Raw genomic sequence first — 142,645 nt, forward strand, 5'->3', positions numbered from 1 at the left:
CTGAACAACTTGAACCTTTAGGGGATTTGCCTTGAGTCCTTCCTTTGAAACCCAACAACCCAGAAATTTTCCCGAATCTACCAAAAAGGTACATTTTTGGGGATTGAGTTTGAGGTTGGCTTTTTTGAGCACGTCGAGAGTGGATTTGAGATTATTTTCGTACTCCGAAGTGCTTCTGCTTTTAACAACTATGTCGTCAACATATACTTCAACCTCTTTTCCGATCAGGTGCCGAAATAGCTTATCTACCATCCTTTGATATGTGGCTCCGGCATTCTTTAAACCAAATGGCATCTTTTTATAAGCAAAAATACCGAAGTCAGTAATGAAAGCCGTTTTTTGAAGCATCATTCTCATCCATTAAAACTTGGTGGTATCCTTTATACAAATCAAGAAAACAGAAAATTTCGAAGCCTATCAGAGCTTCTACTTTTTTTATCTATGTTGGGAAGGGGGTAGCAATCTTTAGGACAGTGCTTATTTAGATCCGTAAAATCTATGCACATCCGCCATCCTCCTTCTTTTTTCTTGATCATCACAGGATTGGCCACCCAAGAAGGATATTTTACTTCAAATAATATATCCGCTTTCAGTAATTGGCGGACTTCGTCATGGATGACTTGATTTCTTTCTGCCGCAAAGAGTCTTTGCTTCTGTTTTATAGGCCGGACTGAAGGATCAATATTTAACCGATGTGTAATTACCTCGGGAGACACTCCAGTCATGTCCAACGGAGACCACGCAAAGACATCTTTGTACTCTTTGAGGAGCTGGATGGTCTTTTCCCGGAGTAGAGGTGTTCCCGCGAAACCGATCTTGACCGTTCTGGATGGATCATCTTCGTATAACTGAACTTTCATCGAGTTCGGCTCCGGTGTGACTTCGTTCATTTCGCCTGCCTCTGACTCCGGCTGCTGTGATTGCTATGCTTGATGGTGCCGATCTGATTGTTCGGCACTTTTAAGCGCAATCTGCAAACATTCTTTTGCTCTCTTTTGATCACCTCGGATGACTGCTATCCCTCCTTTAGTGGGGATCTTGATTGTGAGGTGATAAGTAGAGCAAATGGCCCGAACTGTGTTGAGCCAGTCTCTTCCCAGTATAATGTTATACGGGGATCGAGCTTTTACCACAAAAAACTCGATCACCGTACTGGAGCTAGTAGGCGCTCTTCCTACCGTAATCGGAAGGCTGATAATACCTTCAGGGCGGGTGTCCTCCTGGGCGAAACTTTTCAGAGGAAGTGGGGCCGGACTGAGCCGAGCTGGATCCACTTCCAGTTTATCAAAACATTCTTTAAAAAGAATGCTAACCGACGCTCCTGTATCCACAAACACTCTGTGGATCAGTTTGTTTGCCACTCCAGCTTGAATGACAATAGCGTCTTGATGAGGAGAAATGGCCGGGACGGGATCTGCATCTGAAAATGTAATTACTTCCTCCTTCTTCAGCCTTTTATGTGTTGGCTCCTCTCGATTGAAGCCTCTGCGCTCTGATTTTAGAGACGATTTAGTCTTCCCGGCTGGGAGAGCGTCAATAGTCTGGATCACTCCATCATATTGCGGCTCGTCATCGTCTTCGGGATCCTGTTGCCTTTTAGGATCCTGAGGAGCGCAGTTCGCACTTCTCTGTTTCTTATTCTTTTTCGGCGGCTTGCTTTGGTATTTTTTTAACGTCCCTGCTTTCACAAAAAACATCAATATCTGCTGCCAAATTTCGGCACTCCTCGGTATCGTGACCGTGGTCTTGATGGAAGGAGCAATATTTATCCTGACTTCGGCGTGTGGCCGATTTCGTCATCGGCTTTGGTTTTTCGAACATATCAGAATGCAGTTCGAAAATTTCCGCTCTCGACTTGTTCAATGGTACGAACTGAGCGGGTGGTTTCTCAGGATTGAGACGTGGTCCCAATCTGTCTTGTACCGGTGCCCTTTGAATTCTTTCAAAAGGAGTTCGGCGAGGATGTCCCTGATCGCTATGATCGGGCTTCCTCTTGTCTCCTCTGGAAGAGCTGTCTAAAGACCGTTTTCGACGGTCTGCCTCATCAGCACGAGAAAACTGGTCCGCAATGTCCCACATCTCTTGAGCTGTTTGCGGACTGCATTCAACGAGCTTTCTGTAGAGAGCTCCTGGCAGAATTCCATTTTGGAATGCTGAAATGACAAGTAGATCATTGAGATCATCTACTTGTAGGCATTCCTTGTGGAATCTTGTCATGAAGTCGCTAATCTTTTTATCGCGACCTTGACGTATAGAAAGCAGCTGAGCCGAAGTGATTCGGGTTTCAGCTTTCTGGAAGAACCTCCTATGAAAAGCATCCATTAGATCTCTGTAAGATCTAATGCTGCCTTGAGGGAGGCTATCAAACCACCTTCTTGCGTTCCCGATGAGCAGCTCGGGAAACAGCTTACACATATGAACCTCATTGAGACCTTGGTTCGCCATATTATACTGATAGCGTCCCAGGAAATCATGAGGATCCACTAACCCGTCATAAGTCACTGACGGAGTTCGGTAATTCTGTGGCAACGGAGTTCTGGTGATATCATCCGAAAATGGAGTCTTCAGCGCTCCATACATAGCGAATCCGACATCTCTACGGTATGGTGGAGATGGAGTTCTCCTGTGATTTCGGTAACAAGGAGGAGAAGGAACATATCGGTGGTGAGGATTCTTTCTCCTGGAAGATACGACACTACTGCGGTAGTGACTTTCATGTATGGAGGGGGAGGGAGAATCCGCCGTTTTCTTCTCCGGCTTCTGGCTCTTTTGCAGGAATGTTAAGAACTCATCCTGCTTCTCAGCCAAGAACAACTTGACAGCCTCATTCAAATCGAGCTGCTGGGGAGGCTCGGTGCGATGACTTTTTGAGTGGTTTGTTCTTTCACCGTGAGAACTGGAGGCAGATTTCTCCCGAGGCTGTTTTCCAGACCTACGGGCTGGACTAGCTTCCTCACGTTCATCACGGACGGACGTATGGGTATTATGTGATCTGGTACGCATTTTTTGGTGGAAGAGGATCAAAAACTCGCTTTTATCACAGTTTTGGTTTTCTGTGTTCCCACAGACGGCGCCAGTGATGATTTAGCGAATTTTTGATGGGAATAAATGCAAGTAATAAATGAAGATCACAACACTGAAAATTACGTGGTTCGATTTACTGAGGTAAATCTACGTCCACGGGAAGAATAGAGGGCAAATTTGTATTGCTTGATCTAGCTTACAGATTACAATACTGATTTGCTATATGAGATTCAGGATCTAGAGAACTTAACCCTGGTCTATCTGATCTAAGTTCTATTTATACATTCGAACTAAGATCGTGGTTTGCAGCCCTGGTAGAGGGGTTGATAACTGCTTAATACCACTAAATAGATCGTGGGTGTAATGGAGGTCGTGGAGATCCTGCATGGGTCCACTATCTCCTTGTTCGGTCGAATACTGAGACCGAACTGCTGAACTTTGCCGATCAGCTTTTGCCGATCTGAGAGTTGAGCTCGATTGGTCGGCTTTTACCGAGCTATAGGCTGTGACTGAACTCTTTGGTTGTGCCGAACTGATACTCTTCCTTGGGTTACTATCTCCTTGTTCGGTCGAATACTGAGACCGAACTGCTGAACTTTGCCGATCAGCTTTTGCCGATCTGAGAGTTGAGCTCGATTGGTCGGCTTTTACCGAGCTATAGGCTGTGACCGAACTCTTTGGTTGTACCGAACTGATACTCTTCCTTGGGTTTTGGGCTGATGGGCCGTCACTGCTATTGGGCTCGCAATTATTGTTTAGTTGTTTAGTTCGTATCCCATCACTTGCAAAATTAATTGAATCGTAATTAGTGCCTAAATTTATACATGATTAAATATATATTATGTTTATTTATAAAATTAAATTTTATAGATTAATTTTGAATAAATAATTATATAATAATTAGTCATAATTATTTTTTAATTAAAATAATTTCATAATTTTAATATTTAGATATATAATTATACGATAGTCGTGACAATCAAATAACATATACTCCCTCCGTTCTAAAATAAGCGAGTTGTATTCATTTTTGGGATATCCCATTATAAGTGAATTATTTTTCTTTTTAGCAAAAAATTCTCTCACCTACTATATTTTCTACCTATTTTATTCTCTCTTCACTCCTACATTTTTTTAATCTCTCATACTTTACTTTCTCTATTTTAACTATTTAAATATCAATTCCTTAAATTCCGTGGCTAAAATAAGTTTTTTGCTTATTTTGGGACAGAGGAAAGTATTTATATTAAACATTTTTTTTAAAAGTTTCATAAGTTTCATAAAAAAACGTTTCAACTTTCAACTGAGATGGACGGACAAAGTCATTATCAGAATAATCGAGTCACGTTTAATGGGCCTCAAGCTTGTAGTGAGCTGGTATGTATGGGCCTTAATTGGGCTATATCTCACTTTTGTTAATGGGCCTCACGTTTAATTCGTTGACAAAATATTGATTCTATCAATTGAATATAGAAAAAATATTGAGTAGGAAAACAAATCTCTCTCACAAACACACTCGACAAGTTATAATTTGTGAAACTATGTATCGGATTGGAGCTGTAGATTTCAAGTATTACGACGCGAAGCTGATCAAATGCAAGGAAGGATCGAAATCCTTCAACACAGATCGTCTCAACGACGATTTCGGCGATTGCGCCGATGGCACTGATGAGCATGGTATATTCACGATTTCTATCTTTTGAGTAATTTATTTTGGTTTATTCAATCTTTAAGGTAGAAATTTATTAGTGTAGCGTTGGATTTGAGGTAGAAGATTATCAGTTGTGGCTCTTTTAGCTCAAATGTGTAGAGAATTTAGGATTAGACAGCGATGCAGACAGGGACATGGCTTTCTGATAAATTTGAGCTGATTGCTTGTTTTATGATTTTAATTTTAAAAAAATTCAACCAAACTTCGTTTTATGTTCATTGTTCAAGTAGAGAATTGGCTGCTTTACTTGAGCTGTTGTTTACAGTACTATTTTCCCCCAATTGTTGGTACTATAACTAAAGAGTTTGTATGAATATGAAAAAAAGATGTATTTAAATGTTAAGTTAACTTAATAGGATGGTATGAAAGGTACATTAGGTATTGCAGATCAAGGTTTCTACATGTTTCCTCACTATAGACATTCATAATATTGCAAATACTTACACGTGGAGAGATGGAAATAGAAGAAATAATTGATGTATTTGAAAAGCTATGCTATAAGAGAGGGGAGGATGGGAGATGATGATGTTTTTGGTTACATAAGATTTTTTTAACTTCTCCATTCATAGGTTGATATATAGAGTTTAGTACAGAATGAAGTTTGTCATGGAAAAACTTCTGCATGTCCACTTGTCCGGGTAGCAAATTCTACTGTAAAAATACAGGCAGTACACCCAGAGTTCTTGTTTTCTTCTCAAGTGAATGACCAGATTTTTGGTGAGTTAAACTAGTCATGGATACTTCAGTCTCTGATGGCTCCATACATAGTTGGTTGACTTGTATATGTTTTTAATATATAACTCTTCAATCATGGTATATTTTATCCCTCTTTCAAGTTCATTAGTTTGATATCTAAGTTTTTGCTCTACCTCGATTTCTATGTGGTTGTTTTTTCCCTTGAACTGATGATACATAGTTCAGTCATTTTCACAGAATTGGCACGGTATTGATGAGTTTGGTGCTATGACCCACAGTTCGATGTCAGAGGAAATAATTGCTGTCATCGCACACTTATTACTTCCTGAGAGTGGTGGACAGAAGATGGAACTTTTCGCCAACACAAGATGTGGACTGTGAAGTATTCCAGATGCCAAAGAGCCATTTGAGCGTAATGCAGATTCTCAAGGCCTTTCTGTGGCTGTTATACATAAGGTTTCATTACTCGCATTCTCTCAATTAACCACATTGTCTCGTTAGTATCATAGTGTATTCTGAGTTCAGATGTAATGAATTTCTTCAAACAGATAGGAAAACTATCTGAGATCATTGTCTGTTACTACATATTTAGACCAGTCAATCTAAGCATCTTTTTTGAACTTTAGGAATGTGAATTTAATTAGTTAACGGCTTCGTTGTAAAAGGCTACCAGAGGTTTAAGACACATGTAGAAAGATTGAAAAGCTACTAGATGCTAAAACATTGACTTTATTTATACCAAGATACAGTGATTTGCATTTTGAATAATGTCTGAACAAATTTAGGAATAAATGTCTTAAAATAGGCTAGCATTGTTATGAACTTTATTCTGAGTATCCATAGTCATTTTGAAACAAATCCTTCCAACACGGCTAGATACCTCAGAAATCTTTGACAGGGTAGCTGCCTTCCATGGCAATGCCACAAACACCACTCCTGTCAGAAGATCCACGATGCAGTTTCATATATCCTTTGTTACCCCAACCAATTCCCCACGAGTTCTTCACAATCCAATACCCCACACCCTTATCTTCGCCATAGCCCACCACCACAACCCCATGGTTAAGCTTTTTCCCGCAGGATCCGGTGAATACTCCATCAGAGTACAGCTGAAACTCAGATGCGCTGGCCTCAATGGCTACTGCTATTGGTTGACAAGCCACTGCAGCTTTCATGGCCGTCTCGTTCCTTTCAGGTATTCGAACATAGCCGGTTATGCTTGCTGCTATCTTTCTTGCTATGATTGGGTTACATATGCCCTGTCTCCCTTTATATGGGTAGTCTTCTTCTAAACTCATGCCACCATTCAGCATCATGAATTCGTATGCTTTTTCCATGAGTCCACCTCTACAACCATGGTTATCAATGCCTAAACTACAGTCCACAAGCTCTTGTGGAGACAATGATACCAATTTTCCAGTTTTGATCTGGTTGATTCCTTCTACTGCTCCTATAGCGCCGAAAACGCCCAACAACTACCTGTAATGGAAGGTTTTCAATCCATGTCTTTGAATAGAAAATGGGCAAATTGCCAAAAAAATCACAAAGTTTGGTCAATTACTGGTCAATCCCGCTACTTAAAAAAATGGCCTATTATCACAACTTTGACATTTTTCTCAATTGTCCCACGGTGAAAAATTCAGGTCGTGCTACGTGTCTGAATTTATTGATGTGACGTGTACTTGTGTAAAAATTAAAGACGTAGCTTGACTAGGTGTATTAAATGACGTTATCTAAGTAGCCGGACGTTTTGTCCACATAGTGTTTTCTGTTTTCCCCATCATACATAATTTTCCCCAAATATGAGATTATGAGACAAACAACTAAGAAAAATGTCAAAGTTATGATATAATCGGCCATTTCTGAAAGTTGCGGGATTGGCCAAACTTTGTGGTTTATTCCCGGCAATTTTCCGAGGAAAAAACAGCATGTGAAGTGTGTGTATGTTGAGATAGCTTTGTTCTAGAAACTGCCTGAACAAAAAGAAAAAAGTTTTGTACCACAAGAGTCTTGATTCTTGATACTTGTCACAGCACCTTTCTTCCTCCAGTCTATGCTAGATGGTGCAGCATAGTTACCGACTTTGTAGCTATGTTTCTGATTGTCTGGAAGCCGACGCCCTTGGCTCTTATAACCCAAGTAGGTGGTCTGGAACTCAAAGTTTGTCATGTCTGCAAACTCATTGTCAGTTAGTGTGTAAGAAAGATTCTGTGCATTTACAAACTGTATGAACTTAAGATTAGACTGGTAGATTCCAAATCGCATGTTCCATTCATCCTTGCTATAGTATGTTTTCCCATGTTGCTTCAGTCAGGTTTTGTATCTCCTCTCCATCACCGTTACTTCCCCCGTTGGCTTCTCTGGGCATGCGTCTGTGCAAACGCACAGAATGCACACGAGCACAATGGCTAACATGCTGTTTCTTGTATCAGGTGAAGTGATCTTCATTTTTGAGCCAAGGCTGATTTCGAGGAATTGAAGTTCGGTGCGAGGTTTGGCTTCTGAACTCTTGCATGATATAGGTGTTGTGACATGTATACGTATATTGGTGGGAAATTCTGTTTGATTCATGTCTGATTTGCCTTATTTTTCTGTTGCTGAGTGGTTTGTTGCGTCTCCTTTGTGTATAGTTCATGCTTCATATATGTTGAGTTGTGTATAAATTTCTTCATTCTCTTCCGTGTTTAAATTTCATATGCAGTTAGATTATTTGATTGAACCTCTATAATTTTAGGGAAATCTCAAAAGTTGACTTTTCAGGTTAGATTATTCGTTTGACAAGTAAAATATTTAAAAATTGAAGGCAATTTTGCATATTATTGACTCTAAGGTGTAAGACTGTAACCTTCTCCTCTTATTAAATTATTCTCGAGTCAATTCAATCTTGGGCAATCTCGGCACAAGTTAATCTTGACAATATCGAAGGCTATTTTGCATTTCTGATCAGTTATCATGATTATGGAATGTAATTCAGTGTTTATTTTTTTTTATTATATCAATACATAACATATCTATTTGACTTTAATATTCAAATATCTCTCCCATGTATGGAGTAATGAAAGTAGTACTTTTATTTTAATACCTTCATAAATACTATGCCTATAGGTGAATTTGAACAAAAGATTTAACATGCATATATATAGCCATTGATAGACACAGAATGTATGTCCTTTATCAGCCTATATATAGTATTATTAAAATTTGATCGATTTGTGATCCGAGCAACTAATCATCCAACTATGATTCTTAGCTCTTCCTCCATTCTATTCAGTTAAGTGTACATATTATGACTCACAATGTCACCTAAATTATCTGTTTAGTGATCGGTTTGGACGGATCAGATAAGATTGAGTCTTATGAATGTTGTTTAGTTGGATTGGTAGAGCGGTGAATCAGATGAGATTGAGTCTTATGCATGTTGTTTAGTTGGATAGATAGAATCTGATACTTAATCTCGAGATAATATCATGCCGGATTGGTGCTGAGAAATAGTAGTATACTATATAATATGGAGACAGAATTGCCCTACATGTGGGTTTAGTTTGCAGCCGAAGTAAACATTTCACATGGGTAGACATTATCCTTTTCTAATATCCCTTCACTTTCCACAGCTCATCCATCCAAAAATACCCTCTTCCATCTTCCATTACCAACATTTTCTTCTTCTTTTCTCAATTATTAAATTAAATCATATCAAGAATCTTCCCTCATCATTAAGAATACGCGTCTTCTTCATTTCGGCTCAAAATCAATAACATGAAGGATTATTAATGACATAATTGTGTGTAAATATTCGATCTTGTCCCATTATTTTAGCGTTTTAATGAAACATACCCGATTTTTCACTTTTTTGGCTTAAAAATATCCCGGAAAAATTGTCCAAAACATTTTAAGCGAGAAATGAAATGTCAGGTGTTTTTTTTTCAGTTGTCCTAATTAAGGCTGAGACATTTTCGTATAATACGCTAAAACGATGGGCCATTATACATGTTCCACTCATATTATATAGATAGAATTGATTGTTGATGAATAAAATAAAATAAAAATAAATATAACAATATCTTACATTGACGTAAAGAGAGGATTGAAACTCTTATAAAGGTCGCATGCTGTCACTTTTCTTATCAATAATTGATTTTAGGATGAAATCTTGAGGTCGCCTATTGTGGACTAAATTTAACTGGTCCAACAATATATCTTGGTTTTAAATTTTGGTAATTTCAATAGAGAACTGGTCCAATCCGATCATAAAAAAGTTCAATCTCTCCAATTTAGTGTACGAGAGAATTGGAATATATGTGTCATGGTCACCGTTTCTATCATTAATTGCTTTCTGGAATTATGAATTTCTATCATACTTTGGGGGGGAATAAAACACGAAATTAAATTACAGAATTTAATAAAGCATTCCAATATAATGTCATTTTGACACATGGTATATGTTCCAAAATATATAGTATGATTTGGCAAAAGTGAGGATCTCACACCTCCAGCATTAGTCTAATCAGCCATTACCTATGTCCAAAGTAGAGTTCCAAGAATTGTATGCACATGATCGTGATTCCTTTTTATGACAGCCAAAGTGGTGGTGTGGTTCATTATGCAATAAAGTTTGCACCCTAGTGGGTTTAGAATTCTCCTTCATTCTTCATTATATTGCCCACTTACTATTGCCAACCTTCAAATTGAAGATATATCTACATCTTTATATGTTTATTAAGAGGGTGTGTATTTGTGTCTTGGTTATGTTGTGTTGTATATATATATATATATTTATACGTTTACTAAGAGGATGAGTATTTTGTGTCTTGATTCTGATGTGTTGTATATATGTGTTGTATAGGGGTGCGTTATATTGCTAACTATTTAAATTGATAACTCTGCTAACTTATTAATAATGCAGTGTATTAAAAATGTCAACACGAAGATATTAAAATGTCAACACATAATATCAACACAGTATATTGAAGTTCAACAAAATTATGTACTGACATTTTTAACACACTGCATTGATGAGTTAGCAGAGTTAACAACTTAAATAGTTAGCAATTGATCACACTCCGTGTTGTATATATATATTTATACGTTTACTAAGAGGATAGGTATTTGTGTCTTGGTTAGGTTGTGCTGTGTTGTTGTTCTTTTCTCGTGATTAATTTATAGTCGTTATTTTTTCTTTTCTTTTGTTTGTGTCAAGATAGTTTTATATATTTGTGTCTTTGGAATTCTTTGTTATTTGGAGTATCTATCTTATATATTTTGTTATTTTTTACTATGGGATCCTAGACTTCCTATAGGCATTTTATTTTGAACATTTTTTGTTATATAAAAAAATGAAAAGGATGGGGGAATTTGAATAAAAATTATTGTAAAAAATGAACATTATTTTCCTTATTAGATAGAAGAGATTTACTGTGGATGTATCTCTTTTACTAAGATAAATGCAAACCCAGATTCAAATTTTGGAGTCATTTTTTTTCACTGTTAATTGGATGCATTATTAACATCATTTTTAATTTTGAATGAATTAGAAAGAAAATACCAGCTTGATATGATTTATAGACAAAATTACATGATTAAAATTCGTCACCCACGATGAAGTTACCGTCACATTCTCTCTCCTTTTTTTTAATGAGTATATTTAATTCGTTGGCATTTTTTGGGATTTCAACCAAACAAAATCAGATTAGAATCTTCAGAAGCAATACGTGGTACGAAAACCATGTTGGGGTTCACTTTAATAATAACCTTTGATATATAGTACTATAATGACTTAGATTGCATATCCACCTATCGTGATTGTCCAAGATTTAGGACCAAATATATTCATTTTAGGGTAATTATTCTAAAAAAAATGTTCTATTAGTATGGTCGATAGTCAATGGCAAATTCAATAAATGCAACTTGTGAGGATGAACGCAGTCAAAAAATTTCACCAATAAAATCAAGATAGGATAGAGTTGACATAGTCAATGCGACAACCGTCACTTTAAAGAGCTAGGACACACACACCACACCTGAGGTTAGCGGTTATAGTTTCATAAGTCAAATTTAATATAATTTATGATCATAAAGTATGATTCCCACCAAAATAATACTACTACAAATCAATCACTTAAATTATGTTAGACGTTAAAACAATCTTTCAGATTATTCTCATTGATTGAGACAGAGTACTATATGACCAGTCATAATATGATCGAATAGCACTAATCAGAACGAAATTTGACTTGAGACGCAAGATTGATCCAACAGTGATGAATTTGAATGAAATGTTGATAGAAGATTGATCCAACCCACCAAGAAAGGAAAGAAGTTGATATGAACAAAGAGAGAATGTTGTGAAAAAAATAAATGTGTATGAAATTAGGAAGAGTGTAATAAGGGCTGGAGGCCACAACCACAAGGGCACGTGGTTTCTGATTCCCACTCAATTTTTTAGTTAATAAACAACTCTCACTCATACCGTTGGGATTCAACACCCCAACCCTACCCCCCTAAGCTGTTGATAGCTGTCCTAATCTTCTCCCCCCCATGTGACCCCACTTCTATGGACAGTAAGAAATTCTTGTTTTTTTGATAAATTATTTTTAATACTTTTCTTGAAAGATTATACTAGATATAGAGTAGTGAATGTGATGATGATGTTTTTTAATTAAAAAAAAGATTAAAATTATTTTTTCATATATTCCATGGTTATTCAAACTTGTGACTTATTAGTTGGAGATGAGCTCTCTTCTAAATTAAGCGGCAATGATGTTTTTATACTCCTTCGTCAGTCATTACTTATCGTCGGTTTCTTTTTCACTTTATCCATCAATACTTGTAATACATACTTTTTTACTATACTTCTGATAGATAACATGTCCAACTATATTTATCTCACTCGCATTTCACTATAAACCTAATATATAAATGTATAATTCATATTTAACTAACTTTTTTTACAATTCTTAAAACCCATGTCGAGTTAACCTGTGATATTTTATGACGGAGTATTAAAGAGATGGTTACTAATGATTTTTTATTTATCTTACCGTGACTTGAACCTCTCACTTATTACTCGGATATAAGCATTTTACCAATTAAGTTGCGTTTTATCATGATAATAATTATTTTATGTCTATCTTCTTTTCTTGGAATATAGTAAAAGTGATAGAAAATGAATTTTTCTTTCTTTTTTTGAATGTGGGATTTGTGTATATATAAGGCCTTTCATGTTAACATGTTGTAGTTTGGTTTTGGCAAAAAGAAAATTAGGCATCATGGCTCAATTACCTCCCAAAGTGCCTACCATCACTCCAAATTGGGGTGATTTCTCCCCCCATCAAAAGATGGAGGGCTTGTCCATCAACCACCTCCACCACAACAACAACAACCCGATGTGGGTCGACGAGTTCCTCGACTTCTCGCCGGCCCGCCGCGGGTCCCACAAGCGGTCGATGAGCGACTCGATCGCCTTCCTGGATGCCCCGATGGCGGAGGAGTGCCGCAGGTCGAACTCCTCCGCCATCGGCGCCGACGGGTTCGAGGGGCTCGACGACGACCAGCTCATGTCTATGTTCGACGACGACGGCGTTGCCGCCGCGGGCCCCGCGTCGAACCCCTCGTCCCCTTCCGACGACGACCCGGCTCGGCCTCGGGTCCGCCCGAAGAGCGAGCCGGAGGAGGATGCCGACGGCCTATACACCGCCGCCGCGGATAACTCCGGCGAGAGGATTGCCGATCCAAAGCGGATCAAGAGGTAAACTACTCATCATTTCCACACACAAACACACACTGCAACGTATTATATATATGTATGTATAATGCATGTAATTAAAAACTATAGATTTGGAACACAATTTCAGAATTTTGGCCAATCGGCAATCAGCACAAAGGTCAAGAGTGAGAAAATTGCAGTATATTTCTGAGCTTGAGTGCAGCGTTACTTCACTTCAAGTGAGAATCAAACATTTATTTTTTTCTTGGTTTCGATAATTTGAATATATATATTTATTGAAATGGTGAATTTAATTTAGGCTGAAGTCTCAGTGTTATCACCACGAGTAGCTTATTTGGACCACCAACGCCTCGTACTAAATGTTGACAACAGTGTTCTTAAGCAAAGAATCGCAGCTTTAGCTCAAGATAAAGTTTTCAAAGATGGTAAGTTTCCTATTTAATTAATTACTTTTTTTCATACAAATTATTAGGAATTTTATAATGTGATTTAGATCATGATACCATGCCTTAATTATTTTCTCCATGCTCATCAAATTGATATATACATTTTTGTGTTTCATAAAATAGCCTACAAATTTTATGCTAATTTTTTGCATTAGTAGTGTAAATATATTATTCCTAGAGTTTACATTAAATAAACATGATTTTATTCAAAATGAAGTTTACTTTCATGAAATACTATTAATTAATAACTTCTATATACCTAATCTACACTAGTACTTTGTAATTATGCACAGTGACGGATCAAGAATATAATTTTGGATGTGGTAGAATAAAATCACTAAAAATTAAATGTAATGCTCCAATTGTAGATTGTGGAGTATAACCCTAATTCTTTTGCTATTTTGAATCGGGTGTCTCCCTTGTGGGAAAAATCATTAAAAAATAAATGTAATTCTCCAATTGTAGTTCTTCACATGCATGTGATATTAGAACCTCAACATGGGAGAATAATCCAATCTCCTTTCTTGGTCAATATTACTCCCTCTGTCCCCGATTAATTGTCACTCTTTAACCGGGCATGAGTTTTAAGAAATGTAAAGAAAAATTGGTTGAAAAAGTTAATGGAATGTGGGACCTACTTTTTTTATATTGGTTTTATAATAAAATGTGAATGAAGTGAGTTAGTGGAATGTGAGACCTACTTACCATTTATGGTAAAAATGAAGTGTGACAATTATTGAGGGACGGGCCGAAATGAAAAGAGTGACAATTAATCGGGGACGGATGGAGTATTAATTACACAAATATAGATTTTTAAAAATAATAGTCATATAAAAAAGCAGAAAGAGGTAGCCAAAGATAAATCCAGTAACTTTTTAATCTTTCTTTCTTTGCCAAGAAATAATTCAATAGCAAATTTTCTCTATATTCCAAACTCTTGCAATAATTGGACAATTGATATACATACTTGTTAGTGGATAGAACACTATAATATATGTGACAGCACAAACCCATCTGCACTTCTATCCACCAAAATACATTTCTTGATATTAGTGGTACATAAATTTAATTAAACATGGTAAGTAGTAGTATTTTACTTATTACATATTCATGAAATGATTATACACTCACACCTATTTCTTGTGATACCCAAATCTCTAGTTATATTGAATTATAATTTTTTATTTAACAAAAATGCAGCTCATCAAGAAGCATTGAAGAGGGAAATTGAGAGACTGAGGCAAATATATTACCAACAAAATATGAAGAATTTGGAGAATGACACAATTCCAAATTCACCATCAAGACTTGCCGATAATGCTGAGGAAGAACAACTAGCAGTCAACTGACATATATTTATGTCACACATTAATTAATTTCTAAGGTACTATACTAATTTCGGTCATTTAATACATTTTTCGTTAATATATACATGTGACAATAAACCCAATTTTGAAATAATTACAATTAATTTTATCTTTGATGCAGGATTCTAGCACTACCATAAAAGAGGAGCCTTTGTGAACTGTAGAGTAATCAAGTTTACAAATAAGAAGCTCTTTATTTTTGTGGGCTTAGCAAAAATCTCTTTTCTTGGCTTAATTATTAGGGAGAACTGAGAAGAGTGTTTATTTGATTTAATTTCATTTTATTTTAATTTTTTTGGATTATCAGCCAATCATCAAATTTTATTCTTCAGAAGCATGTCTGTAGATGATTAATTGGTGTATGTATAATGTGTGTATCATTTATTGTCAGATTTAGTGGTCATTGGATGTCAGATTATGGTCCCTTTTCTTTTCTTTTCTTTTCTTTGTTTCTGTTATTGTAATTCCCTATGTCTGATCTGATCTGATCTGCATTATTTAACATATTTGTTCTTTTCAAGAAAAAGAAAAAAGTAGCAATACCATTTGTAAATATTTATATTTTGACTGTAATTATAAATTTGGGACCTCTTTATTAATGGCCATGTTCTATAATTATCAATTTGTGATATCTTTATTAATGGCCATTTTCTACCCATCTTGGTTGAGTAATTTTTTTGTAAATTTTGAAACTTCGGTAAATTTAAAATGTGTTTACTAATGATGTGAAGTATTACATTCCAGTCTAAGCGAGACGTTTCATTTTCTCACATGCTTTGGAAAATGATTATAAATAGTTAAAGTGAAGATAAAATTAAGTAATAGAGAGAATGCCTATCTCTCTTACTTAATTTTATTTTCACTTTAACTATTTATTCCAAAAATGAATCGTCTCACTTAGGCCGGGACATAATGAGTATTAATTTGATCTGATTTTGCAATCGTTAGAGATTTTCGACGGATACTAATGGCGTGGTTTAGTTGAACGAGTTATACTCACCAAAACTACATCGTTTTCATCAAGTTATGTCAGTTTTAATATTTGTTGAAATCTTAATCAATTGCAAAATTATATCAAATCAGTAGTTCAATAATTAACACATGAATTTTAAATCTGATGAGCAAAAATTGAAATGTTGATGCAAGTTCATGAATAAACAAACAAATGAAGACTTTGTTTAGTATTCATGTTACTTTTCACTATTCTTAGTGACTTTTAGCCTGAATTTTGAAGTCCGTATGAGTCAAAATTTTTAGCCAATTGAAATGGACATAATATAAAATTGATCATAACTTTCGATTAAATTCCAAACCATAACACATCCTAGAAGAAATGTTCACATTAAAAGGTTAAACCAGCAAGTAGTCCTAAACATCTCCTAGATCAAAAGTGAGGAATAACAATCACTCAATTGGTAGAGTTTCTTCTGCAGCTTCAACCAATTTTTCATCTTTTTCTTCTTCACTTTGTGGAATTGCTATATCTTCTGCAGCTTCAGCCATTACTTCGTCCGCCTCCGTCTCTGGTGGAGGCCCGGGAACTTCTTCCGCCACTGCAGCTTCCTCAGGTTCCGCCACTGCAACGGCTTCCTCAGGTTCCGCCACTGCAACAGCTTCCTCAGGTTCCGCCACAGCAACGGCTTCCTCAGGTTCCGCCACTGCAACGGCTTCCTCAGGTTCCGCCACAGCAACGGCTTCCTCAGGTTCCGCCACTGCAACGGCTTCCTCAGGTTCCGCCACTGCAACAGCTTCCTTAGGTTCCTCCGCGGGGGGTTGAGTTTCAGCTACTTCGTGCTCTCCCTCCTCCGCTTCTGGGATTCTTTTCTTTGAAGAATACGAAGCAACGAGCTCTTTAGCATCTTCCTCGAGACCAATCAACCTCTGATAGAAAAGATTGATCTTGTCGACAAATCCATCAAACCGGGCGCTGTATTCCTCTTCGACTTCCCTCGCCTTCTGTTCAACGATCAAGCAGTTCATCCTGAATTCCTCCTCCCTTTTCTTGCGTTGCCTCTCCATCTCCGCGGCAGTCAGCATCAGACCCCCGTGCCCAGCGTCCTTGTAAGTCGACTCCTCAGGAAGCTGCGCCCGTTCCTTGTATTCTGCAAACGACTTCTTGACTTCCTTCAACGCCTTCCTGTAACCGCTCAGCACGCTCCCCATTAGGTACAGCTCTCGTTCGAGGCGGTTAATTTCAAAATCCTTCTTCTGCATCTCGTCCACTCTGACCTTGTGAAGATGTTCAATCATAGCATCCCGTTTCTGCAACTCGTTCATCAAGATCTGTTGGTTCATCCCCGACTGCTCTGCAGCCTGTTCCCGTTCCTCGTACAGCATCCGAGCCCTCTGGGCCATTTGCTGAATTTGCTCCATGCACATTCCGAAATCTGCTGGCTCGTTGATCCTCAGTCTCTTGCTAATGTCGTTGACACCTTGGTGGTAGTCGTGCTCGATCACCCTCTTTCCCGAGTTGTTGAAGAACGACGGCGTGGAAGCTATATGCTGCTGCACATCAGCCCTAACATCCACTGTGGATGCATTAGGAAGGTGTTGTTCCAGCGAAGTGAAGCCAATTTGGTTCGACTCGATTCCTTGAATGAAATTCCCAGTAAACCCGTCCCCATCCAGAGAATCACTGTTGAAAACATGATGAAAATCATCCCCTTCTTCGTCGCCATCCATGTCTTCTTCTTCTTCTTCCCCATCTTCCTCCCCATCCATCTCTTCTTCTTCCTCGTCTTTCCTATCCCCAAAGACACCAAATTCCTCAGTGCTTTCGTTTTCTGCAGTACAACGCTGCAAGAAAAACTCCCCCCGATCGTTCTTCCCATCCAACAGCCACTGCCCCTGCTCTTTCTCTTGTTCATGCTCGTGCTCGTGCTCATGTTCGTGTTCATGCTCATGTTCATGCTCATGTTCATGCTCATGCTCGTGTTCATGTTCGTGTTCATGTTCATGCTCGTGCTCAACCCCTCCCCCTTCCGGATCACTCTGTTTGCAGGTCTCAGTATCCATCAATTGGACTTCCTTCACTTCTTCCTCCTCCTCCTTCTCACTATCCTGTCCAAGGGTCAGCTTAGTGCTCGGCCCTTCCACAACCGAATCATCCCTCCCATCTCCGACGCTCTCAGCCAAATCACTCTCCTTCACAGCCACCTCATCATCCCCATCCTCCACAACCATAACCTCCGCAACCGACTCCCCCTCACCATTCCCGGGATCCTCCATCAAGAAAACCTCCGAGCGCTGATGCCTAATCAAGTACTGCAGATGCGACGCGTAGAAACAATCCCTCAACCCACCCCCCTGCCTCAGCTCCTTCTCCACCATAAACCAAAGCATCCCCGCCCAATCCACCTTCTCCGGATGCCCATCCCTAATCGATTTCATCCAATTCATCACCTCGTTCGGCATCATCCACATATCCTCGTGCAAAAGCAACCAATTCTCCACAAACCCCACAACAAACCCCACCGCATCAGCACCCCAATCCTCCCCATCCAAATCCACCTCCGCCCCTCCCGCATTCCCCTTATCCCTCTTCAGCTGCAGCGCCCGCGCCAAATCCGCCCGATTCACCTTCACACTCCACCCATTAACGCAGCTACTCCGCGATTTAGGGTTGTAATTCGCGATCAGCTCCGCAATTAAGTCAACCCTAACAGTCCTATCGAATTCAATTTGGGCGAAATCCCAAAGCCCTAGCTTCTTCAAAACCCTATCGTGAACGCCGAAATCGATAATTTTGCTAGGGATAAAGGGGACGGGATTCAAATTCGACCTCAAATTCTGCAATTTCTCATTAATCACTTGCAATCTCCTAGCGTGGGGTTTTCCCTTACCTTTGGCCTTACCCTTCTTCCGCTTGAAGCTTCCCCGCCGGGCGGCGGTGGAGGCGAGGGCGGCGGAAACGTGGAGGTCAGTGATTGGGGGCTCAATGCGGAGATCCATTGATGAATCGGCTTCTTCTCCCTCTTCGTCGTCTTCTTCCTCTTCTCCGGCGCTGTGATCCTCGGTCGGATCGGGGACGGAAACAGCCCGATTGGCGGATTCCGGGTCGGGTTGAATTGGGGTTTCTTCGTTGGGAGGCGGGGAGCCTTCTCCGGATAGGGCGTCGGATTGAAGGGGGTTTTGCTGTGGTGGGGAGGGAGAGCGATCTGACATGGCTATGGCTTCTCTCTCACTCTCCGCCGTCTCTCTGTCTCTCCGCCGTATCGAGTGAGCTTTCGATTTTGGGGAAGAATTGTAAGAATTTTGGGGTTTTCTCTAACTTGTATTTCTAATTTTGAAATTCTTGGGTTTAATATGGAAATTAAAGTAATATTTGTAATTTTCTGTATATATTTCTAGAATATTATTGGTAAATGAAAATTTACATATTTACAAAATATTACCAAACTTTGATGGTTTTGGTTTGGGTTTTTTTCTCGTAATTTTTGTTTTGTATAGTACTGTCATGTGACAAATATATGAATTTTATTAATATATGCATACATTTCAAATAAAGGTTCATATAATAGATAATTATTTATTTGACTATAATTGATTAGAATTTGGTCAAATAAAATAAGAGGGTGTATGATTGGTGAAATAATAATCACTCTGAAATAATAATCTCCATCGATAAGGTCATGCATGTCATGCACGCCCCTAGCAACACACACAAACTATTACATTTTACTAAAAATTATTTTAATAAAAGAGTGATTTTATTGAAAAAAGATTGGGCGTTTATCGGCTACCATCATTTTTTTAAAAAAAATTTAGAATATTACACGCCTTTTATATACTACTCCATATTCTATTTTAAGCTGTTTCAAAATATTTAAATAATTTTTATAATTAAAAATAAAAAAACATTTATTCTCTCGCTTCCTAACCTATCTTATTCTACTTTATTTAATTTTTATTTAATCCATTAAATTCACGAGGAAAAAAAAAGAGAATCTCTCAAATTAGTACTATTATTGCGACAGTAGTATGCTTACCAGCAAAATTTCCGGTAGTTTTCTTCTCGAGATTGAAAATCAGTTCACAGTTCACACTCAACAACCTTAAAAACTGCTCAAATTTATCTCATGCGCTCTGTATTCTTCACTTCCTTCTTCAAGTTTCTCCTCTCAAATTCTCATACCCCATTAGCTCTCTCTCTCTCTCCCTCTCTCCTAAATGGATTCCGGAGTTGATATCTTTTTCGCCTTATTCTCGCTCATCTCCGCGGCGGCGGCGGCGGCCCAGGGAGGCGGCGGAGGGGCGGCGAGGCAGCTGTGGTGCGTGGCCAAGAACAATGCCGAGGACGCCGCGCTGCAATCGGCGCTGGATTGGACGTGCGGGCCGGGCGGGGCCGATTGCGGGCCCATCCAAAACGGCGGGCCCTGCTACGACGCCGCCGATCTTCAGAAAACGGCGTCGTTCGCCTTCAATGATTACTTCCTCAAGCACGGCCCGTCGGAGGAGACCTGCAATTTCGCCAACACTGCTGCTATCACCGATTTGAACCCTAGTGAGCTGTCTATGTTGATTAAAAATTGAATCTTTACTGTTTTTGGAGTGAAATTGGGATTGAATTTGTGTTTTTTGATTCAATTGCAGGCCATGGTAGCTGCAAATTTCCATCCAGGTGAGTGATCTTGCTTGATCTTACTGAGATGTGTTGGATTTTAGAATTTAATTAAGAAAATGGTGGTTAGTGAGGTTAAAAGATTTGATTTTTTGTTTAGCTTGGGATGTTACGAAAAGGAATACGGATCAATTAAATTGGGACGGAGGGAGTAATCGGAAATGTAAATGCTAAGATGTAGGTGGTTTGTGAGTGTTAGTTTGATCTAATATTGTGAAAAGAACTGAATTTGGAGCTGTGAATTTGAAATGTAGGTGAATCTTAGGTTTCAGTTAAGTTGGATTCTGGTTTTGGAATCTTTACCATTGTGTGTGTATATGTCCTTGCAGCTTAACTGCGGGCAACGGTAACTTTAGTGGGGCGGCCGGTGTGGATTCAGGTGGCGTGGATCCGAGTAGCTCTAGTTCAATCGCTCGCTTGAGATCACTTGTGAATTTTATGTTGCTTGCAATTCCACTTGTAGTATGATGATTTGAGGCCACATTTTTTTGATGCAACGGCAAAAGCAAAATGCGTTTGTTGAGGCGATGTAATGGAGTGATGATTATTGGTTTGATGAGTTAAAAGTTGAAGCTTGGTAAATGCTAAGCTTGTTTCTCTGCTCGGATCTATTGTTGTTGTGAAATATCGAGCTTTTTCTTGCTGCGTTTGATCATATTGGTGAAGTTGTGATTCTGTGATGATTTTGTCTCTGTTTCTTAGTTGACTGTGTAAAGATGTTGGTGTGTTGGACGCGATCTTGAAGTTAACGTATACGTGCTAGTTTCGAATCCCTTGCATATTCATGTTTCTCTGTTAAGAGTTAGAGTTAGAGTCGAGCTGTGTTTAAAGAATGTTGAAACTGATCCTTGCATTCGTCTTCTGATGAGACGAGACTATGCTCGTTGAAAGCACTGTTCAAGAATCGCTTGCATTACATTTTTTAGTGCATTTGTTAGTGCCTCGTGGCCATGTATGCTCGTCTTTTGCCCCGTTTTTGGAGTAGATTTTTCTCTGTTTATTTGATCAAATGTTGTCAATGAAACTCTCCATTGTTCTTATCTACTAGTTTGCTAAAGGAGTTCATAGGTGACTACTGAGTATGTTATGTTGATATTTTCTCTTGTCTACCCGTTCTTGGTGCTGTTCGAACGGTGTACACAGGCGTTTTCGGGGGAGTGGGATGGCCCGTGTCCAAGGTAACTCTTCTGGTTGTCGTTGTAGCGTGAGCTTGCTATGAACGTTGTTGCTACGACTAATGTAACTTCTACAATCGTCTGCTTGAGCTACCGATGAGCGTACGATTCTACATCTGATGAAAATTATCAGTTATATTTATGTTTGGACATATTGCCGGAAAATTTTTGAATTTTGATTAAATTCTGATCTATAACGCAATTTTAGAAATTACCTGTAAAATTTTAAAAACCATAAATTTTGACAATTTACATAATTTTCCTATGACGATCCGACATTCCATAAATTTTGACAATTTACATAATTTTCCTATGACGATCCGACATTCTATTTGTAAATGTGGTAGATTTGGCGCACAAGTGTTTCAAATTATGATGTGGTTGAAATATTTGGTAAATATGCTGAGTAAAATGATAAAATTAATAGGCGGTTTCGTTCTCACAAATTTCACCCAAAATAGACCATGTGCAAAAGTTGAGAAAAAATATTAAAATTTATGGTTTTAAAGTTGAGAAACGAATCAAAATTGATGGTTTTTCTAGTGATTGGCCAAAGAGATGAGGTATTTTAACAATATTTTAGCTAAACTTGTTCCTCAATTATGCTTACAACTCTATTTATAGCCAAATAATCTTAATTTCCTAACTAGCACATGGAAAACAACAATACATTTAAGGGTGAACTACAATAACAGTCTCTGATCTTGTCGAAAAATGTACCAATGATCCATAAAAAAAATTTATAGCTTATTTGGTCCCTAAAAAATTACATTTTTAGTACTTATCGGTCTTTTATACCCCTCTGCATTCGAAAAATCTCCTAAATGTTATGGAGGGCATTTTTGGTATCTGAAAATTACAGTTTTGGTACCTCTTTAATCATGCAATTATTTTGGACATAAAAACACCTTTTACAACAAAAAATATTTTCTTTTGAATTAATTCACTTAAATTTTTTAAATAGTTATTGAATAACGTATAGATTATGTTTCATAATGAAAAAATTACTAGTTCACTTTAATATTTTTAATAAATAAATGTTACTTGCAAGAGTTCGCTTTAATTTACGTTAGATATAAATCACTTAAATTTTAATTGTTATATTTAAAAAATATTTTTCACTATACTATATTTTAATTAAGGTAATTAAAATATTTATTTTTCACTTAAGTATAGTAACATTTTTTAAATAAAAAATTACTATAATTCACTATAACATTTTTCTTGTGTGACGCTCAATCTTTTAATCGGGTGCTCCTGCTGCATGCCATTTGTTCTGACTTGAACAGTTTGCACAGCGAGTTGACTCCTTTTCCTTGATCCATTCGTCCGCCTAGTTGATCCACTTGTTTTATGAATATGACGGACTTTCACACACACCTGACTCAAAATTAGACGTTAGGTCACAGATTTGAATGTAGTTTTATCACAGAACACATGCATGAAACGAGCATCATCATAGGCCCATAAATTTGTGCTTACTAAGCCTATTCACACTACTTAAACATATGATATGCTAATAAACAAAAACAAATATTTAATTATTTTCCAACTCCAATAATCTTTTCTTATTGTTTCTATTTTAATTGTCCATTCTATTTATTGGGCGACGCCGATAACGGAAACATTATTTATTTATTAGCCATTTTATAGATACATGTCTTTATTCTTTTCCATTTTAGTTATTTTATGTAATTTAGTAGGCTCCATATTACTACTCAAGTTCAAGAAAACAAAAGTACACATATAAAAAATTGTAAAACACAAACAAATATAATAATGACATCATAAACTAGAAATAAACACATGCAAAAACGAGTTTTAAAGGTATCTTCATTTTTTGTATTTTAATCATATGTCTTAATCCACATAAAATAATAACAATAACATATTCTACACATAGTTTCTTTAAACGAAACAAAACACGCATTCATACCAAAATGCACTTCAAAATAAACAACAAATCTAATCAACGCAACTCTCCATAACAACTAAAGTAACTAAATGAATGCATATAGAATCTAGATTAAATATTAATAAATTCAAGATTCCAATTACTAACTTAATTACTAAATTTAATCCCCTCCAATAAAAAAAAATAATTTCCCCCACACTCAATAATAGTATGCATTTTCATCATCCCAAACTATTCAATTTTTTTCCAAACTTAATTCAAAATTCTCAATCCCAACCATTTTTTTCAAATTTCCCTCTAATTAACAATCCTTATAAAATCCCCACACTCACTCAATTTCCTCATCACAATCACAAATAATCATCAATGGAGGCAAAGAACATCTCTGTCTTGGAGCAGGACACAGTCAAGGAGAACATCCCACCATTTTCGACGTTGAAAAAGCCCGGCCCAAGCGAGGAAAAGGCCAAACCCGCCTTGGCGAAGAGGAAATGGAGGAGAAAGCCTTTGAGGGATGTGACTAATTTTTATAGAGAAGCTGAATTTAGGGGATTGAATTTTACAATGGCTTCCCCTGTTTTAGCCTCTGTTTTTTCGAGTAGTCGAAAACGAAAGCTTGTTGAAGATGGTGAAGAGCAAAGGCCTTCTTGCTCCAAGATTTTGAGAAGAGAGTATAGATAGATTAGTATGGTATAGAGAGGGGGAGATTAATTTAGTTAGATAATCATGTTTTAGACTTCAATTCTTGTTTAGAATGACATCCAAATGATATATATATATATATATATATATATATATATATATATATATATATATATATATATATATATATATATATATATATATATATAGGTATTTGATCAAAACAAAAATGGCCTTAAACCAAGAATTGCAGACCGTTTTATGTCCATTGGATTAGACAATCTAATCTTAAGATTACATTAATTAACGGCCCGATTTAATGGGAAGATATTATTATTTTAATTATTTATAATCTAAAAAGGTTAATTAAGTAAATTGCAGTATGTTGGTAGTTATAGTATTTCCTATAATTTTGCTCCGTCATCTCTCCACTAATTGCTCTTTAGCGTAGTGTATTAGAGTATTCAATTGGTATCAACGTTTTTGTGATATGCTTATATGTGTGTTTAGTATGACCCATTTTTGTATAGGGTAGTTGTTTCACTTTTATGAAGCAATTTCATCCTATTATGACATATAATCATACTAATTCTCGTGTTATGAAGGAGATGAAATTATGGATTGTTAAATCAATTACTTCAATTTTTCTTCTCATTTTTCATTTCTGCGGGCATATTTTATTTAACCTAGAATTTAAGTATCTGAATTCTCATTTTTTTGACATGATTACGTATGACCTCAGTCCGTACTTAGTATGACATAACTTTATCATCAATTATTTTTATTCTTGATTCTGTATCAGTATCATTAATGATGCAAGTATGACTTATTTGTATTGCTAATATGACATGTTATTGTACGACCGTTTGTATGCACTAAGTATGACCGATTTGTCCGCTATGTTTCGATTTTTGTATAGTATGACCCATTTTCAAATAAGATAGTGGTATGAGTTGTATGCCGCGATTTCATCCTATTATGACCTATTATCATTATACAGCCCAGAAGAAGAAACTAATGGAGGAATTTTATGGTGTTGAGGCACCCCAGGAGGTAGATGTACAACCTCCTGAAGTCGTCAGCACGAAGGGATGTGGAAGTAGACTCCCATCAAGAGTGGAGAAGGTTTTGAAGCTTAAGAGCAAGCCTTTGCGTCAATGTAAGAAATGTCAGGAGTGGGGTCACCACGATTCAAGGAATTGCGACAAATTCAAAGAGAAAGAAAAGCTGCGGTCGAGAAGAAATTCTGATGTTTGATACAATGTATTTTGTTTTTTTAAGTAATACGTCGGTTTAAATCTTTTTCTTGGAGACCATTTTATTTGCAATGTTACGTTGTTAGAAATGACTGAGTTCATTCTTAATTTTATTTGGCATTCTGTTTGTCAATAGTTTTATGTCATGTCTTGAACTGTGGTTTATTATGACTCAGTTTTACATTAACTTTGCATGACCCATATATTCATCTAGTATGACCCAAGTGAATAAATTAATATCTTGGCGTATAAAACACTAGTTTTATATGATGACTCTAATGTTGCCTAAATATGACCCAATATACCCACACAATGATATGACATATAAAATTGTTTAGTATGACCCAAAAGCATAATTAATGTTCATAACAATTGTTTTTGCATGATTCAATCGCTCTAACTTTTTTAATATGTTAAAAACTTGCATAGAATCTCGTTTTTGTTTTTAAATATGTTCAAAACACGAGAATATTCTTCGTTTGTACTAATAATTAGTTTTTAATATGTTAATAACGTGTGGAGTAATGATTTCAATTAATCCGCTCGTAAATAACGGAAGGCAGTTGTTAATATTTTCTATACCTAAATTACCCTTTCATGACACAACACCCTCCTATTATGACCCAACAAAATCATTCACAACACTAGATCGTGGCCATTCATTTCCAGATCTCACGGTACATATTTGGTCTGTATTTCTTTACATAAGGGCTTCTTTTGGTAGATTAAAACCCTATATATATATATATATATATATATATATAGGGGAGCGTTATTCTCCTTTTCACATCTTAGATCCTTTTTCCTTCTTAATATTACGCGTTAGATCTAAGGCATCAACGGATCAGATTGATTCTATAAAACTGGTTCCGTGTTGCATTATAGAAGGTGGTTGTATGCATTACAGGGTTATTATTGACATTTGACGGAAAAGTAACTGCCACATTTTGGTATCTGCGAATAATGCACCACATGGTCACGAGTAATGCATATAATTGACTATATAATGCACAATATGTGAAATGCAATGCATACGAATAAGATGTACCATGTTATGATGTTTGGACGCACGTTTCTTGTTTCCCCTAAGGGTTTAATAAGCTTAGGGGCTAGAGTATAGTACGTAGACACGTATGTAATCTTCACATGGTAACGAGTAATGGATATAATTGACTATATAATGCACAATTTGTGAACTGCAATGCATACGAACAAGATGTGTTGTGTTATGATGTTTGACACACGTTTCTTGTTTCCCCTAAGGGTTTTAATAAGCTTAGGGGCTAGGGTATAGTACGTACGCATTAATAACAAATTATATAACGATACGAATAATTCACCAAATTGTCACGAGTAATGGATGTTATTAACTATATAATGCACAATATGTGAACTACAGTGCATACGAATAAGATGTACCATGTTATGATGTTTGACACACGTTTCTTGTTTCCCCTAAGGGTTTAATAAGCTTAGGGGCTAGGGTATAGTACGTAGACATTACTAACAAATTGTTGTTATTGGAATATACGTATGTGCATTATTTGGTTTAGGTAGTGCATTATGTAGCTGTTAATTGTCATTATCTCAGTATATTATGCATTATTAGAGGTATTGTGTATATGGGTTAATCAACGGATTGAAGATTACATACGTGCATTTAGTAATGTCTACGTACTATACCCTAGCCCCTAAGCTTATTAAACCCTTAGGGGAAACAAGAAACGTGTGTCAAACATCATAACATGATACATCTTATTCGTATGCATTACAGTTCACATATTGTGCATTATATAGTTAATAACATCCATTACTCGTGATAATTTGGTGAATTATTCATATCGTTTTATAATTTGTTATTAATGCGTACGTACTATACCCTAGCCCCTAAGCTTATTAAACCCTTAGGGGAAACAAGAAACGTGTGTCAAACATCATAACACAACACATCTTGTTCGTATGCATTGCAGTTCACAAATTGTGCATTATATAGTCAAATATATCCATTACTCGCTACCATGTGAAGATTACATACATGTCTACGTACTATACCCTAGCCCCTAAGCTTATTAAACCCTTAGGGGAAACAAGAAACGTGTGTCAAACATCATAACACAACACATCTTGTTCGTATGCATTGCAGTTCACATATTGTGCATTATATAGGCAATTATATGCATTACTCGTGACCATGTGGTGCATTATTCGTAGCGGTTTCCAGCCATTATTAGATTACTATTGTACCCTCATAATGCACAAAATATGACAAATAATGCAACACGGGATTAATTACCCAATGTTGATCTTGACCGTCTATTTCTCTAATCTAATGGCTGATATTAAGAAGGAAAAAGGAGGAAATATAGGAAAAGAAAATGAATACATCCCTATATATATATATATATATATATATATATATATAGGATTGTATTCAAATCCTTTTCCCCTAATTAATCCAATCTCCTTCTCAATCTCGGTCATCCATTTTCAAGATCCTAAGGCCGAAAATAGAGCCTGATTATTTCTTTTTTATTCATTGAAAAAATAGAAAAGGGCTTTTATGGTATACATATTAACGTCGGTTATGGAAAGTGCTTGATTATCTCCATCTAAAGATTGCAGCGGTTTTATTCAACGATTCCAGAATCATTTCTTCTCTGTCACCGGTTATTCTCCCATCATTCTCCATTGAAGACAATTTGTGTTCTAAATTTTTTGGCGAAATTTGCATTGGTTTTTATTTCGCGTTCAAATTCTATTTTCTTGGAGCACACCCGCATCGTTTTCGGCATATTATTGTTTTCGTTTTCTTCAACAATGGAAGAAGGTAATCTAAGTAGAATTTATGCTGAGATTAAATGGATTAGAGAACTTGAAAACCGTTTGGTTGTAGGTTTCATTCATTGCAAAAAGGTTTTCCCATGTTTTGAAGCCTATGATTATTTTTCCCACGTTTCATTTATTCCCAAGGTGTTTAACAATTCTGGGGGCTAGGGTTGTAGTATATTGTGTGAAACACAAACTCTACGTAGAACCGCGAGTATGATGCATTCCTTTATGTCTTAGTTTTCGTCGTGGCTAGGTTAGTAGTTTAAACGGCTTCAAATAATGCACCAAATGTGAATATGCAATGGATGTTATTGCCTATATAATGCATGATATGTAAACGACAATGATTAGGTTTAATGAGCCGGTAGTCATGTCTCAATATATTTATATGGAAACATGATTCCAGGTTTTGATAAGGTGGGGTTTAGGTTTTCTTCATTCCCCTAGGGTTGCCCAATTCCGGGGGCTAGGGTAGTAGTATATTGGGTGAAACACAACTTGTACGTAGGACCGCGAGTATGACACACGTAATGTACGTATTATATTATATAATGGTTTTTTTAGGATATATAATGCATGATTTGTTATATGTAATGTAAATTTCTTCTGACCAGTTTTATTTACAGTTGGTCGTGTATGATAGATAGACGCACGTTTCGTCTTTTCCCCGAGGGTTTAAGATTCCTTGGGGGTAGGGTGTAGTATGTACTAAGTTAAGCAAACCGTCGCCAAAGTACACGAGATTCAGTCATTCATTTAGGGTTTATAAATCATATCCGCTAGGTAGTAGTTTTTAACTGATACACATAATGTACATATTATAGTATATAACGGTCATTTTAGGTTCTGTAATGCACGGTTTGTGATCTATAATGTACACTTTTACTGACAAATTTAATTAAAGTTTGTCTGTGTTTGATTATTCGGCGCACGTTTCTTATTTTCCGAAAGGGTTTAGTAGTCCTTGGGGCTAGGGTGTAGTATGTTCTAAGCCTTAAAAACATCGTCAAAGTACACGAGCTGCAGTCATTCATCTAGGGTTTAGAAAGCATAGCGGCTAGGTAGTATTTTGTAACTGATACACATAATGTACATATTTTGTAATATAATGGTTGTTTTAGGTTCTGTAATGCATCATTTGTGATCTATAATGTACATTTTTCATGACCACTTTAATTTAAGTTTTGTCGTGTTTGCTTGTTCGGCGCACGTTTCTTGTTTTTCCAAAGGGTTTAACAATCCTTGGGGCTAGGGTGCAGTATGTACTAATTGACAAAATCATTACCAAAGTCCACGAGTTTCAGTTATAAAGCGAGGGTTTAGATATCATCGCGGCTAGGGAGTAGTTTTGACTGATTTACATAATGTACATATTATACTAAATAATGGTTATTTTAGGTTCAGTAATGGTCGAGACATGAGCTGTCCTACATACAACATCATAACATTATTTAAATGGGAAGCTATCAATATTGTGTCACATTTTCATTAAATAATGCACCATGTCAACCAGCAGCCACATGATGCATGGAACATGGTATATAATTCATTAAAATCACCAAATAATGCACATATTAAATCAAGTAATGAACATAACAAATATTCCATTCACTCTTTGACCATATACAAAAGCAGTAACATGCTGCATTAAATAAGGATATATAATGCATTGAATGAGTTACATAATGTAAAGATTTAATCATGTAATGAACATACAAATAATACATTCACTATTTGACCAAAGTACAACTGCAGTTACATGATGCATAACAAAAGGATACATAATGCATAGAACAGGATATTATATCGGGTAGGGAAGTAGTTTTTAGTGACACACATAATGTACATATATTACTCTATAATGGTTATTTTAATTTCTGTAATTGACCATTTATGATATATAACGTAAATGTTGGATGAGATGTTTTTTTGGTGATTTTGTACAGTGGTGATTGTACTCATGTACACAAGCAGTCAACTAATGCATAATACTTGGTAAATAATGTATAATACTTGATAAATAGTGTACAGAAGTAATGAAATAATGCACAAGGAAATATGACTTTCACCTATTCACCTATGTACACAGCGGTCAAATAATGCATAATATTTGATACATAATGTATACTACTAGTTTAATAATGTACAGATTCGTCTTCATCCATCTGCCTTCACAGTATTTATCTGCGATTTTTTTCACTTCATTGTTCCTGAATCTCAGCTACTTCGCTGCTGTCCTACATACAACATCATAACATTATTTAAATGGGAAGCTATCAATATTGTGTCACATTTTCATTAAATAATGCACCATGTCAAACAGCAACCACATGATGCATGGAACATGGTATATAATTCATTAAAATCACCAAATAATGTACAGATCCGGTCAAAAAATGAACATACAATTATTGCATTCACTCTTTGACCCATGTCAACCAGCAGTCACATGATGCATGAAACACGGTACATAATGCATTAAAATATCAAAATAATGCACAGATTACATCAAGTAATGATCATACAATTAGTACATTCACTCTTTGACCCATGTCCAACAGCAGTCTCATGATGAATAAAACATGGTACATAATGCATTCAAATAGCCAAATAATGCACATATTAAATCAAGTAATGAACATAACAAATATTCCATTCACTCTTTGACCATATACAAAAGCAGTAACATGCTGCATTAAATAAGGATATATAATGCATTGAATGAGTTACATAATGTAAAGATTTAATCATGTAATGAACATACAAATAATACATTCACTATTTGACCACAGTACAACTGCAGTTACATGATGCATAAAACATGATACATAATGCATAGAAAAAGTAACACAATGAAAAAATTCAATCATATAATGAACATACAAATACTACATTCACCAAGTAATTCATGTACAGAATCAGGCAACTATTCCATTAAATCGACATGCAAATGAGATAGAATGCCCACCTTCAGATTGAGATTGCTGAGAGGTTGAAGGACGTCCTCTTTTCGTCAATATTAATCTGGGAAAAGTACCAAAAAATCTGAACCCTAGCAGATTTCGTATACAAATTGGGTCACGAAACACTTGTAACCCACCCAATAATTACCATATCAATTAAAGAGCCACCCCTAACCACAATGAATACGAAATAATTATTTAAATGGCAATCGTGTCGAATAAGATTTTGAAAAGATCCCGTTTTTGTGGGTTAAAAGTTGTGAATCCCCGAGTTGGTGTTTTGGTAGGCTGCGAAAAACGAGGATAAAGCGGCGACAATCGGCGAAAATGGCGAAAATCGAGTTGATGGAACCCAGAAATTAAACTTATTCAAACCTACCTCTTCGCCGACTTTTGGACCGGGAACCAGGCGACGATCAACGGCTAGGGTTTTTGAAGCGAGAATTGCGTTGAGCGATTGCGTTGGGAGATTGAGTGGAGAAGAAATTGTGGCGGCTAGGGTTTTTTAGTGAGGAATGTGTAGAGAGACTGCGTTGAGAGACGATTTGTGAAGACGATTTTGGAGAGAGAAGCGGGAGTAAATACGGTTTATGATGAATGAGGCGGTAGATGGAAAGTAGTGGGTGTATCACGCTAAAATCGCGGCTCCTCGTTTTCTTCAGATTTGATAACATAAATTTACTGTTTCACCCTCATAATGAATCAAATTAACGAAATAATGAACTACGGAATGCTTATATACTACTTAAATCCGCTTCGTTCATCTAGCATATCCAACGATCAAAATCAAATTGGAACTTAAATCTAAGCATAGAAAAGGACTTTAACATGACCCTATATATATATATATACATATATATATATATTTAATTGTGTAATCATAGCATGAAACCTTTTTTTTCAATGAGAATTTTTAATTTTTTTTAAATTCATAATAGTTATGTAAAATAAAATGTGGGTTACACAAGTTAGTTATGCAAATTTTCCATAACGATTAATTGCAAGAAGGATCTATGATTTGTACAACATTAAATTAAAAAACCACTTCAATTCACATAAAATCTTAGACTTCAAATATCAACTATTTCTATTGTTCGATTAATACACATACAATTGTTCCATCCATATTTTTTTATAGTATACTCGTTGTCACTTATAACATGGAATTGAAATAATTTTAGTACTTAATTCTTTTATAAAATAAATAAATTTTTGTTTTCATTTTTCCATTCCAAATATGGGAAATTTTCTCTTCATTCTGATTGTGACTAATCATTCCATTTCCAAAATTTGCTCCTCAAACAAGTAACAAATCTATTGTATTTAAAAAAATATATAACTAAATTGCGCTTGTATACCAACAAATCTATTGTATTTCATTTAGTTCAAACAAAATCTAGTCTAAGTAATAGTACTCCATAATAATGAAAGTATCTGAAATAAATACATAAACTGAATTTCCAAAATAAGTAACAAAATTATTTAATCCAACATCGAAAAGGCGCCATCGCAGCGTTACATAAAGTTGCCACCCGCCGATTTCCATTTCAAGATTCCAATTAATGATTTAATTACTAAATCTACTTCCCTCCACTCCAAATATTTCAAATTTTCTTCACAAACTCAAATTATTTCCCAAACCAAACTCCCAAATTGTAAAATAAAAAATCCCTCCATCAACCCAAAAATTCCCATTTTCAATCACAAACAACTTCAAACCAATTTCATTCAAACTTCCCTCCAAATTATAATCAATCCCTATAAAACTCCAACCAATTCACAACCATCACCACCACAATTATCAAATCAATGGACAAGGAGAACATCCCACCATTTTCGACGTCTAAAAAGCCCGGCCCGAATGATGAAAAGGGCAATCTCGCCTTGGCCAAGATGAAATGGAGAAGAAGGCCTTTGAGGGATGTTACTACTTTTTATAGAGAAGCTGAATCGAGGCGATTGGATTTGAAGATGGATCCCCCTGTGATGAGTCGGCGAATTTTTGATGGTGATGAATGCTCGTAAAAATAAAGGAAGATCAACACACAGAGATTTACGTGGTTCGATTTACTGAGGTAAATCTACGTCCACGGGAAGAAAAGAGGGCAGAGTTGTACTGCTTGATCTGTTTTCTACAGCTAACAATACAAACTTGCTATTTGCTATTTTCTCTCTAGAGAGCTTAACAGAAGTTAACAGAAGGAGATTATCTATCTGACCTAGGTTCTATTTATACATTGAACCAAGATCGTGGCATGCAGCATTTATTAGGTAGTGGATGTCGTGGAGGTCGTGGCGACCTTGCATGGGTCCACTATCCTGCATGAGTTAATGACTGCTTGACACCACTAAATAGATCGTCGGTGTTGCGGAGGTGGAAATCTTGCATGAGTCCACTATTTCCTAGTTCGGTCGAATACTGAGACCGGACTGCTGAATTATTGCCGAGCAGCTTTTGCCGATCTGAGAGTAGAGCTTGATGCCGACCAGAGAGCAGAGTTTGATTGGTTGGCTTTTACCGAGCTGTAGGCTGGGGCCGAACTCTGTGGTTGTGCCGAACTGAACTCTTGAGTCATGCCGGACTGATACTCTTTAGCCATGCCGAACTGATACTCTTTCTTGGGCTTTACTGCTGTTGGGCTTGTTTAGTATTTGTTTAGTACGTACTCCATCACTACCCCCCCCGAAAAGTGAAGTGAATCACTTCGGCATTCTGGATAAAGGTACGGGGTAAGTTGATGTTTGTCCTTGGTCTGATGAAGTGAACTCTTCTTTGACCGGACTTGGTTTGTGTCCTAATTTGGCGAGTTTTATCGCTCGGATCGAACTTTCCGTTGTCCTAATTTGGGGATCGGACTTTCCCTTGTCCTAATTCGGCGAGTTTTATCGCGTGGATCGGACTTTCCCTAGTCCTAATTCAGGCAAGTTTTATCGCGAGAATCAGACTTTTGTTGCAGTTCGTTTCAGACGAAGTGCTTGATTCTTAAGCTGAATTGTGGTCTTGTATCCTCTTTAGAAGCTTGGACTTCACAATCGTTGGCTTATTGCAGCTCGTTTCAGACGAACTGCTTGTTTAAGCTGAATTGTGGTCTTGTATCTTCTGTAGAAGCTTTGACTCACAATCGTGTGCTTGTTGCAGCTCGTTTCAGACGAACTGCTTGTTTAAGCTGAATTGTGGTCTTGTATCTTCTGTAGAAGCTTTGACTCACAATCGTGTGCTTATATATGTTCTAAGAAGGGGATCAGCCTTCGAAGAACAAGATACCTCAGTAACATTTGTAAGAGACGACACGCACAGAGACAGACAAAACACATAGACAAAACGCATAGAGGCAAATAAAAAGCACATAGAGAAACAAAGATCAAGCAAACCAAATAAAGCACATTGACCGGACAGGACTCAAGACTGACTGACCGGACTGTCTCTTACAAATGAAACTTCTTGAGGTTGGAAATGTGCCATGTTCGGGGTACCTGTTCTCCTGACATGTGAGCCAATTTGTAAGACCCTTTGCCGAGGACTTCTGACACCCGATACGGACCTTCCCATGTGGGTTCGAGCTTGCCCAGCTTTTCTGCTCGGCTTACTTCGTTGTTTCTCAAGACGAGATCTCCCACTTGAAATTGCAGCTTCTTCACCCTTTGGTTGTAATATCGGGCTACTTGCTCCTTGTACTTGGCTGCTTTTATGCATGCCAATTCTCTTCTTTCTTCGGCAAGATCTAGCTCGGCTCTCAGTCCGTCGTCATTCATTTCTGAGGAGAAATTTAGAGTTCGGGGACTGGGTACGCCGATCTCCACCGGAATTACGGCTTCAGTGCCGTACACAAGGCTGTACGGAGTTTCACCGTTGGAGGTTGTGGGTGTAGTTCGGTAGGACCATAGGACTTGAGGGAGATTTTCTACCCATTGTCCTTTGGCTTGTTCTAACCGAGCTTTTAACCCTTTCACCAGGATACGATTTGTTACCTCCGTTTGTCCGTTTGCTTGTGGATGAGAGACCGAAGTGAACCGCTGTTGAATATTCAGCTCTTGGCACCAATTCTTGAACGTCTTGTCGGTGAACTGAGTCCCGTTATCCGAGATGAGGATGTGGGGTATGCCAAATCGGCACACTATGTTCTTCCAGACGAAATCCAATGCCTTCGAGCTTGTTATCGTAGCTAATGGTTCAGCTTCCACCCACTTCGTAAAGTAGTCCACGGCAACGATTAGGAATTTCATTTGCCGAGGAGCTTGAGGAAGTGGTCCCACTATGTCTATGCCCCATTGCATGAAAGGCCAAGGGCTTTGCATAGTGAATAGATCGGTCTGCGGCATCCTTGGGATATTTGCATGGATTTGGCACTTCGGGCATGTCTTGACGAGCTGCACTGCTTCTTGTACCAAGGTTGGCCAATAATATCCCCATCTTAGAACTTTTTTAGCTAAAGCTCTAGCTCCGATGTGGCTGCCGCACGATCCTTCATGAACTTCTCTGAGGATGTAGTCCGTCTCTTCTGGTCCTACGCACCGCAATAACGGCTGGAGGTAAGACTTTCTAAAGAGGACTCCTTCATGAAGTTCGTACCGAAGTGCTCGGCACGTGATCTTCCGAGCTTCTCTCTTATCCTCGGGCAATTGTCCTTGATCCAGATACTGCAAGATCGGCGTCATCCAGTTCGGCGAGCTGGATACTGAATGTACCTCGGCTTCATCAATGCTTCGATGCATTAATTCTTCCGCCTTTGAGCTCGGATCTGAGGCCAACTTACTTAAGGTATCTGCTCGGCTATTTTCCGCTCTGGGAACGCGGATTATCCGAAAATAGGAGAAACTTCGGCTGATGCTTTGCGCTTTGTCCAAATACTTCTTCATTCTCTCGTCACGAGCTTCACTTGTACCCAACATGTGATTTACTATGACTTGTGAATCACAATGGACTTTGAGAGATTTGACGAGCAGACTTTGCGCTAACTGGAGTCCGGCCAGGAGGGCTTCGTACTCGGCTTCATTATTAGTAGTGGGGAATAGGAACCGAAGTGAGTAGGTTACCTCGTGTCCGTCGGGAGCGATGAGTATAATACCAGCTCCACTTCCCATCTTGTTTGAAGCTCCATCTACGAATCCGCTCCAGCAGTCTGGCGGCTCTACTTCGGATTCCAAGGGCTGTGCTAGTTCGGCATTGGCAGACTTTTTCTGTTCGGCAATGACAGGAATTGCTTGATCGAACTTGGCTTCTGTAAGAAAATCTGCCAAGGCTTGTCCCTTGATGGCTTTCCGAGGTAGGTACTCGATTGAGTGTTCTCCCAGCTCTATGGCCCATTTGGCGATTCTGCCTGATGCTTCTGGCTTGGTCAAAACTTGCCGAAGAGGCAGATCGGTTAAGACGCATACCTTGTGAGCATAGAAGTATGGCCGCAGTCTCCTTGCTGCATTTACTAACGCCAGAGCAATTTTTTCCAGAGGTTGATACCTTGTTTCTGGACCTCTTAATGCTCGGCTTGTAAAGTAGATGGGAAACTGCTTTAGGCCTTCTTCTCGTACAAGCACCGCGCTGATGGTTTGATCTGATGCCGCTAAGTATAAGAATATTACTTCGGCTTCGGTTGGAGCAGAGAGAATAGGAAGCTCGGCTAGATAACTTTTGAGCTCGTCAAAGGCCTTTTTCTGCTCAGCTCCCCACTCGAATTTTGGTGCCTTTTTCAATACTTTGAAGAACGGCAGTTGCTTTTCGGCTGCTTGGGAAAGGAATCGATTCAGTGCGGCTAGACATCCGGTTAGCCTTTGCACGTCATGTATGGACTTCGGCATTGCCATGTTCTGAACGACTTGAACTTTTGAGGGGTTTGCCTTGAGTCCGTCCTTTGAAACCCAACAACCCAGAAACTTTCCCGAATCTACCAAAAAGGTACACTTTTGGGGATTAAGTTTGAGGTTGGCTTTCTTGAGCACGTTGAGAGTGGACTTGAGGTTGTGCTCGTACTCCGAAGTGCTTTTGCTTTTGACAACTATGTCGTCGACATACACTTCAACCTGTTTTCCGATTAGGCGCCGAAAAAGCTTGTCTACCATCCTTTGATAAGTGGCTCCGGCATTCTTTAAACCGAATGGCATCTTTTTATAAGCGAAAATGCCGAAATCGGTAATGAAAGCTGTTTTCGGAGCGTCACTCTCATCCATCAATACTTGGTGATATCCTTTGTATAAATCAAGAAAACAGAAAATTTCGAAGCCGATCAAAGCTTCTACTTTTTTATCTATATTCGGAAGGGGATAGCAATCTTTAGGACAGTGCTTGTTTAGATCGGTGAAATCTATGCACATCCGCCATCCTCCTTCCTTTTTCTTGATCATGACAGGATTGGCCACCCACGAAGGATACTTCACTTCGAATAACACATCCGCCTTCAATAATTGACGGACTTCGTCATGGATGACTTGACTTCGTTCTGCCGCAAAGAGTCTTTGCTTCTGTTTTATCGGCCGGACCGAAGGATCAATATTTAACCGATGAGTGATTACCTCGGGGGGCACTCCGGTCATGTCCAACGGAGACCATGCAAAGACGTCTTTATACTCCTTGAGGAGCTGGATGGTTTTTTTCCCGAAGTAGAGGTGTTCCCGCGAAGCCGATCTTAACCGTTCTGGATGGATCGTCTTCGTACAGCTGAACTGTCATCGAGTTCGGCTCCGGTATGACTTCGGTCATCGCCTCTGACTCCGGCTGCTGTGATTGCTATGCTTGGTGGTGCCGATCTGACTGCTCGGCACTTCTAAGCGCAATTTGCAGACATTCCTTTGCTCTCTTTTGGTCACCTCGGATGACCGCTATCCCACCTTTAGTGGGGATCTTGATGGTGAGGTGATAAGTAGAGCAAACGGCCCGAACTGTGTTGAGCCAGTCTCTCCCCAGGATGATGTTGTACGGGGACCGAGCTTTCACCACAAAGAACTCGATCATCGTATTGGAGCTTGTAGGCGCTTTTCCCACCGTGATTGGAAGGCTGATAATACCTTCCGGGCGGGTGTCCTCCTGGGCGAAACTTTTCAGAGGAAGCGGAGCCGGACTGAGCCGAGCTGGATCCACTTCCATTTTATCGAAACATTCTTTAAAAAGAATGCTGACTGACGCTCCTGTATCCACAAATACTCTGTGGATCAATTTGTTTGCCACTCCGGCTTGAATGACAATAGCGTCTTGGTGAGGAGAGATGGCTGGGACGGGATCGGCATCTGAAAATGTAATCACTTCGTCTTTCTTCAGCCTTTTATGTGTTGGCTCCTCTTGATTGGAACCTCTGCGTTCTGCTTTTAGGGACGACTTAGTCTTCCCGGCAGGGAGAGCATCAATAGTCAGGATTACTCCATCATATTGCGGCTCGTCGTCGTCTTCGGGATCCTCATGCCTTTTCGGATCCTGAGGATTGCAGTTCGCACCTCCCTGCCTTTTGTTCTTTTTCGACTGCTTGCTTTGGTATTTTTTTAACGTTCCTGTTTTTACAAGAACATCAATACCTGCAGCCAAATCTCGGCACTCCTCGGTATCGTGACCGTGGGTTTGATGGAAGGAGCAATATTGATCCTGAGGTCGGCGCGCGGCCGATTTCGTCATCCGCCTTGGTTTTTCGAACATATCGGAATGTAGTTCGAAAATTTCCGCTCTTGACTTGTTTAAGGGTACGAACTGAGCGGGCGGTTTCTCAGGATTGAGACGTGGTCCCAATCTGCCTTGTACCGGTGCCCTTTGAATTCTTTCAAAAGGAGTTCGGCGAGGAAGCCTCTGATCGCTATGATCGGGCTTCTTTTCGTCTCCTCGGGATGAGCTGTCTAAAGACCGTTTTCGACGGTCTGCCTCATCCGCACGGGAAAACTGGTCCGCAATGTCCCACATTTCTTGAGCTGTTTGCGGACCGCACTCCACGAGCTTTCTGTAGAGAGCTCCGGGCAGGATTCCATTTTGGAATGCCGAAATGACAAGTAGATCATTGAGATTATCTACTTGTAGGCATTCCTTATGGAATCTCGTCAGGAAATCGCTGATCTTTTCGTCGCGACCTTGACGTATAGAAAGCAGCTGAGCCGAAGTGATCCGGGCTTCTGCTTTCTGAAAGAACCTCCTGTGGAAAGCATCCATTAGATCTCGGTAGGATCTAATGCTGCCTTGAGGAAGGCTGTCGAACCACCTTCTGGCGTTCCCGATGAGCAGCTCGGGGAACAGCTTGCACATATGGACCTCATTGAGACCCTGGTTCGCCATATTATATTGGTAGCGTCCCAAGAAGTCATGAGGATCCTCTAGCCCGTCATAAGTCATTGACGGTGTCCGGTAGTTCCGCGGCAAAGGAGTTCGGGTGATGTCGTCCGAGAACGGAGTCTTTAATGCTCCGTACATGGCGAACCCGACATCTCTTCGGTACGGAGGAGATGGAGTTCTCCTGTGGTTCCGGTACCGAGGAGGAACTGGAACATGTCGGGGTTGAGGATTCTTTCTCCTGGAAGACACGTCACTACTGCGGTAGTGACTTTCATGTCTGGATGAGGAGGGAGAATCCGCCGTTGTCTTCTCCGGCTGTTGGCTCTTCTGCAGGAAGGTTAAGAACTCCTCCTGCTTCTCGGCCAAGAACAGCTTGACAGCTTCATTTAAATCGGGCTGCTGGGAAGACTCGGTGCGATGACTCCTGGAGTGGCTTGTTCCTCCTTCGTGAGAACCGGAGGTAGATGTCTCCCGAGGCCGTTTTTCAGACCTGCGAGCTGGACTAGCTTCCTCACGGTGATCACGAACGGTATTACGGGTGGTATGTGATCTGGTATGCATTTTTTTGGGGTGGAAAAAGGGTCAAAAATTCGCTTTATCACAAATTTGGTTCTTCGTTTCCCACAGACGGCGCCAGTGATGAGTCGGCGAATTTTTGATGGTGATGAATGCTCGTAAAAATAAAGGAAGATCAACACACAGAGATTTACGTGGTTCGATTTACTGAGGTAAATCTACGTCCACGGGAAGAAAAGAGGGCAGAGTTGTACTGCTTGATCTGTTTTCTACAGCTAACAATACAGACTTGCTATTTGCTATTTTCTCTCTAGAGAGCTTAACAGAAGTTAACAGAAGGAGATTATCTATCTGACCTAGGTTCTATTTATACATTGAACCAAGATCGTGGCATGCAGCATTTATTAGGTAGTGGATGTCGTGGAGGTCGTGGCGACCTTGCATGGGTCCACTATCCTGCATGAGTTAATGACTGCTTGACACCACTAAATAGATCGTCGGTGTTGCGGAGGTGGAAATCTTGCATGAGTCCACTATTTCCTAGTTCGGTCGAATACTGAGACCGGACTGCTGAATTATTGCCGAGCAGCTTTTGCCGATCTGAGAGTAGAGCTTGATGCCGACCAGAGAGCAGAGTTTGATTGGTTGGCTTTTACCGAGCTGTAGGCTGGGGCCGAACTCTGTGGTTGTGCCGAACTGAACTCTTGAGTCATGCCGGACTGATACTCTTTAGCCATGCCGAACTGATACTCTTTCTTGGGCTTTACTGCTGTTGGGCTTGTTTAGTATTTGTTTAGTACGTACTCCATCACCCTGTTTTAGTCTCTGTTTTTTCTGAGTAGTCGAAAACGGAAGATTGGTGATGATGGTGAAGAGCAGAGGACTTGCTCCAAGATTTTGAGAAGGGAGTTTAGATAGATAAAATAGAGAGATAATTAGATTACATTAGATAGATTATCACGGATAATTGTATGTGATGTGAATTCTTTTTTTTTCTTATTAATATAGTAGAATTTGTGATTCAATAGAACAAGGAAGATGAAATCAAGTTTAACTTTCTTACTTGTACAAAAAGAATTACTTTTCATTTATGGTAAAAGTACATTTTTTAAATTCAGCCAATAAAGAGACATTTGTAAGAAAGGAGAAATCCAAAAACTAATATTTTAATCTTTCCTATTTTATTTTACTACCTTCAATATATCAATTTAATTACAATTTCCACCACCCGACCCAACATTTTACATGGTTAGGGAGTAAGTTAGAGCACCCACAACCGTGCTCTTGCCAGCGAGCACGGTTGTGCCCGACCCCATTTTTTCTGCCACCACCCGACCCAACATTTTACATGGTTAGGGAGTAAGTTAGAGCACCCACAACCGTGCTCTTGCCAGCGAGCACGGTTGTGCCCGACCCCATTTTTTCTGCCAGCTCTCTGGCAAGAGCACAACATCCACAGCTGTGCTCTTCCGCAAGGAGGAGCACAATTCAATTTAAAATTCAATTAAACAAAACATTTTCATAAAATTAAAATTCATTAAAAAACCACAATAAATATTACAAATTACAAATAAAATAAAAAATTACATAATTAAAATCCTAAAAATTAAAAATTACATAATTAAAATACTAAAAATACCTAAAAATAAAAAATTACATAATTAAACTCCTAAAAATTAAAAATTACATAATTAAAAGCTAAAAATACCCCTGTGGACGACTACTCATCCGGCGGCACTACCCCCAATTGCCTTTGGAGGCCCAATATCATGGCCTCGTGCGATCAAAGTTGCGAGGGGGTCATAGTGGACCTATCGGCCATATTGAGTTGGGCCAAAAGCTGCCACAACGAGTTGCTGGGGGGTGGAGGTGGCGCATATGGAACGGGAGCGGGAACGGGAGCATCGGCAGTTGCAGCCGCGGCTCGACGGCGGTTGGCCGCCGCCTTCTTCCTTCCTTGCGGTCGGCGTTGGGAACCGCTCGGGCCGGCGTCGGGGCTACCCAAGTTAGCTCCGGCGAGTTGGCTAGCCACTTCTTCGGAGCCGGCGTCGGATAGGGATACCGACCTTGACTGTTTGGAGGAGCCGCTAGAGGAGGATGTTACGCCTCCCATATACTTCGGGTGCGTCCACGTCCCCTGCCAAACGTTGAGGTACTTGAACGACTTGTAGTTCATGGATTGGTAGGTGCTCAACGCGGCAGTGATGATGTCGACCTCGCTCCGTCCGCTCCCCGCATTCCACTCTTCCTGGAGGAAATAGCCATTGAACTTGCCAATGTCATCGTTGGCTCGGTAGATGGCGTTGCGCACCATACTCTCGTTGCGCTCGATTTTTCCCGGCGGCCGGATTTCATTGTACCGGCGAGCGATGCGCCACCAAAAGTGATCGCCGGATTGGTTTGTGCCAACCACCGGATCTTCGGAGATTTCCAAGTACGCCATGAACAATTTATCCGTCGGAGTTTGGGAGGGGGCGGTAGGCCTAGGCTCCGGTGTCCACCCGTATCGCCCTTCGGGGGCACCTTGGTCGTCGATTGGGTATGGCCGGTAGCCACCCGGAATGCCCGAACTTTGGGTTTGAGGAGGGGCTGAATATTCCGTTTCCGGACTAGGAAACGGTTGTGAACCGAACCATTCGGGGTTCCAACCGTGGGAGGGCTGGGGGTCATCGCCTTGGCCGGACATTGTTATGTTGTAGGAGTGGAAGAAAGATTGAGAATGGATATGAGAGAATGAAAATGAGAATTGTGTAGTGTGGGGTGAATTTTTGGGTGTGAAAGTGGGGTATTTATAGAATGTGTATTTTGGGGGAAAAAATAAAAAAATTTAAAAAATGATGGAAAACGGTAAAAAACGGATATATTTTTTTTGGGAAGTGGGAATTTTTTTTTATTTTTAATCGGCCTTTTAAATTAAAAACTGATTTTTAATTAAAAACAATTAATTCAAAGGCAACGACATAGCCGTTGCCCAATCGCGTGCCGCCACGTCAGCTACTCGCTGACACGGACGTGCTCGATGCATCGAGCAGCGCGAGCGCAGCGGCGGTGGAGCTCATTCCAACGGCACGGACGGACGGACGACGTCCATCCACCGTTGCATATGCTCTTACATTTTCTTCTCTCATTATTATTAAAACGCATGTTGCACTATTTTTAAGGTACAGAGAGAAATGTATTTCAACATGATTTTATTTTTATTTTGGTGGAATGTGATGAATGAAGAATCTTATTGTTAAATGATTAGAATATAGTGGTGCTTGCGTTTTGGAATATGCCATGAGACATCTTCTCATGATGATGGACACTCCACAATCCAAAAGGCCATAAATTCTACCTCATGACACAAAAATCACTACTCACACCACCCATAGATTCCCTTTAGAGAATGAATCTTTTATTTTCATTCTTTTTATTGATAGTATCAATCATGATATTTTTATAAAAATACAAAAAAAAAAAAAAAACTCTTAATGAGAGAGAAAGTTGATGAGAGGGAAATTAAGTGGCGAGCAAACTTCATTTTATTTGAACCTTTCGACATTCAAATGGTTATTTGAAATGCTGCTGCTGAGTAGACCAACACTCTGTGGAGAATTTAACAATGGAGTTCTTTTGTTAGTTCAAATATAAAATCTTCTCTTAATTTTATTATTTTAAGGTACAATATGTTCTTTTGTTACTTTGCTTTTTTTTTTCGTGGCCTTCTTTGGATGGAGCGTTTGTTTTTGTCAATGAGTTTATTTCATCATTTAAAGGATAATTGTCATTTAAATTACTAGTATACCTTTTAGTTGATTTGTAGACAATCCTATAACTTCGAAATTAAAATATAAAATTAACATATTATAATCTGAGAGGTTAGTTAGAAAATGTCCATATCATACTTGAATGTTTTATAAAAATTCCAACTTCAAGATTCTATCCCCTTGAATAATGACGTGGACAGCTCAAAGGTGACTAGGAATTGGTTACATACATTAGATCATCAAATACCTAAAAATGTCCAAAAAAAGCAATTAGAAAATTGATGGGAACAAATGTACTCTGCTATTATAAATACCTTTGATCTTAGCCCTTTGTATCTTCATCCCTTAACCACAATGTTGTGCACTAAATTCTTCTTGCTTCTCCTATTGTTGTCCGCAGTGACATTAAGTTATGGAGCTCGTCAAGGGATTAGCACGACCGAATCTTTTCGAGCAATTTTCGATAGAAAGATGTTATTCAAGGGAGATCAGGGTGACTCGAGCTTGGATGGTCGGTACAAGCCTCGTCGGTATAGTCCCGGAGGACCCGATCCTTACCATCACCTTTGAGTCTTCTTCGAATCACACTTACTTTTTGAATAATTTTTATTTTTATTTTGGTTATGTTAGTGTTGAATTTAACTAAAAATTCCTCATAGAGCTGAAGATATGCATGTGTTGAACTTTTCTAAGGCATTACTAATATTATGCCTGTCTACAGATTAAAGTACAAACCAATTTTAAAGTGGTTTTCATCTGATTTTGGATGTTGTATTTGGCATCTTTGTGATTGCCTCATTTTATTTGAATTAGTTTTAGGAAAAGCTTTGTTGGTGAAGTGAGTGAATTCATGATCAAAATGTGGATGAATAGTATCTTACATAGTTACATAAGCATCGTTTTGGTTTAGTCAATATTGTTTTGTTTTGAATGATTGTATTATCTCAAAAATGATCAGTATGTTGTTAATTTTATAAATTAATTAATATCAAAGCTCAGCGTTTTTTTTAGTTTCTACAACTTTAAATAAATGGTTAAAAGCAAACTAAGTTTTGTTTTTTTAAGTTGTTTATAAAATTAATAATGTGAATAATAATTTTGAAATATTATAATTAAACTCAATGTATAAAACAAAAGAAATATTACTCTAAATGTGTATTATACGAGATTGATGCTCGCGAATGAAGCCAAAATAATAATATACATATTAAAGCTAACATTTTTCTCTTTATACTATTTAACTTGTTGAAAAGGAACGTAATACTAAAAAGAAATATGAATTTGAGGGTAAACGTAGATAATGTAAAACTCATCGATACTAAATCACAATAAACCATGAAGTTTGGTCAAATTCTGATTAATTCCACAACTTTAAAAAATAGCTAATTATATCATAACTTTAACATTTTTCTAAACTGTCTCATTTATTTGTGTTTGAAGTAAATTGTGTACGACGTGGAAGCCCAAATCTATGTTTTATTGATTATCAAATTTGTATTTCACTCACGAAAGTTATTGATTTTTTTATGAAAAATATAGAATATACCAATATAGAATACATCCAGTCATCCAGGAATATTATGCTAAAGTATTATGGCTTCCAAATCATACATAAATTCCCCTCAAATCTAAATCAATAGTGATAATTGAGAAAAATGTCAAATATATGATATAAGTGGCAAATTTTTAAGTTAGCCGGATTAACTAAAATTTGCCTTTTAAGATAGCTGGATTAACTAAAATTTGCCATAACTCTATAAATTTTATGGCGATTAGCCTTTTAGTTTTGTTAGAAGAATTACACTTATACTGCATATCCTTTTTAATTTACCTTCCTGTAATAAATTTGTAATAATCTCTCATAGAGAAATAAAATAAAATAAAATATTTGCCGTCTCCTCCTATAAAAGCTTCACATGCACCTCTTGGTTTTATAACAACAAAAATGGCTCATTCCTTAGCTAAATTACTATTTTCATTCTTGATTGTACTTTGTGCATCTCAGGTGATACTCTCACGCCCGATGAATAGCCGCGAACTTTTTCATGAACTAGGGTTCGATGCTACCCTAGACGAATTCTTTTTCGAGAATTACACTTATACTGCATATCCTTTTTAATTTACCTTCCTGTAATAAATTTGTAATAATCTCTCATAGAGAAATAAAATAAAATAAAATATTTGCCGTCTCCTCCTATAAAAGCTTCACATGCACCTCTTGGTTTTATAACAACAAAAATGGCTCATTCCTTAGCTAAATTACTATTTTCATTCTTGATTGTACTTTGTGCATCTCAGGTGATACTCTCACGCCCGTTGAATAGCCGCGAACTTTTTCATGAACTAGGGTTCGATGCTACCCTAGACGAATTCCACCTCAAAAGTGATGTAGGTTCGACATTTGTTATTGTGCCCAGTGGACCAGATCCTATACATCATGGTAATACTCCTGTGTCATCCAAAGTGAGCGGGGATGCTTCATTGGTGAGGTTGTCACGCAATATTGATGTAGGTTCGTCGTTTATTACCGTGCCCGCTGGACCAGATCCTATACATAACCCTCCCGTATCATCCAAAGTCAATATTGATGAAGGTTCGTCGCTTAGAAAAGTGCCTGGTGGACTGGATCCTTTACATAACGGTGTTGCTCCTCCCGTTTCACCCAAAGTCAATATTGATGTAGGTTCGTCGCTTAGAACAGTGCCTGGTGGACCGAATCCTTTACATAACGGTGCTGCTCCTCCGGTTACATCCAAATGACATGGGGATGCTTCTTTGTGGGTATCTCGCGCAAGCTAGAACAATCCTCTTCATGAAAGATAATGTATGAATAAGGCAATATAGTTGCTAAATCTCCTTTTGAATGTCTATGTATCATTAGTTTGAAATTTAACATTTATCAAGTGAATTTTATGAGTTGATTAGAAACTAAAACATATATTGAGAAAATATCATTACCATTAAAACCACCTCATTACTTCTTTATAATATACTCTTATTGTTTTGGGACATTTAATTCAATTTGACACATTTTTGCAAAAGACTCCTTCCGTCCCATAAAAATATGGACAATTGATACAGCATGAGAATTAAGACAAAATTAGTAAAGTAAAAGAAAGAGGGAGAAGAGTGGTGTTAATGGATAGTGAGATCCACATTATTAGAAGTGTTTAATAGTGGTATAAGTTGTAAATAAGTTGATGGATATAGATAATAAATTTGGATAACTTTCCAAAAATGGAATGCACATATTTTTATGGGACAGACGAAAATGGAAAGTGCACATATTTTTATGGGACGGAGGGAATAGAAATATTATTATTTTATTTTTTTTAATCTGCTTAACTAACAAAATAAAACTATACTCCTATATGGATTCTATAAATGTACAAGGTTTTGATTATCACAAGTCGACTTAATCATGTAAATCACATTTAATTTTTTTTTAAAACTTCTTTTGTTTCTATCACTTGTTATGCTATTTAGAAATATAGACCATGCCAAATTGCTAATGGATTCTGCAAATGTGCGAGATTGATTATTACATGTTGAGATAATCATGTAAATCACATTTTCTGTAAAATCGCCTTCTGTTTTTTAGCTCTTGTTGCTATTTAGAAATATGAGGAATTAACGGTTGTGAAATACTCCATCACAAATGGTTATATATATACATATTAAGTGTATAGTAACAATTATCAACATATTAAGGAAATAATTTGAGGGTGTCACCATATTTAGGGCGATCAGGGTGACACGAGCTTGGATGGTCGGTACAAGCCTCGTCGGTATAGTCCCGGAGGACCCGATCCTCACCATCACCTTTGAGTCTTTTGTGAATCACACTTATTTTTTTACTAGTTGAATAAGTTTTTCTTCTTTTTTTGTTATGTAAGTGTTGAATTTAACTTAAAATTCCTCATAGAATTGAAAGTGTGTTGAACTTTTATTAGGCATTACTAATATGCCTGTCTACAAACCAATTCTAAAGTAGTTTTAATTTTGAATTTTGTATTTGACATCTTTGTGATTGTCCCATTTTATTTGAATTAAGTTTTAGGAAAAGCTTTGTTGGTGAAGTGAGTGAATTCATGATCAAAATGTGGATGAATTATATCTTACATAGTTACCTATATATATATGCATTATTTATAAGCATCGTTTTGGTTTAGTCAATATTGTTTTGTTTTGGATGATTCTATTATCTCAAAAATTATCAGTGATGTTATTAATTTTATAAATTAATTAATATCAAAGCTAAATTTTATTTTTGATTCTACAACTTTAAATAAATGGTTAAAAGCAAACTAAGTTTTGATTTTTTAAGTTGTTTATAAAATTAATAATGCGAACAATAATTTTATAATATTATAAGTAAACCCAATATTAAAAAATATTACTCTAAATGTGGGTTATACGAGATTGATGCTCGCGATTGAAGCCGAAATAATAATAATAATAATAATAATAATAATAATAATAATAATAATAATAATAATAATAATATATATTAAAGCTAGCAATTTTCTCTTTATTATAAATTTTTTAATTATTCAACTTGTTGAAATGGAACATAATACTAAAAGGAAATAGGAATTTGAGGGTGAACGTAGATAATGTAAAACTCATCGATACTAAATCACAATAAACCTTGAAATTTGGTCAAATTCTGAATAATCCTGCTACTTTAAAATTGTCTCATTTATTTATGTTTGAAGGAAATTGTGTACGACATGGAAGCCCAAATCTATGTTTTATTAATTATCGAATTTGTATATCACTCACGAAAGTTACATATTTTTTTATGAAAAATATAGAATATAGCAATATAGAACATAGCCAGGATTATGCTAAAGTATTATGGCTTCCAAATCATACATAATTTCTCTCAAATCTAAATTAATAGGATAATTCAGAAAAATGTCAATCATATGATATAATTGGCAAACTTTTAAGTTAGCTGGATTAACTAAAATTTTCCATAACATCATAATTTTATGGTAATTTGCCTTTTAATTTCGATAGAAGAATTACATTTATACTGTTAATCCTTTTTTTTATATATGTTCTTGTAATTATTTTGTAATAATCTCTCATAAAGAAATAAAAATAAAATATTTGCCATCTCCTCCTATAAAAGCTTCACATGCACCTCTTTATTTTATAACAACAAGAATGGCTCAGTCCTTAGCTCAATTACTATATTCATGCTTGATTGTACTTTGTGCATCTCGGGTGATACTCTCGCGCCCGTTGAATAGCCGTGAACTTTTTCATGAACTAGGGTTCGATGCTACCCAAGACGAATTCCACCTCAAAAATGATGTAGGTTCGTCGTTTAGAAAAGTGCCCAGTGGACCGGATCCTATACATCATGGTGATACGCCCGTATCATCAAAAGTGAATGGGGATGCTTCATTGGTGAGGTTATCACGCAATATTGATGTAGGTTCGTCGTTTATTACTGTGCCCAGTGGACCAGATCCTATACATAATCCTCCCGTATCATCCAAAGTGAGCGGGGATGCTTCATTGGTGGGGTTATCGCGCAATATTGATGTAGATTCATCATTTGTAGAAGTGCCCCGTGGATCGGATCCTATACATAATCCTCCCGCACCATCCAAAGTGAGTGGGGATGCTTCATTGGTGCGGTTATCACGCAATATTGATGTTGATTCATCATTTGTAGGAGTGCCCCGTGGATCGGATCCTATACATAACCCTCGCGCACCATCCAAAGTGAGGGGAGATGCTTCGTTGGTGGGTTTCTCGCTCAATATTGATGTAGGTTCATCGTTTAGAAAAGTGCCTGGTGGACCGGATCCTTTACATAATGGTGCTGCTCCTCCCGTTACGTCCAAATGACACGGGGATGCTTCTTTGCGGGTTTCTCGCGCAAGCTAGAACAATCCTCTTCATGAAAGATTATGTATCAATAAGGCAATATAGTTGCTAAATCTCCTTTGAATGTTTTATGTATCACTAGTTATTTAAAATCTCTATGTTTTTAGCTCTTGTCATTGCTATTTAGAGCCAAAAATCAAGCTAATGGATTATGCAAATTTACAAGATCGATTATTACGTGTCAAGATAATCATGTTTTGAAGGAAAAATGGTAAGTGGGCCTAATGTTGGGCATAAGATGGTAATACTAAAATATCGTTAACATGGTCTGATCTAAGGTGTCATTCAAGTTCCAACGCATGTCGTCAATTTTATTTGGATATGTTTTTGTCAATGACAATTAACAAAAATTAACTATTTTTAAAACAATTAGTTTTTAGCCTACGTGTATCAATAATCACAAGTCGTTAATGATTGAAGATTTGAAAATTGTGATACAATTATTTTGAACTGATAATTTTTATAATGTTGTTGTAATAACTGCCATATAATCTTCGAAAATATAAAAATACTTTAATTTTAGTAGTTGTAATACTATCAAATCATGTAAATTTGCATTTCGACGGCGCAAGAATGGCTCCTTCCTGCCAAATTGAAATTGAAATTGAAATCATAGTGAAAGTGTATATTGAAAGTGTATATTGAAAGTGAAATTTCAATAATTTATTATTTAAAAATCATAGTAAAAGTATTGTTTCGAGTGGTGTTATTAGTTACCGTTGTTATTAGATATTGGCATCTAATATCATAAAATTTTCAAAAAGTTGACGTTTTTTCCATGAACTTTAAAATTGGCAAATAATATCACGAACATTACCCCTGGTTTGTTTTTTTCCCACGAATGAAAAAATTCTTACAAATAATATTATGATACAGATTTGTTTTCGTAATTTCTCGACAATAATTTTGAGAGCTTCAAGTTTTTCAATCTATAAAGATAGTTTTTCTTGAAGCACACCCTCAAAAAGTTCTTCAATCTATTAAAATAACATGAATTTTTTCATTCGTGGGAAAAAATAAATTTGGGGTAAAGTTCGTGATATTATTTGCCAATTTTAAAGTTCATGGGAAAAATCCAACTTTTTGAAAGTTTCATGATATTAGATGCTAATATCCCATTTAAAAAAGCATTTCATAATAAAATTTGTTAACACACAAGTGCATAGAAAGGAATAGTATCGCAGTAATTGACCAAAACGCAGCCGTTTGATACAGCAGAGGATCCAAACGCAGTCGTTTAACATCGATATTCTTGATTACCCAATGTTTCAAGAATCGAAGGAATGAGAAAAATTGCATCCTTCTCCCCCAAATCCAATTCTCTCTCCACAGTGAAAAACAATTCAAATTCTCACACGCAGAAGCTTCTTTTCTCAGCCAGCTCTAATGCACAATACATCAAACACCATAGCTACATTGGCCTGCTCCACGACCCCTCGAGAATCGCTACGCTCAACGATGCGAAGCGCCTCCACGGACTCTCCATCACCCTGGGATCCTTCCCGACGCAGGAGCCCGTCTTCCTCCACAACAACCTCATCGCGAGGTATGCTGCACTGGGGGATTTTTCCATGGCACGCAAGCTGTTCGATGAAATGCCGCAGAGAAACGCAGTGAGTTATAATTCCATGATTAGTTGCTATGTTCGGCAAGGGCTTATGCTGGAGGCTTTTGGGATCTTTTCTCAGATGAGAAACCGCGGTTTTCAGCCGACGGAATTTACGTTCGGAGGCTTGCTATCGTGTCGTTGGATGGATGTTTTCGAAGGAATGCAGCTGCAGGGATTGATTGAAAAGAGTGGATTGTTTTGCATTGACGCTTTTGCTGGAACTGCGTTGCTGGGAATGTACGCGAGGCACGGTTGCTTCGATGAAGCTCTTGGGATTTTCGAATTCATGCCGATAAAGAACTCAGCTTCATGGAATACTTTGATATCTGTTCTTGGCCAGATGGGGTGTGTAAAAGATTGCATTTTGATGTTTTCTGAGATGCTAATGAGTGGAATTCGAGTGTCTGAGTCGACTTTCGTTACTATTCTATCAAATTTGCAAGAGATGGATATGGATTTAGGGGAGCAAATGCACGGTTTAGTGATAAAGCATGGATTTGACAATGTAGCCTCTGTTTACAATTGCCTGATTCATATGTATGTGAAGTCCGGCGCCTCATTCTTGGCTGAGAAAGTGTTCGAGACTGCTCCTGCAAAAGATGTAGTCTCGTGGAACACGATAATTGGCGCCATGGCGAATGGTGATAAGCCGACAAGAGCACTCTGTACCTTCCAAAAAATGAGCGCCACCGGTCTTGCTCCGAACGATTCAACACTTGTCAACGTGCTCCAGTCTTGCTCAAGACTGCGCCTTTTGTCGCGTGGAGAATGCATCCATGCTGAGATGATCAAGAAGAGTTTCGAATGCGATGTGGTATGTGGGAGTGCTTTGGTTAGCTTTTATGCCAAGTGTGATAAAGTGGAAGAAGCACATTCTTGTTTTGATGCCATAACTCAGAAAAATTTGGTTTCTTGGAATTCTTTGATGTTGGGGTACTCGAACAGGGGCTCTTCGTTTACAACGAAGATTCTCCGAGACATGATCCATTCGGGTTCTTACCCGAATGGAACGTCTTTCTCTATCGCTATTAAATCAGCAATGACGAGAGAGTTGCCACAGCTGCATTCTCTAGCAACCAAAATGGGCTACAACGACGTTGCTCATGTGTCGAGCTCTCTTATACACTCTTATGCGCTAAATGGCCTAATATCCGATGCTCTGCGATTTGCAGAGTCTGGTGATTGTAACACAAGGCTTCCTGTTGTTCCGTCAAATGTTATTGCGTGGATTTATAACCGGACCGGGCAGTACGAGAAAACTCAGGAGTTGTATGTTGAGGTGGAGAATCCTGACACTGTTTCCTGGAACATTCTGATTGCTGCTTGCTCTCGCAATGGCTATTATGCAGAAACATTCGACCTCTTTAATCACATGCTTAGATCCCAAGCGTTCCCGGACAATTACACCTTCGTTAGCCTCTTCAGTGTTTGCACCAGGCTCTGCAACCTTGCTCTAGGCAGCTCCCTTCACGGTCTGATTGTGAAGGTGGATTTTAGTCTGTGCGACACGTTCGTCTGCAACACGATGATTGACATGTACGGGAAGTGTGGGAGCATTGGGAGCTCGGTCAAGATCTTCAATGAGATGAAGGGGGAGAAGAATGTTTTCTCGTGGACAGCTCTTGTCTCGGCCCTAGGGCTGCACGGGTATGCAAACGAGGCTCTGGAGAGGTTCGGGGAGATGGAGGGATTGGGGATCAAGCCGGATAAGGTTGCTTTCTTGGCGGTGCTCTCTGCTTGTAGGCATACGGGATTGGTGAAGGAGGGGATGGATCTGTTTGAGCAAATGGGAGTGAAGTATGGCGTGGAACCGGACGTTGATCACTATCTTGTCGTTGTCGACTTGTTGACAAGATACGGGCATATAAAGGACGCTGAGCGGCTCATCTTGGGAATGCCTATCGCGCCTAATGCGATGATTTGGCGTAGTTTCCTCGAGGGCTGCAAGAGACGAAGCGCGGCAGGAGAGCTTGCTCTTGCAGTATAAACATTAGTTTGGGAAATTTGGATTGTATATATAGTAGTAGGAGTAGTATACATTTATGTTCTTTATTTACATTTATACTCTTTCTGCTTATGATCCAAACTAATATTTGTGGATTATAATTTGGGAAGTTCAAAGTTTAAACACATTCATTATTCATAAGTTAGTTTGAATTCTAGTAGTGTATATATGTAGTACTCCCTCCGTTACACCATAAGCGAGACACTTTATTTTTTTGCACTCGTTTTTGAAAAATAATGTCAAGTATAGAGATAGCATAATGTAGATGAGACTCTTCTTGACAATATTCTCTCTCTAACTTTACATTCTCTCTACTTTTTTTTCTCTCTACTTTTACTATTTTATACTCCTATTATTTTTACAAAACGAGTGCAAAAATGAATCATCTCGCTTATGTGGGACGGAGGGAGTTTATTTTTGTAAAGCTAGTTGACCTTGAATTTGCATTGATTACATTTATAAGTATATTTTATTTTTTGGCAAATTGTTGAAAAAATACAAAGTTTGATCAAATTGTATTCAATGCCCAAGGACGGAGGGAGTTTATTTCAGTAAAGCTAGTTGACCTTGAATTTGCATTGATTACATTTATATTTTTTATTTTTTGGCAAATTGTTGAAAAAACGCAAAGTTTGATCAAATTCTAGTTAATGCCGTAACTTCAAAAAATGTTAATCATGATTTTGTCATTTTTTAAAAATTGTCTCATTCATACGTATTTGGAGGAAATTGTGTTTGGCATGAAGCCGAAACCCATGATCTTTTTGCAAATTTATATATCACTCATAAGACCAATTGGTTTTAATATGAAAAATATAAAAAAAATTTAGATTAGACTTAAGTTTTTGGCTTCCAAAGCACACATAATTTCCCCTCGAATCTAAATCAATAGTACAATTGAAAAAATGTCAAACGTAATAATATAATACTATTAACTAAGTATTCTTTAAAGTTGTGGGAATGATCAAAATTAATGATTTTTTCCTTTTATTTTTAGAAGAATTTCATTTATACTGGATATCCTTTTTTATATATCTTTTTCTTGTAATAAATTTGTTATAATCTCATCTTCAACATGTTATATAAAGAGGTTTCACCCACACCTCTTGGTTTTATAATTGTAAGAATGGACCCTTCCTTAGTTAAATTACTAATTTCATGCTTGATTGTACTTTGTGCATCTTCGATGATCCTCTCACGACCGTGGAATAGTCGAGAACTTTTTCATGATATGGGGTTTGATGTTGCCCTAGACGAATTCAGCCTCAAGAATGACATAGGTTCGTCGTTACAACATACTGTGCCCAGTGGACCGTATCATCTTAACCATGGTGTTACTCCAGTATCATCTAAAGTGAACGAGGATGCTTCATTGAGAGGTGTATCGCGCAATACTGGTGTAGGTTCGTTGCTTAGGCCTGCACCTAGTGGTCCAGATCCTCTACATCATTAGGTAATGTTTGATCTAAGATGGTCATCCAAGTAGCAACTATCTTTAATTATATTTGGATGTGTTGTTAACAATGACAATTAATAAAAGTCAACATCAAACTCTTGCTCAAGTTAAACTATTTTTAAGAATATCAGTTTTTAGTCATAGGTAGCTGAATGTTAAGATGTCTAGAATCACAAATAGTGAATATTTGAAGATTTCAAAATTGTGATATGTAATAAAATAGACTAAAGTCCAAAATTTGTCATTTACATTTGTTCGAAAAATGTTTTTGGTCATACATAATAAGTGTCATGGCTTCTGATCCTAAACAATTCTGTCAAAAAAAATTAACAGCCAACAATATTTTAAGCATATTAGTAACTTAACTATATTGCATCTAAATTAAAAATTATAAGGAGAAGAAAGTCCTTTAATATTTTTATCTTTAATATATGTGTTTTGTCAAATATAAGTATTTCTTAACTCTTATAATTAGAATATTATTTAGCTCACAGATTTGGTCAAAATATTGTTGACCGCCAACTTTTAGATAAAACCGTTGAATATGGACTAAAACATATCGTTTAGGATACATAGTATTGCATTTTGTGTAGGACAATTTTTTTTCTGGCAAATGTAGAGAACCAATTTTAAATTTTAGTCTATAATATATTTTTGTGATCAAATCAACTAGTTTTGTAAATTTTTGTTCTATAATTAATTTATGCGTGTATAGTTTCTTAAAGAATTGTTTTGAAGAATAAATTTAAGTATGTTGTTAATTGTTATAGTAACTGTCATATAATCTTAAAAAACCTAAGTATTTTAATTTTAATATTGTAATATTATCAAAACATGTGCATTTGATTTATTGTCAGATCTATTAATGTTACTATTATTTGTTCTATATCTAAACTATTATTGTGTACATATATAATTATAATAATTTATAATAAAATCATTATTTATCTCAAATAATTTACTCAAAGCAAGTAAAATTAAAACAAATTAAAATTTCGTACATCACACGGGTGTAACTTGAATTGTAGCATTGTAATATAATCTAGTGATCAAATGAGTCATATACCTTCAAATTTTGAAAGTCCTTAAAATAATCCCCTTTTTTAATAATAATAATGATAATATAATAATGATAATATAATAATAATAACAACTATTGTTACAATAATAATATATGGCACAAAATATTTTGACAATAGCATGGACGGTTATTAATAATATACTATAACAAAGGGTTATTATGTTTCTCTACAATGATAAATTGTGGAATTTGCATCATTTTTTAGTTTGTGGGATCTACCATCTTTGGCCAAATATTTGTGATTTTATGGAATAATACCCCTTACTCTTACATCGATCTATACATTAATTATTATAAAAGAATTACATTTACATTGGATGTCCTTTATTAATTCACGAGATTACCTTGTTTTAAAAATTGTACTAATCTTTCATTAAGAAATAAAAATGAAATAAAGGCAATCTCCTCATCAACATGTTATATATATGGGTTTGACACCTCTTGGTTTTATAACTGCAAGCATGGCTCCTTCCTTTGTAGCTAAATCACTATTTTCATGCTTGACTGTACTTTGTGCATCTCCGGTGATCCTCTCGCGCTCGTTGAATAGCCGAGAACTTTTTCAATAATTAGGGTTTGGTGCTGCCCTAGACGAATTCCACATCAAAAATAACGTAGGTTCGTCGTTTAGAAAGGTGCCAAGTGGACCTGATCATTAACATATTGGTGTTACTCTCGTATCATCCAAAGTGAGCGGGGATGATTCATTGGTGGGGTTCTCGCACCATATTGATGCAAGTTCGTCGTTTAGAAAGGTGCCCCGTGGAGCGGGTCCTCGACATAATGGTGTTCCTACAACATCCTAATGGCATGGATGCTAAGCTAGAAGAAATAATATGGGTTGGTCGTTTAGGAATGAGCCTGGTTGTTCATGTATAATGAATTTGAAATATACATAGGACTTAGGAGTATTTATTAAGTGAATGTTATTGCATGATTACAAACCTAAACATATCTTAAGAAAATACCATTAAAACTACTTAATTACTTGTCTATAATATACTAGTTCAATTGCACTCATAAAGACATTTTTTTGGGGATATGTGACTCAAATCGACACATTTCCTATAATAAAAATTTCGGCTAATAATTTTCGACATGACATGAAAAAGCATGACGTTAAATGGTAACTATCAAATCTTATTGTGATCGTGTTCTTTTTGGATTGATTCGACAAGGACACGATAATTTCGAGGTGGGTTCAGGCGGATTTGGGTTCGACCCTCATAGGCTGTAGGATCGTGAACCCTAGACTTCACCTGAATTTGACATTACTAATAATTTTGGATTGTCATTTGCTTCTACTATTGAAAAAGGAAACATGACATAGTAATATGGAATTGCATTTGATTGGATTATTGTATATCACTATTGCTTCAGCGGAATAACTATTTCATTTAAACCAACAACCCACTACTATGTTATAGCTACTTCTTGATGTGTCATATTCATATATATTCAACATCAGAAAATTCATTTCAAATTGCAATTGGCCTCTTTTATTTGAAATAACAAAATACTCTAATGAGTTCAACTACCTTTTAGGTTTATTTATTTTGGGATCATGAAAATTAAACTAGCCACTTTTTGGAATGAAATTCAAAATATATAGTAGAAGTACTAAATAATTTAATAATTATATATACCAGTGCCTCCAAGTACCTTTCAGGTTTATTTATTTGTGGTAATTAAAAATAAACTAGCCATTTTTTATTTTATAAAAATTTATACTATAATTTAAAGATTTAGGCCATCTTGAATATATCCCTATTTATTACTCCATTTGTCTATGTTGTTTTATAAATTTTATTTACACGCAATATTAACTAAAAGCGTTACATTGCGAGCGACCCACTCTTATACACTGATAGAAATTCATTAGGTTTTGTTTTTAAAAAAATCAACAATGAAAAAAATAATTTATAATACTTATAAATACTAATTTCACTTTTCTTTTTATACATAACACCTTCCATGATAAACTAGCAAAATAATTTATGATTCTTCTCCAAATTTTCCACTTATTATATATGGTGTCGAAATTCGAGTGGTTAAATTAATTTTAAATTTTGAGTTGAACAAAGTGGCATGTCAATTTTTCTTTCAACTTAATTATATATGTCTCATTTAATTAAAATAATAATAGAAATATGATTAGTTATACGAGTCAAATTCAAATTGGGTCCTTTTCTTAAGCAATGAAATCTCTAATTAATTATATATACAATTTTAAGTGCAAGTTCAACCACTATTAAAGCAACTTAGTAACTTTAAATTTAGAGATAATGTTACAACAACTACAAGATTTATGAAAATGATATTTGGCCTTGGCTCATTCCGGCAGTGGATCGTTTATGAAAGTTTTCACTATTTTAAATTTTTAATAGAATTAAAAAAATTTGCAAAATATTTTCTCTGTTGCACTCAATATGAACCGTATTCACTAAATAGGCACATTTTCGCGACGAAAAAAGCGTCAATCATAAGTTTGCGACTGTTCCGAAGACTCTGCGACGGAATTAGAGACGGACATTTCCGTCGCAAAACAAAACATTATATATTCATTTTTTTTATAAAATTAGCTCCTATATAAAGGAGAAAATTACAAATAAACTCATATACTATAGATATGAGGAAATTAAAACAAATATCAAGAGGGCTCAAACTCAGCACCTCATGCAATAATGTCTAAGCTCCTTGCCGTTAGGACAAAGGCTCTGGAGACATTATATATTCATATTGGACACATTATATATTCATATTAAATTATAAGATAGTGTAAGTATAATCATGATCCAATTTAAAGCAATTGCACTTGTGTAAATCTCCATTTCTGCGGTGGAACTTATCGTTTCTTTGACAATATCATACTAGAAACAGAGAACTAAGTAATTATAATTAATGGTCGAGTCAAATTGATGTAACATAGAGACAATTATCCAAAGCTCATAATTCTTACTAATATTGAAGTCATAAATAAAATTTTGAAACAAATGTCACATTCTATCCACTTTGCTCGGTCCCTATTTTCCTCTTATACTCTATTCTATAAATACCCATGCAATAAATAGATACATGCAATAGTATTTATTTGACTCCATTTTTCTTGGGCTTTATCATCTCCATTTGTCAATTAATTAATGGCTTATTCAAGAGTTGTGTACTTGTCCCTCTTCTTCCTCCTCTTCCTCTCGTTATTGACCGGAGAGGCGGCGGGTGTGGTCCCAGCCAACCTCAAGAGGCAACATTTCGGGAGGAAATTGGGGCTCACTGGAGCTGAATTAGAGTATTATTACCGAAAAAGATCACTCGAGACGGGTTATGATGATAGAGTTGTTCCCGGTGGCCCTGATCCTCATCATCACTATTCCGTGCCACCTATGAGCGTCACACAAGATCCTTTATTATAAATAGTGTTTGTTTTATGTTTTGATATTGACTATTATGGTACAATATAGAATGTTGTACTCCATAACTCCGTTAATGTGACTCTTCGTGACATTAATGTTGTTGAAATAAAATATATGTTATATTATGGAGTTTTTTAAATATGTACCACTCTGACATATATCGGTATAAAATAATGAATCAGCTCGTAGAATTCTTTGGTATATCGAGCTATGAATTACTTGCTGCAGATTGTTAGGTGCTTCCACCTGATAATCCTGAAACTAACTCATTATTTCGTTGTCTAAATAGGTCAAATGCAATATAAATCAAACTTTTCATAACATTGACGTTTTTAAAATGAAAAATAATCTGGCCTCTCACATTTCAACGAGCGTAAAAAACATGCACGATTTCATTGGCGCAGTGGCTGCGTCGCCGCACATGTATGTGCGTGGGTGGCGAGCGGCCATCGACTTTCCCTCCCCCACGCCCCATCTTGTCCCACCACATAGTACAACGCGGGCCATGCCCGTCTCATTTTTACGAGACAGGCTAGCGAGCCCGCGTTGCTGATGCCCTGAAAATGAGATCTAAAATTAAATAGAAATCCAAATAATATGCGGACCCAGTTCGGGTCCGAGAGGAAAAAAACCCATATTCTTCAAGTCAAGTCAACTCCGCCAAATCTGGGGATTCTCCACGCGCCACCACCGAGCGTGGGAGTTGAAGGTCAAGCTCATGTACAAGAAACACCTTCATTTACATCCCGACCGTCCATCGTCATCAGCAGCTAATAAAACGTAATCGCAGCCGTTGAAGCTCCCCGTGTTCATCACGCTCCATCTATGCGCATGGTCTTCCCTCTACTCGCCGGTCTCCTATCTTTGTCCAAGATAAGCCATTAATCATTGTTGAGTAAAGACAGATCGCAAAGAGGGGGAAAAAAATCTTCGAAAAGGTATGTTTCAAAGCCCTAATCTAAGCTCTCTGCCGATTGCGTGTGTAGAAACAGAACATACCCTGTTTTGATTGAACTCGGCGAGCTTAGTTTGTAATTTATGTGGATTGATTAGGGTTTGACTTCTCTTTGAATTTTCGAGAAATTGAGCTTGTGTGTGTGCTGTGTGTCACGTGGATTGATTAGGGATTGACTTCGCGTTGGAATTTTGAGAAATTGAGCTGGTTTTTATGTGTCGTGTGGATTGATTATGGCTTGACTTCGCGTTGAAATTTCGTGAAATTGAGCTGGTGTGTGTGTTCTGTGTGTTTCTCTGCGATAATTTGGTTGAGGCGTGGTGCAATGTTGGGGGATGGGAATGAGGGATCGGAGGAGGATAAATTGGGGGAGCGTAAGGTTTACAGTAGAACGCCGTCGTTTAAAGGGCTTGAAAACAGTCACAGCAGTAGTAATTTGTTGATGGAGCAGCAGCAGCAGCTGAAGTCTCAAGCTATGGCCTCAGATGGCTTGAATTCTATGAGAAGAATGCATGATTCTGGTGTTGGTGTGGGCCGTGATGGCTTTGTTGGGATAAATTTGTCTACGAAGTCGAAGCGTGATGCTCTGGAGCTGAGGAGGAAGCTGGAGAGCGAGAGGGATAAGGTGCGGAGCTTGATGAGGAGGATTGAGTCGCTAAAGAATGGAGTTCAGGGATTTGGTGGTAGAGATCGGGATTACGTAGCTGCGGGATTGGGGACGCCTCGGACGTTGAAGCCATTGAATCCATTGAGTGTGGTTGTGAATGAGAATGGCCAGCCGGGAAATGATACTGTTGAGAAGGAGAAAAGGACGCCAAAGGCAAGTAAATTATATGGAAATACCGAGTTTTTGCTTGCGAAGGACAAGATTCCGCCCGGTGAAAGTAACAAGAAATTGAAGGCGAACGGGAAGAAGGGAGGAGGAAGTGGGGCGGGGATGGAGTATTTTCCCAATCATGTTTTCAAGAGCTGTAACGCGCTCTTAGAAAGATTGATGAAGCACAAGCATGCTTGGGTGTTTAACAAGCCGGTTGATGCAGTTGCTCTTGGTTTGCATGACTATTTCGAGATTATTAGAAACCCTATGGACCTCGGTACTGTGAAAGGCAGGTTAACTCAGAATTGGTACAAGTCCCCTATGGAGTTTGCTGAGGATGTCGTGCTTACGTTTCAGAATGCTATGACATACAATCCGAAAGGGCAAGATGTTTATGTGATGGCTGAACAGCTGTGCAAATTATTCGAGGATAAATGGGCTCCCATAGAGGCTGGTTATAAACGTGAGATGAATCTAGCTGCGGAATATGATGTGGGGCCACCAACGCCTACATCTCGGAAGGCTCCTCAGCAGCCAAGGGAGCGGCCTGATATGGAAAAGCCTTTAGATAGATCGGCAATGGCCTACTCGGGTGATCCAAAAAGAAAGAAACCAAGTAGCGCACAGTCTGGCAAGGTTCATGCGCCAAAGAAGCCAAAGGCAAAGGATCCGAATAAAAGGGAGATGACATATGATGAAAAACAGAAACTTAGTGTAAACTTACAGGAGTTGCCTTCGGAGAAGCTAGAAAATGTTGTTCATATCATTAAGAAGAGGAATCCGCCTGTTTCCCAGCAAGACGATGAGATTGAGGTTGACATTGACAGTGTTGATACTGAAACTCTTTGGGAGCTTGATCGGTTCATCGCAAATTATAAGAAGAATTTGAGCAAGAACAAAAGAAAGGCTGAAATTGTCAGTAATTTAGTAGCTGGTCAGGAGCAGATCCCCAACGATATGGTAATTAATTTGCTTTACTTACTATCTCAATTTGTATTAGTTTAGAGCATTAGAGTGTTTATTGATGCATTTCATTTTTGTGTTTTTTTCGGCAGGTTGCTACCTCTGTTGTAACGGAAATGCCAATACCAAGTAGAACAGGTAAAGATTTTATCGAGTAAACTAGAAGTTTCGAATGATGCAAAAAAAAAAAGATTAACGTGATCATTTTGTCTACTCTTTTTCTTGAGCAGATGAAGAGAAAATCGCCTCACCTCCTGCTGAAGTAGAAGTGTCGGACATAGAGCACTGTGACAAGAACCAAGGAGCCAGCCAAAACAGCTCTAGCTCTGATTCGGGATCTTCTTCCAGTGGTAGTAATTAAAAATTATTTCCTGTTGTTTCTAAAACAGCTCTTTTGCATGTTGTAGCGCATTAAATGCACATTTATTGGATACGTTACTTGAAAGTCATGCATGTCCTCTTACTAATCCTATATTTTCGTAGATTCTGAAGGAGAAACTTCCTCAGCAGATGGCTCTGATGGCAAACGCTCACCTGAGAATTGAGTTATCGAGGTACTAAATTGGACTAGGATAAAGTAGGTTACAATTAACATTACAGTTCCTAGCTATATGATGTAGCATTTGAACATATATTGGATTAAGATGAGCTGGCTGGATAGATGCTATAAGATTATGATGTGGAGCATGGTGATGGAGAACGTAATATGATCTTGAACCGAAAGATAAGGGCAGCAGAGATGAGAATAACACTATTTTGGATAAAATTGGTAATTGTATTGCTTTGTTTTTAGGTTCTCTGTGTAGAATAAAAACTACCATTGTAGAACTATTTACAAATGCAACGTGAAGGAACGTTCCTGGATATATAGATGCATACTATGGTGCCAACTAAAATTGTAAATACATAATCAATCGAGAGTTGGGACTAATTTAAGTCCCGATCTTTTGTAAGTTGTGCATAGTTGAGAAATATCAGTAAATGCATTTCAAATGTGTCTCCTTGATCGACATTCATGATGCTCAGTAACCGTTTCTTGCTATGCTTGAACTGGATTTTTCTCGACTTTGATTTTCTTACTGATCTCATACTCTGATGATTATTTCACCACGTCGATTTGCAGATATTGGCAAATCTCACTCTGACGATAAGGCTAGAAGTGTACACTTGAATGACAGGAATTCTTGGTCATTTGCTCAATCTGTAAATACCTGTAGTGGGTGGTAACTGTAGATTTTTGCTAAGGGGACGTGTATGGTAATCACGTTCGTCTCGTAGAGGTACGTTGCTCACAGGTAGTCGCTTGTATGATATGCTTAGGCCGTGCACCCCGATTGTACAACTCTTGATCTGTAATCACATGAAAGCTCCGTCTTCCCCCAGACGTCGTCCGTGTTCGGGTTTTGTTGATGTCTGTAATCGGCTCCACTGGTGCCCAGTTAGACTCTCATTTGAATCGTTGTCCTGTGTTTATGTGTACATAAAGATTGCAAATTACAAATTTATTTGAAATGGTACATCATTTGAAATGACGAGCATCAAATATTATCAAAACATTTATTCCGAATAATTTGTTTAAAACAATTATGATTCGATTTAGCTTACGCAATAGTTGTCACTCTTTTTGCCAAGATACTTTTTTATTCACTTTATTCTTAGAAGCATGTACCATGACAACTAAAAAGAAAAACCATGGAATATTAATGTAGCCTCTATTTAATGAATAGTTAGGTCGTATAATATTGAAAAGAATCAAATTAGTAGATAGTTATAACCGTTGATATATGATTAAATATAGTTTATTGTATAGATGCATTTCCAAATATCTAATCACATGCAGTGAGCCTCATACGAGCATAAACCACACCTCATTTGTTATATTATTTATTTTTGTTTTTCCATTCCTCCTTTTGGTAAGAAACCTAATCTAGTTAATAAGCCCAATTTATACATTAAGTCTGTTTATTTTAAAAATTGTGTTTTGGTATCTTAAAGTTTAATAACCTATTGTCGATATAAAACAATGAATTGTAGCTTAAGACGTTTCAAATAGAGGAGAGTTCAAGTCATCTCGGCAGTAAATGAGGAATTATTATTGATCCATATTTTAAAAAAAATATTATCAATATAAAAAAAATTATAAAGAAAAATAGAAAGAAGAGGTGAACCATACTTTTATCAAGTTTTGATTTAGTATATCCACTTTAAAATTAATATAATTAGATTTTGCAATCAAACAAGATTTTAGTACTTAGTATAATTTAATTTGAAGAATGAGAATAAAGTTAACCACAACTACTTGGTTTATTCATTATTGAATAACTTAATCCATTCATCACCTTCACTTACAATATATGCAAATATATTCATACTATCACACACTCATCCTTTCTCCCAAAAAAAAAACGCAAAATCTAGATCGAGAGCCAAAATCGAGGCGGCGAAAGCAGTCTCCGATGTGCTGCGACGGCGATTGCAGGCCTCTAGGGTTTCTCCTCGGCCTGCCTTTCGCGTTTCTCTCTCTGATCATCTCTCTCGTCGGCTTACTCTTCTGGATCGTCGGGTCAGCAACTAATTCAATCCAGTGATCGATCTCTGATTTTTTTTTTTCAATTTTCGCGTCGTTGAATCGGTGGTGGTGAAAATTCGATACAAATGCGTGTTTGTGTGTGTAGGTTGGTGCTGAGCTGCGTATGCCCGTGCTGTTACTGCGTGACGCTGCTGGTGGAGATGGCGCTCGAGCTCATTAAAGCTCCGATTCGCGTCATGGAGTGGTTCACTTCTCAGATCCCTTGCTAATTTTTCATTTTTTATTTTATTTTGCTCTGTGTTTTTATGATTTTTGTGATATTTTTGGTGAGTTTATGGGATTTGTGTGGAAATGCCTAATTTTGCAGATTAACTCTGTGATTATTGATGAGATGTTATCTAGTAACAAAAATACTATTAAATGATAAACGTTTTGTTTTGTTTTACTACTACTCCTTGTTCGGGACAAATATTTAATTTTTGTCATATTATTTTAAGGAAAATATCTCAATATTGGAATAATTGTGGAAAATTATTTGCTTCGTTATGATGAGACAATTTTTTGTTCTCCTACTATAATTGAGACATTTTTTATAAAATTGAGAAAATTATAATTTAAATGAAAAGATAATAAAACAAAACAAATTAAATAAGTTATTTTGTAGTATTAAAAAAGTTATACTACTATTAGTACTAAATTATAGTGGAATAATACAAAAAAGAAAACGGCTCAAGTTTGAATGCAGAATTATAATTTTATCTTAAATATGTCCTGCAAAAAATTCCGACCAAATTGCCCTTGGAGTATTTCAACATTCCTCCGAGCTATCGGGGCAATTTGGGCGTAGAATTTTTTGGTGCGATATGCAAATTTGATACGCTGAATGCTCTTTGCAGTTAACTTAAATTTCAGATTTTTTTGTATAAAATGCTGAAACTATAGAATATAAACTGAATATTTATCATGATTTAAAGTTTTATTTGTATTCTATTGAGGCACATATATATTCAGTACTTTGTAAAAAAGCATCATGTCTAGCTGTTTGTGGGTTGCTTTTAATGTTTGGAGGAGAAGAAAAGTGTTCAACTTTTACAAAAAGTTGCTTTTATTATACTCTGCTTCGAATATAGGATCATCTTTACCTTTCAATATTAGTGATGAGATTAGTTATTGACAAAAGTCAGAGAAATAAAAAGAAAAAATAATATTATTAGTAAAGAATGATCTGTATTAAAATAAAAATAAACTATTTTTATATAATGGACAAAAACAGAATTAGTGTTTATAAGACAAAAGGAGTATTGTATAAGATTGAACAAACTGGTACATAACTTGTAATCTTCTTCCATTTCACCAATATGAGGCACTATTTAGATGTTCAATTGCCAAAACAATGAGCTAGTTTACATTTGAACCACCAACACACCATTCTTATTAATAACACTTTCACAACAAATATGAAACTAGAAAGAAAGAAAATGAATTTCCTCTCCTCTCTATCAACAAACCCTCCCTCCTCCCTACACACACGAGACCGTCTATTTTCTATCCCGTCCCGTCCTATAAACACATAAATACGAACCAATGGAATAAATGAGACTCGTCCGGGAAATGGAGAATCCAGTCCTCAGCCAACGAGCGCCGTGTAGAGCAGCTGGTTCCACGTGTCGGGAAGACCCGGGAGGCACCAGTGGCTGCAGTCCAAGCCGCTGTGGGTGCTATAGAAGGTAGGGTGTGCGTCTTTTCGGTATTGGGAGAGCAATGTGATGTCAAGCAAATACACAGGTTTCTTGATTCTGCTCAACACTTTGTTCACCACAAGTGCTGCTTGAGGTGTGCTTGCTGGATACCTCAACCCGAAATATGGTTGTGTTTCGCTTTTACATGATCTAGTTGGCTCGTTCCATTCCCTTCCCCTGCGCAAGTTTCGGTCAAAAATTAAATTTCCAGTCATTCGCAAATACAATAGACAAATGTGATAGACAATCCGATGCATATATCGCTGGAAATGTTCGTTAGCCAAGGCTTTTCGCTCTTATGGTTCGCCATCAATGGCGAGACTCTAGGTCCCGGCTATTGCCTATAAATAGGTTTAGAGAGTGTGAAACACACTAATTCACGCAATAACGCAATTCATACATAGCTTATTAGGTCATCTCATTGGCTCGACTTACATGCTTTGGTCGTTTTTCAGTTGTTTTTCGGTTATGTTGGATTCGAGTTCAAAGATAAATTAGTCAAAATAAACGTAAAAGTACTTACTCGTAATGCATGGGAGAGACTCCTTGAAAGAAGACTTTAGTTTTGGAAGGATCGATATTTCGATTGACCCATCTTGACCAAGTAGTTAACCCTTTGTAATATGCCACAAGTCGGTTCGTGTCTTTGTACATTTTCCCGCCTTCTTCTATGTAATCAAATCTACATATATTCACATACCAATCCAAATAAAATTCAATTAAATGAAACTCAATTTTTTCAATAGCTAGCAAGAAAATATATAAGTAGAGAAAACGTACGGCTGAGAACCTCCGGTGTGAGTCCACCAATGCCACGTGTTGAAGATCAGGACGTCCATTCCTAGCCATGCATTCCCGCTCCGGATCGAATCCAGCTTCAAAACCCGGCCCGCTTTTTGGGTCTCCATGTCAACTAGGTATAGAGTGTGATACAATAGCAATTTCACCCCATAATCCTGAATATTTCCCCATCCAATATTAATTTAAGGACCAATTTTTATCTATTTCTAAAACAATAATAGATAAAACATGGTACTTAGATCATTCAAGATATCATAATGTATTACAAAAAATCCACAAAATCAACGTATACAATATAAAATTATCTAAAAATCATCACGGATTGAAAGCAACGAACGAACGTTAGAAAACATAAGCAAAAGGGCGACGAATACGATACAAATCATGTCATTAACTGTCAATTTTGAGATAGAGTTATAACACAAAATAGAAGACAAACTAACTTACAATCTTATGAAAAGATAAAAAAAATGACATTTGTGAAAGGACATCATTGTTCTTACTATTTATATGCTTAAAGTTGGTTTATAAAGTGTAAAGGAAAAAAAATTGAGCAAGTAACACCAAACTCTTTTCAGGGACAACTTTATAGAACAAATTGGTGGACCAAAATTATGTAAATAAAACTAACCATAATCGTACAAGTATTATCTCTTTGCACATGGGGTGAAATTAAGTAAAAAGAAAAGAAACTAAATAATGAGGCAACAAATGGACCACGAATTTATTCCTTAATACTAAATCGTTCTGATTAACTCTATTATACCTAATAAACATTGATTAACTTATAGTTTCCACGTTTTTTGTCTTACTATTCGTCTACGAAAAATAATCATATTTTTTTCAGTTTGTCCACCAACCATCATTTATGATATTTTTTTCTATGCAACTCTATTTTCCATTAATAATATTTAAATCATTTTATTTCGGTATCACTCTCTTATTTTAGATTGATTTTTTTTTTATCTTGGTGGGCCCTCGTGGTCACGTTGTCCATATCCCATGTGTATGGAACTCAATAAGTTGACATTGATCTATGTAGTTTCAAATTATGTCGGCAAAATTTCCATAAATTATTATGAAAAGATACAATGTTATATCTCAAATTATAGCCATAGTATATAATTTTATTATTAAATTTATAAAAAAAATATTTATGACTAATGACATTGTGACCCCATAACTCTATTCAATTGTTAAAATAACGATATCATATGCTCCTAAATTTTTTTTTTCTTTTTGCACGAGTCTACTACATTTAGTGTGTCATTAATGAACTGAAGTATACATGGACATTAATTTCGATGCAAAATAATTGAGGCAAAAGTGGGAAAAAATTAATAATAAATGTACTAACCCCACTATTTTATTGTAGACAGAGGTCGTTAACGTGTACGCAAAATTAACTATTAAAAATTGTTTTTAATTCAATCGTATTAAAATTGTCACCAAATATTGGTGTGTACATTATGAAGGAGATCAGATTTTTGGTTTACGATATGTTGTAATTAAATATACGGATAATATTCGTGAAGTGTTAGATTATTTAAACTAAATCATCATTAATTCTTCATTATGCCAAAAAAAAGGTATACTTATTTATTGAACTTAATTGAGTAGCTTCTAAAGAAGAAGAAAAATGACATGGATAATTAAGTGGAATTTGGTGAAATCAATTATTGGCTGTCTTTTATTTTTTCAAAAATTATCATGAATTCATCACATAAAGTCCTCATTTGAATTTGAGTCCTTAGTCAAATTACGTCATCTAATTGAATACATATATAGGCGCCGATTATGCAGAAATTTCATGATGACACATTTTGATATTTTTCATGATTTTCGCATATATTGCCAAACATATATAAATTTACACAATCATCTTTTATTTGCTTTTATGATGAACTTTACCATTGTCAGTATATAATATACATAAAAAATAAAAATATGAAACGATAAAGTATAATAATGTATTCTAAGAAAATAACTAAATTTAATTATTGAAAATTTACCTTAATTTTTTAGATAAACAATTTAAATAAAATAATTTCCTAAAGGCATCACGACTTTTAAAAAGTGTGTTTTGTGGGGCTATAATTTCAGCACGATTATCGCCTTTAATGTTTCAATAATTGTTCATCACTAACAAAAAGTGTAACCCTTTTTCCGCCTCCAAAATTATTAAATTCAATTTATGACTTCAATTATTTTTTATTAATATTGTTAACAGATATTGTGACTAATAATACACTACTAATACTTATTATTTCAATTTGTTCAAGAAATAAAACATGGTAGAATTTTGCCTTTCCTTTTTCCAACCCATTGCCACTACGCTATGACACTTGCAATACTTTTTAAATCACTTTATAATAAATATACTTTGTCATATCTATACATTTATACAAGGACATAAGCACTTTATAAATCACTTTATAATAAATATACTTTGTCATGTGTATATATTATAAAAGGATAAAAGCACGTGCAGATTTGGATATATTGACCCTGTATAGTCTATATTTTGATGAAATTGTAAGTCATTCATACATAGATATATATCTCATCCATGTTGGTTTATTTTTGGTAACTAGAGAATATATTAACGTCTTATCAATTTTCTTCACTGATGATTAATGGTCATAATATCATCTAAATTATGTAAACAACAAATAAAAATTCTGAGGATAAATTGAAAATATTATTATGAGAAAAAACAACAAGATGACGTTTATGTTTTGACTATTCAACCCAATTATTTTATATTATTCTTTATGATTTATCTAGTCACTATCACTAGTAATGATTTATAAAACTATCAAACTATGGGATGTATTCATTTCATTTTTTTTCATATTTCCTCCTTTTTCCTTCTTGATTTCAGCCCCACGATTTTGTCATCCGACGGTTAGATTGATGCCACGTGTCATTTAATAATGCAGATTTTCAGTTGAATGATGCACACCGACTAATAATGCACCATTATAGCGTAATAATGCAGATTTTCAGTTGAATAATGCACACCGACTAATAATGCATCATTATAGTGTAATAATGCAGATCATCTGGACCGTTGATGAATGGGATCTAACGGCCCATATTAAAAAGAATAAAGGATCTAAGGGATGAATAGGTAAATAACGCTCCCCATCAAACTATAGCATATAAAAATGCTATAGAGTGTTTACTTGGTTTTTTTATTATAAAGTTTTTTATTCCATAATTGTTTAATTTCAGAAACATTTATGATCTTTATAAATATTTGTGCCTATAATATTAGTATATACATTTATTTTATATAGAGAGAGAATCCCAAACATTGCTACATGATGATTATATAGAATTAAAAGTCCACAAAATATTGCAACAAAAAGAGCAGAAACCAATCAATACACTGACCATTTTCCCTAAAGTTTAAAAAGGGCAAATTAAATCCCCAATTATTAGAATTTCAAGCTGGCCCAAATAAATAAAAGCTAAAATCAACCTTTTTCCTATAAATTAGTTTCACTCCCTTACTATAATTGTGGTAAATTTCCAAAAATTCGCAATTATTTACTTTATAGTGACGTGAGATAAATAATTGTTATAACTAATTGCAAAAACCCCAAAATAAAAGGTGAAAAAACGCAAGGGTAAAACGGAAAAGGTAAATAGGAGGGTAAAAAAGTAATTCGAACTAACCAGGAAAGTGAGTTGACTCAGTCCCTCAGTTCGAACGATTGAGGTTCTCGCCTTCGGCACTCCCGCGTGAATCATACAACTCAGCGATTCCCACATGTTCAGACTCAGCGAGTCACCAACAAACATGATCTTCTTCCCCCTCATTCTCTCCAAAAAATTCAAACCATTAAACCTGCATTTTCCAGCTCAAATCAGCTCAAAATCGAAAATATCACCGATTCCTCCACAATGCGGCGACTGTGAGTGAAATTGAATCAATTGATTACCTAGCTAGGTTGCAGGAGAAAGGCTGCCACCGGTACTTGAGGTAATTCCGATCGGGACGGCGGTATTTGAGGCAATTGAACTGGTCGTCGATGAAGGGGCAGGTGGAGAAGTCGTAGAGCGGGTAGGAGGCGTCGTACACCCATTTACCGCGGAAAATGTTGCAATTGGCGGCGCCGGCAAGGGCGCGGCGGGTGGTGTTGAGCTCGGCGGCGGAGGCAGGGGAGAGGAGGAAGAGAGGGGAGAGGAAAAGGAGTGTGAATAGAAGCCCCATTTTTTCTGAAATTGGAGTAGGAAATTTGAAGGAGACAGTTGGATGCTATTTATACTCCTATGCATGTAAGCATAGCAGAGTTTGTTGTGAGGAGGTGGGGTGGGTGAGTAGGGTAGGGGTATAGGTTGACGGAGAAATTTATTTTGGTTGAAGCTATATATACTAAACTTTCGAGTTTGAAATTTCGAAATAATAATTTTTCTATGTTTTTTGTAGTAATGGAGGTTTTGTGCGTCGATTTGCATGAAATATCAAAAATTCGAAGATGATAGAAAGATATTGATTTTTGATCTGATTTTAGTTTTTCCCACATTTTTAAAAGGCGGCGACTATAAAAGAATTTCTAATATATCCAAAAAATTCTACGAAGATGAGATCATTTATGCTGAGTTACCGTTGTAACTTTTTTAAGAGTAAATTGGCGGAACCGCGAAAGACATGTTTTTTTTGTCAAATACCGGTCTGTCCGGCAACTTTAACCATCACCGTTGAAAATATGAATTTTATCATACAACCGTGTTATCAATTTAAAACGATACATCAAATTATCAATATATTGGTTATCGAAAATTGAAATTATTTGTCCAGGAAAAATTGAGAAAATATTAAAATTATGGAAATTTACAATATATTGCAAATTGGAATATTTTTATCTAGGAAAAATTATGGTAAATTTAAAATTGTGGATTATTATAGTATTTGATCAAAATTTATGATTTTAAGGTAATTTGCTTTTCCAAAAAGTTGCATTTGTAGGAGAACATATATTGTTTCTGAAATGAAAATGTGCAGTTACAGCAGCCACATATATAGATGTATATAGTTGTAGCGAAAAAATAAATGAATAATTAATGTACGAGTAGTGGAAATAAATGAAAATTTGGATATGTATGATGAATTAAGTGCATGTGGGGTGAGATCAATTATATCGACTTCTTTATTGCATATAGAGAAGTAGTGAAAGTTGTGTTGGTTTTTGTGATGTGTGATAAAGATAAAATAAGGTCGGATCACATATTTTTATGAAATTGCAAAATTATGTGACATGTGGTGAGGTTGGAGGTCGACTGGCTATATCGCCAGCTAATAAGAGCGAAAAACTTCATTAAATTCGATCTTTAAAGTTATATCGTTTTAGTTCGGCCATAATCATGTGGAGTGATATTCACTTATGTTCTTCTTTTGTCACTCATCGATGTAGCAGTCACATTGTTTCTATTTTCTGACGCATCGTCAAATTTTTTTATTATACAATCTCACGAGTTTCGTTGGTCATCACACAACTTTTACTAGATATTTTTTTCGATAATTAATATGTTTTATTCTACAAGTGTAACAAGAGGGCTAAATAGGCAAAATCAGTAATAACTAGTAAACTACAATTTTACATTGTTATAACTTGCAATATTATAATTGGAAAAATATTTCGGATAATATGAAAATGACGAATATCTGTTAAGTTGTTTTCGACAGAAAATAAGAAAATTTGGAACACGCAAAATCCCCACCAAAGGTGATGGCGAAGGACCAAATAAACAGTACAAAACATTTACTAATTTAATTCATATAATTATTTAATTTTATGTAGTGTATAAATAATAGATGTGTGTGTATATAATAAGTGGTCACCAGCTAATTAAACTATTTGTCAATGTAGTACTATTAATTTTGATTTTGATAGTATGCCTAGCTCCTATGTTCCTATGCATCTATATATTTATACATAATTAAAATATCAAGTCTAATTAAGACATAATTAAAATCCTATAGAAAAAGTAGATAATTAAAACTCTATGATCCCATTAAGATGGCATCTCATGTTCTTACTTTAGTTAATTTATTGTACCATTAATGCTTTTAAGAGTGAGCAGACATAAAATGTTTATTTATTCATATATACGAAATATTGCAATTGTTGGTACGATAATTAAAATAAAGGATCGTGTCACATTCATTTTCTGAAGATAAATTAAATAATGATAGATTACAAATCCAACAAAAGTTAAAATAAAGATTAATTATGGATCTCGAGTACATTGATTGATCTATTAAATTATAATTGAGATAATAGTCGATGTATATTTAACTCACGTAGTATTTTTTTTTCTAGTTATTAAAAGAGAATATTGCGTAAATAATCATACTCTCATAATCATACAATTTATTACTAAAAATAGGTGCACGATAATTTGTTTATTCTTATATACTCTTTCGATCTTCTCTTTTTCATATATCAATAAATCACATGGAATAATAATGATACTATACGATTGTAAGAACTAATAAAACATAACATTTCACTGTCTTAGGAAGTACTTATAAAAAAATGTGTGAATCTATTTTCTTTGTATTATCAAAAATGTAGTATTTGTTTTCAAAAATGGAGTTGTAATTATTGAATAAAATCAGACAGTAAATTAAACATTGCACTTGAATCTAAATCTTCGCACCAAAATATAGTTTCAAATAAAATTTAGGAAGCATGACTCATATCGATATTTTTTTTCTGCATTCACTTCTTGGAATAGGTTACATGTATTGTTTATTGAACAACTTTATTAATGAAGAAAACTCAAAAAATGATCACTCATTTCTTAGACATTAATTAACCAATCCTTAATCTTAGTTATTTCACTTTTGATAGAGAAGGAATTGAATATATCCACCAGCTGGTGAAGTAATCGAAGATGAATGATTGTGATCTAATTTGGAATCATTATCAATTAGTTAAATTCCAAGACACCTATGTAAAGTGTGACATCTAATTTATAATTTTCTAGAATGTTGAATAATCTTCACCAATAAACACAATACAATTATACTAAATATAGGAGTTTATTGATTTTTTTATCCACTTTCTATTGTATATCTTAATCAGACTGAGTTCAAGTTAAGTCATTTAATAATAAAAGAAGAGAGTCCAAAATTAAAGAAACTTATGAAAATTATCTAGACCACAACTTACGATACATTATTAATGCCTTTTTTTCCCACAAATAAGTAGCGACGTGTTTGGCCTTTTCTTTTGACAAGGGTAATGTAGGGTCCGAGCAATCCTTATTGAATATTTGCATACTAATTTCATATTTTTCACAGGAAATTTCATTATCGAAATGGTGAAAGATGAATTTTAATATGATTCATTTGAATAATATAAAATTTTGATAATATTATAATTAAAAAAATTGCTTGATCGGGTCTCGAGCCCGTCGTGGTTGCCACTTGTGTCCGTCACTATTTGTGGATGAAATAAAACATTCGAAAAATAGACCCGACAATTTCCCACTTGTCAAACGGGCCATCGACTATGATGCGTGGTTACTTTAAAATCACACATGAAAACTAGAAGGTATAGTTTTTTATACAATTATTATTATTATTATTATTATTATTATTATTATTATTATTATTACTTTTTATTTTATTTAGGTATTTATGTTGGAGGGACCCTAGCCCTAATTATTGTACTTTGATATTACTTGACTTGCATTTCGGTTTTATGCAAAAACGACTTTCTTTGTAGTTTGTTGCATGAATTGTAAGTTATAACATGAAATTTTCAGATATGTTCAAGTTTAAAATAAGATCCTATAAAAAAAATTCATCCCAAATCCATTTAAGGCTTATTTTCAGAGTACTATTTTATTTTGTTAGTACAATTATGCTAAAGTCAAATTATTGCTACTAAGCCTTACCATTGTGGGCCTTGAATGGTTTTAGAACCGCTCGAACAATCCATCATCCATTATTCCATTGGGCTATGGCCCTATATTTGAATAAATTCATCAATTGATTATGTACAATAAATATCATACATATAGCGGATATATAGAAAGGAAGTCGTCTGAACACAACGACAACGAAAAAGGTCATTGTCAGCATTAGAAGATTAAAGTGGTGCGCCAGTCATCACTGCCAATGAACGACGGACGAATAACAGAAATGAATCTCAACCCTAAAGAATTGAAGTGAAGTTGTTGCACCGTTGATGCGGCATTGTCGACTTTCATGGATAGAAGGTGTCTCAAGGTGAACTTTGTCTGCCCCTGATCTGGCCCAAGTCTGTCATTGCATATACACAACCCATTACATGACATCAAAAGCTAACAATATTACATACACCACCATACTTACTTTATTTGGAAATCATGGAATTTTCTCATCTAACAACACCCAATTCCATCAATTTTCATAATTCTTTTTTTTGAATTGTGAACCATCATAATATTTTTAGATCATTTCAACAGCATCACAACCAATTCATACTTTTAAGCAACAAAAGGTCAATTTCAATTATCAAATTGGAACAAGTTGTTATGTTAATGGGGTAATAATGGCAAATAAAAAAATAATTTTGAATTGGACTAATTTACCAAAAGCAAAAATGACCCACAGGCACCTTTGCAAAAGTTGTTACGAAAGTTACTTTTATAACAACCATGCAAAAGTCCAAAAAATACACTACAATATTTATTTGGTAGTATCCTTTTGTCCTGCCCAAAATGTCAATTATGATGATATAAGAAGCTAGTAGAAAAAAATAAAAATTGGCCAATTTACCTACTTTAAGAGCATCCATAATTATTTTCGCCCAATCATATTCCAACCACAAACTCCTCCTGCCACATCATCAGCACTAAAAATCCTCCTGCCGCATCATCAGGACAACCAAATAACCCAGCAATAGCCTAGCTACATCACTCCTAATTATATAAAACAAATAATAATTGACAATCACACAAAATACAGAATTAAATTTACGACACAGATACGAGAAAATTCAATAATATTATTTAAATTTAAAAACTACATTAATTTTTAAAAAAAGTACATTAAAATTAATACATTAATTTAAGAAAATTACATTTAAATTAATACATTAATTTAAAAAAATTACATTATTTAAAAAAAACCTGACCTCCGCCTCACTCCGTCGCCACCGTCGGCCCCGAATGAAAATGACGTGCAAAACGCATATATATAGTGTTTTGAAAAATTTTTTAAAAAAAGAAAATTTCGCTCGCCGGTTCGGAGCCTGCAATGGCGGCGAGCGCATCGGCCAGCGCTCGCCGATTTTTTCGCCGAAATGGAGCTCGCCGGTTACAATGGTTCGGCGAGCGAACCGGCGAGCACCGTAGATCGGCTAGCCGGTCCGCTCGCCGCCATTGTGGATGTTCTAAATGATAAAGAGGACTAAGCACTTGCACTATAAAAATAAACGGGTCACTCACAGTTTTTTCTATCATGATTTCACTAAAAAATTCATCGATAATTCATTTCAACAACAAACATCGAGCGTAATTGAAATCAACATTGGTAAGAGAAATACCGACGGATTCATCCCTTAGTCTCGGAAGCTGAACACGGCCGGCGTCGTTAAAATTATTTAGTTTACATATTTTTAAAAATAAATACTTACTAGTAATATGAAGCAGGAAATGGAATGCAATGCGGATTTGATTTGGAGTTTGGTTGTGGAACTGTGTGGTGTGTTTTCCATGCCTGCGAAGTGTTCGACGAAATGTCAATGTGTTTTTCTAGTTAACTGCTTGATTACTTTACTGATTCTATTTTTATGTGAGTAGTTTCTAGTGATTTGAAATTGCTAGTGAAATATTTTGCTTCAAGAATATCTTTTTGTGCTTTGTCATAAGCTGAAAATGATCAGACCTATACACTGAGGAGCTGAAATGATGGTTTTTTTTTTATTTGGAATGTCACACTTGTTATGTTGTGTTCCATTAAGTAAAGTGGCCCTTGTATTTTACATGACACTCTGTTTGTCACTACAGAGTGAAAGGGACCAGTCACCTGTGAAATCTAGCAAACGTCGGGAGCTCATCACCTACGACGTCATCCAACGTTGGTTGGTACTCGTTGTGCTCTCTTACACTCACACACACTACTGATATAGCTTTATAAGTTGCTGTGTCTTCAATTTGTATGTGTATATGCGATTCTTTGGAAAGAGTTTGGTACTATCTTTTACCCGTATGGATTTTTCACGCGTATATGAAACTGGAGATGCATGAAACTGAATTACTATCTGATAAGATTCTACTAGACATGGTGTTTTCAGTTTTCATATTTACTTCCTAGTTTAAAGTGGGGCTTGCTTCCAAGAACATGGTGGTTGAGTAAACCGTAGCTGTATTAGGTTTATTTGTTCCTTTCGTATTAATCGCTTTTAACAAAACATACAGATAAGAACAAGAACTCTCCCTTTTTAGGTGATTACTTGATTAAACTTGGATATTGCAAAGTGAAAAAAGTGGGAAATGTAAATGTGTGTCTAAATACAGAAGCACAGCTTGATTTTTTTCTTTTCTATACATTTTCACGACGATCCATATATTTTGATCGTGCAAGTACTCGATAAACGCTACTGTAAAACAGTACTCTTTTGTCGTGTTTTGGTAGCTCGTGATGACATGATCTTATGTTGCTACTTTCGTGAGCTGTATCAACAGGCTAAGGGGAAATGACGGGAGACAAGCTCGTTTTGAGGGGTCTTCAGTTCCACGGGTTCCACGGGGTGAAGGAAGAAGAGAGGAAGTTGGGTCAAAAGTTTCTGGTCGACGTAGATGCCTGGATGGATCTTCAATCAGCTGGTGTTTCCGACACCCTCTCGGATACCATCAGCTATACTACTATATATCGGTGACTAACCAATCTCAGTTGTATGCTCATCTCTCTTCTCATTTGTTGGGGTTCAAATTCTTGATATGCAATGTACTTTTCAGCATAGTTAAAGAAGTATTGGAAGGATCCCCTCACAATCTTCTCGAATCAGTAACTGAATCGATTGCGTCCAAGATCTTGAGCCATCATCCCCGGATTTCTGCTGTGCGTATCGTGCTGGGAAAGCCGCACGTGGCTGTGGTCGGCCCGGTTGACTATTTGGGCGTCGAGATTATCAGACGCCGAAACAGCGCTGTGAAGAACTAGAGCCCTTGCCGTTGCTACTGTCAATTGAATATGTAAACCTTTGTTATGTATTTCGATTTTGTTTGCTGCATTTTCCTTTCCAAATTTGATGTTTTAGCAATCACACTATTACTATGCAAAAGACACTGTTTTCATTTATCAAATATATCAAAGGGGCTTAAATTCTTGAATGTTTTGACGTTTATAATAAGCAAGCCATATTTTTACAATGCATTCAACTCTACTAAACCTTATCTTAGCCGCGAGCCAGTAACACCGATCGTCTTCGGATTCGTTGCAGCTCGGAAACATACCTAAAGAAGCTCCCAACCAAAGTCACTAGAACTTTCAGCAGCCGGTTTACTTTCGTTGCAGTCCATTACAAGAGCTGAGCTCTTCACCCCTGCTTCGCTCTTGTCGCTCAAATCTTCATGCCCGGAAATGCATAGGTCTCGCTTCTTTGTCGACCTCAACTTCGATGAAAGCACGTTGTAGATCTTTTTCTGAGGGAAACAGCTGGTTAACACATGATATGCAGTGAAGATGCTGAGAATAATGTTAAGAGGTTGAAATAGAAAGTAGAGACCTTGTACGACTTGTGTTTCTTCGACCCTCGAGAGACGAAATGGAGTTCATCATCGTTCCCTTCCACCAAGACGCAGCTTTCCTCCAACCTCGACTTTTCAGTAGGATCAATTACCTCAATATCGAAATTATCTGAACATCATACGTACAAGATCTCAATCCAACAGCAAGAAAAGCTTCATTTTCTCGAACAGAAGAAACGAGTCGCTAACCTTCATAAGACGCAGTGGCTTCCTCACCCGCTGATCCAAAATGGCATGTTTCTCTAATGTTTGAATTGGTACGAGAAAGTGAGCCATCTTCCCTGAACATATCTGCCACGACAAAAAAAAGAAAAGTGTGACCTCGAACGCTCTTGGTTTCTTCCGATAAAACAACCTAGAAAACGAATAGAAGAAGTTAAACGGAAACTTGAAGAGTACCATTAGGCGCAGGGGTAGCACCATCGTCTTGCTTTACAGATTCGGCTGAAAGGATTTGGTTAGAGCTGCAGGGCTTGGGTGAAGCATCAGAAATAGGCCGACTTGTGGCCACTGCTTTGGTAGAATCATGTCGAGCAAACAACTCCGATGATGCTGTTACATTCAAGTCAACATTGACCACAAAGTAATTGCTTCGTGTTTCACACAAAGATGACATGGGATGAGGTGCTTCTGGAGCGTGAGAAATCCTTTTTATGCTGATAGGGCGTCTGGTCGGAGCAGCTCTCCTATTCTCTCCACAACATTCTTCTGATTGCGCGGTTTCGACCAAAACTCTATGTGGCGTGGGAGAGAGACCCTTTGCATCATCGTCACGAACATTTGGGGTCGAGTCTTGAGGTGTTAAATTGCAATTATTTTCTTCGACTACAGCCTGTTTGTTGTTGATCTCTGATATGGTCGGATTAGGCTTCTCGTTGATATCAGTTTCCGGTGGTGGCACAGGGCCTAGACGAGACGGAAGAAGCAAATCTTGCATTACTTCTTCGTACAACTTCTTTACACTCACACCGACTTTCTGCGCCTGGTTTTCAACGTACTTGACAGTATCCTGGACAAGAAACGGAGAAAATGTTCGTTCAAACACTGTATCTTAACAAACTGCCATTATCGGAAAACAAAAACTCGAAAGGAGGCCATACCTCGTACATGATCTCTTCGACCTCCAAACACATCGCCTCGAACTTCTCATATATGTCTCCTGCCCAAGCTACACCTTTGAAATCCATAGCAGGATATCGCTCCTATACTTAAGTGCACGAATCGAAATTTCTCAACCAACAAACCAACCAACCAACCAACGGAAAGAGCAATAACGAGCGTTCGTATCTTAGCAAACTGCAGAAAACAACACAATGTATCTAATCAAAAGCTGCAACTAAACTAATTAACCATCCATCAAAGATTTGAGCCAATTCTCAGTGTTCTCCAACTGTACAAATGTTCTAGTAACTATCTAACTGACATTAAAGAATCAACGAGATAGTGAAGCTTGAACAACGAGTGAAAAGGACAGGACTCAGGAGGGCTCGAAATCACAGAGTTTAAATTGATGAATTTGAAAAACAAAGATAACAGTTAAAGTGCAGCATCGTGTTTATCAAGAAAACGAGTCCTCAACATCGTGTAGCATCATCTATTACGACCAAAAGTCCGTCTCTAGATAATCAAGGGTTTATCAAGCAAACATCAAACAAGTCAGAAGCTTTTCTTTACAAGACGAAGCTTACATCACAGAAACACAGAAACACAGAAACAAAGAATCAAACATTATTGGAGTAGGTATAGTAGAGAAGCCAAAAAACAAGAAGCTCGGATTCGAAAGCATCAACACCGTGTGGCATCAAGTATATCGGCCAAACGTTCACCTCTATAGAATCAAGGTTTTATCAGCCAAGCATCAGAAACAAAGAGAGCTTACATTCACAGAAACAAAGAATCAAATATCACTAGAGAAGCCAAAAACAAGAGCCTCGAATTCGAAAGCCTCGAAGGCAAGAACAACACTACAGAAAAACCTAATTCAACATAACCAGTAATTTCTCCAAACCAGAACCAAATAAAAGAACTAAATTTGACCTCAGTTTCTTGTAATTCAGCTTATACTGTCACTACCTAAGATCATACTTTCCAATTATAAAAAATAAAAAACACTATTTAGCAATATCTAAGTGTTCAAATCAAGGGTTCTTTTTCAACCTTCACTAAAACCAAATTCCCAGCAAGAATTCATCAATCAAATCAACAATCAAATTCATAGCATCATTTCAGCAAGAACACAATTGCATCACACTAGCTAGAAAAAAAGTAACAGAAAATCTCTCTCTCTCTCTCACGCACACACACAAAACAGAAAGCTAATGAGCCCAAAAGGCCAAAATCATAAATTTCACCAGAAACAAAATAGAAACATACACTGATTACAATATCAAGGCAGAAAACAGTGGAAAAGGGATTAAAAAGAGGAACTTGGCAAGAGACAGAGGATGAATGGAGGGAGTGGATGAATACATTCAACTGATTTCCCTTGGACATGGATTCTTCATTCTTGGCCACGCGTACGATTAGGAAAGGGATTTAATTGGGTCAATATTAACAAAATAAAACCACACAAAGATTCATATTTATAGATAATTAGTTTACATCATTTATTGTTAATCAAGACATGATTTTGACATATCATTTCAGGTGTCTATACGATGTACAGAAATTGTACTCCTATAATTGGTCCTAAATTTAAATCGAATTATATCAATTTTATTTAATCTGATTTCTTTACTATTTATTACTATATTTTTTACGATATTATAGTTGTAGTTTTGTTAATAGACTTTAATTTAAGTTTGACAAAGAATAATTTACAAATAAATACATGGAGAGATATTCGTATGTGATTATGCAAATATTAATTTGAAAATTTTAATATTTTTCCTAAATTAGCGTAGATGAGTAATTATATATATTTATTCATTTTACATTAATTAATATTTATGAACCAATTTTAAACGACAAATTAAAATTTTAATTATTTATCAATATCCAAAAATAATTTGGGATTGTTGTAAAGTTAAAAAAAGGTCCAATTTCTTGTTGAATATTCGATATATATCAATAGTTGGACATACGCTTCCACTTTTTTTTTGTAATCGAATTTTTGTTCTTGAGAATTCATCAAGTAAAACTAATTCTAACATTTGTAATTTACACGAATAAATTTCATCCAATTTCACTCAACCTTTTAAATCACTTACTGACCCTATTATAGGATCTCTTATTAAATTTGTGACAGAATCGAAAAATTGCATCAAATTGAAAATCCATTAAATTGCATTTTATCCTGCAAGCAAACACGGACTCTAATCGATCGGAGGTTCTAGTCACCACAAAGATAAACGTCGAACCAATATTAATAATCTTGGATTGAAAAAAGAAAAAAAAACACACACACACACATCCATAAAAAGACTTGCTCAAGCATTCATTGTGAGTGTAGCTAAAAGCAATTTATAAAGTTCACCAATTCATAATATACACAACACAAGACTTCCACACACACCACAAGTACTAAACCACACCTTAAAGATCGCACTCTCTCGAGATTAGTAGGACGAAGCTCCGGGACCTAAGCTAAAGGTAACGAACAAGGATTGGTGTTATCAGCATCCCCGTTACCTGGCTGCTTGAAAATCCCCAAAATCATCATCCGGTGCATCGTGTTGTTCTTTCTTCTCGGTGGCTTCTGCTTCTCCTTCTTCACATTTTTCCACTCCAGTTGACTCCTCGTTTTCAAAAGATTTGCCTGGGCTAACTCTAGGGGAAATCCCTAATGGAGGCCTATCGGGAGCATCAACGGGTGAGAGGGGTGCAGGAGGAGGAGGGGGCAGTTTGATGCTTACTGAGCCTTCTTTGTTTTTAGACTTGTCATCCAGAGAAAGATTGCTCAATTTCTGCTCGAAAAACTTGGATCTTGTGCTGCCTGTGCCGCCTTCTTTCTGTTTCATAAGAATAGAGAAACAAGATTAGTTGAGCAAATGTAAAGTAATAAGGAGTTCGAGATATAGTATTACTTTCTTGAGCTGAAGCACTAGGGTCTCCCCGTCTTTTAAACTATAATCGACTGAAGAAGAATGCTGGTACTGATGCTCCATCTCTTCTGCAGTTTTCTTCTTATTCAGATACCTAAAGATTGAAGAACAGCAAGGGGAAAAACCGCACTTAAGCATGGTTTATTAAAGGGAAAAGAAATTAAACGAGGAGATGAAGTACTTCATATGGTCGTGAAGAGCAGCTTGGAAGTCGTATGCTTCGGATCTTTCTCGAAATCCTATACCAATGAAAGCATGGCGAAGGCGCCCATCTGCATGAACCGTAACGAGTCAGTATCATTTGTGTTTATGAGCATACATGAAAATAAGTAACTACAAACAGTTCGTGTTTAAAGATAAGATGCAAAATCAACAAGGCTATGCAGTCTGCAAATGATTATCACTGACTGAGAAAGAAGACGGGACCCAAATTGTCAGTGATAGGGGAAAACATACGATTAAGTGAGTTAACCTGACTTTCAGATTCAGAGCAATATGATTCTTTAATTGTTCCACCCCGGAACACAAATCAATAAGCACTAAATTTCCTTTTTTAGGTTGGAACTTTATATGTCTGTATAGCACGTCTAGTATGTGTCACCTTCAACACGAGTGGAAACGAGAAAAAATACAAATGAACAGGATAAGAGGCATGTTGTTAGGTTACTATTAAAAATTGAATTAGTAACTTATCCTGACATGAGTGTCTGTTATGTCTCCAGGTGAATAAAGTTTTGCCTACAATTCTAAGGACAAAACAAGATGCTTGAAAATAATAGAAGAAGGAAGCTCTGTAGACTACCAATATTCTCTTCAACCCGAAGAACGAAATATCTGCAAAGAACCAATAGCAGTCTCAAAAAGTTGAACCAGAGTTTAAACGTTAACAAGAGTTTTTCTCGAGCAGGTGACTTCAATTGTGACCAATTCTTTTACCTGCTGCTATCAATTACAGCCTCCACAGGATGCAGCTCGCCATCTCTCAAAAATGCCCGAGCATACAGCTCACCTGTTACATAAAATTTGGAGATTAACTGATTAAACGAGACAGAATCTCTAGTCAAGCACCCAGTAGAAAGTTGAGAATATCCACCTGTTGTCTTATCCTCCAAACGGATAATGCATTCTTCTCTTTTACTAATAACTTTCAAAGTACCTTCCCACGTCCATTTGTTGACATTCCATTCATCAGCCCTGCAAGAAATAATAATTTCTTTTCCGAATGAGTGCTGAGAAATTACTTATCATTTCTAATTCACGAACTGTCTTGAGGAGTACTTGACAGAGTACAAAAAGATGAATTTTTATTGACCAACACTGATGCTCAATCATGATCAAGGAAATGCTAATCAACAAGTAATGTAGAGGAAAACCTGTAAGAAGCTGCAGATTTCCGTGGAGGTATCTGCAAGATTAAGCACAAGAACATTAGGATATCCGAAAAGAACTCTGAAAAGTCTATACTTATTCAGAATGATGCAACATCTTTCTGGTTAAAGGTTATTGGAACTTTCAATTACTTACAGCATAGTGAATTTCATGAGATACTAAAACGCCCAAAACAAAAACCGTTTGATATCCGTATGAAATTTACATCATTGCTGTGCAACCTTAGCTATATGTTCATCGACTAGAACGTATGAGCAACTACATTTTCTTATTTCTAACTTTAGAACAATTAACAATTCTTAAGCTGATCCAATCTTTAGTTTTTCGGGTATATACATTGGTTTGTCCGACCATAAGAAACATGATTAGCTACATCGCTTGTAAACGTACCTTATTCATTCAACCATCAACACATACATAACAAATCGAAACTAATTCAGACAAAACTAGCTTAACTCCTTCTCGGCAACAAAATCTTGAATATATCGAGGATCGGTTAACAACGCAACAACGACAAATCATGGGAGAACAGTTGTAGCAGAATACAGAAGTAGAATAAGAAAGAAACTTACTAACTGCATTTCACAAAAACACAAACATTCATCGATTTACAACAACTTAGTCTCAAAACAACACAATACATTTAGCCAAAACAGATATAGTTAACCCAATACATAAAGAGCACAACAATCGATTGAACATCCTAGCTAAAGCACACCAAATGCAGAGCACAATCAAGCAAGTAAGAGCAAAAAAACAATTTTAAATAAACCTCCCCAAAAAATTAAGGAAAATGAAATTAAATCAAATCATCAGATACTTTCTTTGCTACATGTAGAGATAATCGAATCATAACATTGAATTTTACCATGTAAACATAGCATTCCGGGACTTGAAACAGAACCAGCTCAACTGCCTCTGCTTCTTCTTCTGTTATCTTGTCTTTCTCCATGTGATATGATCCTCTTATCAATAAAACGATCGCAATTAACTGTCCAAATCCAAGATATATCCTGAATTGAATTCAATCGTTTAACCTCCCAATCAGTCTTTAACCTAATTGAATTGAATTGAATTTTAATTGCAAAGCAATCGTCTCTGATCTGGAAGTTTTAGGACATGATAGGAATTTTCAATAATGTGGTTACCCTTCTTGGATTTAGTATAGACTTATTTATTTTTGGGGAATTAATATTTATGTCAACCTTAATTTTACTTTTTATTATTCCATATTTTGACTAATTGTTGTTTATTTAATCAAACAATATTTATTAGTCTTAATCTAGTAGTATATAATTTATTTAACCGTACACCACCTAATAAGTTCTACTTAAGATAATTTTGTACTCTCTTGTTTCCTTGAATTGTTTTTTTTTTATTTTGAGAAGTTCACTCATAGTCGAGTCATATCCATTATAGTAATAATAATAAATATTTTTCTCACTCTTACTTTCCACTCTTTTACTTTATTCACTTTGTATTTTATTTTTCTACTTTTTTTCTCTTACTTTTTTTATCAATTTAATATATTAAATATCCATTTTTAAAACTTTGTGCCGAAAATTTCCGCCGAGTATGCAGCAACAAGATGCAATCAGTATTTTTTGTTCTAGACTTCTAGCTCTCTAGATATAGTACTTCCTCCGTCCCATGTTACTTGCACTATTGTTTTTCGGCTCGTCACAAACTCCTTACACTATTTATAGTTTAAGTTAGAATTAATGCATTTAATTAAAATATTAGTTTAAGTTAAGAGCTCATTTATCAAGTGATGTCTATTACACTTAAAATTTTAATTTAATTACACTAAAAAAATCAATTCAAATTTATGGCCTAAAATGAAAAGTGCAAGTAACATAGGACGGATGGAGTATTTTAGTAAAAGGTTGTTATGTCCTAATTTTTGAGAAACTATTTAATTATTCTATGTTTAAAATTAGTAGAAATAATAATATCAATTTTGCAATCAATTTTCATCGAGTTACGCTTCATCGTAGGTTTGATTAAGATTTAAGAGCGGTGGAGTCTCGATTATTAATTTATTTTTGCTCAACTTGCGTTAAGGAGGTATATTATTTTGATTCTTGACATAAACTCTTCATTCATTACCATTTATTGAATGGAATTTAAGTTCAACATGTGAGATATATTTTCCACTCAACACATATATTAGACACGTTTTCAGTTAGCTTGTTGTCTATTTTAATTGGTGTCCATATAATTTTAAGATTGATTAATTATATGTATTGGGGAATTATTAAAAAAAAAACAAATAGTTCTAAAAATACCTTGTGTGATAGGCTCCACCTATTAGCTAGGAGTTTGTGAGATTCATATAATTGTTACATTTGGTCAAAAATTTACACATTCCACCACTATGTTCTATACAAATGAAAACCATAATATAGCTTCAAAAATGAAAAGTCAAAAAAATATTGGAAACAAATTGAATCGGAAAATATAGAGTGAAAAATACCGCATATTCTAACTCCAATTTCATTTTCAACCAACTTAATGATGAAACAATAAATGATCTCTACAATTTAATGACCACAAAAAATTTATAACAATATTTTAAAAAATGTTTATACCTTATCCAATTCCCACATATGCACGTATGCATAAATTATACTACTACGCAATGCAATTTAATTATTATTTTTAATAAAATGTAATATCTCTAGATGGAATGATCAGCAATAAGAACTTAGATGCAACTAACCTCAATAATTGTTTATACAGTATACAACTGATCAGAGAGACGTATATGTTTTTTTTTTACATCGGAGTTCGAGATACATTCGGCAAGCGATCTAGGCCTTACACAGCCCGTTAAGCTTCGAATACAACTATCCCCCGCACCGAGCACCAGCCTGTGAGCAAGCCTTGTTCAGGCACGCTCTCTAGCCCCCCGTTCGACGGGTCCTGGTCAGCCGGGTCTGGATCCGAAGACTCGTGCCACTTCAGGCGCGTCCAGGCTCGAAAGCTTGCCAAGCCCCAAGGAAACAACCTTGAACAGGCCCACAGGGGAAATTAATCCCAGGTTGCACCATTCAGGATTCGAACTCAAGACCTCCTGGATGGGCGGTATCCTTGCCTCCCTTCTATGTCAACGCTTTCTTTAAATAATTAACTCCATTTAATTGATCTTAAATTATTGAGATCATTGTAAATTAGATCTAATCTTCAAATTGCGTTAATAAATCTAAACCTTTCAATTTGTAGTAGTAAATTTGTCTCTTCTAATTTTCAGCTGGCGTTGAGATTATGGTTTTATCGTCTTCTCGAGAATTTAATTTAATATGCATAAACTATACAAATTATGTTAAAAATGTCAAATAATTAATGTATAAAATAATTGGTTGACACGAATGTGGGGAGAATTTGTGTTAAAATAAGGAAGTAATTAACTACTTCATTTTGTAGAGATATACGTTGCATGTGTGTGAGGTCATTACGCCTAGGATTCCAAGTGATTGGTTGAAGTTTGGGTTGTGAATGTGATTAAATTAATTGTTGTTGTATAAAATGCTAACAATAATACGTGCCATTAATTATAAATTAATACCAATAGGAAATAAATTTTGGGATCAATAACTTATAATTTCCTAAACTTGTAGATTAGTGATATTGCATTCCAACAATTTGGCATTCGTTAATAATTTATTAATAGATAGGATTATACATTTTCTAAAATTTTGAACTAGACTTTGTTTAAATATGACACGAAGTCATGTCCACATTTTAAATTATAAGATACATAGGCCAAAACTCATGGTTTGAAAAGTTATTACCACATTAAATGGGAATTTAATACAAAGAAAATTAAGAAGATCGATTTTGACAATTTGGAATGAAGGGAACAACAAAGTGTTTACATTATTTCAAATATACAAAGCATAAATCATGAAATAAAACAAAGAGGAAGAAGGCATATGACAAGGCATGCATACCCCTTTTGTACAACAAACTAAATTAAAAATATGTATGCCAACCCATATGCTTATTGCCATCATCAAATTCATCCAAACAAATCCCAGTTACGAGCTAGAAGAGGCGAAGAGCGACGACACTCTTCGCCTCTTGCTCGAGCTATTTCTCGATGAGAACTCCTCTGAAGCATAGAACTTATCCATCACAGAACGGAAAGCCTGACGAATTGAAGCAACAAGGGGCTGGACCTGGCCTTTTAGTCCCGAGATCACGAACACGCCTAGCATTCTAGTCCCTAAGGTGGAAATCTCGGCCATCACGGGGCTGTGAGGGAGAGCCTCCACGGCTTCTCTCAAATCGGAGAGAAGCTCGTGCTTGAAATCGCAACATAGGGAAGCTCGGATGGAAGTTGAGGCGGCGTCGTTGGGATCCTCCTCTTCTTCCACGGTCACTTCATCGACATCGGTTGGCACCACCGTGCCTTTGGTGGCTTCGGCCGCAGTCTCCCTTAGTAGCTTCACTCGGTTGATGACTTCACCTAGTAGGCCAGCTTTGTCCATCTAATCATGTTGAATCAATGCAAAATCATCAAACAATCCAAACATATTCTTATTGTTAATTTGTTTAATTAATAGTAGTAGTATTATGTAATTAGAACGGTCAAAGATTTAATGGTCGCCCATGGTGGATTCAGAATTTTCGATTCGAAAATGCTGACAAGTAAAATGCTGAACTAAATGTTCTCTATAAAAATTGAAATTTTATTAGTTTTGAGGATTTATAATTAAAAAGATCAGTACTATATAAAAGTTTTAGGATTAAGTACATCTGCACCCCTTGTTGTAGCTGGATTCGTGGTAAAAAAATCAACATGACAAGTAACAACTTATAATTAGGGTTTGTTCCGGCGCACCCATTGGGCAAAAAAACATAGATTTTGACTCAGACCAGATAGATTTTGACTGCTCTATCTACTACAGACTTTCTAGATAACAAACCCTAACTTCTATGTGTAACAAAAAATCATAAAATCAATCTGGCTCCAAACCATCTTATACTTTTCAAGAATCACCAAAAAATCAAAATTATCACACACACACACAAAAACACACACAACAAGATAAACATAACTAGAAAGAAAACAACAAAATCAACACCTTTGCAGTCCCAGGAGTTAGGGTTCTAAGGGTAGCCAAATGAGCGTTGATTCTCTCCCTTCTCCGCCTCTCGGCATCGCTGTGATTCCTCAGAGCAATCAAAGCCTTATTCGCGTCTCCCATCTTATGTCTCGGATTCATAGTGAGCTCTCCCGTCTCGCTATTCAGAAGCAACATGGAAGAAGAAGACGAAGACGGGGAAGCTCCAAGATTCCTCACCACGCCTTCGAACCCCATGTAGCTCCCTTGAATCCCATCAAAACCGTCGAAAAAATCCATTAATCTTGAAATATTTTTTCTATTAATTGTTAGAGCCTACAAATTTTTGAGATGAAGTGTTTTGCAATCACACTTGCTTTGGCTTCCATTTCTTGAAATTAAGGGAGAGAGAAGATATATGGCTCTTGGTGTTACTTCTTTGAGGGCATATTTGTAGTGTGATAATGTTATTAAATTAATGTGTGTGTGAGCTGTGATTATTTATGTGGGAGATGTGGATTAATAACCTGCAATTTACCTAACCAAATAGTTAATTGTACTTGGGTCAACTCGAGAGTTGATGTGTGTTCCAAAATATTTTTATTTTAATTTTAATTAATCTCATGTTCATGTGCTATGAACATGTACGGCTTATGATGGTGATGAGAAATTTGTATTGTTTTATGGTTTAATTATTGGCGGATGCTTGAAGGGACTGGTGATGACCTTTGCAATTTTATATCATTTGGTGAAAAATATGAATGAGAGCAATATTTGGTGGATAATAGTGATGGTTAATTAAGAATTTTGACTGAAATGAAAATTAAAACAAAAAGGATAGCATAAGTGCTTGTTTTTCACTTTCTCTGCCCGCAAATACTTGTCCTATTCATTTTCGATCAGTCCGTCATTGCAGGTCTTATTTATCTTTAATTATTTTTGGTAATAAATCTTACATTTCACTTACACATTTACTCACATTTAACTATTTAATAAATGTCATACTTGTGGGATGACACGAGATTTTAGAAAATTTTGTTTTGTATGTTAGGTAGAAAGAGAAAATACAATATTTATATTATAGGTCGGAGGGAGTATAAAACTAATATTATATTACTATATAAGAGTAGGATATATACTCTACTAACTTTTCTTAAAACTTGAATCCATCGAGTCCAAGTTGGACGAGTATTCATGGACAGAAAAATTATTATTTTAATAATTAAAAATAGAAATTGTTAATGAGATTTAAATTAAATTTATCTAATACTATAAATAGTACTCCACCCCGTATAAGTATTTTGTACTATGGTACGAAATAGTACTAGTAACATTTGTAAAATTATTTTGTTAAAGAAAATGTTTTGAATTAAATAACATTAATTAGTGTTAATTATGTAAGTCAGTATGCCACGTGTCTTACCAGGTTCCACCAAGATTCTATGCTAACACAATAATGTAAACATCTATATATATATACACTATTGCAAGTCATCCATGCACTACAAAAATAAAAATGAATGACCACTTAGCCGGGAATTCACTCCATAAATATTTGCATTCCTTTATTTTGTCATAATTTTATTGTGTATTACAAAGATGATTAGAGAAAACATAAATAGTGAGGTGAAGTTCGCATCCTTTTAAACTTCTTATGTGAAAAAACTCCATCCCTAAAGCAAATTTGGAGAGGAAATGTGGCCACTAGATCGACGATAGCTCAAAAGACTGAATTTAATGATTTTTCGGACCTCACCTTAATCCACCGCCGAATTCGGAAAGTATGGATTGATTGTAGTCAAACCATTACAATTGGGTTGGACCTTTGTATGTCGTTGTTTAATTCCAGGTTTTAATTGGGTTGGGCCTTTGCATTTCTTGTTTACTAAACTGAAAATCATGGTATTAACATTAAAGTTTAAATCACAAACTTTTTAGCTTCTCTCACGTGCAGGATAGATACCACACGTGCGCCGCCGAGCAGCCGTGTTCGTGTTGGATTCTTTATATTATGTCCGCAAGTAATAAATTTGTCTCTTGTAAATGATTTTTTTACCCTATATTAGTTTATAAATGTTAGAGCATCCACAACCGTGCTCTTGCCAGCGGCACGGTTGTGGGCCCGGGCGGTACTATTCATGCCTGCTCTCTGGCAAGAGCACAACACCCACAACTGTGCTCTTCCGCAAGGACGAGCACAATTAATATAAAATTCAATTACACAAAAACATTTTCATAATACTAAAATTCATTAAAAAAACCACAATAAAAATAACAAATTACAAATAAAATAAAAAGACATAATTAAAATCCTAAAAATTAAAAATTACATAATTAAAATACTAAAAATTAAAAATTACATAATTAAACTCCTAAAAATTAAAAATTACATAATTATTGGCTAATATAACCCGAGGAAGACTACGCATCCGGCGGCACCAACCCCAATTGTTTTTGGAGACCCAATATCATGGACTCGTGCGTTTGAAGTTGCGTGGGGGTCATAGTTGACCTATCGGCCATATTGAGTTGGGCCAAAAGGGCCCACAACGAGTTGTTCGGGGGTGGAGGTGGAACATAGGGTGCGGGTTCGAGAGCAGGGGCAGATGGAGTCGCGGCGCGACGTCGTTCGGCCGCCGCCTTCTTCCTACCTTGCGGTCGGCGTCGGGAACCGCTTGGTTGGGCATCGGGGCTACCCAAGTTAGCTTCGGCGAGTTGGCTAGCCACTTCTTCGCCGGCGTCGGATAGGGATGCCGACCGTGAGCGTTTGGAGGAGCCGCTAGAGGAGGATGTTATGCCTCCCTTATACTTCGGGTGCGTCCGCGTCTCCTGCCAAACGTTAAGATATTTGAACGACTTACCGTTCATGGATTGGTAGGTGCTCAGCGAGGCGGTGATGATGTCGACCTCGCTTCGGCCGCTCCCGGCATTCCGGGACTCCTGGATGAAATAGCCGTTGAACTTGCCAATTTCTTCGTTGGCTCGGCCGATGCAGTTGCGCACCATACTCTCGTTGCGCTCGATCGTTCCCGGCGGCCGGTGTGCATTGTACCGGCTAGAGACGCGCCACCAAAAGTGATCGCCGGATTGGTTCGTTCCAACCACCGCATCTTCGGAGATTTCCAAGTACGCCTTGAACAATCTTTCCATCTCCGCCGGTGAGTACGGTGTGCGGACACCGGCGCGAGATGGAGGATTCGGCATTTGGGAAGGGGCGCGAGGCCTAGGCTCCGGTGTCCACCCGTAGCGCCCATCGGAGGCACCTTGATCGTCGATTGGGTATGGCCGGTAGCCACTCGGAACGCCCGAATCTTGGGTGAGAGGAGGGGCCGAATATTCCGTTTCCGGACTATGAAACGGTTGCGAACCGAACCATTCGGGGTTCCAACCGTGAGAGCCGCTTGGGTTGTCGTCGTTACCGGACATAGTGGTGTTGTAGGGTGTGAGAGGAAGATGAAAATGGATATGAGAGATTGATGATGAGAATTGTGTAGTGAAAGTGTGAATTTTTTGGAGTGAAATTGGGGGTATTTATAGATGAAAGTGTGTATTTTTGGGGTAAAAAAAATAAAAAAAAAATTAAAAAGTGGGGAAAAACGGTTATAAACGGATATAATTTTTTGGGGAAGTGAAATTTTTTTTATTTTTATTTTTTATCGATTTTTTAAATAAAAATCCGATTTTTTAAAAAATAAAAATAAAAAATGTTTGAAACCAACGGCTATGCCGTTGGCGAATCGGAGACCGCCACGTGTGCGTCCGCTGGCACGGACGTGCTCGATACATCGAGCAGCGCCGTGCCAGCGGCGCGGTTGCAGCGGTGGCGGTCCTTCGCCTTGCCGCTGGCACGGACGGCGGTGGCGCCAACCGCCACCGCTGCGGATGCTCTTACAAAGAACCAATATTTTAAAAACAGGACTGAATGAATCGGAGAAGCTACTGGTTCACGGTTCAACCGGCCTAACCGATTTAATCACTGATAGAACCGTTATACTGTTTTAAATACATATAATTAAATATAAAATATAGAAAATACATTAAATTTACATATAATTAATTGTATATAAAAAAATATTAACCTTATATATAATTGGTTGTAAGTAAAAATATTACAATTTCATATATTTTTTTTATAAATAAAATTAAATATATAAATGATTAGTTACACAATATTAAAAACTACTCCTTCCGTCCGCCATTAGAAGTCCCATTTATGGGCGGCATGGGTTTTAAGAAATGTTAATAAAAGTGAATGGAAAAAAGTTAGTGGAATAGAGGTTCCACTTGTATATATTTGTTTTAAATTAAATGTGAGTGAAATAAGTTAGAGGAAGGTGAGACCATATTACCATTTATAGTAAAAGTGAACCGAGGCTCTTATTCGCGGACGAACTAAAATGGAAAAATGGAACTCCTATTCGCGAACGGAGGAAGTATAAACTCTATGTTTAATTATAAACTGCTATATTGTAAAATATTAGTGATTGTAAAATCATAATCAAAATATAAAAAATATAAAACTAAAATGAATCATTAGTTTGGTGAAAAAAATCTGATTTAATGTATAACAATAATTAATGTTTATAATATTTCAAAATGACCATGTGGTGGAGTATTAAAGAAGATGGTATTTAGAGATGAGGTCATGTGTTCAAGCCCTAGCAACAACAAATTGTAAAAAATATTTTGAAAAGTGAAAAAAATTCAAAAACTGATTTCCGGCTGGACCGGTCTGATCGGCCGGTTCCACCGGTTCAATATGCTAATGGTTTTTAAGGGTGAACCGAACTGGACTACCTACCGGTCCGGTCCGATTTTTAAAACACTGCAAAGAACTGAATTCACATTCACGATATTATCTGAAACAACAAAAACATAAAAAAATGCATGAGACAATTACAACTTTAATGGCAATGATTATACTCCATCCTAGCTCAAGGCAGAAAAAAAATACTAGTAGTACTATATTTTTTAAATTTATCTTAGGAGTATATTTTAGATGAATTAAAATTAATATTTCTATATTCTACTCTCTTATTCAATACTCTATCAATCACGAAAATAGACAAGTTACTATAAACCTTAAGAGTTAATAGCAATTGCAACGCATCAAAAGACGAGGTTGGTCGAAGGCTTCAATAACTATTATGTTTCACTCTCGTATTTAACAATTTTCGTAAACTTAATGAAGCATGGAGTACAAATCTTGTGTTCAATCACAACGCATAAAAAAATGAGAGTAGCCGAAGACAATGCTTTGTAAGAGAGTCTGAGATGAATAACACAATATATATTGCAAGGATAAAAGGATCAATTTTTTGTAAACATACCAAAATAGGAAAATAGGAGGATAAGTGTATTTTAGTAGTATAAAAATTTAACTAATTTATTTTGCAATAAACAAACAAATAAAAAATGTGATCTCACCTAACTCCATTTCCACCCTATTTAACACAAAAACAGTGTATTTTCCTCTCACTGAGCTCTGTTGCAATCATTTTCCTCTCACTCCCTTCGCCCACTCGAAAAACTCCCCCAATCATGGCGGCGGCCGCCCCTACCTCCTTCTCCACCGCCTCCGCATCCGCCAGAGCTCTCAATCCCCCTACCAAAGCTCCAGCCGCATCCGTCGGCTTCCTATCCTCCTCGTCCCCCTCTCTCAAGGCGCTCTGCTCCGCCGAGTGCTCCAGAGCCGCCTCCGGCTCCGCCGCCGCAGCTCGCATGGTCTCCGTTCCCGCAATTAAGCCTCAGGAGTCTCTCGATTTCCAGACCTCAGTGTTCAACAAGGAGAAGGTCAATCTCGCCGGTCACGAGGAGGTATGTTTATTGCTGTTGCCAATGTGTGTGGATTGTGATGAATTTGGGGGAAATGTTGCTGTGAGGTTTTATTTTGTTTATTTCTGTACCAATTGAACAATTATACGGTTTGTTGTTTAATCCGGTTGGTAGCTATGTAGATGAAGATATGCCCTTATTTAATGAGCTGATGCCCTAACTTATTTGTATTGAGCGTTTAGTAGTGATTGATTATGTTGTTGTATTTTGTATGTAGTACATTGTAAGAGGAGGAAGGAATCTGTTCAAGTTGTTGCCAGATGCATTTAAGGGCATTAAGCAGATTGGGGTGATTGGTTGGGGCTCACAGGTACTTATTATAGCACTTGATGATACTGTTTTTTATTGAAGTATAATTGTCTTTTTGAATCATTTCAGATTATTTGCCTTTTAATACTCTTTTTCAAGAATTTTGGATATGCTCTTGCTGCCTATTGCTGCATTACTAACAATATGCATTTAGTGAACTTTCTTCTTTATCATTATTGTGTGGATTAACTGTTGTGATGAGTGAAGTGTTGTTTTTTTTAGGGACCTGCTCAAGCTCAGAACTTGAGGGATTCTCTGGCTGAAGTAAATTCTGATATTGTTGTTAAGGTAACTTGATGTTTTATTAATAAGTCCACCTCATATTGTGGATGATGTACATATTTTGATCTTTTATGAAGTGACTGGTCTATTTTATGTTTGCTTCCATCCAGATTGGTTTGAGAAAGGGTTCTCGTTCATTTGCTGAGGCTCGTGCTGCTGGGTTTACTGAGGAAAGTGGGACACTTGGAGACATATATGAAACGATATCTGGCAGTGACTTGGTGCTGCTCTTGATATAGGATTCGGCTCAGGTGAGAATTGCCCGAAAGCTTCATTGAGGCCCTTGATTGAAAGCCGTGTGTTTCAACTATATATCTCTTGTTGGAGATGTCTTTTTCGTAATTGATTCACTGATGCATTGCAGGCTGATAATTATGAAAAAGTGTTCTCACACATGAAACCAAACAGTATACTTGGACTTTCCCATGGGTTCCTGTTGGGACATCTGCAATCAGTGGGTCTTGACTTTCCAAAGAACATTAGTGTAATAGCTGTGTGTCCCAAAGGGATGGGTCCCTCTGTGAGACGGTTATACGTGCAAGGAAAAGAAGTTAATGGTGCTGGTATCAATTCAAGTTTTTCTGTTCACCAGGTATTCATCTTGACTTTACACGTTATATGTATATCCAGTGGCATGATTCATTTAGGTGACTTTTTGTTGTGATGTAAATTTTTGATTGTGTCTCTTTTTTCTCGAAGGATGTTGATGGAAGAGCTACTGACGTTGCCCTTGGATGGTCAGTGGCCCTTGGTTCACCTTTCACTTTTGCCACTACCTTGGAGCAGGAATATAGAAGTGATATCTTTGGGGAGCGAGGTAAAGAATCTCTCCGGTGGTTACTTTCCATGTGGGCTTGGAAAATTCTAATTCATCTTTCAATCATCAGGTATTTTACTTGGTGCCGTGCATGGTGTTGTGGAGTGCTTATTCAGAAGGTACACTGAAAATGGGATGAGTGAAGATCTTGCTTACAAGAACACAGTTGAGAGTATTACCGGGACAATATCGAAGACCATATCAACAAAGGTTAGTCAAAAGGTCAATTTGTTTTTGAATCTTGAATCTTCACCACTCTTAAAATTTTTTTTGGCTCAAGATGCATGAAGATTGCTTTTTGTTCTTTGTTCTTTGTTCTTTGTTCTTTGTTCTTTGTTCTTTTGATGACTCTTTCTAATGTTACAGGGTATGCTAGCAGTCTATAATGCCTTAGATGCACAAGGGAAAAAGGACTTTTAGACAGCGTATAGTGCTTCATACTATCCCTGCATGGACATCCTGTATGAATGCTATGAAGATGTGGCCAGTGGCAGTGAGATCAGGAGTGTTGTCTTGGCTGGCAGTCGATTTTATGTATGTCTTCCGATGACTCATGTAGTCATGTTGATGAGACCAGTTGCCTTTCATATTTCTCTAACCAATAGTTATCTCTCTGCTTTTCTCCAGGAAAAGGAAGGCCTCCCTGCCTTCCCTATGGGTAAAATTGACCAGACCCGGATGTGGAAAGTCGGCGAGCGTGTGAGAGCTCAGCGTCCAGCTGGTGATTTGGGACCTCTTTATCCTTTCACGGCAGGAGTTTTTGTGGCACTCATGATGGCCCAGGTTCGCTCTTTCGTTTCCCGCCTCATATTCATCTACTAATTTTCATTCCAATTTGCAGCTATGTAAATGATTGATTGTTGTTATAACATTTGGATTTGGAAAACACAGATAGAGATCTTGAGGAAGAAGGGGCACTCCTACTCCGAGATCATAAATGAGAGTGTGATCGAGTCCGTGGACTCGTTGAATCCTTTCATGCATGCTCGCGGTGTATCTTTCATGGTGGACAACTGCTCGACAACAGCGCGGTTGGGATCAAGGAAATGGGCCCCAAGATTCGATTACATCCTCACACAGCAGGCGCTGGTTGCAGTCGACAACAGCTCCCCCATCAACCAGGACCTCATGAGCAACTTCCTGTCAGACCCTGTGCACGGTGCCATCGAAGTATGCGCCCAGCTGAGGCCCACCGTCGACATCTCCGTGCCCGCAGATGCAGATTTCGTCCGCCCGGAGCTGCGGCAATCCGGCAACTGAGGACATGCAATTTTTTTCTCTACTTGGTTTGAACTGAGCTTTTAGAATGCACTGGTAGATTATATTCATGTATGTTTAGTTATCATCATGATTTTAGATTAATAATCCATATATTTAGTCATAGACTTGATTAATTAGAAAAACGGCAGATGATAAAAAAAAATAGAAAAGCGAAAGTCGACTAAATTATTATCACTATAAATATACCCCGTAATAAATGGAAAGATAATTCATGAAGATTATATACAATGATATTTCTCATCAATAATGGCGAATTTAACTGCATGAAGATTGTATATTATTTTGAATTTTCTCATCAACAATGTGAAGAATTTATATATTTATAAAGGTGAGGGGACTGGCTCCGCCCCTGTTTAGCTAGAGTTTTTGAATTCGTTATTAGATTCAGTAAATTTCAATACTATCATACTTTTGACATAAAGGTTAATGCAGTGTTTGTCTTAGAATACGAAAAACACACATTCATTTAAAGAAGCTACACATACACACCAACATAAACCATACAAATAATAGTAAAATACAATGAAAACAAATTAAAACTACATTCACCCAATTCACAAGAGAAAATAGATGATTTTTTATTTCCAAATTACAATAACTTCGAAAGATCATCTGCCATGAGCTTGTTCAACTTGATTCAACGCTAAAGTGCGCACCACTGAAAAAAAATGCAAATGTTATAGTAGTAAATCTCAAAGCTGAATGTGAATTTAACCAATTCAAGTAAATGTTATGTTAGTTACAAAAATAAACCTAAATAAAAGTATTTAAGTGAATAAAATGTAGTAAATATAACCTGAAATAAGTAGTTTAGCTTCGTCTCCATTTGGATACAAACACAGCAATCTTGACGTAGAACCAATCTCCAGCAGCATCAAACAAGTTGAAGAATGCAATTCTCCATGATTTCTTCCATATGAATGTACCAATAACTCCCCAAAATCCAAAGATAAAACCAAAGCCCATTGATATGCCAACTTCTTGCATAAATGAGAAGACGTCGTCATTGTTTCCCTTCGAATTAGTGGTGGAAGGCCTCAAGCTATCTCCGGGGCACTTTGGTAGAGGGTCGCCACATAGTCCATCATTATCAGCATAAGCCGATGCATTGAAGCTCTGAAGTTGAGTACCCGTTGGAATTTTTCCAGACAAATTGTTGTTGGACAAATCAAGAACACCAAGAGTGTGTATTTCTGCCAAACTTGTAGGTATTTGGCCAGAGAGTTGGTTGTGAGATAGATCAAGAGAGTCTAGCAACTCCATTTTACCAATATCTGGAATTATATAGCCTGTCAAACTATTTCTAGATAGATTCAAGGATCTCAATCCCGTCATAGTAGAAAACGATTTCGGGATGTTCCCGGTCAATCCATTGCTTGAAAAATCAACGAGTTTGAGAAGCACTATATTACCCCGATTATATTCAATTTCCCGACCTTTCCATTGAAACGATGAATATCCATTTTCATGTACGGGTCGACCAAAACTAGGTATAACGAAAGGCATACTTTTCGTACTATCCAAGAATGTAAAATTGTTGAAGCAATCGGGTATTACAGAAGACAGATTGTTTATCGATAAATCCAGAACTTGAATATTGGTAAGATTGCATATCTGGGGAGGGATACCGCCATGCAATTTATTTCCACGAAGGTTTAGAAAAAACATCCCATGCAGCTGGCCAATCGAAGCGGGGATCTCTCCTGTTAACTTGTTCCCTCCAACATCAATGGATAACAATTGTCGGCAAAGGCTCAAATTGTAAGGCAACTCACCCCATAGATTATTACCATGCATTTGGAGTGTATTTAAATTTTGTAAACTGCTAAAAGAGGGAGGAATTTCACCAGAAAGACTGTTGTTAGCCAGATTAAGGATTTGCAAGTTCGGTAATTTCTCCCAGCAGTCGGGAACCTCTCCCGCCAACTGATTATTTGAAATGTCGAGATATAAGAGATGATGTTGGTCAGTGTTGCAAATAGATGAAATTGACCCTGAGAACATATTTCCACTCAATCGAAACTCAAAAGCATTGGCGGGAAATAATGGTATAGGACCTGAGAATTGATTGTAACTAAGATCCATATGGTAGATGGAGGTGGATGAGAGATTCGGAATAGTACCACTTATTTGATTGTCGGACAGAAGTAAGCTAACTAACGACGAAGACACACTCCACAACCACCTCGGGGCTTCATCTCTTATATTGGCACTACTAAGATCAAGGAGTGACAAATTCCTCTGAGTTCGAATCCATTGTGGAAAATAAGGGCCCACATTGCACCCTGCTAAAGATAGGTCCTTCAACTGAAAAGGCGGAATCCAGTCGGAAGCAATATGCAAGAACGGATTGAAGGATAAACCTAGTCTCTGTAACTTATCAAGCTTCATGAAGTGGGATTCAGATACTAAACCTTCCAAATAGTTAAAGGAAAGCTCTAGAATTTGAAGATTTGAGAGTTGGCCAATACTAAGAGGAATGGAGCCTGTAAAGTTATTGCCTGAAAGGTGTAGTTCGATCAATGAAGGAAATGCTCTCGGGTCTGGCATAGAACCAGTGATTTGGTTAAGAGACAAGTCCAGCCTTTCGAGTGATTCAAATACAGAACTAAAAATAAAAGGAGATATGGAACTCAAAGAGTTAAACGAGAGATCGAGTGAGCGTAGGTTGGTGAGGTTCCCTAACTGAGAAGGAATGCTCCCGGAGAAGTTAGAATCTCTAAGACCCAAGTGTTGCAATTGCTTCATAGAACCAATGAATTCCGGGATTGGAGTGCCTCCAAAATCATTCCCACCAAGATCAAGATGATTTAAATAATGCAACTCAAGCAATGAAGAAGAGCCAACCTTACCTCCAAATTCTAAACCAGAAATTTTGAGGGTGGTGACATGGCCAGTGGTGTTGCTGCACTCGACACCGAGCCATTCACAGCATTCGTCGCTTTGCCACGACGAGAGAGCGCCAAACCGATTAATGGTTCCATTCTTGAAGCTAAGAAGAGCTTCTCTCTCACTCTCGATGCATCTCACTTCTGCGTCTCCTGAAACTAACACACAAGAAAGAACAACAAGAACAAATTTGATTGCTATTCGTTTTTTAGAAACCATACTCTCTTTACTCATGTATGTATGGAAATCAATTGTATTTTGTAGGATACTTAACTATATCTCAAGATAACAGTTTAAATAGGCAAAATCTCTAAATTAAAATCCAACATGCCTCAACAATTTGGCAGTCAACTTGAAAAACAAAACAAGAAAGTGAAACATGACCAACTTATAATCACATATCGTATAAAATTCGTTTTCATATAATTCATGATAAGTTATAATTTAGGTTGACTACATTGTTATCACTAAAAATTACGTATATTATAATATGAAACATAATTCGTTATTATGTACAATGATATTTTTCCATCAATTTAATGAGGAAATTTATCTGTACAGGCATGAAGATTGTACATGACTTTTACATCAATGAAATGAAGAATTGAACGAACCATATTCATTATTTTGGTCGAAGCGAAAAATTATAAAATAACTACTTACTGTTATATTCTTTGTATAAATAATTCTCCAAATTAATATAAATCTTTTGAAATTTTATTTTTATAGTATCAATTATATCCGACTCTTTTCTGCTTACCAAGTTTATCTCAATCTTAAAACTTGTATTATCAAAGACGAAATAATTCATGATAACATAGCGTAGAAATTGGGTTGGTTTTTAAAAGACGAAATAATTTTCCAACATAGAGTATAGTGATGTAGGACAACTATTACTTTAATGCATAACTATAGACTAAAACATGGATGTCACTATAATTGCGTTTTGGTCACTATAATTGCGTTTTGGTCACTATAAATTTGTTTTAGTTCATTATAAAGGGGTTTTAGTTCGTAGCATAGATTTGAAAATACAGATTGGACAGAAATATCATTACAGTGAAGGGTTTAGGTTTAGTTCACTATAAGAGTGTTTTGGTTCACTTTATGGTTCACCCTGAATTTGAAAACACAGAGTGAACTAAAACACTCTTATGGTGAACTCCATATTTTCAAATTTCATTCAATCTTATCCTTCTATTTTTTTTATCTAATGGCTGAAATTTATTTTTTAATCATGCATTTTATTTAGTAGTACATTAATCGCTTCTCTTCCAAGATATAAACAAAATTTAACGTAAGAATGGCGTTCAAAACCAATGGAAAAAAGACCAAATAGTAAAGCAAAGGTTGACTAATTCATGATCACTTAAAATATTAGTACATAATAAATTGGAAGATAATTCGTATTGATTATTTACGAAGATTATAAATTCTCCAATAAATACAAAATAAAAGATAAAATATATGTGGTATTAAAAAACAAATACAAAAAACTCAGATGAGTTTGACTGATTCATAAACAAAAGGTAGTATAATTTCGGGTAAGAACTTGAGCCCAAATTCAAAGAAAAGTTACTGTACAAAATAGCAAAGTTATGTTTGCTATATTAAAAACTCATAAAATTTTGCATTCATGATTTTTTTTCCCTAGAGTTATTTGTGTCCTGTCATATGTTATAATAAATTTCCTACTATTTTATACTATAGTACTATTTTTGAAAAAAAAGTTCATATACTAGTACTAAATTGTTGGATTAACTATGGATGATGAAACGCAACTGAATTAGTAAAATACTCCTCCTCTAATTTCAACCAATAACTCAGAGATATAAGATTATAAGTCACCCAATTTGTGTGAGTTTAGTTAGTGAATACTTCCTCCGTCCCACAAAGTTTGTCCCAATTTAACCTGACACGGGTTTTAAGAAATTGTTTGACTTTGTATTGAATGGAGGTGTGTAATGGAATAAGGGTCCCACATTGATAAGATTGAGCGATGTATTTAATGTCTATTTTTGAAAATATTTTAATTGAGACAAACTTTTTGGGATGGATGAAAAGAGTAAAATGAGACAAACTTTATGAGACGGATGAAATAATAATTATACTTAATGGATAAGAAAATAAAAATTGCAGAATAAAACGATGAAAAGATATGACATTAATTTTTGGGCCCATTAGCCCAGCTAAATTTTATCAACCTCCGTTGTGGTCTTTGTTTCAGCAATATCAGTTTAGGCCCATTAGTTTTGTGGTTTAATTAATTATTATTCATTTAATTTCATAATTCATATATATATATATATATATATATATATATATATATATATATATATATATAGGGGTGCATTATAATGATAACCCCAATTTCCGTAATAACCCTATAACTAAATCTGGACCACACATTTTTAAAATCACGTGGTCTAGATTCAAACTTACCTTTCCTTCATAAAAAAGGCGCAGAGGGTAAATATGTAATTTCGCTCATTTAATTTCTGAATTTCGCTCATGATAAAATTTACGTATCCAAATTTCGCTCATTTAAATACGTAAAATCTTATTTCCCATGATATACAGATGTATGAGGTTCAGTTACACGTATGTATGTATGTATGTATGTATGTATGTATGTATGTATGTATATGGCGTCCGAGTCTTTTATATTGATGTGGATTGGTTGTGGACTAGATTCAACATGGATAGAGTAAATTGAATTGTATTTTGACAGTCTGCATAATCGTGTGGATGCATAATAAATTCTTGTCAGTTATCATTTTATCATTTTATCAGTCAAAAGTATCATTTTATCAACTCAGAGTATCATTCTATCCGGCAAAACTATCATTCTATGCAATAAACCTAACATATATCATTTTATCAGTCAAAAGTATCATTTTATCAACTTAGAGTATCATTCTATCCGGCAAAACTATCATTCTATGCAATAAACCTAACATATATCATTTTATAATTTTATCAGTCAAAAGTATCATTTTATCAACTCAGAGTATCATTCTATCCAGCAAAACTATCATTCTATGCAATAAACCTAACATATATCATTTTATCATTTTACGTGATATTTGGCGAAATTCAGAAATTAAATGAGGGAAATGACATATTTACACCCGTGCTTTTTTTTATGAAGTACATCTAAGTTTGAATTTCAACCACAAGATTAGAAAATATGTGTGGTTCAGATTTGGTTATAGGGTTATTACGATATTTAGGGGTTATCATATGATCACAATATATATAGGGTTGCGTGCTAACTAATTTACAGTAATAATTAATAACTTTCAATACTGTGCAATAAAATTATCAACACAAAGACATAATTATATCAATACAACATGTAAATTTAAATATCAACACAAAGACATAATTTATCAACACAAGAAAGATTGATAAATTTATGTCTTTGTGTTGATATTTTTAACATATAAAATTGATATTTAGTTATTAGTTATTATTATAAAAAGTTAGTATTTGATCACACATCTATATATATATATATATATATATATAGATGTATTTAGATCCTTTTTCTATCTTTTGTGCTATTGTTCTTTTTAATCTCAGCCCCACGATTTTGTCATCCGACGATTAGATTGATGCCACGTGTCATTTAATAATGCAGAATTTCAGTTGAATAATGCACACCAACTAATAATGCACCATTATAGTGTAATAATGCAAATTTTCATTCTAATAATGTACACCGACCAATAATGCAGATTTTTCATCAAATAATGCAGATCATCACAACCATCCAATTCAATGATCCAAAGGCTGTGATTAAAAAGAACATTGCACTGAAAAGTTGTAAAGGACTTTAACACACCCCTATATATATATATATATATATATAACTCCAAGTCATGTTCAATAACAAAATTCTACCATAATAGCAAAGCGGTGTTTGAGAATAAATTTTACTAGTATTATTTTATACTAGTCTTTTGACAATCTATAGACTCTAATTTTTGGGTTAGTAGTAAATTTTAACAATCAATTAATTAGACATTCTTAATATAGATGTTTGAGTCACCCAATGTGTGTGGAGTGCGGTATGTTGTGTGTGTGAATTTTAATTAAAAGATAATGTATAAACTCTGATTGAATTATATAACTCTATTAGTTATCTTAAGTTATATTCATGCCAAAATAAAATTGAAGATACTACTCTAAATTATTTGAAGACAGAGAATTGAAAGTGGACCTAGAATAATAAGCTAATGAGTTATGGTTATTGAGAAATTTTTGTTTTTGAAGCCCATTTCAACTTTTAGACCCAATATGTGGCCCATTTGAAGCCAGCTAAATATTTGCACTTCGGTGCTCGAATATTTTTAAACTTTTATTTAAATACTGTTTCTATCAAATCATTATCTCACTCTATAAGTAGCACTAATAATAATATAAAAACAATTAAAATAATAAATAAACTGTTAATTTATTATTATTACTTTTATTAAAATTTATAAAAGTATATTTCTATTATTACGCCAAATCATGATTTTATAGCTTTACTTAGTAAGAAAACAAATATTTGAAGGTAAGTAGCACTTAGTAATAATATAATTAAATTAAACATTATACTATAATAATATAAATTTATTATTATTTCTTTTAGTATCTAGCCAAATCACGATTCGATAGCTTTACCTTTATTTAATATGAAAATAAATTCTTCAAAGTATCAAAATGTGGAAATCGCATCGATGACCAGATCTTTGTGGGGTTAATGCATATTACTATCATTATATGAATTATTTTGCGTGTTTAAATTTGCTTGTACTAGATAATAAAATAAGTTATTATAGAGACGTGACATATTATTAATGGGAAAGGCTAAAGTAAATATCGTACAACACTACATTAATTAATTTCCCATGAAAAATACATCATGATTGACACAAGACCAGTGAATGCTAGTCCTTTTTTTTTTATTATTGATAAACGAACATAAATTTAAACGCCGCGCTTTTTCTTAAGAGTCAAATAGTAGTTGTAAACGTTGTCGGGATTTGCCAACGATTTAGACACACTTTCTATCTCCAAACACCTCTTTACCCATAAATTCAGTTTGGGATAGTCTTGTTGGATGCTGAAGTTGCCGCATGTTTCGTAGGTCTGAAACCATGGAGAATATGTGATCAAAACCACATCCAAAAACCCGAAGCCGTTGCCGCCGAAGAAGGGCTTATCGCCGAGATCCGACTCCATATGTTTCAGGATCTCCGCGAACCCCTTCTTACCGGCCTCTTTCTCTTCTCCCTCCCCACACCATATCCAATTTCCGGTTTCCATTACCTACAATTCATTAGAAGTTTAAATATAATTAAACAATTTTACAACATCAAACTTGCTGAGGTGCAAACCACGTCAGGAAATAATTAGTAAAGTTGCACGCAATATATAATCATACAAATTATGACTATATAAAATCAGGAAGACTATGTCCAAAGTGAACAATAATATCATACTAATATAGCATATATAAAACTAATTGCAATTTACTATAACTAGACTGCATGTACTACCTCTATTTCTTAACAATAGAAACTTTCTATTTTAGGAAATGGACCCCACAATCCACTGACTCTATTTCCAATGCTTTTTCTCTCTCGTACTTTATCAATTCTCCTATAATATTTTACTAATTATGCAAGAAAACTCGTGCCCGTTCAAGAGTTTTTATTTTTCAAAGACGGAGGCAGTACCTTTTTGTCTATATAATCAGCCAAGAACCTCGCTTGAGCTCGTTGGTAAGGATCACAAGGCAGCAGTGTCGGGGATTTGTCCTTCCACACCTCATCGATGTATTCTACAATAATAAACGATCCACAAACAGGTTTGCCGTTGTGGATCAAAACGGGGATCTGCTTGTAAACGGGGTTGGACTCGAGAAGAAGCTGGCTTTTGTTTTGCAAGTCCTCCTCTCTGTGCTCGTAATCGATGCCCTTCACTGCGAACGCAACTCTCGCCCTCATTCCGAACATGCTCGGATAGAAATCCAGCAGAATCACCTTGTCTTGTTCCATGTTCAGGAAAGAGTACATACACCTTCTACACAACACCAGACCTCAATGATACGATTTTTGTTTTGTTTTGGTAAAAAATCAGTGAAACATTTGCAAAGAGTGGATGTTGATTTAAAGGGTATGATATATATGACGATCACCATCACCAATGAATATTTTTTTTAATAAAAGGACTATGATTGAAATTCTAGTTGAAAAGTCCACCATGAGGAATTTGAGTGAGGTAAAGTGATTAAGGCATAAAGTAGATTAAGAAAAGGATTTTTGCAGACATTATTTTAGATTAAGAAGAGGATTATGTTTAGTGTGTTAAAGTGAGGAGATAATATTAATTGGATATAGGGTTTGTGGCATATGGATCGATATGCGTATTTTAAATGTTTTTTTATTTATATATCTATAGAAGAAAAAAAACTCAGTATTAGATTACAAAAGTCATTGTTGAGTTTGATTGATTCAACCTACACACTACATAATGTTAATTCATGGTTTCTTGGAAATTACTTCAACACAAAATGACGAGATAAACTCTACAATAATTGCAAAATAGTAGTACAAGATAAATTAAATTCAAGTTTCAGTTTCACTCATACATTTAAATTCAAGTTCATTGCAATAGGACAGCCTTAATATAACGATACACAAACATCCACTTCTAGAAGAAACAAATACACACCAACATAAAGTTTACAAATGAAAGTAAAAACATTGAAAACAAAATAAAATTACATGGACCCAATTAACAAAAATGAGAAGGAGAAGAAAAACTGGTCCATATGAGATCACACACCACAAGTTTGTGCACCTTGATTCAACGTTAAATCGCTGCTGAAAAATGAGGACGTTATATTTACAATTTATTGCAATAGTTTAAAAGTATTGAATATAACACATTCAAGTAAATGTAGTTACTATCACCTGCATGTTTCAGCTTCGTCTCCATTTGGATACAAACACAGCAATCCTGACGTAGAACCAATCTCCGGCAGCATCGAATAAGTTGAAGAATGCAATTCTCCATGATTTCTTCAGTATGAATGAGCCAATAACTCCCCAAAATCCAAACATAAAACCAAAGCCCATTGATATGCCAACTTCTTGCATAAATGAGAAGTTGCTGCCGTCTTTCTCATTCATGTTTTCCACCGGATTAGTGGAGGATGACCTCAAACTATCTTCAGTGCACTTCTGCAGAGGGTCGCCGCAAAGTCCATCATTCCCGGCATAAGCCGATGCATCGAAGCTCTGAAGTTGAGTACTCGTTGGAATTTTTCCGGACAATTTGTTGTTGGACAAATCAAGAACACCAAGAGTGTGTATTTCTGCCAGACTTGTAGGTATCTTGCCAGAGAGTTGGTTACGAGACAGATCAAGAGAATCTAGGGTCTTCATTTTACCAATGTCCGGAATAATATGACCCGTCAAACTATTTCTTGATAGATTCAAGGAATTTAAATTACTCATACTGGAAAATGATTTGGGAATGTTCCCAATCAATGTATTGCTTGAGACATCAATGAGTTTGAGAAGCCCCAGATTTTTCCTGTATTCTGATTCCTTACCTTTCCATTGAAATGATGAATATTCATACTCCCATGTTTCGTAGCCTCCAAACCGTGTACCCAAAGTAATTACATGAGCATATGTGTCACTTATACTCTCACTTGCCAGGACAGTGAAATTGTCGAAGCAATCAGGTATTATCGAAGATAGAACGTTTACTGATAAATCTAGAACTTGAATATTAGTAAGATTGCATACCTCGGGAGGAATACTGCCATGCAATTTATTTCCACGAAAATTTAGAAATTGCATCTGATACAGCTTGCCAATCCAAGATGGGATCTCTCCTGTTAACCTGTTTCCTCCAATATCAATGATTCTCAATTCTTGGCATTGTCTCAAATTGTAAGGCAACACACCAGAAAAGCCATTACCATGCAACAGGAGTGCAAGTAAATCTTTTAAGTTGCCGAAAGAGGGAGGAATTTCACCCAAAAAACCGTTGTTAGCCAAATTGAGGTATCTCAAGCTTGGCATTTTGTCCCAACAGTTGGGAACCTCTCCTGCCAACTGGTTGTTTGATAGGTCAAAGTATTCGAGATAATCATGGGGAGTTTTGCAAAGAGATGAAATTGAACCCGAGAACTTATTTCCATTCAGCTGAATGTGTGAAGCATTGACAGGAAATAATGGTATAGGACCACGGAATCGATTGTAGCTAAGATCCATATACCTAATGGAGGTGGATAAGAGATTCGGAACTGTACCACTTATTTGATTGTAGGAGAGAAATAAGTATTGTAACGAAGGAGACGTACTCCACAACCATCTAGGGGCTTCATCTCTTATATTGGTGCCATTGAGATTAAGGTATGTCAAATTCCTCTGAGTTTGGAGCCATTTTGGAAAATATGGGCCCATTTTGCACCAGGCTAAATTCAAATTATCCAACTGAAAAGGAGGAGTCCAATTAGAGGCAATATCCAAGATGAATGAGTTGAAGGATAGATCTAGGGACTTTAACTTATCAAGCTTGGAGAAGTAAGATTCAGAGACTAAACCTTCCAAAGAATTATGAGAAAGATATAGAGATTGAAGCTTTGAGAGTTGGCCAATGCTTAGAGGAACTGAACCTTCCAAAGAATTTTGTGAAAGATCTAGATCTTGAAGCTTGGAGAGATGGCCAATAGTTATAGGTATGGAACCGGTAAAGTTATTGTTCGAAAGGTCCAATTTTGTCAATGAAGGAAATGCTCTAAGGTCTGGCATTGATCCATTGAGATGATTACTGGACAAGTCCAATATTTTGAGTGATTCAAATACAAGAGCAAGTTGAGAAAGAGATACACCACCACACAAAGAGTTGAGTGAGAGATCAAGTAAGCGTAGGTTGGTAAGATTCCCCAACTGAGGAGGAATACTCCCAGAAAAGTTACAATCCCAAAGATATAGATGTTGTAATTGTTTCATGGAACCAATGAACTCTGGGATCAGATTCAGAATGCCTCCAAAATCATTCTGACTAAGGTCAAGTAAGCGTAGGTTGGTAAGGTTCCCTAGCTGAGGAGGAATGCTCCCAGAAAACATAGAGAATTGAAGAGACAAGTGTTGTAATTGTTTCATGGAACCAATGAATTGTGGGATTGGAATGCCTCCGAAGTCATTCCAACTAAGGTCAAGTGAGCGTAGGTTGGTAAGGTTCCCTAACTGAGGAGGAATAATCCCACTGAAATAACAATTCTCAAGAGACAAGTGTCGCAATTGTTTCATGGAACCAATGAATTCTGGGATCGGAATGTCTCCAAAATCATTACGACTGAGGTCAAGATGATTTAAATGATCCAACTCAAGCAATGAAGAGCCAATCTTACCTCTCAACTTTGCAGAATAATGTGAATTAAGTTGGAGGGTGATGACATGGCCAGTGGTGTTGCTGCACTCAACACCATGCCATTTGCAGCATTCGTCGCTTCGCCACGATGAAAGAATACCATGCTCATCGATGAGGCCATTCTTGAAGCTTAGAAGAGCTTCTCTCTCACTCTCAATGCATCTCACTTCTGCATCTCCTGAAACAAACACAAATAAAAGAAGAAGAAGAAGAAGAAGAAGAACTACAAATTTGATTGTTGTTCTTTTGTCAGAAATCATATTACTCTCTTTAGTGATGTATGGAAGTGAATTGTATTTCTTGTATACTCCATTCATCAATTTATTGACGAATTAAACTGTACATGCATGAAGGTGTACATCATTTTCTCATAAATGAAATGAAGAGTTTACTAATACGTTGAACGATCTACATTTATTATTTTGGTTGGAGTTAGTTAGAAAAATTGATTACCAAAGACTTGAATCAACTTTTAAGAACTTATAATAGTCATTTTTTATTCTATACAAAAATATTGATGAAAGTTAAAAATCAAGTCTATAACTTAAATTTCTAAGTCAATGCTATAACTTTAAATTTGAAAATGTCCCAAGAAAAATATGTTGGTGGTTGGAATTTCCTCATCTCATTTAATGCCGCATAAGTCACTAACCAATAATTACTTGAAAAGCCCCCCATGAATATATTAATTTATGTAGAGTGATCCATCTACACGTTTTATATTCAAATCAGGGGCGGAGCTAGAAATTTATAGGAAATGGGGCAAATTTACATAAGAAGGAATTTTAAAATCTTGAGGAGGGGCATTTAGTAGAAATCCGCCCCTGATTCAAATGACACCCCTAAAAGATCGAGCTATAATATTGAAAATGAATTTATGAGATAGGTGGATTACATTATATGTATTTAAAAGTTAGAAAGAAAAATAAGTTATATGCATTTAAAAATTAGAAAGAAAAATATAGCATAGTACTTCCTTCGTCCCATTACAAAGACTGATATTTCTTCTTTAGGTATTCCATTATAAGTGATAAATTTTCAATTTTAGTAAAAAGTAAAAGTTTTACTTTATTTTACTTTTTTTTTACGTCTCAGCTTTATTTTCTTTCCACTTAATTCAATAAATATCATTTTTCTAAATGACATATCGAAAAGAAGTTGATCATTTTTGAATTGAGACGGACAAATAGGATTTACTTTAGCAGATACAAGTTTACGAAGATGGAGTTATCACAGCCCAATAAAGTAAGTTGTTGGGCTGATTTGTTAAAGCCCATGCCAGAGTTTGCATGAGATATCACAGCCCAATAAAGTAGGAGTTGTTGGGCTGATTTGTTAAAGCCCATACCAGAGTTTGCATGAGATATCACAGCCCAATAAAGTAGGAGTTGTTGGGCTGATTTGTTAAAGCCCATGCCAGAGATCGCATGAGATAAAGTAACATAAAAGTGTCCACTTATATCTTCATCAATTCCAGACAGGAAATAGGGATTTCTACAATGAGAAAATACAAAAACCAAATAAAGGTAAAAAGACTAAAAAAGTGAAAGTACATTGAAATTTGACACAATTCACAAAGAAAATAGAAGAGGAAAAAAAAAGAAGCAAAATTACAGTAACCTATAAAGATTACCAGCCATAAGTTTGTTCACCTTGATTGAACGCCCAAAGCGCATATTTTCATTGCTGATTTGAAAAATTGGAAATGTTATATTACCAAAACTGGAATCTTGATTGCAATATTTAAAAAGTAACATGCATACAAAATATTCAAGTAAATATTGTATTATTTGTGTCAATTAACCTAAAACTGTAATTAACACATGAAATGTAGTTAGAATATTTGTGAAATGTTATTTGTATTATGTTTTGTTTTCACTACTACTAATTGATAATAGAAATTCTTCAAACAAGTGCAAAATACAAATGTAATACATGTGGCCAAGTCATAGGTTAAATAAACTAATACGATAAATTCATGCCGTGTCATGTCATATCACGTTACGATTTATTATAAATTTTACTCTAAATTTGGATTAATAATTATTACAATCGACTAGTTATTGACGATGATACACAATTTAATTAGTTAGTTAGATGTCGTACTGGAAGCTAAGCTAATAATTCAAGGATTTGAGTCACCCAATATGTAGGATGTAGTGTGGTACGTGTGAATTAAAACTAAAAGCAAATAATTCAACATTAATTGAATTAGTAAACTTAATTTATTTTCTATTTACGCATAATAAAATAAAATTAAAGAAATAAAATTTGGTAAAGATAGTAGTAGAAAAGTAGAATGATAAACTTAAGTAATTGAGTATTTACAAGATTTTATGTTGAAAGCCCATTTCTACTTCCGAGGCCCATTTTGAGCCCAATTAAAATTTATCAGCTTCATTCTATCATGGGCTTCATTTTAAAGCCCCATTTAAAGGCTTAGTTTTACAATTACTATTAATATGGGAAACATGTTTTTTTTTTAAAAACAACCATTACTTTTATTTAGATAATTTAGGCAATTACGAATTCAAATTCAAAGTAGAATAAGCAATTACGAATTCAGACGAATCACTCATTTTTTTGTAATCGAGGTTAGTCCTTTGTTGTGTTATTTAATCTATGATCCTCACATTTGATGACAGTTAAAAGCATATGATTGATTTCTTGTTTTGGGCGATGCTACTTTTTTTATATTATTATTGGAAAAGTTTAATCAAGGTTAGTCCTGTCTTGTTTTGGTATAAGTTAATTAATTTGATGCATTGATATTGAGAAATTTTTTGAGATGGGATTTGTTTTAGTGAATTTGTGTTTAAGGTTTATATTGAATTTTGTATTTAAAGGGAAAGAAACTTAGTATAAAAACACAAACATTCATTTCTAGAAGAAACAAATACACACCAAACATAATGTTCACAAATGAAAGAAACAAGCAATATTAAAGCGCCTTCACTGCTGAAAAAAATGAGGATGTTAAAAGTAACGTGAAGGTAAATGGTTTGAGTAAATTATTACCATGCATTTGAAGTACATGGAGGATATTTAAAGAGCCAAAAGAGCGAGGAATTACACCCGAAAAACTATTGTTAGCTAGATTGAGGTAGCTCAATGTTGGGTACCAATCCAGACAGCTGATTATTTGATAGGTCAAGAACAAAATATCGTTGAGGAGATTTGCAAATAGATGAAATTGAACCAGATAACATATTCCCATTCAATAAAATAATCGTAGCATGGACAGGAAATAGTGGTATAGGACCTGAGAATTGATTGTAACGAAGATCCATATAGTAGATGGAGAGATTCGGAATTGTACCACTTATTTGATTGTAGGAGAGACATAATTCCCCTAAAAGAGGAGACATACTTCCTAACCATTTCGGGGCTTCATCTGTTATATTTAAGGTATGCCAAATTCCTCTGAGTTTGGAGCCATTTTGGAAAATATGGGCCCAAATTTATACTATCCAACTGAAAAGGAGGACTCCAATTAGAGTCAACATCCATGATCAATGAATTGAAGGATAGATCTAGTGACTTTAACTTATAAAGCAGCTTGGAGAAGTGGGATTCAGAGACTAAACCTTCCATACAATTATGAGAAAGATCTAGAACTTGAAGCTTGGAGAGTTGGCCAATACTTGGAGGAACTAAACCTTGCAAAGAATTATGAGAAAGATGTAGAAATTGAAGATTGGAGAGTTGGCCAATATTTAGAGGAATGGAGCCTGTCAAGTTGTTTTCCTCAAGATTCAGTATTGTCAATGAAGGAAATGTTCTCGGGTTTGGCATAGATCCAGTGAATTGATTAAAAGACAATTGTAGTATTTCGAATACAGAACCAACTATAAAAATGGACATGGAAGTCAAATGGTTACCGAGTAAGATTCTCTAACAGGCGTGGGATGTTCCCTAAAAATGAATTCTGGGATCGGAATGCCTCCAAAATTGTTCAAACTGAGTTCAAGATAGTTTAAATGATGTAACGCAACCAACGAAGAATGAACCTCACCTTGCAATTCACCACCATAATCCATACCATTAAGCTGGAGGGTGATGACATGGCCGGTGGTGTTGTTGCACTGCCATTTGCAACATTCGTTGTTTCGCCACGACGAGAGCATACCTTGATTATCGATGAGGCCATTCTTGAAGCTAAGAAGAGCTTCTCTCTCACTCTCAATGCATCTCCTGAAACATACACACATGAAAGGAAAACAAGAACATATTTGATTGCTATTCTTTTATTAAAAAACCTTCTGCGCTCTTTAGTGATGTATGGAAATGAATTGCATTTGTGGGATACTCCATTGTATCAACTCCAATGCTTTAAATAGGCTAAGAAAACAATACAATTTCTAAAATGAAATTAAACTTGCTTAATTAGACTACATGCATGTCAACTTGAAAGATAATAGTAATACCAAAGTGAAGTGTGACTGTGTGACTTAAAATCCCAAGCAATATTTAATGATACCATAAGTTACATAACGTAGAAATTGGGCTGGGGTTTTAAATGACGAAAAGAATTTTCCTATAAATAAACAAAACTTATTGGGAAAATTACCAAATAAATCACGAAAGATGGTCATATTCTGAAAGTGTCGCATTTTCCAGAATCTGAAAATTAAACCTAATTTATTGAATATGGAAAAGATCCATTAATTATGTTGTTGGTTGGAATTTCATCATTTAGTGAAAGAACTATAATGATAATTCTAGATGAAAAGTCCTCCATGAGGAATTTCAATTAGGTAGAGTAGTGATCAAAGAATATATTGCATCCAACTACATATATTTTGTACTCCATATAATTGACAGACCAATAACTTAATATGTTGTTGGACTGATTTGTTAAAGCCCATGCAAATGCTCTTATAGATCTCGCGATCGGTTAAAATATAACTAAATTGCCCATTAAATTAAATTTGTTGGACTAAACAATAGATTTTTACCTATTGCTTACAAGTTTTGTAACATACCCAGTATGCATGTGATGTATTAATATGACAACCCTCCTTATTATAACATTATGCCACCATTTTAGGCCGTTAGATCTAAAGATCGTGTGATTTTCAAGCAGCTATATGGCAGCCTATTTTAATTAAATTGGAACATAGAAAACGCTGAAGGGAAAAATCGATATTATCTATTTTCAGTCCGTTACCAGATTGCAGTGCTACTCTACGAATATTGCAGTATTACTCTATGAATATTGCAGTGTTATACACTTGCAGTGACGGAACCAGAAACTTAAAGAAGCCGGTGCTGAAAATTTAACTATAAATTTGTCAGTGTGGCACCGATACCCTAATTATCTCCGAGAGCCGATAGTCTTTCCTAATAGTGTCATAGTATCATAATTGTCGATTAATGGGTTCGAAATATTACTCCCTCCGTAAGCCAAAACCTAACATATTTTGTCATTTTGGGTTGTCCGTCATTTTAAGACACATTTATATTTTTTAAAATTTGTGTCTAATCAAAATGCATCTTTAAATGGCGGATAGAGGGAGTAATACGTTTTCATATTAATAGAAATATTTAGAGATTATGATATTATACTACAATTAGAAAATAGTATAAAATAATTAAATAAATTATAAATAGAAGATAATACAATATTTTATTACTTTAAATGCAAACATTTAATGACTTTATAAAAATATAAGAAGCTTTTTAAGAATGAATAAAATTTTAAAAATTAAAAATATCCCTAGAGTCTCGTGAGATTAGATTACTCCAAAAATTGCCAAAAAAATTAACAAATAGAAATAGTAGTAGAAAACTATTTTTTTCTCTCTCCTCTGCGCACCCCCTCTTCTCTCCCATTTCCGCCTCCCCTTTCTTTCTGCACTGCGCCCCTCTCCCTTCCCCTGCCACCACTTCAACTCTCCTATGTATAAATGGGCGGCCGGTGCCAGGCAAGCCCCCGCTGGAGCGGGGGTTTGGCCCTATGCTGATTCCGTCAGTGTACACTTGCATCATTCGTAATAGCTTTTTACCTTACCAGATTGCAGTGTTAATCTATAAATATTGCAGTATTACCAATTAGTATTTGCAGTTTACATATTACCAAATCCGGTTTTGATTTAAATTTTTGGGAATTTAAACTAAAATACTCACGTCTGCAATATCCAACACATAAAACTGCAATTCGAACTCTATTTCAACAATTCAATCATAGGCGTCCATCTTATAGATCTAAGGGCTAAGATTAGCTAGTGTTTGGTGTCAGTCTAAACATGGTGTCACCCTAACGCTCCCCTACCTGCCTTTCATATGTTCAATGCATCATCAAAAAGTGTCTTTATTCTTCGCCTCTTGTAGTAGCTCATCATGGGGTTTGTTACACTCATATTAATTGAATTTGGGAGTGGTGGCATATGGATATATTGGCGTCCCTATTTCAAAATGTTTGGACCTTGATTAAACATGTGATTGTACTATTTAGAGAGAATATAGAGCATGTACGTAACTCTTTCCTAGTATGCAAACAAAGTGAAAAATCAGCATAAAAACACAAACATTCATTTCTACACACCAAACATAGAGTTTACAAATGATGAAAGCATCAAAATCAAAGTACATTAATTAACCAGTAAATTACCCATATATACCCACTCCAAAAATCATATTCGCCGCCACTCCCATTCCAAGCTTCGTTACTAGTTTAAACATCGACTTCCCCAATCGACTCCAATTATGATTATTATTAGCCCCCACCTTCGAATTATGCGGCCAAATATTTCCATGTGGATATGTATATGGACTACCATGGTACATATTGAACATGGGCTCATACCCACCAAACGTATGAGGCGGGGCGTGGAGAGGAATCTCCATGTTTTGTTGGAACATGGGGATTCCCTGTTGACCAGTAGGGATCTCTATGTTCTGATTGAATATGGGGATTCCTGGTTGACCAATAGGAATCACTATTTTTTGATTGAACGTGGGGATTTCACCAGTACTACTAAGGACATGTTGTTGGTGCTCGACAACGGGACCCAACACACACTCCTGGTGAATGTCAACCCTACAAGCACGGCACGCATAGCGCCACCCGGTGCACAGGCGCCCGCAGACGGCGCAGGTGCTTGCGCCGTCTGCAGGCGAGGATTGGAGGATCAAAGGATGGATGCGGTCAAGGATGTGGTTGATCCTCTCCGGCAGCAGCGTGCAGATTGGGTGCACGTTGAAATTGCAGTCCGCGCACCGGTAGAAGAGGCCGTGGACCGTTTCGCGACAGAGGTCGCAAAAGAGGGCGGCGGATGATGCCGGGTTCGGTACGAGGAGGGTGAGGGGGTGGGGATGCATGAAGGAGGAGAGGGACAGGGGGGAGGTGGCGCAGAAGCCGTGGAGGTCGAAATCGCAGGCGTTGCACCGGAATCGCTTCCCGATTCCGTCAGTCCGGCAGCCATCGCAAAAGAATTGTTGGTTATCATCAGCTGTGGTTGTTAGAGGATGGTGGTGAGTGAAGTGATCAATACAGGTTTTGGGTGTGGGGTCCATTCAAATTACATTCACTAATGACTAAATATGTAGACAATAAATTGGAAGATAGGACTCCTACATATATATTTCCAACATATATATAAGGAGTAAAATTTAATTAACGTAAGAATTGCGGTCGAAATCAACGACATATAAGACAAAATAGTAACGCAAAAGTTGACTAAATCGTCATCACTTAAAGATACTTACTTTCATTTGTCTTTATTTAATAAAAGTGATTAGATTTTTTGTTTTTAGCTAAAAAATGACTTAACTTATTTGAGATATTTTGAAAAGAAATACTACCTCCGTCCCGGTTAAGATAACACATTTCTTGGCCGGTACGGGATTTTAGAAGTTATTGGTTAAAGTGTTTAATTGGAGAGAGAAAATATGAGTGTAAGTATTAAAATAGAGAGAGAAAGAAAGATGAATATTTTAATAGGAGTGAGAAAGAGTAGTTGGGTGTATTAGTTGGAGAGAGAAAGTTTCCTAAAAATGAAATGTGTCATCTTAGTTGAGACAAACTAAAAAATAAAACGTGTCATCTTAAGCGAAACGTACCAGCGGTTGACGACGTCTTCCGTGCCGCTAGCACGGACGGACGGACGCCGTCCGTCCACCGTTGCAGTTGCTCTTAGAATTGCGTTCAAAATCAATGGAAATAGACGTTATGGTAAAGCGATGGATGACTAAACTATAATCACTAAATATCAACGTATATATCTTAAGATAATTTGTGATGATTATATGCATAGATTATAGATATTTCTCGTCAATAGCACATGATTTCCAACATATAAACAGAAGTTAAAGTGACAAACTGAACTATAATCACTAAAAACATACCATAATAAATTTAAAGAGTGGACTTAAAATTTAGTCCCTGTATAAGTACATTTTAAACTTATTAGGTTTGGAATTTGAAAGAATATTGCTACAAATTCCTGGAAAATGCAAAATTTTCATTTATTATTTTTTATCCCCTTTTAAAAATTAGTCTATTTTATTGATACATATGGAATGTAATGAAACAATTTACAACGGAGTGGTCTTCTAGGTGCGCTAACCCATGATACACGCAACAGAAAAATTATGCACATAATTGATACTCCCTCCGTCGGGGCGGGCCCAAACGAGAGAGAGGAGGGGCAAAAGCCCTCATTGATAGTATAAAATTTAGAAATCCCAACCCCTATCAATAAATATTTTTGCGCACGGCATCTGCCATTTATAGTTCCATTTTAACTCGGCACTAATTTTGAGAAAATGTTTGATTTTTTGAAGAAAACTGAGAAAATAAATTAGACCTCACTTTTTTATATTAATTTTATAATAGAATGCGATTGCAGTGAGTTAGTGAAAAAAGCAAATGGTACTTTAAAACACAGACAGCGGCGGAACCACATAGGGCCAAGCCCCCGCTGCCCTTCCCTTATACTGCTGTTCTCCGACCGGTCTCTGCCCCAGAACTTCAAGCGCCGCTGCATCTGTGAAATTGAAAATGGAACTAGGTTGAAGAAGATAAGGGTTGGGCTTATTAATTTTGGGCTTATTTTTGGTAGAATTGGCCGAGTTAAAACTAGTAGTATAAGATTGTTTTTATAGTGCTTAAAAATAGTAAAAAGTAATTTGAATTGTGTAAGTCTTAGTTAATAAATTTATTAATATGTGAATATATTATCTAAGAAATCTTAGTAGTAGTTGTGCATCGGTATTTTAAAAAAAATCAAGGAATGATTCAACTGCAAGTGTTTCAACTGATTGTAGTATTTTAATTCCGAATCCGATTGTGAACTATGAAAGAGTTAGTGTTGCAAGCGTTGAATCTAATGCGAAAAACATAAATAGTGACCTAGGACTACGAAAACACTTATATGCAAAATTAAATAATTTAATATTATTATTTTTTAAAATTTGAGCCTCGGCTTACTTAATTTTCTGCATCCCAAAATAGCAAAATGAGACATTATTTCATGGATTACTTAATAAACTGCGTACCCAACTTTTCATATTTTCCAACATATAATCAATGAAAAATAAGACATGTAGTAAAGCGAAGGATGACTAAACTATAATCACTAAAAGTCAACATAGTAATTGGAAGATAATTCACAATGAGTATTTACACAGATATTTCTCATCAATTGCACATGAATTTTCAACATGTAAACAAAATTTAACGTAAGAATTGCGTTCAAAATTAAGGGAAAAAAGACAAATAGAAAGCAAAAGTTGACGAAATCATGACCGTTGGATCTTAATTATGTATAATGCTTACACAAAAAAACCCATTTTTTCAAAAAAGAAAAATCAACAAATGGTTTCTCATTTATCCCGATGCTAACTCGAACCCTTGATCTATTAGTTGGAGTGGTTGTTTGATTTTACATGCAAACATATATTTGGCTCTTAAACATAGATTAAGATAAAAGAAAATGCACAACCAACTGGGGTTTTAAATGACGAAAGAATTTTCCTATAAATAAACAAAATTTATTAGAAAAATTACCAAATAAATCACGAAAGATGGTCATATTCTAATAAGTGTCGCATTTTTTCAAAATCTGAAAATTAAACCACGAAATATGTTGTGATGTGACAGTAGATTTTAAACATGCTACCCATGGCATAAACATGTATCATACTAAAGAAGTGAGTTAACATGATAATAATATTTCTGCGTATTCAAAACTGGTTGCCACATCATTACATTTTTTCTAAAAATGAGGCGAATGGGATAGTTGCAAAATTTTCATTTTTCATGGCTTAATTTTTCAAATTTGAAAAGTGTGACTGACCAAATTTTACCGTCTATCGTGATTTATTTGGCAATTTGCCCGATTCCAAGAACTGCGTTCGAAATCAATCAGAACAAAGACGTATAGTAAAATGCTAACTATATTAATAATCACTAAAAAATCTACATAAAAAATTGAAAGATAATTCGTGTTGATTATGTCTCCCAATCACAAAGTATATCTGCGCATGCATGATCTTAGAGTTTTTTTTCTTGTTTTTTCATCGATGAAATGAATAATTCATCGATATATTCTTTTTTTTTCCTCAAACACCATCACGGCGGGGGTTAAGGCTGACCCCAACCTGTATATATCAAAAATCATCAAAAGAACATACATCAACCAAATGAATAATTCATCGATATATTCCAATCACCAAGTTTGAAATTTGATAATTCTCGAAAATAAATATTTTGAAATTGCGTTCGAAATGAATGGAAACAAAGACAAATGAAGAATTCATTGATATATCCCAAAGTTTGAAATTGATGGGATGGCCTCAAAGTAAGTCTATAATTAATTTCGAAAAAGATTCATGAAAAGATGTCGGCAACCTGATTGGAATTTCTTTATTTACCATTTCAACTCATTTAATGCATTATAATACTTCAATCAATAATAAAAGATCTATGATAAAAATCAATTAAGTAGAGTGATATTTATATGGCATCCAACTACGTCTTTTGTATTCAAATGATACTAAAAAGTAAAAATGTACTTAAAAATAAAATTAGGTAGGCAAATTATATTAAATATTTAAAAATTAGACGGAGGAGAATTTAGGTTCGATTTGACACTGATTTTGGCCCATCTATTGGTATTGATAGATGACACCAGGCCAGGATATAGTCGATTTGACACTGATTTTTTGAAATTGAGAAAATTGTGTACTCTAATTTTGGATTAATTAATTATAACAATTTAATTACTCCCTCCATCCCGGATAATTCGTCTCACTTTGATCGGACATGGGTTTTAAGAAATGTAATGAAAATTGAGTTGAAAAAGTTAACGGAATGTGGATCCTACTTTTAAATATTATTTTATAATAAAATGTGAGTAAGAATGAGTTAGTGAAATGAGGTCCACTACAAAAAATGGTAAAAAGTGAAATGAGATAAATTATGTGGGACGGACCGAAATGGAAAAATGAGACAAATTATCCGGGACAGAGGGAGTAGTTAGAAACTTCTCCATCCAACCAATAATTTAGCGTTTGAGTCACCCAATGTGTGCGGAGTACTGAGGTGGGTGAATTATAATTAAAAGATAGTAATTCAAAAATTGAAAATAACATAATCCTTAATTGGATTAGTAGACTCTAATTAATTATCATAAAGTTATACTTACACATAAGGAAATAAAATTGAAGGAATTAAAGGATTTAAAGATATAATAAGCACGATTATATGTTGAAAGACCTTTTTATACTTCTGAGGCCCAATATTTGGCCCATCATAAGCCCATCTAAATTTGACCAGCCTCGGTTTGTTTGTACCACTGAAAAGGCCTTTGTTTTACGTATATCATTTTGGGAAACATATTTTTTTTCAGAACCAAGGAGTATATATTTTTGGTTGACTTAGATTCACAATTTGGATGACTTTGCCTCAGAGATAATTTTTTTTATATTTATAAATTTAAAAAGTAGAATAAGCAAATCCGAATTCAGAAGAATCTCACACTTTTCGCAGTTGTGCTTTGGTTTTTGAAATCAAGGTTAATCCTATCTTGTTGTTATAAGTCTATGATCCTCACATTTGATTTGAGTACTGATTTCTTGTTTTGGCTTATTCTACTTCCTTTATATGATTATTTGGAAAGTTTAAATGCATAATGTTTTGGTAGAAGTTCATTTATTTTATTTATTGCTATGGACAAAAATTGAATATGCCTCTTTTCCCAGCTCATATTCATTTCTCGAGTGTGAGGTATTGTGACAGTTGAGAAAAATTGGAACGTTGTGATTTATATTTCATTTTCATATCTTACGCTATTGATGAAAATTTAACTAAATTTTGTGATTTATATATGTTATAATTTTTAAAAACAATAGATTAGTACTTGATTGTTTACAAGTTTGTAACATAGATATTCAACTCTGCCTTTGATATATTCTATGCTCAAATGAGTTGTCAATATATAAGTCTGAGCAATATATAAGAAGCAAAGAGTGTTTTCATTCTTCGACTCTTTGAGCTCATCTTGGGGTTCGTTACACTCATATTAATCGAATTTAGGAGTTGTGACATAAGGTGTAATGCCCTAATTTTCGAACCCTAAGACGATTGCATTTATTTCTTTTAATACCGTGAATTAAATGACGAGCGGATTTGTTATGTGATTTCTTTGGTGACCTAATTTTGGTTCGGAGTTATGATTGTGGGTTGACCGAGTCAACTTCGTTGAATATGTGACGTGACTGCTTTGAATAATTGATGTGGAGTGAAATTAAAGGTTTTTCAGTAATTGATAATTTGTTATGAGAGCTAGAAATTTGTGAAGTAAATCACAATGTGAATTAAAATAATTCCTTTCCGTGAGGAATATATATTGGACTCAATCCGCGAGTTGGATCGAATAAATTGAATAAATAAAAATCCAGTCCGTGATAAATAAATGGTGGGCTGTATAATTTAATAAAATACAAATGACTTTGAATTAAACAAATCAAACCAAATCCTCTTCCTGTTGACTTGGTCACCAAGTCAATGATTCAAAATTTAATTAAATTTTATGTAGAGATTTTCCTCCTCTGTGACGAGATTAATACAAATGACTGTGAATTAAACAAATCAAACCAAATCCTCTTCCTGTTGACTTGGTCACCAAGTCAATGATTCAAAATTTAATTAAATTTTCTGTAGAGATTTTCCCTCCGTGATCGGCAAATAAATACCAAACAAATTCAAATAAATCCAAGATAAAAAAAGAGGAGAATTCGAAATCCACTCTCCTTAACGCACGTTGGAAAAAAAAACCGTTCCCCAAATCTCTCCCACATCTCAACCAAATCTTCTTCCTCTGTAATATTTGCTCCTCTATAATAATTGTTGCACCATTCGTTCCTCCCATCTCTGCAGCAAAACAAGAATTATTCTTTAATTTCCTACTCAAGGTAATCTTGCAAACTTCATCTCTGTTACACGTTTTTCTTTTCTAAATCAACTCATTAAACTCCTTCTGGCAGAAATCGGGAATCAAGTTCAGAGGAGAAGGGACAGAAACCACAATCTCTTTTGCTCAAACCAATCTGTTCACATTCTTAGAAGGTATATCCCACACTCAACACCAACTCACTTTCTTCAATTACCTCAACAATTTGCATCTCATGAATTCGGTAATTACAAATCCAATTGAGGAAACCAAATCAGAGAAACAGCCTTTAGTAAAAAAAAATTGAGAACTTATCTGTTCGGAGGGAATCGGGACTGTTTCGGGGTAAATCGGGGCAACGGGTGGCGGAGACTGACCGACGGACGCTGCTGACAGCAGCGGCGTCGCGTCTCCCGGAAGCGACGACGGCGGATCCCGGCGACGAGCAGCAGCAGCAGCGGCGGTTCAGGCGGAGCAGCCATGGCTGGTGGAACCGCGCCTTCCATCTCCCGGCTGTGGAATCATCGGCGTTGCTGCCATGGTTGTGCAGTAATATTAGAGATGGAGACGGCGACGGAGAATTTTGGGGGAACTTCTTCAATTTCTGTCGAGATAGGGAGAATTAGAGAGTTAGAGAGAGAGGAGTGTGAGGCGTGAAGGAGATGATGGAGTACCCGGGCATTTTGTTTTTTTTAAAAAAAATGGAATTGGGTTTCATTAAGTGATATTGGATGAATTATTAAAGTATGGGCTCCATTTAATTGTTTGGGCTTTAAAATTTTAATTGGAGATATAAGATGGAGAAATAATTAAGCTTTGGGGCCTTTAAATAAATCTTTGGGCCGATAATTGATCGTGACGAAATTATTAAATCCCGAATTAATTTTGAAGTATGAATAATTTATCTCAAGTCCGGAATATATACATAATTTTCTTAACAAAGGGAAATAGTTGCGATAATTCAAGTTATGCGCTTAAATAAATTTTGGGAATTTATTTGACACCGTGGTGGAAAGTACGAGGAGCCAACGGAGGAATTATGGGCGCAAGCGGCCGCCGAATAATCGAAAACCGAGATAAATAGCTTTAATTAGGATGCATGCATTTTTTATTTATTTATTGGAAAAGTGTGTTGATTTATGTATTATCTAAATGTTAAAGGTGAATCATCGCAAGTGAATCGTGATACAAAGGGGAAGAAAGTACTTGAGAATTTAGCAGTCGAGGTGGGCTTTCTTTTAAATAGGAATAATGTCCTAACTATTTTATCGATGGGAATGAAATGTGAATATGTTATCATGCCAAAATTTTGGTTTTTACGCGCCTACCTGAAATGGCTTTGCAGTTTTTATTTAAATCGAATTCGGGTCCTTGTAGGGCCGCAAACCCTACTTGGATTAGTGTATACCTATGGTAGACCGTGTGCCAGCGTACGGGTTGGCCGGTCTAGTGACTTGGTTTGTGGCCACATTCCAAGTCATGTATGAGCAGATATGGTTGACGTCTATGGGAAAATGACTGCGCAGTCGTGATTTTGAACAATGGAATATTTTGGTGCCTTGGTCCTTTTAAAAGCTAAAACCCCGATGGTTACCTAACAACGGCATGATAAAATATAAATATTTTTTATAACTTTTTTCTGCATAAGTCCACTGAGTGCATCAAGTACTCAGCCCTGCATGTGTTTTCCTATGTGCAGGTTGAGCGATGACGAGCTGGGTGGTGTTGAGCTTAAATTGAAGTCTCGTTGGATTTATTTTGAACTCCGAGGGGCGTCGTGTCTTCACACATGGCGTCACTCTTACTCTTGAATGCTTCCGCTGAATTATGACTGTTTCTTTCTCAATTACCCTCTTCCCCTCTTGGACTATTATTTTTGATAATTGTTGACTTCGGATTCAAATGTTAAGAGTTTACTCTGATTTTCCCTCGTTATTGAATATTAAATATTTTGGGTCAAGCTCTTTATTGAAACCCTAGAAAATTCCCCTTTCATAAAGTCCCTTTGGCCGCGACCTCCCGCATTTATTAACCCTAGAAAGGGCGGTCGTGACATAAGGATTGGCATGCATATTTTAATTGTTGTTTATTTATTTGTAGAAAATATCAAAAACTCAATATTAGTCCTAGATTAAACAGAATGATTATAGGAATACTATTTACAAATAATATAGAGCACATACAAATACAAAGTATTTTCCTACTACAATGCAAAAAAAAAGTGAAACTCGGTACAACAAAGTATGAAAACACACACATTCATTATTAGAAGAAACAAATACACACCAAACATAAAGTTTTCAAATGAAAGCAAGAAACTAAAACATAGTAAAAGTACATATTGATACACTTCACAAAAAAAAGATGAGAAAGAAAATCCAAATTACATTAACTTGGAAATATCAGCAGCCATGACCTTGATTGAACGCTAAAGCGCGTAGTTTCACTCCTGAAAAAAATGGGGATGTTATAAATCCATGAAATGAAATCTTGATTGTACATTCGAGTAAATTTTATGTTATTTTCAAGAATTAACCTAAGCATGTAGTATTTAAGGGCATGGGAATATAATTGATATTACCAGGAATAAGTATTCAACTTCGTCTGCATTTGGATACAAACACAGCAATGCTGACGTAGAACCAATCTCCAGCAACATCAAACAAGTTGAAGAATGCAATTCTCCATGATTTCTTCAATATGAATGAACCAATAACTCCCCAAAATCCCATTGATATGCCAACTTCTTGCATGAATGAGAACATGCTGACGTCGTTCTCATTCATGTTTTCCACCGGATTAGTGGTGGAAGGCCTCAAGCTATCTTCAATGCACATCGGTAGAGGGTTGCCACAGAGTCCATCATTCCCATCATAAGCCGATGCATTGAAGCTCTGAAGTTGAGTACTTGTCGGAATTTTTCCAGACAACTTGTTGTTCGACAAATCCAAAACCCCAAGAGTGTATATTTTTGTCAAACTTACAGGTATCTTGCCCGAGAGTCGGTTATGAGATAGATCAAGAGAATCTAGCTTCTCCATTTTACCGATATCCGGAATAATATATCCTGTCAAACTATTCCTTGAAAGATTCAAGGAATTCAAATGGCTCATACTTGAAAATGATTTGGGAATAATTCCGGTCAAAATCAATGAGTTTGAGAAGCCTGAGATTTTCCTTGTATTTTGATTCCAACAGTAATGGAATCAACATATGTGGCAGTGATACTCTCACTTGCCAAGATAGAGAAATTGTTGAAGCAATCTAATCAGGTATTACTGAAGATAGATTGTTTATCGATAAATCTAGAACTTGAATATTAATAAGCTCACATATCTCTGGAGGAATGCTGCCATGCAATTTATTTCCACGAAAGTTAAGAAATTGCATTTGATACAGCTGCCCAATCCAAGTGGGGATCTCTCCTGTTAACTTGTTCCCACCAACATCAATCATAAGCAAATATTGGCAAAGTCTCAAATTAAAAGGTAATTCTCCAGGCATCTGGAGTGAAACTAATTCCTGTAAGTTACCGAAAGAGGAAGGAATTTCACCCGAAAAACCATTGTTAGCCAAATTGAGGTATCTCAAGTTTGTCCCAACAATTGGGAATCTCTCCAGCAAACTGATTATTTGATAGGTCAAAGTATCCAAGATCATCGTGTCGAGTTTTGCAAATACATGAAATTGGACCCGAGAACATATTTCCATTCAACATGATTGCATAAGCTCTGGCTGGAAATAATGGTATAGGACCTGAGAATTGATTGAAACTAAGATCCAAATGGTCGATGGAGGTGAATGAGATATTCGGAACTGCACCACTTATTTGATTGTCGGAGAGGCATAAGTATTGTAATGAAGAAGACATACTCCACAACCACCTAGGGGATTGGTACCATTGAGATTAAGGTATCCCAAATTTGACTGAGTTTGGAGCCATTTTGGAAAATATGGGCCCACTTTGCACCATGCTAAATTCACACTATCCAACTGAAAAGGAGGAATCCAAATATCCAGGATCAATGAATTGAAGGATAGATCTAGTGACTTTAACTTATCAAGCTTGGAGAAATGGGATTCATTGACTAAACCTTCCAAAGAATTATGAGAAAGATATAGCCTTTGAAGCTTGGAGAGTTGGCCAATGCTTAGAGGAACTGAACCTTCTAAAAAGTTATAAGAAAGATCTAAAACTTGAAAGTTGGAGAGTTGGCCAATGTTCAGAGGAATAGAACCTGTAAGGTTCCAGTTTTGTCAAAGAAGGAAATCCTCTCAGATCTGACATCGATCCGTTGAGTTGATTATAAGACAAGTCAAGTATTTCGAGTGATTCGAATACAGAACCAAGATTAAAAGCAGATACGGAACTAAAGTGTTGAACGAAAGATCAAGTGATAGTAGGTTGGTAAGGTTCTCTAACAGAGGAGGGACTAAGGTCAAGTGAGCGTAGGTTGGCAAGGTTCCCTAATTGGGGAGGGACGGTCCCCAAATAAATCGAACAAAGGTCAAGTGATTGCAGATTGATAAGTTTCCATAACTGGTTAGGGAGGGTCCCAAAATGATTCCAACTAAGATCAAGTGATTTTAGGTTGATAAGATTCCCTAACTGCGGAGGAACTTTCCTGCTAAGATATAAGTGTCGTAATTGTTTCATGGAACCAATGAATTCTGGGATTGGGATGCCTCCAAAATCATTCCGACTGAGGTCAAGATACTTTAAATGATGCAACTCAACCAGTGACGAACGAACCTCACCTTGCAATTCACCATCCTCGTAATCAACATTATTAAGTTGGAGGGCGACGACGTGGCTAGTGGTATTGCTGCATTTAACACCGTACCAGTTGCCCCGCCACGAGGAGAGGATACCGTGCTCGTCAATGAGGCCATTCTTGAAGCTAACAAGTGCTTTTCTGTCACTCTCAATGCATCTCACTTCTGCATCACCTGAAACAAACAAACAGAGAAGAACAACAACAACATGGAATTTGATTGCTATTCTTTTATAAGATATCATGATTTCATGGAATATGGTACGCATATTTTGTGGGATGATGAAGATGAAACTCAAGTTGGTGGGGTTTAAATAGCCCAAACAAATGTCTCTTGCTTCACATTGCAAATTCTCATTTTCACACTAAGTAGTGACAAAACGCATTGCATGTGTCAAATGGCATCCAACTAAATGGAAAATAAGAATACTTTTTATGGATGGAATGAGTAAAATTTAATGGACAAAAGCAACCAAATTGGTCCATGGTTTTATTGTTTAACATGATAAAAATAGTGTGAATTTTGTTATAAACTAAACTGATCTAAAAATAAGTTAAATGGTATCTTAAAATGACCTCCATGTTTGATTATTTGGTAATGCATTAGGATTTGATTATTTTTTAACACTGCTAATTAATTGAACATGTTATTAAATTGCAATTAAATTGTTTTTTCTTACAAATATAGTTAGGGAGAGATAGAAAGGGATATGCAAAATAATACAAATTTTTAATTCTCTATATTGGAGTATGATTTAAACGCGTGGAAAACTTTTCGAGCATATAAGACTATAAGTCTTCTTTTTTAATTAGAAAGATGAAGTGAAAGAGAAAGCCAGTAGAAAAAGTGATCACCAAAGTCATGAGTGGGTAAACAAATTCACACTTCCGTGGTAGATCGTTGAACGTATATTCTTTAATCCAAGAATTCATATCTCCATATGTATTCATCCTCCAAATAACAATACGGGAATTATCCGAAACATCTCTTAAATATAAACATAGTCGATCTTCCAAAATACGTAGCTGAGAACATTCAAATATATTAGGGAAAGAAAGAGAAAACCTTGTTAACACCTCAGTTTTAAGATCGATGCAACCCATAAAGAGATTTTTCTCTGTATCAGATGTCAAGAAACGAAGATTTCCATTAAAAAATGCAGCAATCTGTAGGTTCTCTGCATGACAGATTCGTATAGAAGGCTCGTGTCTGTCTAGTGCTGGTACTACTATGCTTCTCCACAACCCTCCTCTTCCTCCAAGAGTGTATACATGAAAAGACCAATACCAAGACCGAACTTGACGAGTACCACATAAAATTTTATATTGTCCACTTAATTTACTCACTCCAAATTCAAAAATAGTGCCAACGGTACTCTCAGGAATAGGCCGAGGAGGAAGCACCGCAAATTCAGAAGTCATTGGATTGCATATGAAAATATTGTTAGAGCACCCACAACCGTGCTCTTGCCAACAAGCACGGTTGTGGGCCCGACCCCACTTTTTCTGCCTGCTCTTCGGCAAGAGCACAACACCCACAGCTGTGCTCTTCCGCAAGGACGAGCATAATTCAATTTAAAATTCAATTAAACAAAAACATTTCCATAATATTAAAATTCATTAAAAACCGAAATAATATTACAAAGTACAAATAAAATAAAAAAGACATAATTAAAATCCTAAAAATTAAAAATTACATAATTAAAATTCTAAAAATTAAAAATTACATAATTAAATTCGTAAAATTAAAAAAATTCACTACTCGTTGCCGAATTTCGCCCACATGTATTTGATTAAGTCTTCTTGTAGCTCAATGTAAGTTTGGGTATCACGCATTGTGTGTCTTGTTTCGAGCCTCTCCCCCACCGTCGTATGCACACCTCGGCGTGGGGGGACCTCGCGGTTGAGTGATAGGCTAGTTTTCGTCATACGAATTTGATCACTTTTCATGCTATATTGTTGAAAATTTGCATATAAAGATGCATGTTTTGCCAGGAAATGAATGGAGTGGTCCGACGAGCATGCTAATGGAATGGATTCTGGATTACATGCAAAAGTAGAAGCAAATTGGATGCAAATTCAGTATTCTGAGAAGGAAGGAATCCACAAGAGACAAACTGCCCAGTTTGATGGATTGGCCAGTGTCCGAGCAATGTTGACAGCTCTTCAAAGTCGCTTTTCAAAGCTAAGTTGACGAGTCTTTGTGCTATCAGCGCCTACAAGCAACACTTTTGAAGGCAAAAGAAGCCAACTACCATCATGGGGAGTGGATAAGACTTCCACATCAGATTTGTTGGAAGATATGAACAAAAAACAACAAATCTTATCTTTTGGACAACTTTTCAACCACTTTTGAACCACCCCACTCTTTAGCTAGCTTAGTTAGTTTTATTTTCTCTCTCTAAGCTTAGTTTTCTCTCATCCTTGAAGCAAATTTCGAACCATAGGCAGCCATTGCCACTTTTGCTCACCATGGGGTGAAGCTTGTAGTTGTGTAGTGTTTTAATGCTTTGAATGATCTAGTTCCTTGTTGTACTCATTTTCCAAAATCTTAACTCTCTAGTTAAGGTTGTTGGGCTGATATTAAATAGCTTTTGGTGTCTTTAATTCTCTAAGTGTTTAGCATTTATGTTTGGTTGTTGGTGTTCTTGAGCTTTTAGTTAAAATTCCTTGCATTGACTTTACTTTTTTCGTTCCTTAGCTAGCCTTTGTATTTGTTGATTTCTTTGCTTGTTTATTTGAAGTTTGTCATGCTTTTGAAAGGATCTTGCAGGGGCTGATTCCACTTGAAGCATTTGATGGAAGAAAAGAGGTAAAAAAAAAAATTAGTGGTTGTTGCTAGTTTGGTTTTACTTGCTTAGTTTATTTTCCTTAGCCTTTTAGCTTAGTCTCTTTTGCTTTCTAATCTCAGGAATGTTCATGCAGGTTGCTGCTCTGTTTTTATTTCCAAATGTTCTTATTTTCGCCAAGTGTTGTAATTCTCTTGCTACTGTTTTGATCTTGCTGCTAGCTTGCCCAGTTTATTAGCTTGCCCAGTTTATGTTCCAGTTTATATGCTTTCTTCTAAATGCATTTTATTCTCACTCTTAGTTCCCACATTAGTTTAAGTGTTATTTATATTTCGTAGTTCAATTCTCACCCCTAATTTAAAGCGTGGCGGCATCGCCAAACTCTTAAGTGTTGAAATACATAACAGATACGACCGTTCCTCGTGGGATCGACATCCGACTTACCACATACTAATTAATAGTATTTTGGGAAGTGGAAACGTATAAATCTTGTTGAATAGGAAGGGACACGCGCCTACGACACGCGTGCGAAATCTCTTCCTATCAAATGGCGCCGTTGCCGGGGAACGGTGTTGTTGTCTTGTTATGTTTTTCTATACTTGTTGTATATAGTTTTTGACTTGTTTTTTTGTTGTTGTTTTTCTTTTTTCTCTTTATTTTATTTTTAGTTTATGAGCAGGTCCTCTTCTCCAAGGCTGCTGTTCGATATTGAAATCGAGAAAACGGTGAAGAGGTTGCACAAGGATGCACGTTTGACAAAACAAGCTGAAACTAGGCTTTTTGGCCTGGGCAGTCCATTTACTTGCCCAGTTGACCAGACTGTCCAGTGTGAAGAGCCAGAAGGTTCGGAGTGAACCGACGAGGAAACCAATTCAAGAGGCAATGAGAAGAGTGGTGCGCCATTAAAGGGAATCATGGATCATTTCACAGATCCTTACGATCATGGATGGGGTGATTACTCCTATTTTGAATGGACCAATCCGAACCAACAATATCAAGGTCCACCACCACAAGTACATCACCAAGCTTTCCAAGGGTCAGATGAAAATCATGTTTATTGGCCTCCCGATCAAGAGGAATTCCCTTCGTGTTTCCAGCCACAAGAATTCAGCCAATATCAATCAAATCATTCGCCAATGCCGCCCAAGTGCTTAGAAGAAATGATGGAGGATCTAATCACATCCCAGCAACTCATGCAAAACAATTTGCAATCCAATTATAATGTGGTGCATGAGATGCAAGACGAACAATATGAGCAAATGATTAGTCTTGATCACCTTGCATGCCAAATGGCACAATTGGTGACTTGCATCAATGATATGCGTGGGAATGGTGGAGGAATTCCGGCTCAAGTGCAACCACCAAGAGATGAGAATCTTGATCAGATTACCCTTAGGTCCGGGAAAGAGTTTAAAGCTTCATTCGACAATAACTCAAACAGCGGACCAAGTGAATCATTGGAACAGGGTCCCAGACTGCCTAGTGCAACACACTGCCCAAGTCAGGTGATTGCTTGGTTTGAAGATGAAGAGGATAGCGATGAGGAGACTGAAGAGAAAATCATCATTCAATCCGATGGGCCTATACCCATACCTTTGAGACCAGAAGAGGCTATCACGAAGTGGTGCAACAAAATGGAGCATGCAAAATCTGCCAGTAACCTGCCCAATCCAGACGAACTGCCCAGTCAGTGCAACCTGCCCAGTCTTAGGGCAGAAGAGGAATTGGTGTCGTCGGAAGTTCGGCCTCCAAAATTGGAATTGAAGTCGCTGCCTACTAACCTCAAGCATGTCTGCTTTGGGGAAAATGACACTCTCCCCATTAGCATTAATAGTGATACGGAAAATGGCCAAGGTGAAAAGTTGATCAAAGAGTTGAAAGGTCCCGACTTTCTTGATGCCGAGTTTTTGCAAGATATGTATCCATTGCCCTCCATTGAAGAAAACGTTGAGCTCAAAGAATTTAGTGAATGCAAGTTATTCAACACTCAAGGGCTTAGTGATGAGGAGATAGAGGCTGAAATAATGACTTGGTGCAAGAAGAGGAATCACACAAACCCACCTGAGAGATGTAAATTGTCTGATCCTAAGGAACTGCCCAGTCAGAATAAACTGCCCAGTCCAAGAGTGGAAGAAGAGTTGCGATCATTGGAGATTCATCCGCCTAAATTGGAGCCAATTGCATTTCCTTCCAAACTCAAATCTTTGGGAAAAAATGACACCATTTCCATGATCATCAATAGTATCTTACACAAGAGTCAAGAAAAAGAGCCGATCAAGGTTTTGAAGAGGCATAAGGAGGTGACCGGTTGGACTTCGACCGATGACATCGTGTGTATAAGCCCCGATGTTTGTGTGGTTTACATGAGTTCAGAGAAGGGTTCTAAACTCTATAGGGACCCTAAAAGGAAGTTGAATGCGTCTACTTGGAAGGATTGGAAAGCAAGATGATGTTTTTTTGGAAGAACACATGTATCCTGCCCAGTTTGTTGAACATGGCAGTCTGGATGCCAAAGTGGATAAAGTAGCTGAATCTGAAGGAGCCGCCAACCCAGCACATGAGGCTGGGATCGAAACCCAAGGAGGCAGCTGCACCAGCTCCGCCACCATCTGCCGCAACAGCCCGTACCCCCCGCAAATGGCGGGGGAGGTGATTTCTATCCAACCCTCTCTTTTATTTGTTGTGTATATATGTTGTGTGTGTGATGTATGTGTTTACTTAAAGTTTTTTGGTGTTGGCCTTGTCGGCCTTGTTTTGCATGTTTTGTGGCCTTGCCGGCCTTTGTAATCGTATTTCGTGTTGTTAGTAATCTCTCTCTAAACACTTGGTCTACTTGCTCTCGAGCAAGCAATGCCCAAGTGTGAGGAGGCGGGATTCTTGTGTGTTGTTCTTGGCTTTCTTAGTTTTATGTGATTTGTTTCCTTTTCCAACATTTTAACCAATCTTGCTTGAGGGCAAGCGAGGTCTAAGTATGAGGAGGGGGTTTGTTTTGTTGTTCGATCGTGTTGGTGTTGTGTCGTTTTTGTAAAGAGTTGTGTTTTATCTTTTTTTAAGCCTTGATGCATGATTTGGTAATGATCCCCCTATTGAACCGTAAAAAAACATGACTTGCTTGGTTTTGAAAAATCTATTCAAGATCTTGTGGTTTTGATTGAATGAAGTTAAGTGTGGTGGAAATGTGAAGCACTACCACTTGCATAAAAGCTCATAAATGGTAAGGTTCAAAGCCTCAAAGTAGAACACTTTCTACATGTATTCGAGCGTGGAATGACATTGCATTGCATGATTGTTGATATCGCTTGGTCACTATGGCATAGATAGAGGGCACTAGGAAAAGCCAAATTGAGCCCCATTCTTTGAGATTGCATCAACCAAAAAGAGCTACCCCTAGTTGCCACTTTGAAACTTTGAGCCTATATTTCTTTTCAAGTTAGAAAATGGTTTCCCCCTTGTGCAAAATAAATGTGCTTAGTTCTCCTACATAATCACCACCTTTTGGAAAAGAGATAGCAATTGTGAACATCTAAAAAAAACAAATCTGCCTCCCCTCACCAAAAAAGAAAAAAATAAGCTACCATGAAAAAAAAGGGAAAATAGAAAAAGAAACAGAAAATAGAAGAAGAAGAAGAAGAAGAAGAAGAAGAAGAAGAAGAAGAAAAAGAAAAAAAAAGGGAACCAAAACAAGAGAAAATGGCAAGGCAAGAATGGGAAGGTAGAAGAAGAAGAAAAAAAAGAAGAAGAAATTGAAGTGCATCTCTGGCTTCTGGTTTGATTGTAGGTGATTGTGTTTGGAGTTTCTAAGTATCCCCTCGGAGAATAAGCACAAGTTTTTTGTTGTACTACACTCACTAGCTTAGGACCCCTAGGATCTAACCGACAATATTTAAATGGTCCCAAGCCCCATTACATCCCGTGCAAGACCCTCTTGAGCTACATGTGATAAAGTGATATCTCCTTGATTGTATTTTCATTATTATTATTGAGAGAATTGTCCTTATATTTTGAGAGGGTCAGGGAGTGAATCTTTTGCTTGTGATATGTGCTTAACTATCTTGATGAGACCGACGATTGGAACCACATTGTTCGATGAAGAAAATTATGTTTTAAAAATCTGTTTTGAGCTTGGTTCTTGGGGTATCATTACGCTTTTCATACAACTTGCTTGGTTTGCCTATCATGTGTTTCTCGAGTCGTTGTGTTTGTTTGTGTTTAGTAAATGTCTTTGTGTTATATTTTGTTTTAGTTAGTGTGTGTGTGTGTGTGTTTGTCTAGAAAGTAGAGGGGAGTGACTTAAACTGGCAATTGAGTAAAATGTCCAACCACATACTTGGGACAAGTATGATCCAAGTGTGAGGAGGTTTGATAGGCTAGTTTTCGTCATACGAATTTGATCACTTTTCATGCTATATTGTTGAAAATTTGCATATAAAGATGCATGTTTTGCCAGGAAATGAATGGAGTGGTCCGACGAGCATGCTAATGGAATGGATTCTGGATTACATGCAAAAGTAGAGGCAAATTGGATGCAAATTCAGTATTCTGAGAAGGAAGGAATCCACAAGACACAAACTGCCCAGTTTGATGGATTGGCCAGTGTCCGAGCAATGTTGACAGCTCTTCAAAGTCGCTTTTCAAAGCTAAGTTGACGAGTCTTTGTGCTATCAGCGCCTACAAGCAACACTTTTGAAGGCAAAAGAAGCCAACTACCATCATGGGGAGTGGATAAGACTTCCACATCAGATTTGTTGGAAGATATGAACAAAAAACAACAAATCTTATCTTTTGGACAACTTTTCAACCACTTTTGAACCACCCCACTCTTTAGCTAGCTTAGTTAGTTTTATTTTCTCTCTCTAAGCTTAGTTTTCTCCCATCCTTGAAGCAAATTTCGAACCATAGGCAGCCATTGCCACTTTTGCTCACCATGGGGTGAAGCTTGTAGTTGTGTAGTGTTTTAATGCTTTGAATGATCTAGTTCCTTGTTGTACTCATTTTCCAAAATCTTAACTCTCTAGTTAAGGTTGTTGGGCTGATATTAAATAGCTTTTGGTGTCTTTAATTCTCTAAGTGTTTAGCATTTATGTTTGGTTGTTGGTGTTCTTGAGCTTTTAGTTAAAATTCCTTGCATTGACTTTACTTTTTTCGTTCCTTAGCTAGCCTTTGTATTTGTTGATTTCTTTGCTTGTTTATTTGAAGTTTGTCATGCTTTTGAAAGGATCTTGCAGGGGCTGATTCCACTTGAAGCATTTGATGGAAGAAAAGAGGTAAAAAAAAAATTAGTGGTTGTTGCTAGTTTGGTTTTACTTGCTTAGTTTATTTTCCTTAGCCTTTTAGCTTAGTCTCTTTTGCTTTCTAATCTCAGGAATGTTCATGCAGGTTGTTGCTCTGTTTTTATTTCCAAATGTTCTTATTTTCGCCAAGTGTTGTAATTCTCTTGCTACTGTTTTGATCTTGCTGCTAGCTTGCCCAGTTTATGTTCCAGTTTATATGCTTTCTTCTAAATGCATTTTATTCTCACTCTTAGTTCCCACATTAGTTTAAGTGTTATTTATATTTCGTAGTTCAATTCTCACCCCTAATTTAAAGCGTGGCGGCATCGCCAAACTCTTAAGTGTTGAAATACATAACAGATACGACCGTTCCTCGTGGGATTGACATCCGACTTACCACATACTAATTAATACTCCCTCCGTCCCACGTTACTTGAGTCGTATTCCTTTTTGGATTGTCCCAAATTACTTGAGTCATTTCCTTTTTAGGTAAAAATTAGAAAATTTTAATAAATAATTAGCTCTAATTAATCTAGCCCTTATTGTAATTAACTAATTAATCTCACCCACCCACCACTCACCCACCACTCACCCGTAACATTCATTTTTCACCTCCTTTCTCACTCTTCACTCATCTCTCCAGTTTCTCTCTCTATTCCAATATTGAATCCCTAAATTTCACCTCATCTATGCTAAAAATCTCTACATTGCAGAGGTGAACTCCTATTTTTCACATCCATCTTCGCGACTCTCTATGGCTGAGAGGTGAAACTCTCAGATTATGTATTTATAGGCAGTAAATGCTTAAATTAGGCGCCAAGTCTGTAATTGTTTTGCTCTTTCTTTTGGTTCTGCCGCCATTTACAGAATTTGGGAGGTGGATTTGTGCCGCCATATACAGAATTTGGAAGGTGGATTTGTAATCTATTTTTGGTATCACCGCCAAGTAATGAAACTTTATTAGACTTGATTCAACTTTTGGTTCAAATATAAATTGAGTTGTAATCACTGATTTCAAAAACGGGGCAGAGAAATTAAATCAATATTATATTTGAAACATCTAATCAACTAATCTACTTAATTAGACAACCACTTAAAACACTAATCATCTATTTCTTAATCTCCGTGCCCAAAAGATATGACTCAAGTAACTTGGGACGGAGGGAGTAGTATTTTGGGAAGTGGGAACGTATAAATCTTGTTGAATAGGAAGGGACACGCGCCTACGACACGCGTGCGAAATCTCTTCCTATCATTGAGCTTACGGCTTCATCCTCGTTGTAGAAGCTAGCCGCCCTCGGTCCTTTGTCGGCTATAATCATGTTGTGTAAGATAATACACGTGTACATGATGTCGACGATATTATTCATGTACCAGAGCCGAGCCGGGACCTTCACAATGTTGAATCGGGTGATGCACTATTTATTAGCACTAAAAATACGTGCAAGCATACAAGGTAGATCTAGTATAGCTAAAGGTCAGTACCGGGATATCGAACACATGGAATAAGATTGCAACTGACTACCATACACTAAGCGACATATACTATCTAGAGACACGTGATTTTTGGGTTGATTAATTAAACTAGACTGAAAGAAATAAACAAAAAAACATAAAACATAAAAAGAAATACTCCATCTGTCCCTGAAAATTTGTCACCTATTTCCTTTTTCGTCCGTCCCTAAAAATTTGTCACCTTTCACTTTTACCATTTTTGGTAGTGGACCCTACATTCCACTAACTCATTCACACTCACATTTTATTATAAAACTAATATATAAAAGTAGGACCCACATGCCACCAACTTTTTCAACCCACTTTCTATTATATTTCTTAAAACCCGTGCCGGGTCAAATGGTGACGAATTTTGGAGGACGGAGGGAGTAATACAAAGCAGGCTTAAGAATGTAGAATTTTAGGATCCAAAAACACAATCGACTTCCTTGAATTACGGTCTCCAGAGCTATTAAGTCGATCACAATTATAGATTAAACCCCCTCCCGAGATGAGAAACATGTAGATTAGGTGATAGAATTGAAGTCCCCTTCTAACCCTTAAACCCTAACTCCTAAAAGCATATAAGACCAAAGACCTCATTCAAAACCTCAACTCTCCCGAGTTCTATTGAATTAAGGTGTGAATTATCCATTTTTCCAAGTCAACTATTTCATCTCTCGAGTACTCTAATCAACTCTAACATGTATTCAAGAGGTAGCTAATCAATTGAACATAGAAAACACCAAATAAATCAAATAACTGCAAGAGCTAACAAGGAAAATCAATCGAATATCTTTACCAAAAATTCTACAAAAGATGTTTAACTCATAGACAAGTAAAAACTACAAATAAAGTACGAGACATGAAAGAAATTGATAAAACCCAATGTTGAATCTTCAATCTTTAGTCTTCTCTTGCCTGGATCTGCAGAACTCCGCTCCAATGGAAGATAGATGAATTTAAGGGTGGAATATGGAATGGAAGAAGTGTAGAGAAGGAGAAGGATTGGAGGCTCTGAGATGGAGATTATGAATTAGGTTTAGAGGTATTTATAGGCTGGAAAAGGTTTATTTTTGATAAATTTCATGCCCTACAAGAAATATGAGAGATTTGGCTTCACAATATAATAATTTCTTTTCTTCCGTGAATTTCCGCCTAAATTCTCTTCAGCTTTGACTGCACTCCGTAACGATCGTAGAATTGTCATAACTTTCTCCACAGAACTCCGATTGAGACATGCAAGATATCCACACGAAGCTCTTTCGAAGACGAAGAGAATGAGATGTATTAAGTACTGATTGGACTTCAAAATCGCTTCCAGAATGGGCTCGAACAGAGGCAGCTGCACCTCGGGCCTTTTTTTCACCTTTTTCTATCATTTATCAACAAGCACATCAAAAATACCAAAGGCTCTTTCGACGTCTTTCCGCGCGGACTCTTGACGCTGCGCAAAAAGAACCCGTCTCGGGTCTCGCGGGTTGCTGAGCGTCTTCACGAAAGTCGACCACCTTGGGTAGATACCATCGGCGAGATAGTAACCCATATGGTATGTATTTCCGTTGATGGTGAAGTCGATCGTCGGTGCTACATTATTCATCACATCATTGAAGAGTGGTGAAGAATAGAGCACGTTCAAGTCGTTGTTGGATCCGGCAACGCCGAAATATGCATGCCAAATCCATAGGCGGTAGTCGGCGACCGCCTCAAGGATAAGTGTTGGGCCGCCGCCTTTGTGACCGCTTAAGTGTTGCCCCCTCCAAGCAGTCGGGCAATTCTTCCACCTCCTATGCATGCAGTCAATGCTTTCAAGCATTCCGGGAAAGCCATGGACTGATTCGTGAAGACGAAGCAACCGTTGGCAATCATCGATGGTGGGTACCCGAAGGAATTCATCACCGAAAGCTGAACAAACGCCCTCGCAAAAATTTTTTAGACAAAGGATTCCAGTGGACTCGCCGACATGCAAATACTCATCGAAGAGGTCGGCCGTTTGCCCAGTAGCGAGTTGTCGGATGCACACGTACACTTCTGCAACGGCGTGATACTTTGCCGGTCAGCTGCATCTGGACCTGTTTGGAAGAATTCAACACGTGCGGACAATGTGTTGACAATTCGCATAAACAAGCGCTTTGACATGCGAAAACGGCGCCTGAAGTAATTTGCCGGAAACCGCGGCTGGTCGGCAAAATAGTCGGCAACGAGCCTTTCGTGGGCTCCCTCTCGGTCACGATGGATGTAGCGGCGAGTTGATCTAGTTCATTGAGGAGGAGGAGCGGGGGTATTCGCTGCGACATATGCTTCATAAGCGGCACGATGTTGTTCGTAGTATTCTTGTTCTTCGCGCTCCGCTTCCACCATAAGATGGGTGAAATTCATTTGAGGTTTTGAGTGAGAGATGAAGATGTAGATAGATTGTATGAGAATTATGAATGAGAGATGATTTGATGTGATAAATGGATGATGAATGTGTATATTTATAGATGATTTTGGGGGAAAAAATTCAAAAAAGTGGGCAAAAAAACGGGCATATTTTTGGGATTTGGAAAATATTTTTATTTTTTTTATCGATTTTTAAAATTAAATACTGAATTTTTTTAAAAAAATAAAAAATATTCAAAGGCAAAGGCTATGTCGTTGCCTAATCGCGTGCCGTCATGTCACCTACACGTTGGCACGGACGTGCTCGATGCATCGAGCCACGGTGGACGACCTCCTCCGTGCCGCTGGCACGGACGGATGGACGTCGTCCGTACACCGTTGCAGATGCACTTAGACCACTGAAACCCTGTTAAGGGTTTTCCCCTTAACCTCGCCAAGCTTAGCCTCGGCGAACCTACTTCTCCGGCGCCCTGCGTCAGGGTCGACGGACAACGAGCGGATCGTGTGCGGGAATCCTCTCCCGTCAGGCGATCAGGCTCGATAACTTGCTTCTCAAGATAACACAAAATATGTGGGCAATTGATAATATTTTATTTCTTGAAAGTTTATGAACAATTCGCCCTATTTATAGACTAAGGACCCTAGGGTTGATTCGACCTAATCCTACTCTTATCGGGAAAGAATCAACAAAGAAAACCCGACGTAAAATAAATAATAAAACTAATAATTAAAAAAACAAAAATAACCGAAAATTAATAAAGGAAATAAACTAAGGCAGTATTCTATTTGGCGACTTCGTCGCCCAACCTCTTCGGTGGTCTAGCGTTCCTTTTTGGTTTTGTCGTCGCAATCGACTCCCCTTCCCTTGGCCTTGCCTCCGTATTCTCCGTCGGCTGCGGCTCTGCAGGAGGAGACGGTTCCCTTGGCTGCGGGACCGTATCAACTCCCCCCTCGATAGCAACATCCTTGTCCTCAAGGAGCACATTGGGAAACTTGCATTTGATCAACTCTAGCGGCTCCGAAGTCGGCGACTCCGACCCGTCGGACCACCGGACGAGCACGTGGTCCTGCGGCCGTCCCCCCAGCCAAAGAACCCTCTTGTCCAGCACCCGTACCGGATAAACCACCGGCCTATCCCCTAAAAATTCCGTGGGCAAGTCACCGCATGCCGCCTCGCCATCTCTGGTTACGAACGGCCGTAACAAGCTAACATGAAATACATTATGTATTCGACTTCCTTCCGGCAATTTCAACCGATATGCCACCGGCCCCATGCGTTCTAACACCTCAAAAGGACCATAATACCGCCGAGCCAGCTTCGCGGATAAAGGCCGCGCCACCGAGTGCTGTCGGTATGGCTGCAGCTTGAGTAAAACCCTATCGCCCACTCCATATTCCACGTGACGGCGATGCTTATTTGCGGAGTCCCGCATCCGCTGCTGAGCACGCTCTAAATTTCTCCACAGTTCAACGATTAGCTTGCTACGTTCGATGATTAGGTCGGCCACGGATGGGGGAGTAGCTGCTCCAGGCGCCGCGTAGACTAAGTTCGGCGGGTCTCGGCCATACAACGCTTTGAACGGGGATACCCCCAGCCCCGCATGGTGGAAGCAGTTGAGGGCCAGCTCCGCCCAAGGCAGGAAGTTGGTCCAGCGCGCCGGTCGATCAGCCGTGAAGGCGCGCAGGTACTGTTCGAGTCCCCGATTCCTCACCTCCGTCTGGCCATCCGACTGCGGATGATAAGCCGTAGTGAAATTCAATTTGGTTCCACTTAGTCGCATGATCTCTTCCCACACCTTGTTCAAGAATACCGAATCCCGATCAGATACTAAAGTTTTGGGAAACCCATGATGTCGGACCACCGTATTGACAAACAAGTGTGCTACCCTCATGGCGTCAAACTTAGTGGGTAGCGGTGCGAAATGCGCGTATTTCGTCAACCTGTCCACCACCACCATTATCACAGTGTACCCACGTGATGGCGGAAGTCCTGTGATGAAATCCATGGACACATCCTCCCAAACCTGTGACGGGATAGGTAAGGGCTGCAACAATCCTGCAGGCTTCTGCGTGGAATACTTCGTGGTTTGACAGACGACACACGACTCCACAAACCGTTTCACCTCCTTCTTCATGTTCGGCCAATAAAAGTCTCTACTCACTCGCCGCAGGGTCCGTTCAAAACCCGGATGCCCTGCTGACGGCGAGCTGTGGTATTCGGTGAGTATCGGTATTCGCGCAGATGAGCGGGAACTCACAAAAATCCGCCGGCTGTAATATAC

At 36.6% G+C, this 142,645-nt stretch overlaps 15 protein-coding genes, 1 long non-coding RNA gene and 2 pseudogenes across 21 annotated transcripts; 8 read left to right on the forward strand and 10 right to left on the reverse strand.

Annotated features, from left to right (window-relative positions):
• Positions 1–6,297: 6,297 nt before the first annotated feature.
• Positions 6,298–7,865, reverse strand: LOC121756859 (annotated as a pseudogene).
• A 4,800-nt stretch (positions 7,866–12,665) lies between these two features.
• On the forward strand, positions 12,666–15,380 carry LOC121756860 (basic leucine zipper 61-like). The gene is made up of 5 exons (XM_042152271.1): positions 12,666–13,175; positions 13,282–13,372; positions 13,453–13,579; positions 14,801–14,984; positions 15,089–15,380. The coding sequence occupies exons 1-4, from the start codon at positions 12,697–12,699 to the stop codon at positions 14,947–14,949; spliced, it is 846 nt and encodes a 281-aa protein (XP_042008205.1). The 5' UTR covers positions 12,666–12,696; the 3' UTR covers positions 14,950–14,984; positions 15,089–15,380.
• Positions 15,381–16,245: 865 nt separating this feature from the next.
• On the reverse strand, positions 16,246–19,241 carry LOC121759335. The gene has a single exon (XM_042154889.1). The coding sequence runs from the start codon at positions 19,129–19,131 to the stop codon at positions 16,372–16,374; it is 2,760 nt and encodes a 919-aa protein (XP_042010823.1). The 5' UTR covers positions 19,132–19,241; the 3' UTR covers positions 16,246–16,371.
• A 703-nt stretch (positions 19,242–19,944) lies between these two features.
• Positions 19,945–21,353, forward strand: LOC121757992 (PLASMODESMATA CALLOSE-BINDING PROTEIN 5-like). The gene is made up of 3 exons (XM_042153437.1): positions 19,945–20,470; positions 20,560–20,587; positions 20,917–21,353. The coding sequence occupies exons 1-3, from the start codon at positions 20,137–20,139 to the stop codon at positions 21,053–21,055; spliced, it is 501 nt and encodes a 166-aa protein (XP_042009371.1). The 5' UTR covers positions 19,945–20,136; the 3' UTR covers positions 21,056–21,353.
• Positions 21,354–50,985: 29,632 nt separating this feature from the next.
• LOC121757112 (pentatricopeptide repeat-containing protein At3g58590) lies at positions 50,986–53,495 on the forward strand. The gene has a single exon (XM_042152602.1). It carries the CDS (start codon positions 51,059–51,061, stop codon positions 53,369–53,371), a length of 2,313 nt encoding a protein of 770 aa, XP_042008536.1. The 5' UTR covers positions 50,986–51,058; the 3' UTR covers positions 53,372–53,495.
• A 6,641-nt stretch (positions 53,496–60,136) lies between these two features.
• Positions 60,137–63,600, forward strand: LOC121759332 (transcription factor GTE4-like). 2 transcript variants are annotated; one of them, XM_042154877.1, is made up of 6 exons: positions 60,137–60,274; positions 60,461–62,068; positions 62,164–62,209; positions 62,302–62,421; positions 62,555–62,625; positions 63,195–63,600. In XM_042154877.1, the coding sequence occupies exons 2-5, from the start codon at positions 60,617–60,619 to the stop codon at positions 62,614–62,616; spliced, it is 1,680 nt and encodes a 559-aa protein (XP_042010811.1). In that variant the 5' UTR covers positions 60,137–60,274; positions 60,461–60,616; the 3' UTR covers positions 62,617–62,625; positions 63,195–63,600. The 2 variants fall into 2 exon arrangements, with proteins under 2 accessions (XP_042010811.1, XP_042010812.1); XM_042154878.1 differs by having other exon boundaries at positions 60,149–62,068; positions 62,302–62,418.
• Positions 63,601–64,370: 770 nt separating this feature from the next.
• LOC121758196 lies at positions 64,371–64,973 on the forward strand. Its single transcript, XR_006041372.1, has 2 exons — positions 64,371–64,634; positions 64,747–64,973. It is a non-coding gene; the product is annotated as an uncharacterized LOC121758196 (long non-coding RNA).
• Positions 64,974–65,922: 949 nt separating this feature from the next.
• LOC121758407 (protein trichome birefringence-like 39) lies at positions 65,923–71,486 on the reverse strand. The gene is made up of 5 exons (XM_042153814.1): positions 71,092–71,486; positions 70,826–70,997; positions 67,121–67,296; positions 66,864–67,022; positions 65,923–66,517 (listed from the first exon to the last, which is right to left on the reverse strand). Exons 1-5 carry the CDS (start codon positions 71,361–71,363, stop codon positions 66,229–66,231), a joined length of 1,068 nt encoding a protein of 355 aa, XP_042009748.1. The 5' UTR covers positions 71,364–71,486; the 3' UTR covers positions 65,923–66,228.
• A 5,054-nt stretch (positions 71,487–76,540) lies between these two features.
• LOC121759060 (dihydroneopterin aldolase 1-like) lies at positions 76,541–78,481 on the forward strand. Of its 3 annotated transcripts, none has more exons than XM_042154551.1 (4): positions 76,572–76,679; positions 77,156–77,229; positions 77,834–78,023; positions 78,107–78,481. In XM_042154551.1, the coding sequence occupies exons 3-4, from the start codon at positions 77,845–77,847 to the stop codon at positions 78,309–78,311; spliced, it is 384 nt and encodes a 127-aa protein (XP_042010485.1). In that variant the 5' UTR covers positions 76,572–76,679; positions 77,156–77,229; positions 77,834–77,844; the 3' UTR covers positions 78,312–78,481. The 3 variants fall into 3 exon arrangements, with proteins under 3 accessions (XP_042010484.1, XP_042010485.1, XP_042010486.1); XM_042154552.1 differs by lacking the exon at positions 76,572–76,679 and adding an exon at positions 76,799–76,850; XM_042154550.1 differs by having other exon boundaries at positions 76,541–77,229.
• LOC121759059 lies at positions 78,420–81,501 on the reverse strand. Of its 2 annotated transcripts, none has more exons than XM_042154548.1 (6): positions 81,368–81,501; positions 79,999–80,194; positions 79,298–79,907; positions 79,088–79,189; positions 78,877–79,007; positions 78,420–78,793 (listed from the first exon to the last, which is right to left on the reverse strand). In XM_042154548.1, exons 2-6 carry the CDS (start codon positions 80,083–80,085, stop codon positions 78,605–78,607), a joined length of 1,119 nt encoding a protein of 372 aa, XP_042010482.1. In that variant the 5' UTR covers positions 80,086–80,194; positions 81,368–81,501; the 3' UTR covers positions 78,420–78,604. The 2 variants fall into 2 exon arrangements, with proteins under 2 accessions (XP_042010482.1, XP_042010481.1); XM_042154547.1 differs by having other exon boundaries at positions 81,272–81,444.
• Positions 81,502–82,309: 808 nt separating this feature from the next.
• LOC121759638 (NECAP-like protein CG9132) lies at positions 82,310–85,458 on the reverse strand. The gene is made up of 8 exons (XM_042155296.1): positions 85,199–85,458; positions 84,315–84,346; positions 84,035–84,135; positions 83,878–83,950; positions 83,744–83,775; positions 83,123–83,213; positions 82,924–83,035; positions 82,310–82,848 (listed from the first exon to the last, which is right to left on the reverse strand). The coding sequence occupies exons 1-8, from the start codon at positions 85,280–85,282 to the stop codon at positions 82,525–82,527; spliced, it is 849 nt and encodes a 282-aa protein (XP_042011230.1). The 5' UTR covers positions 85,283–85,458; the 3' UTR covers positions 82,310–82,524.
• Positions 85,459–88,144: 2,686 nt separating this feature from the next.
• Positions 88,145–89,871, reverse strand: LOC121758415 (transcription factor bHLH30-like). The gene is made up of 2 exons (XM_042153822.1): positions 89,421–89,871; positions 88,145–88,823 (listed from the first exon to the last, which is right to left on the reverse strand). Exons 1-2 carry the CDS (start codon positions 89,697–89,699, stop codon positions 88,371–88,373), a joined length of 732 nt encoding a protein of 243 aa, XP_042009756.1. The 5' UTR covers positions 89,700–89,871; the 3' UTR covers positions 88,145–88,370.
• Positions 89,872–94,861: 4,990 nt separating this feature from the next.
• LOC121759535 lies at positions 94,862–98,023 on the forward strand (annotated as a pseudogene).
• On the forward strand, positions 97,093–97,902 carry LOC121759139 (ketol-acid reductoisomerase, chloroplastic). The gene is made up of 3 exons (XM_042154642.1): positions 97,093–97,176; positions 97,270–97,425; positions 97,534–97,902. Exons 1-3 carry the CDS (start codon positions 97,093–97,095, stop codon positions 97,900–97,902), a joined length of 609 nt encoding a protein of 202 aa, XP_042010576.1.
• Positions 98,024–98,361: 338 nt separating the features above from the next.
• On the reverse strand, positions 98,362–101,059 carry LOC121757832 (receptor-like protein EIX2). The gene is made up of 2 exons (XM_042153304.1): positions 98,720–101,059; positions 98,362–98,581 (listed from the first exon to the last, which is right to left on the reverse strand). Exon 1 carries the CDS (start codon positions 101,044–101,046, stop codon positions 98,734–98,736), a length of 2,313 nt encoding a protein of 770 aa, XP_042009238.1. The 5' UTR covers positions 101,047–101,059; the 3' UTR covers positions 98,362–98,581; positions 98,720–98,733.
• A 4,611-nt stretch (positions 101,060–105,670) lies between these two features.
• LOC121758090 (probable glutathione S-transferase parA) lies at positions 105,671–107,121 on the reverse strand. The gene is made up of 2 exons (XM_042153529.1): positions 106,542–107,121; positions 105,671–106,131 (listed from the first exon to the last, which is right to left on the reverse strand). Exons 1-2 carry the CDS (start codon positions 106,878–106,880, stop codon positions 105,790–105,792), a joined length of 681 nt encoding a protein of 226 aa, XP_042009463.1. The 5' UTR covers positions 106,881–107,121; the 3' UTR covers positions 105,671–105,789.
• Positions 107,122–107,426: 305 nt separating this feature from the next.
• LOC121758084 (receptor-like protein EIX1) lies at positions 107,427–110,587 on the reverse strand. Of its 2 annotated transcripts, none has more exons than XM_042153521.1 (2): positions 107,781–110,587; positions 107,427–107,687 (listed from the first exon to the last, which is right to left on the reverse strand). In XM_042153521.1, exon 1 carries the CDS (start codon positions 110,571–110,573, stop codon positions 107,790–107,792), a length of 2,784 nt encoding a protein of 927 aa, XP_042009455.1. In that variant the 5' UTR covers positions 110,574–110,587; the 3' UTR covers positions 107,427–107,687; positions 107,781–107,789. The 2 variants fall into 2 exon arrangements, with proteins under 2 accessions (XP_042009455.1, XP_042009456.1); XM_042153522.1 differs by having other exon boundaries at positions 107,427–107,690.
• Positions 110,588–126,247: 15,660 nt separating this feature from the next.
• On the reverse strand, positions 126,248–126,694 carry LOC121759140 (receptor-like protein EIX2). The gene has a single exon (XM_042154643.1). It carries the CDS (start codon positions 126,692–126,694, stop codon positions 126,248–126,250), a length of 447 nt encoding a protein of 148 aa, XP_042010577.1.
• Between the last annotated feature and the right edge of the window lie 15,951 nt (positions 126,695–142,645).

Source organism: Salvia splendens, chromosome 12 (genome assembly GCF_004379255.2).
Source record: "Salvia splendens isolate huo1 chromosome 12, SspV2, whole genome shotgun sequence".
NCBI classification, from domain to species: domain Eukaryota; kingdom Viridiplantae; phylum Streptophyta; class Magnoliopsida; order Lamiales; family Lamiaceae; genus Salvia; species Salvia splendens.

Bases quoted from the DNA above. Each gene is read 5' to 3' on its own strand.
- LOC121758084 (XM_042153521.1), bottom strand. From the start codon at position 110,573: ATGAATGGAGTATACAAGAAATACAATTCACTTCCATACATCACTAAA.
- LOC121759332 (XM_042154877.1), top strand. From the start codon at position 60,617: ATGTTGGGGGATGGGAATGAGGGATCGGAGGAGGATAAATTGGGGGAG. The intron at 62,069-62,163 runs GTAATTAATTTG...TTTTTTCGGCAG, and splicing joins AGCAGATCCCCAACGATATG to GTTGCTACCTCTGTTGTAAC. The intron at 62,422-62,554 runs GTAGTAATTAAA...ATATTTTCGTAG, and splicing joins TTCGGGATCTTCTTCCAGTG to ATTCTGAAGGAGAAACTTCC.
- LOC121758415 (XM_042153822.1), bottom strand. From the start codon at position 89,699: ATGGATTTTTTCGACGGTTTTGATGGGATTCAAGGGAGCTACATGGGG. The intron at 88,824-89,420 runs GTGTTGATTTTG...CAACATGATTAG, and splicing joins TAACTCCTGGGACTGCAAAG to ATGGACAAAGCTGGCCTACT.
- LOC121758407 (XM_042153814.1), bottom strand. From the start codon at position 71,363: ATGGGGCTTCTATTCACACTCCTTTTCCTCTCCCCTCTCTTCCTCCTC. The intron at 67,023-67,120 runs GTACGTTTTCTC...GAATATATGTAG, and splicing joins CACACCGGAGGTTCTCAGCC to ATTTGATTACATAGAAGAAG. The intron at 66,518-66,863 runs GTAAGTACTTTT...AAACTTGCGCAG, and splicing joins GTCTCTCCCATGCATTACGA to GGGAAGGGAATGGAACGAGC.
- LOC121759140 (XM_042154643.1), bottom strand. From the start codon at position 126,694: ATGGAGAAGCTAGATTCTCTTGATCTATCTCATAACCGACTCTCGGGC.
- LOC121759139 (XM_042154642.1), top strand. From the start codon at position 97,093: ATGGACATCCTGTATGAATGCTATGAAGATGTGGCCAGTGGCAGTGAG. The intron at 97,177-97,269 runs GTATGTCTTCCG...GCTTTTCTCCAG, and splicing joins TGGCTGGCAGTCGATTTTAT to GAAAAGGAAGGCCTCCCTGC. The intron at 97,426-97,533 runs GTTCGCTCTTTC...TGGAAAACACAG, and splicing joins TGGCACTCATGATGGCCCAG to ATAGAGATCTTGAGGAAGAA.
- LOC121756860 (XM_042152271.1), top strand. From the start codon at position 12,697: ATGGCTCAATTACCTCCCAAAGTGCCTACCATCACTCCAAATTGGGGT. The intron at 13,176-13,281 runs GTAAACTACTCA...ACACAATTTCAG, and splicing joins GATCCAAAGCGGATCAAGAG to AATTTTGGCCAATCGGCAAT. The intron at 13,373-13,452 runs GTGAGAATCAAA...AATTTAATTTAG, and splicing joins GCAGCGTTACTTCACTTCAA to GCTGAAGTCTCAGTGTTATC.
- LOC121757992 (XM_042153437.1), top strand. From the start codon at position 20,137: ATGGATTCCGGAGTTGATATCTTTTTCGCCTTATTCTCGCTCATCTCC. The intron at 20,471-20,559 runs GTGAGCTGTCTA...ATTCAATTGCAG, and splicing joins TATCACCGATTTGAACCCTA to GCCATGGTAGCTGCAAATTT. The intron at 20,588-20,916 runs GTGAGTGATCTT...ATGTCCTTGCAG, and splicing joins AGCTGCAAATTTCCATCCAG to CTTAACTGCGGGCAACGGTA.
- LOC121758090 (XM_042153529.1), bottom strand. From the start codon at position 106,880: ATGTACTCTTTCCTGAACATGGAACAAGACAAGGTGATTCTGCTGGAT. The intron at 106,132-106,541 runs GTACTGCCTCCG...AATGAATTGTAG, and splicing joins CTGATTATATAGACAAAAAG to GTAATGGAAACCGGAAATTG.
- LOC121759335 (XM_042154889.1), bottom strand. From the start codon at position 19,131: ATGTCAGATCGCTCTCCCTCCCCACCACAGCAAAACCCCCTTCAATCC.
- LOC121759638 (XM_042155296.1), bottom strand. From the start codon at position 85,282: ATGGAGAAAGACAAGATAACAGAAGAAGAAGCAGAGGCAGTTGAGCTG. The intron at 84,347-85,198 runs GTAAAATTCAAT...TTAATCTTGCAG, and splicing joins CGGAATGCTATGTTTACATG to ATACCTCCACGGAAATCTGC. The intron at 83,214-83,743 runs GTAGTCTACAGA...CGGTTCATGCAG, and splicing joins TCGGGTTGAAGAGAATATTG to ATGGGCGCCTTCGCCATGCT.
- LOC121757832 (XM_042153304.1), bottom strand. From the start codon at position 101,046: ATGAGTAAAGAGAGTATGGTTTCTAAAAAACGAATAGCAATCAAATTT.
- LOC121759060 (XM_042154550.1), top strand. From the start codon at position 77,845: ATGACGGGAGACAAGCTCGTTTTGAGGGGTCTTCAGTTCCACGGGTTC. The intron at 78,024-78,106 runs GTGACTAACCAA...TGTACTTTTCAG, and splicing joins AGCTATACTACTATATATCG to CATAGTTAAAGAAGTATTGG.
- LOC121757112 (XM_042152602.1), top strand. From the start codon at position 51,059: ATGAGAAAAATTGCATCCTTCTCCCCCAAATCCAATTCTCTCTCCACA.
- LOC121759059 (XM_042154548.1), bottom strand. From the start codon at position 80,085: ATGGATTTCAAAGGTGTAGCTTGGGCAGGAGACATATATGAGAAGTTC. The intron at 79,190-79,297 runs GTACTCTTCAAG...TTGTCGTGGCAG, and splicing joins TGCTACCCCTGCGCCTAATG to ATATGTTCAGGGAAGATGGC. The intron at 79,008-79,087 runs GTTAGCGACTCG...TATGATGTTCAG, and splicing joins AGCCACTGCGTCTTATGAAG to ATAATTTCGATATTGAGGTA.